The sequence below is a fragment of the Chlamydotis macqueenii genome, chromosome 4 (assembly GCF_036417535.1).
Source record: "Chlamydotis macqueenii isolate bChlMac1 chromosome 4, bChlMac1.mat, whole genome shotgun sequence".
Taxonomy (NCBI): Eukaryota; Metazoa; Chordata; class Aves; order Otidiformes; family Otididae; genus Chlamydotis; species Chlamydotis macqueenii.
The window spans coordinates 3,983,081-4,118,910 of record NC_141559.1 but is presented as its reverse complement, the minus strand read 5'-3'; the positions used below and the strand labels follow the sequence as shown (position 1 = coordinate 4,118,910).

At 48.6% G+C, this 135,830-nt stretch overlaps 4 protein-coding genes across 8 annotated transcripts; 2 read left to right on the top strand and 2 right to left on the bottom strand.

The window, feature by feature from the left end:
- Positions 1 to 24,313: 24,313 nt before the first annotated feature.
- Positions 24,314 to 31,496, bottom strand: CCNG2 (cyclin G2). Its single transcript, XM_086747468.1, has 8 exons — positions 31,238 to 31,496; positions 30,943 to 31,074; positions 29,811 to 29,948; positions 28,499 to 28,749; positions 28,243 to 28,321; positions 28,065 to 28,163; positions 26,984 to 27,189; positions 24,314 to 26,469 (listed from the first exon to the last, which is right to left on the bottom strand). Exons 2-8 carry the CDS (start codon positions 31,051 to 31,053, stop codon positions 26,337 to 26,339), a joined length of 1,017 nt encoding a protein of 338 aa, XP_086603594.1. The 5' UTR covers positions 31,054 to 31,074; positions 31,238 to 31,496; the 3' UTR covers positions 24,314 to 26,336.
- A 14,935-nt stretch (positions 31,497 to 46,431) lies between these two features.
- Positions 46,432 to 75,668, top strand: CCNI (cyclin I). Its single transcript, XM_086747466.1, has 7 exons — positions 46,432 to 46,578; positions 60,169 to 60,325; positions 69,234 to 69,368; positions 71,947 to 72,021; positions 72,191 to 72,331; positions 73,141 to 73,371; positions 73,995 to 75,668. Exons 2-7 carry the CDS (start codon positions 60,212 to 60,214, stop codon positions 74,451 to 74,453), a joined length of 1,155 nt encoding a protein of 384 aa, XP_086603592.1. The 5' UTR covers positions 46,432 to 46,578; positions 60,169 to 60,211; the 3' UTR covers positions 74,454 to 75,668.
- A 4,155-nt stretch (positions 75,669 to 79,823) lies between these two features.
- SEPTIN11 (septin 11) lies at positions 79,824 to 129,748 on the bottom strand. Of its 4 annotated transcripts, none has more exons than XM_086747465.1 (11): positions 129,612 to 129,748; positions 104,728 to 104,842; positions 101,198 to 101,393; positions 99,548 to 99,734; positions 97,919 to 98,080; positions 96,190 to 96,286; positions 94,808 to 94,976; positions 90,459 to 90,591; positions 89,217 to 89,404; positions 85,221 to 85,280; positions 79,824 to 81,038 (listed from the first exon to the last, which is right to left on the bottom strand). In XM_086747465.1, exons 1-10 carry the CDS (start codon positions 129,636 to 129,638, stop codon positions 85,265 to 85,267), a joined length of 1,290 nt encoding a protein of 429 aa, XP_086603591.1. In that variant the 5' UTR covers positions 129,639 to 129,748; the 3' UTR covers positions 79,824 to 81,038; positions 85,221 to 85,264. The 4 variants fall into 4 exon arrangements, with proteins under 4 accessions (XP_086603591.1, XP_086603590.1, XP_086603587.1 ...); XM_086747461.1 differs by lacking the exon at positions 79,824 to 81,038 and adding an exon at positions 86,915 to 86,977 and having other exon boundaries at positions 81,513 to 85,280; XM_086747464.1 differs by lacking the exon at positions 85,221 to 85,280.
- A 3,694-nt stretch (positions 129,749 to 133,442) lies between these two features.
- Positions 133,443 to 135,575, top strand: SOWAHB (sosondowah ankyrin repeat domain family member B). Of its 2 annotated transcripts, XM_086747460.1 has the most exons (2): positions 133,443 to 134,710; positions 134,750 to 135,575. In XM_086747460.1, the coding sequence occupies exons 1-2, from the start codon at positions 133,443 to 133,445 to the stop codon at positions 135,573 to 135,575; spliced, it is 2,094 nt and encodes a 697-aa protein (XP_086603586.1). The 2 variants fall into 2 exon arrangements, with proteins under 2 accessions (XP_086603586.1, XP_086603585.1); XM_086747459.1 differs by having other exon boundaries at positions 133,443 to 135,575.
- Positions 135,576 to 135,830: the final 255 nt, after the last annotated feature.

Below are 135,830 nucleotides of genomic sequence, written 5' to 3'. Positions count from 1 at the left end.
CAGAGGCACCCGGGACCCGAGCGCAGCGTTGGTTTCTCTCTTATCGTACAAAAGTCTGGCTCAGCTGCTTTACGTGGTGCCTGGTTTCCAGCCCAGGGCTCCTTCCAGCCCAACTGGGATGTTCGCCACCTCCCTTGTGCCTCCGACCCCTCAAAAACACATTCCCAAACAGCCTGTGTTCATTTATCCATGTATGAAAAGAACGTCTTGAACCCTTTTTGACCCTGATGTCCATTCTCCTGGTTGCACTTTAAGAATCATTCCCTTTATACAACTGCCCTTCCTTTCTTCCAAAAGATTCCTAGCGCAAACCTGCAAAAAGTAACACCGACGCAAGGGTAGGGAACCACCGACCAGGACGCGTGGGTCTCCAAGGTCCTGTGCTGGCGGTGACCAGCTCAGACGCAACTCGGTGGAGTTTTTATTTCTACTCGGATGCAAAACAGACGGTGCTTGCTGCGGCGGGCGCCAGGTATGGAAGTGACATTCCAACATGAGAGCACCAGAATTAGCCCAAGTCTAACAAAATCAGTCCAGAACTAGGTTTCTCAGACCATCTATCAAGATCACTGTCACTTACTATCTTTGAGCGGTGGTGCACACAGGCTTGCTGGCGACGTGGCATGGGGACAAGATCTCATTTTTGGCTCATTTTTGGAGATACCAGAGCACTGTGATGATGCCTCTCCTCCATATATCTGCAAGCAGGTGACAAACCTACCACGGGCATCTTTAAAAGTAGGGCTCAAATATTTGGTCTGCTTGAGGGCTACAGAAAGGGAATGGATTAAGAGGGAGCTTGGAAGGAGAATGTAAAAGGAAGAAAGAGAAAGGCTCAGAGCATGAAAAAAAAGCTTGATCAAGTTGAGAGAAATTAAGGGAAATGTTTAAAAAAACCACAAGTTCGATATTCCTGCCTCCCCAGCCGATCCTGAGCCGTCGGAGCTCTGCGGAGCAGCGACCGGGTGCTTTCTGCCGAAGGGAAAGCAACAGTATGCCTTCAGCAGCGTGTCAGAGCACGCCACCCGACCCCAGAGCAGGGACAGTTTCTGGGACATCCCGTCCACCCCAGAGATGTAAATGTCACCAAGCAAGCGCAGGAGAAAATCCCCGGACCGCTCTGCTGATTTGCGCTTGCTGCTCGAAAAGCACGCCGGAGAAATACCCCAGCACACCCGCGCTTCTTCATCTGAAGCTCTCCATCGGTTTCAAAGATGAGTTAACCCAAAGCGAACCTAACGTGAAGCAGAGAAGCAGGTTATTCCTCAAAGGCACGTCGGAAAAGCGGGAAGCGCCGTGCCGCCTGGCATGAAAGCCGTGAAGCAGGAATGAAACCCAAGGGCTTTACCAGAAAGCGGCGTCGGGGGCTCGGCCGCAGGCCCCAGCTCCCCGCTCTGCACATTTGCATGCGGGCACAGGAACCTGTCTAGACGCCGCAGGTGCCGCCGAGCGAGCACCGTTAGTGATTTGCATAGGGGCTTGGTGCGACGGTGACGGCTCGACCCCCCGCCATGGCAGCAAGGCAATGATGAGTTGAAACGAAGTCAGGCTGCGACAGGGAGGGAGCCAATAAATGCCAAGCGGGCGCATTATAAGCGAGACCTGCCTGTTGACGCGGCCTTGCTGCTCTCCTTGCCTAGTTGGTGCAACTTGGACGCCGCATCCTCCACATCTGTGCAGGCTGGGAGGAAGGTCTCTTGCTCTTAGCACGTCATTCTTGGGCTAGCGAAGAAGTGGTCCAGGTCTAATTACAATGACTAGACCAGAATTTGCTCCTGGAAATTCCCCCGGCTAGGCCTAACCTGCACTTGACAAGATGGGAAGTCTCCACCCAACCGGAAGGCGGGCCACACAACCCCCGGTGCCTTTCCCTGGAACAGAAAGAGGACGCCGCAACGCCGGTGAGGATGCTCCAGCACTTCAGGAGACTTACGCAACGGGTGCTAAGGAAGAAAAGCTCGATCAGCAGCATTGTATCACCTGCTTGTCCCGCAGCACCAATGATCTAGCCGAGCCCATGGTGCCGGCAAGAGGATGGGTATCGAGCACATCAGTGGTAGCAGCTCAAGGTTTCAGCCATCTTCTGTATCTATGTCAGCAACTGCACTGCTAGCCAGGCAACTGGAGAAAGGAACCAGACCCAGAGGACTGCCCAGATCCAGAGGGAATCACCCGAGCTTTCACAGTTGGACCCTTCTGCACATGACAAGGAGGAAAGGGTGCCAAAAATGGCACCAAGGCCAGAAACACAACAAAGATGCTGCTGTGCAAGCACGTTTCCCCTCCGCACCTGAGGGAGCGGCCTCCTGAAGGCGCATTTTAATTGCTTGAGCTGAATTACATCCTATTTGGGTAACTTATTTAGGCAAACACTTTGCAACAGTCCTACCAGCAGCCTCCTAAGGAGCCTTATGGCAAGGCCTCCTCCCCTTCTCCTCAGAGCTCCACATCTCGATAAATGCAGCTAGAAGCTGGCAGGCTTGGTCAAAGCGGTACTTTTTTTTATTTTTCATTTTTCCAAATATTAGTGGTTTCTGTTTTAGTTGAGTCAGTAATTAAGCTGCCTCCACATTGTTTGGCTTGCAGAATAACTCATTACTATTTTTTCTAGTATAGCTCAATGTGGTCTTGACCCATTTTCTACCGGTTAAAGTCAGAAGACAGTAGCTCATCTTTAGACAAGTAGCTTGACACGAGCTTCCCCAACCACAACCACCAGCCTCCCCGATGTCTAGTGGCACATCCCCACTTCGCACATATGTCAGTGACTCATTTCCCAGCAAATGTCATCTCTTTCCTGATTATCTGGGTTTGATTGCCACAGCAGCTATGACATCTCTCTCTGCTGTTTTCCACCTGCTCAAAGCGGTATTTACAGATCTTGTGCTTGCAGAAGCTTGACATTTCCCATCTGGCTGAGTAACTGTCAAGTCTATCCACCCTACAGGCAAAGTTCACCGACAACACATGAGGACATGAGGTCCAGCTCCCCACCTCAAAGCAGGGTCTTGCCTGATGAGGCCATAGAATCACAGAATGGTTTGGGTAGGAAGGGACTTCAAGATCATCAAGTTCTAATTCCCCTGCCCTGGGCAGGGACATTTCCACCAGCCCAGGTCACTCACAGCCCCGTCCAAGCCGGCCTTGGGCACTGCCAGGGATGGGGCACCCACAGCTGCTCTGGGCAGCCTGGGCCAGCGCCTCACCGCCTCACAGGGAAGAATTTCTTCCTTACATCTCATCTACATCGACCCTCTGCCAGCTTAAAGCCATTACCCCTTGTCCTATCACTACATGCCCTTGTCAAAAGACCCTCTCCAACTTTCTTGTAGGCCTCCCTTTAGGTCTAGTCTGATTAAGCAGCTCTAGGGTGACAGAAGCTAGTTGAAGGGTTGTACACAAAAACCACAACTTGGAGCATCCTCAGCCTGTGATGAGCTACCTAGAGGATGGGAAGCCAGCAAGGCCGGATGACCAGCTGAACAGACCACGAGATGAGCCACAGTCCCACTCTGAAGTGAAGAGAGGCAGAGAACCCACCGGAGCGCTAGTCCTTGCAATGCACAGCTGCCTACACCGTAGATCTGCTCCCAAGAGCTGGTACTGCTTAGGTGACATGGTCAAGGGAGAAGGATGTGCCCAGCTACCTTTGAGGTGCCTCACGAGCCCTGTGCGGTGGCCGTTTCTGCCACTCCAAGTCCCAGTCCCATTGGCAAGGTGAAGTACCTGTAAGTGCAGTCTGGAGCACCAAAATACCCTACTTTTGGCAGAGCCACATGGTGAGGCAGGAGAGGGAACGATGGTCCCAAGCCCAGCACAGCACAACATGCTTGAGTGTATCGCTTCTGCCACGAGGCACTTGGTACCCTAACAGAGCCAAATTTGATCATCAGACTTAGGCTTACAACCGGAGTCGTCATTTTCATTCATGCCCACTTAATGTTTCGAGGCCTTTCCTTATCCTCTTTTTGCCAGGTGTCTCCCCGCCTCTTCTCCTTGGGGAAGATGCTTTCCCCACATTTTACCCGCAAACCACCACAGGAGTAGTTATTTAAAAAAAAAAAAAAAATTAAAAAAAAAACCAAAACACACAAGCCAAGAGCAACTGTTCTCTAGCAGCAAGAAGTGCACATGGTAAGGAGGGGAAATCCAGGTCTCCACCGAGAAGGAACCACGTTGCTGAAATACAAGTGTCTTTTGGGGAGATGAGCAGCCCTGTCCCTTGGAAATCCCCTTCTCAACCGTTTCTCTTGGACCCAGCACCCCTGAATCAGCACTTTGGACATCAGAGCCTTGCGTGCACCGCTGAGCCAACGCAGCTACCCGGAGATGCTCTCAACAGAGAAGGAGAAACTCCAGTCCAACTTCTGCAAAGGAGGTAAAACTCACCAGCTAAGAGAATCGATACTGAAAGGAACTGCCTCGCAGCTAAAATAATCCAACATCGCTTCAGGTTTTGGGGGGATTAAAGAAAAGCTTGCCGAGCTCCCAAGTCATGGAAGGTCAGCAAGCTTTCACCTGTCAAGTGGAAACGGGGAGGAAGATGAAAGGGCAGCGGGCAGAGAGGCTTAGGGAGATACTGGAAAGTGAAACCAAGAAGCATAAAACCATAGAAACCATGAAACCTGCTTTGATCTTTCCTCAGCTTTTATCTTGGTTGTTGCTTGCAAAACACACCCTGAAAACCAATAAGGCCTGAAAAGTCTCATCCGTCCCGGGGCACAGCCTTGGGTTGGATCCAAGAACGTCCGTGAAGCTATTTGTCCATCTCCCCTCTCATACCCCACCTTCCCACAGCCCTGGTGACTGCCTCTCATGAGCACAGGCTTGAGGTTTTGCTGTGTGAGAGAGGTTTCCCATCCCAAACCTGAAGCTTTCCACCCCTGCTAGCCATTTGCAAATGGAAGAGGGGAAAAAGGAGGTTTTGCCCAATCAGGTTGATTTTTCAGAGGTACACACCAAGGAAGCTGATCTGGAGAGGAAAGCTCCTCACTTGATCTCAGCCTGCAGAAGAGAGGCATCCCCATCAACTTTTTCTCCCACGGTTCATTTCCCAGTGCTCCAGAAAGGATTCATAACTGCTCTCCTCCTCTTTCCACTCTCCTCTGAGCACGGTGACTTATTCCCTAAAGGTCTGAAAGGACCGCTACAGTCCCATCTACAACAGCAAGTAGCCTGGACCAGGCAAGACACCTGCAAAGCACTGGCCAGTCTGAAGATCGAGCATCCAGGCTCTACACACACATCAGGGGCTTCTTCTATTTTCAGTCCTGACTCAGCCCAGTTCAACCCACCCCAGGCTGGCCCACGTCTGGTGTGCTTCATTGTCCGGTCTAGTTTTGACAAAAGGGAACCGAGTTCATGCCCTTGAAGACCATCCCGTAGGATGGAGCACAGCACTGTGAGCAGGGATGCTGGGGATGTTTCTCAAAAAAAAAAATCCCAACCAAAACCAAGAAACTACCACAAAAAGACCCTTCCAAAACCAAAAAACCCCCATCCACCCAACCCTAGTGATCCAAACCGAAACACCCTAAGATCGTAAATGCCCCCTAAGATCGGTTCAGCCCAAATTGCCTCATCATAGTGAGCCCCAGACTGTTTCTTCATTCAGGAGGATGTTGCACCAGCAAAAAGGGGGAGAGAGACACCCGTGGATAGGGGGAGCATGCGTTTTCTCCATCCCACAGATATGGTGGAAGGGATGGGGGGGACGTTAGTAAGGTAAATAAATAACGGCACGGGTACTACAAGAGGCAATAGAGCTATTAGCTGTAACTCTGTAGGAGAACTCAGCTACCCCTCTTGACAATTGCTGTGCCAATCCCACGCTAGAACACATATTTTGACAAGAGGAAGGAAGAGGCATGTTGTGGTTTAGCCCTGGTCACCACACAGTTCCTCGCTGTCCCTCCCCAGCGGGATGGGGGAAAGAATTGAGAAGGAAGAAAGAACTCATGGGCCGAGATGAAGACAGTTCACTACAATAGCAAAGGAAAATTACAACAATCAGGATATTAAATGATACAAAATGAACACTGCACGATTTCTTGCCACCTGACGTCCCAAGGATCAATACAGGCCGTCCGGATCAGCGATCACGGAAACGAAACCAAGCAAAGGAGCGAGAGGGAGCAAGCGATGGCAGCCAGCAGGATGCCTCCCCCAGAGAATCCCCACTTACATACTGAGCGTGACATTTACGGCATGGAAGGCTCTCTTTGGCCAGTTTGGGTCAATTATTGTGGCTGTATCCCTCCCAGCTTCCTGCATCCGCACGTTAGCAAGACCTGGGAAGATGGACAGTGTCCTTGGGCTCAACATCAGTGTGTTGATCAACATCCTTCACATATGAAATCCAGAACACGTCAGCTACTGAAAGGAAAATTAACTCCATCCATGTCAAAACCAAGACAAGGCATTACTGTTCAGAGCACAAAAAGCCCACGACATAGGAAGGACCAGATTAGCTTCTGGGAAAAGGCAAAGCGATCAGCTGGGAAATACCTGGCAGCAAGACCACACACGCTTTGACTGTGTGAAGAGCGGGGGAATCACACAGGTTGTGGTAACAGACCCAAACCACTAATTTTGGCCCTACAGCAGAGCAGCTTTAAAAGCTTCTCAGTGAAGAGCATGACACAAGGCACATGGTGGGTTTTTTGAGGTTTGTTCCCACCTTAGAAACGCATGCAAACAAAGGAGAACCCGATGTCTTCTCATGTGGCATTGCCTTAAACCTCTGCAAGACACGATCCGTCGTGAATTGAGATGTTTCCTCTGAGTCAGCACAGGTGTCTGCGTGTAGGAGAAGATTGTGGCTTGCACAGCGCTGGAGAACCTAAGGCTATGAAGGGGCAGTGATCACCATAACAGCTTAAAAACTATCTGAGACTGATTTTTAAAACCTACATGGAAATACAATTGGCATTTTGTGCTATATAATCACTATAGTTGATTTAAAACCAATGCGTAACAGGAATATCTCCTAATTTCAGCTCCTATCTAAGAAAAAGGAAACACGTGCACGGCTGGCGCTGACACGGTAATATGTGTTTTCGGCCAGAGTGTGCATTTACAGCTGAACATGCACGGCATGGCGAAACCAAGATGCTAATAGGGCCAATACGAAGTTAAAAGCTTATAGAATCACAGAATGGTTTGGGTAGGAAGGGACCTTAAAGCCCACCCAGTTCCAGCCCCCTGCCCTGTGCAGGGACACTTCCACCAGCCCAGGTCGCTCACAGCCCCGTCCAACCCGGCCTTGGGCACTGCCAGGGATGGGGCACCCACAGCTGCTCTGGGCAGCCTGGGCCAGCACCTCACCGCCCTCACAGGGAAGAATTTCTCCCTTATGTCCAGTCTAAACTTGCCCTCTTCCAGTTTAAAGCCATCACCTGGAGGCTGAGTAATAAAAAGCAGAAAGAAGTGCGGTATCTGCACTGGCTTCTGGAACAGCAGAAGTCTGACATAATCGATATACCAGGGAAACTTGCTTTTGTCTATTCCAATAAATATTTTCTCTTCTTCTTTCCTGCCAGATGCACTCTATGGATCATACTCCAGATAAACACCTGCCCTCCCCTGCACCCGGATTTGTCAGAAAACAGCCTTTTCCCTTCCTTAGTTTGCCAGTTCCCGGTGGACATGCACATGTGGCTTGGAAGAAAACTATGAACAAGATCCCCTAGAAAACTCAGATCTAATATGTCGACTACTTTGACAAACACTAACCAAGTTTTGGGTTTCTGTTTGGGTCTCTTTTCCCTTGTTCAAACAACAATATAAGAAGCAAAATTGCCAAAGGGCTATAACATTTGTACTTCAAATGACAAAAATATCACAGATGAGGAGGGCTGTGACACAATCCAAGCTGACTCTCCCCAGTTTTATCCGGTTGCGGTCCCGTACCAAAGCGCATTTCCCAATAAAGTGAGGTCATCCGTTGCGTGTTGCTCTGGCATCAGACAAATGGGATTGGTACCCAGATCGAGTCTGGCACTGCATTTCAGATCTGTATTTTAAATTTGCCCTGCGGAGAGGATTACTATTGCTAGCAGGTTGGTTTGAACCACATCTTTACTGCCCTTCCAGGAGGGCTGCTTGGTTGTCTTTGTACACTTTATTCCAATGAGCTACTGCTTATACTCCGTTTTCACCTCCGAAGTTGCGACCTCACTTTTAAATTGCAAAATAAATCAAGAAATGGAACTCAGCATTATGCCCTTTCTCCTGTCTCACTGGGAGACAGCCAGAAGCCACTAAGAGGGTTTAGGGATTTAATAGTCTGAATTTCAGCTGACAAAACCCGATCTCCTAAGCCTAGAACAGGTTTTTCCTCTCCTGGACAAGGGATTTTCTCTTCTACAGTGTTTGCTGAGGACATCTGACTGCATATCAATGGTCCCTGTGGCAGGCAGAAGTGGGTGTTTCAGCTGGCAGCTTGGCCGCGTGGAAGGTGGAGGTGATGTACAAGGGATGCGCTTGAAAAGGTGTTTCCCAGCGTAACACATCCACTCATCACCTGAGGATAACAAAATGAGGGACTTGGCTTCTGCCTCCGAGCGTGGGACCGGGGAATGTGGGCAGCCTAAATCCCCGCATCACGCACATACAGGATTTAGACTTGCTAGGGCAGGGGTAAGGTCTATAAATAATAAAGAAAAATTAAAATGTTTAATTTGCTTTGAGAAGGGCTGTATTGGGTGAGATGGGGACCCCAGGAACTCATTGTGGGCGGATACCTGGAGAGGAGCAGATGTATCGACACTGAAACTTCCCCCGAGCCCTTTCCAGCGCCCGCCCATGGGTCTGTACTCAGCAGTTCTGTGCAGAGTGGGTGTAGAGCAGGGCTCTTCGGGAGGCTCCGGGCTCAGCACCACTAGAGAGCGGCAGACACCCGCGCCACGGCTGGAAAAATTGCGTGGGAAGGGAAAACTTCATACAGCCGAGGCACTGGCGTAGGCAGATCACAGCCAAAGCGGACCGACTGTACAGAAAAAAGGTTAACATCTTTGTATGTGTTACATGCGCCTGCTCTCATCATGGAGAGTTTTTTTCCCCACTGCCTTCCTTAAGAAAAGCAATTTTCAGAAGTATTTCTGAATGCCCAGCTTTAATTTTTTTCTGTTTGCAACCGCGATGCAACAAAACCGGAGCTGGTCAGTGCCGCGGCACCGCCTGGCGTCATCAGGCTCAAGCACTGCACAAAAATCGGGGTGCCCCAAGGAATGGGCATGGAGCTGGGATGTGGCCGAGAAGGACCAACATAGCGGGTGTCGGGGTGGAAACCAACAGAGGAAACTCAAGCCTGGGAAAGGATGAAGAGAAGGAAAGGGATGAGGTGAAAGCAGGGCTTCCTCATACTGCATGACACATGGGTTGGGGCGCTCTGCTCAATTCCCAGGCAAGAGCGGCAGCAACCCGTGGAACGGGCTTGTCTTGATGTTCTGCAGCAAAGCAGGGTTTAGGGGAGGTGTTTGGGTGGGGAGAGGCACAGAGGCATCCTGGAAATCCAGAAATGCAGGTTAGACCCTACAGACCCCTGCAGCAATGTCAAGGGACGTGGGTTTGAGGAAGGATGGAAGAAGAAAACTGCGTAGAGCAGCCATCATCCTGAACGAGGAGGAGGAGGAGATGTAGACAGAAAGCTCCCTTCCTCCTGCGCTGCTGGGGGACTGGATGAAGAAAAGGAAAATAGCCTGCAGCCAACATATTGCCCAGGAGAGACAGGCTATTTCCAAGGGGACAAAGCACACAGGACCATCTGCTGGTGGAAAGAGGAGGCTGGAGAGCAAACCACCAGAAATTTAAGAATTTCTTCTTTTTTTTTCTCCCCAATTGCAAATTCAAATTTCAATTTCAGTGTTGTGCCTGCTGCAGAGATACTTATTAACTCACCTGGAGTTTTGCTAGAAGCATGAAGATGAACATTTAGGTGCGATGTTTCCTTAGTACGCGTACACTGGCTATATTCTAGCTAGAAAGCTTGTAGGTTCGGTACTCTTAAGCTGAGACATGAGTGTTACTGTTCAGCTGCACAGCTGGAAACAGCTGGAACCTGTCAGTGCCAGCATGCTGCACAGAAAAGTATAGTAATACTGCGAACATGAAACATCATGATCGATTTGCCTTTTATTTCTTGGTTTTGTGACAGAAAATTGAAGGATATAGAAATACAACACTCGGCGCTTCCCAAACAGCCACAGGAGGGCAATACAGCAGCTGGGACAGCATTTTCCCCAGAATGTCTGCAAACTGCCACCCAGGAAACATCCAGTCCCTGTACCAGTTGGTAAAACCCATTGGTCTTAGAGTTATTTGTCCGAGCCTCACTCGAGCCTGGTTCTTCCTGTTTGACGGTACAACTGGTTATCGTTTGAGCTGGAGGAGAGCGATATTGGGAAAGGCACGGGGGCTGCAGAGCATTCGGCTGCTTCCTGGAGAGCGGCACAACCTGGCAGGGCAGGCGGGCGAAATGCATTTCCACACAGAACAACTTCAAAAGCAAATGACGTTTTTCTGCCCCGAACTCAAATGCATGGGACTGGGAGACCACGCAACGCAGCGGACAGCGTCACGACAGCGTGATTCACAGCAGATATACATTGTGCCCTGCCTCACCCAAAGTGTTTTCTAGACTTGCATTGAATCAGCCTGTGGAAATGTTTAAAGGTCACGGTGCTAAATGCCATTGGGATATTTTTGCCACTGAGAGGACTCATCCCTGTGTCAGCCCTAGGATTGTGCCTCCACAAGAGATATGTTACGATGTGTCCGAGGTCACCGTCCCTACCCCAGCTCTTGCACAGCTCCACGGTGAGCTGGCTGTGTTTTGTCCCCATCACCGGTTCTGCATCGCTTTCTTGTCAGCCTCCCCTGAGACATCCTCTCAGACGGGCAGTGACAAACGCAGAGGCACGATGCCCTGCCTGCCTCCCTCCCTTCTTCCTCGCCTTTAAAACAGGGCAAATAGAGGCGAAGGTGCGGGTCCGGTGACACACCTGTGTCACCCTCCCAAGCGGTCACCAGTTCCGCCTCCTCACAGGTAACGCCACAGCTATTTGCCCCACCCAGCTGATACTTCCTTGTGATATTTCCTCAGTTTCTGAGGTCCTGAGATATTTTCTGAATTGCTTCAGCTATCGGGGTGTTTGCATAAGCAGCAGCACGCTCACACCTTCCTCCCCCGGCTTCTCTTAAGGTTAGTCACCGTTCTGCCTAACCTCAGACTAATCTGCAAGCAGGGAGCCCACATTTCTGCCACACCTACAGAAAAAAAAAAAACCTTATTTTTTCTGTGCTACACGGAACCAGAATAAGCACTTGCATTTCAGGGTCACGACAGGAGCCCACCACATGCCTGCTTCTCTATTAATAATCAAGCCTGGGAAACATCAGGACGCCTTTTGCCAACACATAAGATCTGAAAGATGGAGGAAATGATTCAAGCTCGTTACTCTTGCCTGTGTGACACCTCCTAAACCGTGGCAGTCAATCACAGGACACACAGTGAGCACCCCACACCTCCGTAACCAAGTACATGACAACACAGAACCTTCAAAGATACGTTTAAAGAAACAAATTGTTTAAAAGAAACATCAGCCATGGACCATTTCTACCCCAAACATACTGCCACGGTGCCAAAAGCCTCTTGTCTACCTCCCACTGCAAACGTGCAATGGGAATTCCCACCTTCTCCATAATACCTTGAGGCAGTTCATGGGAAGGAACGGAGCATCTTAAGTCTTCATTTGAGCCTGAGCGAATTCATTTGCAAAATCCCCAGTCCTCATCGGAGCCATGGCTGATTTTTGCTGCTGAGGTACGGTAGCTCTTCCCAAGAGGTTGGCTGCCTCGCTATACTTTAAAGTAAATGGGACCCTTGCATTCATTTGGGCTTTGAAGCCCACGGAGGAAGTTGTGGTTTCTTCTAGAATTAGTAGCAAAAGAAAAAACAAACAAAAAAAAAAGCCAAATCTCCTTCTGCCTTTTCCCTCTAGAAGGAGCCTGGGATCTATCAGTAGCTTTGTACACATCACTCTGTTTCCAGAGCTTCGGCATTCACCAGCAATACTAGCGCGTTTGTGAAGTCACTTACAATTACGAGTACTTAAAACGCACATAAAAACCATCACTGTGCTAACCCAACACCTCTGTTCTGCAGACAGCATTTTCACCAAGACAGCCAGCTTGGTTCAAAGACACAAGGCGAAGTTTCGTATGGAAGAAGTAGGATCCTGGGGTAGGAACAACAGAACATGGATTTTCCAAATACAGAACTTCTTTCCTCCTCAGGAGTCCCAACAGCTCCAGCCTGCCCCCAAAAGCCAGAAGACCCTGTTGTAGGGCACTACGCTTGCTGCTCAATTCATTCTCCTTTCATTGTCTTTTTGTTCCTCTACTTCCATCTATAAGACAAGCCTGGTTTGGCAGACTAAATACCACATTTCTCCCCAGAAACAACAAACTAGAAGAAACAAGTCAGAAGCAGCCCAAAAAGCTATTGCTGTGGGTTCAAGACAGAGTAACAGCTGCTCTCCCCAGTGCATGCATTGCTCGTTTCAACTTCATTAAAGCAGACTCCTTCCTTCTTTCCCCAAGACCAGCTTTTCAACCATTTAAGAAACTGCTATGTTGGCACAGAACTTTCTAACAGAGGGTAAATTTCACCACAACCACTTCCGAGACGAGTTGCGTTGACACCAACAAGCCCATACTCTTCAAAGGACAGCACGTACAGCCTTACCCTCATGTTGATTAACACCTAGCTGGGAGAAAGGCTCCCTACTGTGCAGTCAAACAGAGACTTCTACTTGCATCTGAGAGAAGACGAGGTCAAGGTGGATTTCCATGAATAAACAAGCTACACTGCAGCCACCAGCACAAAGCAGTAGTAGAAAAAAACTGTGAAAACTGTGTGTACTTACATATCAAAGTCTAACGGCTGTAAGAGAAGCAACGAAGTGAGAATCCCATTGTCTCTGCTGCAGGATCGTGCTTCACAGCTCTGCTCCCAGAGGCCTCTTCACTGAGAAACACGTCCATGAGCTTTCCGACCATCAGCAGGAAGCTCGCTGCCAGGGCCCCTGGAAGCTCAGCTCGGAGCTGGTGGGCTGCCCAATTCCTTGTAACGTGCTCCCACCTGGGAGCCAGGGGAGGTGAGCAGGAGGGACACTTGCTTCCATGCATTCCTCAGCCTTCTGGTGGTTGGCAGCATGGGGAGAGGGCCAGCCGAGCTAATTAGAGGAAGACAGAAGCGAGTTAATGACATTGTACTCCCTGACTACTTCCCTCCAGACTTCTGTCATCCCCTCTCCACACTAATTTCCCAGCTTAAATTTTTTAAGCTCCGAGCGGTGCGTTAGTTTGCAGAGGTGCACGACCCGTGAGGGCAGCATGGGGCTCTTCTCTACCGAAAGACCCACCACATCATCCCAAACGCTGGGACAGGGGAGTTACGCCGTACCCTCCCTGCTGAGAGCAGCGTGATTCTGGGCATCTTCTTTGAAGTGCAAGGAGAGGATGTTAGGGGAATTGTACAACTGCACAACACGTTTTCTTCGTCGTGTGGAAAGTTGCTTCCATCAAGTGGTACAGAAGAGGGTACGTTTCCAGAAATCCCTAAATGTCTTAGTAAACGACGGTTGCTTTCAGAGGCACGGGATTTTCCTTTCATTTATGCTCTGCTGCTCTCTCCCCTCTTTGTGGCAAAGCTTTTTAGCACGTGTCAATCCCTCAAGTCAGAAAGCAGTTCAGCATTAAATTTGTGCTCAAGGAACCAAAAAATCCAGGGCTAACAGGTTCTCCTCTCATTCCCCTTACATGCTTCCAGTGACCCATTTTACGCAGCCTTGAGGACTGAAGAGACTCTGCAGCCAGATTTCTCCTCGTTGTTCATATTTCACCACATAAGCAGCCCTGCACTTGTTCTTCCCTGACCACAATACAGAGGATGCAGATTGCAAAAGAGGTGGCTTCTCACTATTCCAGATACTTTGTGGCAGGCTACCCAGAACAGCCCTACAATATTGCACTAAGAATCAGAGACAGAGTTCAGAAAACTGATTGAAACTGACATTAAGTACTGAAAAAATTCAAAATGCCCTTCTTACTTCCTTTTTTTCTTTTCTTGAAACCTAATTCCTTGAGAAAGCTAAAGAAACCACAGGATAAAACATATGACTTCCAGGAGATCATTTTCTTTCTTAGCCACAAGAGGCTTTGTTGTTCTTAGTACAGACAATGCTGACGCCTAAAGAAAACTTTAGGAAGCCCTTGATGGGACAGCCCTGTCGTAGGATTGGTCATGTTCTTAGTCATCCACTCCACCAGTGGGCTGCGAGGCTTGGATCACGTAGTGTTCGTTCACAGAGCAATACCCCAGACAAATGCAATGCAAAAAAAAAAAAAAAAATCCCCTTTCAGGCTGCGTGTAGAGGCTTGCCAAGCCTCAAGTGCCCCGAAGGCTGCACTTAAAAACCCTCTGTCCTAGAATGATTTATCTGTCAGGAGGTTCTGTTTCCCTCTGGCTCTCTCAATCTGCAGGTTGTTTTCATCTGTTAAAGTTTCATTTCTGCTGATGCTAACGAAGCCAAACCCCGGGAGAAGAGTCCGATTTCCATCAAGCCCTCCAACTCCCTAGAGATCCGGTGTGAAGTCGGCTAAAAAAAAAAAAAAAAAAAAAATCATTTCCCTCAACATCTATTCTCTTCCTACAATTTCTTCTCTAACATGCTTCTCTACAGGAAAGCACTTCCCTGCCATTTCCCATCGACTGCACACAGGAGGAAAAAGTAACATTTCCCTAATGTACATCGCCTCTCCGCATTCCCACCCAGCCTTCCCTCAAATTAGCCCCCACCGTTTAAAAATTATCCTTTTTACTGAGTAATCTGCAGCTCCCTCTTCTAAATTTAAATGCAGGGGATGGCTGAGTGACCTCTTTTGGCCCCTTCCGCCCCAGACAGGCTATTTTATAGACTGGTGACAGCCGTCACTCAGCACTCCTTCCCTGTATAACCGCTGCTCCTGCAGATTTCTTCTATCCCTTGAAAGGCACCCGGCCACATCGGATTGGACCTTTCCCAGCTATCAACAGTATTTCCACTGGAAAACTGTAAATGAAAGGCCTGGAGAAAGGTAACAACTCCTTGGAAAGGCTGGGCACAAGCACCGTGGGCAGTGCGAGGCACAGCACACCTCACTTGCCTATGTCCCTTAGGAAAGGGAGGAGCAGCATCCTGTGGGGTTTCATCTGCAAATGTATCTGCTACACTTGAGCAAGGGCACGTTAATCAGCAACTCCTATTGTGTCCATCACCTTAAAGCTACAAATTCTACCTCCGAGCTTGGATTTCTGTCCAAATCTTTCTCACAGAAACCGTCTGAGAGCTTAATCATGACAAGTGCTGGCATTTTGCCACTACCAAGTGACCACAAGAATAGCAAATGCTCCTACTTTTGTCAAACAGGAGCCTCCTCCAAGAACTGCGCAATTCCAGGAAGGTAAAAAACCCACCAAGCTCTTGTTCCCGGCTCGCTTGGGTTTCTCTTTGTTTGGCAAGATCAAAAGTGTGGCTGCCCTTAACAACTTAAAGCAATTTGAAATCTTCAGACCACTGGCAGGGACATAAATTGCCCTGATTTTTTTACCCAGAAGGGCATGGCAATGCTATCATATTGTTCACTAATACTCTGCTATCAGGACACAGCAGAGTTCCGTTACACAGGCATATTAACCGAGCTTGCACAGCTCGAGCGAGGCAGTGTTCTGCTAGGTCTGGATTTTGGGAACCAAATGCTAGCATAATCAACGGCTACGCGGAGCAAGCTGTCACAGCTTCATGGCATGGTGGTCTTATGTTTCAGGGACAGGCTTAGCTACATGCCAAAGGGGAGATGAACCACCAGTCACCCCCCATCCTTGAAATTTTTTTTTTTATATGCTTCTCAAAATAGTTTATTTTCTGTTGTTTAATGAGAGAGTCTTATGCCCAGAATCTGACATAATTCCTTCTCTGACCTTGAGAGGGCATTGGAAAGGATTCTTCAAATCCCCCACTCTTTGCAAATTGTGCTCCAGCTTAGATCGTCCTTCCTACACATACCAAGAAAAGCAGCAGCTCTCAAAATGCCTGTGACTGAAGATAAAATGGTGAAGTAGATATTCTCCATCTTAGACCTTGTGATCTTCGCTTACAGAAAGTTTTGAGCAGATGGATGTAAGACACAAGGTCTGGCCAGTCGCTCCCAGCTCCATCCGCTGTGGGGCATTTCCGTTTCTGAAACGAAAATGAAAAGACTGGCCCAGCCTCAAAGCACGGATTTGAATTTCAGACTTTCAGAAGTACAGGAGCATGATGACTTTGTTTTAGTTCAGCCCACAGTAAAGCGGGGCAGCTTTCCTTGCTTGCTTGTTTTCAAAAACCTGTTACTAGGATAGGAACTTACTCAACCAAGCATTTCCAAAACTCAGGTGTGGATTTGGTATTTTATACCCAGTTTTCCCTCTGGCATAACCCTAGGATGTATGAGACCTGAATTTCAGAGCTCCTGAATCCCTTCAGCTCCTTCAGAAAGCAGTGGCAGATGGAGGTGTTCAGCTACTGGGAAAACCACATTCTCTGCCCATAGGTGGAGAAACGCCGCTCTTGTTTCACATCCAAATAGCCTCCGTAAGTCTCCTCTGCTACCAACTTGAACAGTCCTACCTGAGCAGCATTCTTCAAGGTGTTACACGTAACATGTATGCACCATGCTGAAGGAGCAATCTCTACAATTACAGCCCAGCCCACGTTACCATTGGAGGAGACAGGCCATCTGCCAGCCCACATGAGGTCCTTACAGCATCCGATGAAGGTGGATGAGCAGCCAAAGCACTGACTGTGCTCCAGACTTGAGATTTATTGGCAATGTGTTTCAAGAACTGTCGCAAAAGCAAGTGCCTGTAGCTACCCACCTCCTCTTCTTCAGCTCATCCAGAAATAGCGAATCCTGGGTATTCTTGCATCACACAAAAACACAAGGACTAATCCAGTCCTCTCACTATTTCATAGCCAAGATGCCACCACAAGACTGAGCCTGACACACACAACACTGACAGAGGCAGTAGCCCGGGGACATGCAGCTCCTTTCATACAGGACTCGTTGCCTTGCAAACCACCAGCCAAGTTTTACATGCAGATGTGCGGGGTTTTCCAAGCAGGCAGGAAAGCAGCTTTACTCAGCTGGGTACATTTTCACAGCATAAGCATGATGCTTGTCAAAAACCAGCCTTTTGAGGTCAGGTTTGAAGCACAGACAAGAGCAGCTACAGAGAAGCGTGTGCTGCTCTTAGATACTTGAAAAAGGACTTTGATCTCCAGAGCTGACAACCTAACACTTCAGAGAAGCAATCCATTTCACACAGCATTTTATTTGCCTTTTATATAGTGTTAAGGCACAGAGGACATCAGTTGAGGGATAAATACCATACAGAATGCCGTCATCTACTACTGGATATTAAAAAAAAAAAATCTATTTCCTGTTCATGGCTCAAGAAATAACACCAAAAGACAAACTGATCACAAAGCAGCAACATCAAGCGATGGCCGGTGCAAACCTAAATGCTCCACACGCCACAGCATCTAAAAGATTGGCCTGGAAAGATCTAAAGAAAGCAATCACATAAAAGCTTGAACCCCAGTGAAGCAGAAAATTAATTATGACCAGAGTCAGTACAGCTTTAACCCTGTGAGGACTGAAAGCTCTTAAAAAAAAAAAAGAAAAAAGTTCAGCCTTGTGACTTCAGGTGGCCCTTTTCTAAGACATGAATCACAGGGGCACTCGGAAAGCAGGCTTCTATGGCAACTGGTGCCAAAGCCCATTGAACAGAGTAGGAGGGCTACCAAATTCTCCATTACACAAAGTCTCTTTTCAATAACTGTGGTGGTACAAAAAACCTCCAAATGAACACTGATTACAACGTACATTATCATAACCAGCACAGTGTAAACAGGACTTCATTTGGCAGTCAAGCCTTTGGCTGCTTTCTGTAGAAATCCAAAGCCATCCTCACCTTTTTTATTGAGAATTACATGCCAGTTACAGGTAGGGCTCCAGAGCATCCCACACCAAATGCAAACCCCTCTGTCTTCCTGCAACTCCGCATGTGTGTGCGATGGATACGCATTCAAGGGGTACGTTTCTTACAGAGGTAGAGTTGGGCATGTAAAGGTTGGACCTCCAAGGAAGCCCTCAGCAGCATCAGCAGGGCATAGGTTAGTGCTGAGCACCTGGGGGAAGTCCAGCCCTTGCAAAAGTTTGACCACTTCACTTGGGCTCATTTAGACACAAACGCAGCTCACTATTTGCGTCTAAAGAACAGTGCTCTAACCGGAAGGCTGGCTGTAGATCCCGCTCAGGGCAGTCAGATGAATTCTAAAAAATCAAAGGCCAGAGGGCTTTGTTAGTCTCATCTTCCAACATTAAAATCATGAAAGGATTGAGAGATTTTTACTAATCAATTCAGCATTACATAGTTGGGAGAGAGAGAACGTTGTCCCTACCTGTACAGCAACCTGCTGTACAATGTTAAGAAATGACAAAAAGCAGCCATAAGTGACCATGGTTCCCCCCTGTGGATATCTGCAAAGCCAGCTTAGATGCCTCTTCATGGGTCGCAACACAGATTTACCCTTGTTCCTACCACAGTCCAACTTTTCTAATGCTACCATCAGCCTCTATAAACTCCTGAGAGGGCTACCAGGCTTCATTCTGATTTCAGAGGCACTAATGAGATCCATCTCCAGACCACTGGTTTGCAGAGAAATGCTTTCTGGACTGCTCACGTCCTCAGTATATTCGTACTAGTGACTCACTCTTCTCCCCACCTCTCCTGGTCCCCCAACATCATGCTCTTGGAGCTGCCTGCTCTTTCTTTCAGGTCCAGAGATGTGCTGATTGCTTTTAATAGCAGGGCATATTTGTAAAATTGCACACATCCAGCAACCTCCACAAGTGAAGGTCCCCAACTGGAACTACAGGTCACCTAAAGGAACTAACAGGACACAGCTGAGCCATTTGCAGCCATCTTTTTTTTTTTTTGAGAGAGATTAAGGAGAGTGATCCAAAGTGGTTCACTCAGGAAAATAAAGATTATATCCGAAAGAAATGTTTTCTAAACCCAGACACTGAAGGGCAGCATTCTGCACAGGAATGGCTGGTCCCACCACCTGCTGAATTGCATCTAAGTCCCCAAACTTACATTTGTGAATATGTGCTTACTGCTCGTGCAGCTGCCAGCAGGCTATCTGGTCAGTGCAGTAGGAATACAAGGGTCCCCTCTTTCTACAGCGCCATTCTCTGATCATCAGATAGGTTAACGGCATGCTTTTTCTTCAGCTACACATCTAAGATCCAACAGTTTTTCTGCTTTTTAACTACAGCCTGGCAAAATCAAAGCTTATCAGCAAATATCCTGGGCCAAATCCCCTGCTGAGTATGAGCTGCCTGCTGCACCCTGAGGACCAGATTTTGCCTCCAGTATCACCTTGCTGGAGGAGCTGAAAGGTGGAAGAAGCAAACACTGGAGAATGCACAGGAACCAGAAGCTGTGGCCTAAAGCTCTGATGCTAAATCAACCCAGAGAGGAACGGGTTGCTCTCCTGACAGAGCAAAGGAGGAGCACGCTACTTAGCTCTTTGTCACAGAGCAGCTTTCTCCTGTTTATCTGACACCCTGCCAATGTCTTGGGCAAGGAGCTGCCATGTAAATTGCACCTAGCTTCTGATCATCTGCAGCACAAACCATGAGACTACCAACCTTTGCTTTTGTAACCTTGGCAGGACAGTAAGCCAAAACCAGCGACCGCCTCCAGTCCTTTTGCTCTTTGACACAGTTACTCATTGGGCTCTGGATGAAAAAACTTCCCAGATCCCTGGCTCAGTCACTGTACTTGAGAAGACTGCTATTTAGACCACAATAATATCTTCCGAAGTTCCTTGGGATTACACATTCAACTCTAACCTTGGAAACATTTTACCCACAGCTACACAAAATCCTCAGAGAGCAAGCATGCAGGCCCGTGCAAAGTAAAGAGAAGTTGCATTTCCACCGTTGCGTAACTCGCACAACTGCAGCTCTGTTTCGCTTGGTCCACATATCCACGTGTAACGCACAGCGGGCAAAGCTCTAGAGGCACACACAAAGCTGTTAAAGAACAGTACCCTTCAAGGCACAGCACACGACCCCCCCCAGCAAACAGAGGGTATATGTACCTGGAAAATGCCTAATATCTCCTCCCACTGCAACTGGGGCACACTACACATGGTATCAACTGGTCCTAACACTGCTCCTGCCATGCAAGCAAAAGCAATGGTTAATTTGAATGTGAATCCCTGCCTGGGCATACAGGAGCACGGAAATGCCCCGCTGGGAAGAAACAGGTGGCCTAACTCCATTCCCACCAAAGTCTGCGAGCCCTGCTTCCTCACAGGCCCGCCTTTCCACAGACACGTAGTTCTCTGTTTTCAGCTGATTTATCCTTGACAGCTGAGAGCTTTAGCAAGGAGCTACTCTATCTTCGTTCCATCAAGAGGAAACAAAGGAAGAAAGATTCAGAAATGCACATAAGGTCAAGGAGGAAGCCTGCGACAGAAGGAGTTGCGTTTGCCTTTCTAAGTCCAAGACAAAGTTTCCCACCATAGGCTAGCTCTCCCATCAACTTCACCGGGTGGGACTGAAGCCAGCCCTGAGCACTCTGGAAATCCCATCACGAATGCTTCCTTTGTCTGTATGTTTTAATAGCATTTACATCTCTGATGAAGACATGCTCACTACAGCCAAAAAAAAACCCTACCAGCACTCTTTGAAGGAGCAATGAAGTGCTTCATTAATTCAAAAATTGTTGAGATTGCAAATCAGGAACAGAACATACAGGTCTAGAGGCAACATTACTAATAATTCATGAGCAAAACGCTATGTTTATGCAACACTAAGGATGAGATTTTAATTGCTTATTACTCTAATTGATTTCATTCAGTTGTTATGGCAACTTTCTCCTTGTAGTATATGCACTATACTAGACTGACAGGCTTAAGGCATAAAGCAAGGCTGTGTGACAAACCACAGTTGCACGACTTGTCAGGTAAAAAATACTGATTATCTTCTCACATGATACACAGTAGACAGACCACAGGCAGGGCTAATTCCTTCTGGTCTCATGCTTTGTTATCAAACACTGGTCAATTCTACAGTTTCTCTCTGCTGCCCCAACGGATGACTTCCATGCTTATCTCCACCACTAACTGCTCTCCCTTGACACTACTTGACACAGAGAAAACCAGGGGCCACTTTGTGAAGAAGCTAGTTAGTAATGGCAGTTTTGTCAGTGCATACGTTGGACATAATCTCGCCTATATTGTCTTATCCAGAAAAGCTTTTTACACAACCGGAATTCAGAGCAAAAACTTGAAACCCAAACTTAAAAGCATGCCTTTTTCTGTTTAGAAGGTATGCAGTTCAGTTCAACAAGAACACCAAGTACAGGCTTTGCTCGGCTATACTTACACATCCACTCATATTTATCCCTCCTGTCCAGTCTCTCTCCAGTGCTGGTGGAACGGCTGCTCATGTGTAAACACATCCACTAACTTGTGCACAGTGAACCGACCTTGCTCTCCGATCACACATGCTAGTGAGGCACATCTTGCTGCTCCCTGGAGTACATCCTTACAATCTCTTGTGAGTCATCTGTCTCACATGCATCAAGTTTTTAGGGAGCTAAGGACAGCAGGTGAGAGTTAGACATTGTTCAGAAATGGAAACACAGACATTTTCCCTTGTTAAAGGCCCCCAGTACATTGAACTGGAAGCTGCAGAAGCTGGTTTCTGGTCTTGCCCTGCTATCTCAGTCACATTTCCCTGAGCTTTAAAGCCCTGATAGGAAACTGGTATCACGAGAGTAAGGTATAAAGCAAATAAGTGGTATTAGATTGTGAGGCAGCACTGTCTTTTAGATCAACTGTTTTCCTTTACAGCATGTTTCAGCCTTACACACTGCAGTCAAGCCGAGAGCCTTCTCTACGCACTGACCAATAGAAACATTACTTACTCCAGCAGAAGAAAAAAAAAATGGGGAGCTGTTAAATACCAGGGCCTGAACACACCTACTGATTTATGCTGAAAGATTCTACTGCTCCATGTCACTTGTTAGGTAATCCAGTGGCAGCAAAGTCGGGTTTTCTGTTTAAAAGGCCATTATCATTATTCAGTTATGGAATGACAATCCTCCAAAACAGAAGTGGTTGCATTTCTGATCCCTTGTGGCCCAATCCAGCCACAGGAGAGCAGCTGAACAGCGTGATAACATCTCCAGATCCTCTGAGAAACCAGGGCTCATCCACACCAATGCGAGCCCTCAGCTCTACACTTCACTCAAGTTAGGCAACACACTATTCCACAAAGGCATGGGGAGTTACATCCCAGAGCTCGTACACAAACTGTACAGCTAGGAGCCGTCCTGGGTAACGTCTTCCCACAGAAACATTCTCTTTCAGCTCCCTCAGCCCCCACCCAAACCAGTCTTACTGACAAGGCACTTATGAAAATGAGCACATATTTAAACTCTCAAGACTGCAAGCGTTCAAAGCTTCATCTCGTGGTATAAGAAAGCCCAAAACAGCATTTAAAAACCCCGCACACCTCCACTATTAAAATTAAGCCAACCACCAAAAGTCCCATTCTTTGAACGAAGTCAGGCAAACGTCCTTTGGGGGATACACAGCTATATGACCCAGCAAAATCAAAGTTGAGCCTAAATTATCAAACCACACAAGTAAGCCTGACAACCTCCTCGCAAGCAAATTTCTTTTCGTGCTGGCATGAACTTGAAAGGGGCTGAATGGTACACCTCAAGCTTTATTAACCAGAGTAATCTCACAAGCTGTTAGTAAACCCAGGGACGTTGCTTATGGCTTCCTACCTTTTAAGAACCCACCTACGCAGCGCACACATCATCTGCCGATTCCCCAGCAAGGTGGTTGCTGTACTGAAGCGACCCGAGTGGGCACCTTTGAAGTGGAAGCTTAACATCTGTGCTGCAGTAGCTTTCATGATCAAAGCAGTCACAGAGAGCAAGGAAGCCCTTGCTCTTGAAATACTACAGCGTATGTTTCAAAGATGAACAGCTCCGTTAGATAATGGACTTTTGGTACATGAGCTCTTAGAAGGGAATTTCATACAGACCTTTAGAATATCAAGTGTCCACCCCTCATCTATTCTATGTGGGAAGTGACAAGCAAGCCTTGTAGTCTGTTCCTGTATTTCAAAAAAGTTATTACGAAGGCCATAAAGGAAAAGCTGAGGGTTATTTTCACACTAGTAGAGGCCCTATTCTTCCCACGCATACTCCCTGTCAACGAGTGAGAGCACTCGTCAGCCTCACAGCATCCTGTTCATTCCCAGCACACCCATGCTCCCCCAGTATTGGAACATCCGAGGCAGGGTTTTTTCCCTTGCAGCAGCAGCAGCCAGAGCTGGAAGACAGGCTGGCCTGGCAGAGGGAGCACCTTTGTGCTTCCTCTCACTCCATTCCTTGCACAGTGAAGAAAAAGGACCAAAAAAGGGAACATTTCTAACAAGTTACAAGGTGCAACAGGTCTATCATGATGCTTACAGCCACCTCAGCAGGTAGCCGAGTGTGGGTCCTGGCTCTTTAACTCTTTCCAGGGCTGGGAACATCTTTCCACCAAGAACCCTTTCCACCCCTTATTCCTTAATTTTTGCAACACATTCACCATTTGGAAATACTTTGGCAAGATGTGCAAGACAATACAAAAAGGTAACGAGCTAAGGTTTGGCATTGATGAAATTATTGTAGGTGCTTCTGATTGCCAAGGCACAGACACATCCCACGACTAGGTTTTACTCAGAAGACTGCTAACAGCAGCAACCACAAACCCAGCAAAACCCAGAGCACTTGGCCTGTAACAACTCCTCACTTAACGCCTAGTGGGAGCTCCTGGTTTACCAGATGTGCAAGCATGCCATTCACGCCACTCATCCCAGCATGACAGAGCCCAGCTGCAACTGGGCGATAAGCAGAGGATACCTCACACAAGCTTCTAAAACTGATAAGAGCAAAGCTGAGATGAGATTCGCATCCACTAGCAAGCCGTAGAGAAGTCTCTTCTTTTTCTTTGCGAACTGCTTACCAGATTTTCTGGGGTAACTTGGAACACAGCTGCAGCACCACACAGGCTATACAGGAAAAAAAAAAAAAAAAAGACAAGCAAGCCAAAAGCTTCAAGTAACCACCCATAAGTCACACCAGTTAACAAATACAGCACTTGGTTTATTTTTGTTTTCAACCAAAACAAGACTCAGGAGGTTTGTTACCTGTAACCAAAGCACTATTTCAGAAGTGAGCTTCCGGGCGCAGAGGCTTGCAGTAAGAAGTCTTCAGACGTACAGTATATCATACAGAGTACACAATAAATTACTATCTACATGCAACATACCTACAAAAAGTTACATATAACGTAAAAAAATACAGTATTTTCTGCTCTTTTTTCTTTTAAATTTTTTTTCTGTACATTTTTCATTTACATTTTTATATACATTTTTGTAAACTTTTTGCATTTTTATAAAACTGAAATCACAAAACAGCTATGAACTAACAGCATCGCTCTTACCATTCTAAAACGACGCTTGCATCTACAAATCAGCCTTTAGCTTGTCTGCTCCTTCATTCCTACTTTGGCACCAACACGCTTCACACCATTATTCTGAGCTAATTAGTTCGCTTGCTACCTCGCCACGTTCTCAATATGGAGAAATGCAATCATACTTCGGTTTGTGCTTCAATAAAAAAAAAGAGTTGAGAAGAAACCATTATGTTTACTACGTCATCAACATCACATTTACCTGATATTACTGCATAATATCCACTTTTCCTGCACTAACTGCTTTACATAGGCATGCAAACAAGTCTGATTATGACTCAATCAATAACATGAATATACTGAAAAACAACTACAAGGGTTAAATATTAAAAGGAATGAAGACTTATCAAGATTTACCATGTTATTAAGTTTAAGGTAATAGCATGGATTGACATGTTAACAGTTAAGATTTTAAACACACTGAAGTATACAATGTGAATTTCAGTGTAAAAACATCCATATCAAAGAAAATATGAAATTATGCCCTGCCACACACTTTGTACCGTCCTCTAGTGAAAACTGGTATTGAACAGACATCTTGCTATGCATACTCTTCTCGTGAAATAGGAATTTCTGCAGTTTATGGAAACCAAGCTTTAAAAAAGAAATAACACTTGAGTACACAACTCAAGATGCTACTGAAAAGGAGCACAGCACATGAAGTGTTAAAGCAGTTTCAGTGTTTGGCCCATTTCACAGTAAATCATTTCAGCCTGGCACTATGAACACTTATCATTTCACATAACCTACTCAGCCAATTTGATCTAATCCCAAAATAATGAAGGGTGGAGGTGCCCTCAAGGGGATTCTAGTCCAACCTCCTGCTCACACCAGGGTCAACACTGAATTCAAGCCAAGTTTGGAGTTTTGTCATGTTGAATCCTGAGAACCTCCCAGGACCAAGACTGCACAGCCCCTCTTGGTCTCCTCCAAAGCTGGACCATCCCCATGGAGCAATCTTCTTCCATCAATTTCAATTTAATGAAAGCCTCTCATCCTTGCTCCACACTTCTCACTCAAGACCCTGAAACCCTCTCCTCCTCCACAACCTCATTTAGATACCGAAAAAACTGCTTTTCAAACCTATTTTCTCCCCTCAAAGGCCACTCTGCCAGGCTGAATAAGCTCACTTCGCTTAGCCTCTGCACTCCAAATTGCTTAACAATCTCGGCAGCTTCCTGCTAGATTTGCACAAGTTGATCAACGTCTTGAGCCCAAAAGTGGACACTGTTCCAAACAGGAACGAATGCCAAGCAAAGGGAGGAAAAAAAAAAACTTACTTACCTCCACCTATTGCCTAGGCTCCTGTTAACACAGCCCCGTCTGCTGTCAGCCTTCGCTCCTGCCAGGGCACACTGCTAATGTGTTTAGCTGCTAACCGTTTTGGACCATCAGGAAGAGGACTACATTTATACTTTTTGACAACAGAACTATACAAAAACTTTTTTTTTTGCTCAACTGGAGACCTGAAAGTATTTTTTTTTCCTTGAAATTACAACAACAAACCCAAGGTAGGCATTCAAAGCATTGAATTCTTGCCTTGAAACAGTTTACAGGTTACCACCTCATTTATTATTGCCAAAAGACTCTACGGTGCATTGAATCTCAGCCGAATACAATCAGGACTTCATGCTAAGACCGACAGCTCAGAGTCTGCCACTTCGTTTTAGGTTTGAGTTCAAAGAAGAAGGTGCCTTCCAGATCACTCGGAGGAGAACTGCTAAGGCTTTCTTCTCCGCTGCTCATATCTTCACAGGAGTCTTCACTAAAAGGGACAGTGGGAAAGGTAATTAAACAAACATAAACCCTTGAAAGCAGCAAGCTACTCCTCAATCCTGTGTTTTCTTGCAAGCTGTTCCGTTCCTAGTGTAACATCCCAGATCTACACATTTCTCAGCACTAAGGCTTAAATCATAACAAGGTACAATTTCCTTCCTCCTAACGTCAAAAAAACCCTACCAACCAAGAAGCCGGCGTTCAAGTTATCAAATATAAATTACTCTAGAAGACTTAAAGGCTATGTAAGCCTCCCTGCCTTCAAAAAAAAAAGCAATGCCTCCCGCAACCTTGCAAAGCAGTTCTGCTTTTTGAACACCGCAACGACAGATCACCTTTTTTCTTCTGTTTAAGATTTTCAAAGTATTTTCAAAGTAGTATTTTCAAAGCTAGCCATTTTTTATAGGTAGCATGGAATAAGCCTAGTTATGTAGAGTTGCCATTAACATCTCCAAAAATAAGAATTCCCAACAAATTATCCACCTGGTATAAGTTTTACCAACCTCTCACTTTCATTGAAGCATCCACCCTCTGGTATTGTTGGCAACTCAGGAACACTGTAGTAACTGTTTTGTAGATTCTGGGCCGTACGTCTTGAAACAATCCAAACGAGCTTTTTATGGTCAGGCTTGCAACATTCAGGAGAAGAATAATCCGCTAGGCATTTCGAGACCAGTTCCCTCCAGTAAAGTAGGTCACTGTCACTTATCTGAAAAGCAGAAAAAGAACTTTAGTCTCTTACACACAAGCTCTAAAGGTAACCCCCCTCCCTCCATTTTACTTTCTCAAAAAAGACTTGAAAAAGTATCAGTCAAGATCTAAGCGAGTCATAACTGATACCATGGTATTGTTTGGCTCCCATATGCCTCCTAGAAATGTCCACATTGAGGCGTGAATTAAGTTCACAGTTTGCCTGTCAGTTGCTGTTAACATTTTCATTATCACTTCCAAAGGAAAAAAATTAAACTAAGATTACTCCAAATGGAATAATCTTGTACTTAAAGGACCTACTTCCAACCCTCAAGAAACTGGGTTAGTTTAACCTGACTTTAAGAGTAAAAAGCTTTAGAACAGCAACTGGTCTGATACAGTTTGCAGCTAGGAGCTATAAATCCTATGTTAGTTATTCAGGCAAGAAGAATAAGCAGCCCAGCAGCCATGTAGTCCGATGAACCAACTGGAAGTTTCTCTAGAACATACAGCTAGAACTGTACAAGTTGTTAAAAAGCATGTGTAGTGTAGTCAGCATTTCTTCTTGTTTTATACATTTAAGCTAGTTTTTTTAAACTACAATCCTTTTGCTTGCCAGGCAGCTGCCAAGACATGCCAGTGTAAAATGACTACCTGACCTCATTCACCAGGCAGCAGGTTTTTTGCATTTGGCATTTTACCAATGAAGATGCATTAGTTACAAGAGCTGCAGACAGATGCTTAAAGACCCATTTCATTGCTCATTTCAGCTGATGCCAAACAGTACCTGTAAAGATTGAACACTGCCAGCAGGGGTCCCCGAAATGTAACATCTTACCTCATTAACCACACCAGTCCCAACAACTGCAAAAACACTCCACAGAAAATATTTACCTTCGAGTGCTTTTGAACACGCAGAAGGATCTCAAACAGCTCAACAGATTTCAAAGTCTGAACTTCCAGAGTGAGAAGGCACAAAGCCAAGACAGATGGCTAGAGGGACAAAAAACACCACTTAGCAAAACATGAATCAAAACCCACTCTGAAGTCAAAGCAAGCTACTTCTACTTACTTTTGCTTTAGAGAAGACTAAACGACAGTTGCAAGCTTTTAGCTGTGCTTCCAATTTGTCGAGACTCAATACTTCTTTCCTGTAAGACACCAAAGAGAAGAAGCCTTTGTATCAGCAAGCATTCACTCACTTGTCAGGAAATAAACGCTAAGGAGCTGCCTCCCCTACAGCCAATGCCATCATTATTTAGAGGCAACTAAAGAGAGAAAGGGCTTAGCAAACATGCAGACCACCACCAATGCGCAACTCAACTCACCTTTCTGAGGTATGACAGAGTAGAATAGTATGGTACAAGTGCAAGAAGGTTAAGGCAGTAGTAGCTTTAAATTCAAAGTGCAACTTTTCTGAAATTATCTTTTCCATCCGTTTCAGGTCGGACACAGTGCATTTACATTGGCTGATCCGGATGATCTCATGAGCAGATGGAATATTGCATTCTTCTTCGACAACTCGGGCAGCCAGTTGGAAACAACAAACTCCAATGCAAGATAAATGCTTCGGTTTCACCTAAAAAGAAGCAGCACTATGAATACTTCCCCCTCCATAAACACCGCTTATCAAAGAGCAACACCAACAGCTCACCCAGGCTAGGTGAGCCATTTCAGACAGTCACAGTTCAATAGAAAGATTTGCTTATCTCAGCTAGACCTGGCATCAGTCAGCTCATACACCTCACCTAGTCCTAACCCACTTCATCACTTAAGTTCCAGCAAAACGCAGCCGGCCGAGCCAATAAAGTAATATCAACCTGCCACAGCTAAGTCAGCAGAAGTGAAGTTCAACAGCTGAGCACCCTCTATTGAAACTGTTCCACATCACTGCACAACAAATAAACTGCAGCGAGAACTGCAATACCTCACTTCTCCAAGCGGCAGTGCTCACTTACCCTCATTTAAAGCCTATACAAATCCAGCCTGAGCCTGTTCTAGGCAGTCCTATCCCTCCATAACTTACTCCTACCTCTGCTATTCTCTCTTATGTACCAGCATAAGGTTTTGTGCAACCTCAAGGACAGTCATAACCCGAGAACTCACGCAACTTGAGTTTTTCTGCCAGCTTAATAACAGGGAACCCGTTTAGTTTCAAACTGTCTGCCATAAAGCAGCACAAACACAAAAGGAAAAATATCCAGGAAATGATAATTTGGTGTCAGTTCCAGCACTAAGCTAAGCTTTAACACAGCATGCAGACATCTGCTGTATCACAAATTGTTTGGTTCCTCCTTTTAATTAATTCCTCCTTTTTCAGTCTTTTACATCTATGTGGTGAAAGCTACAGACTATTAGCAGAAATAAACCATGCTGCTATTTGCCTTTAGAGGTAAAAAGAGGCCATAACACAAAACATTTAATATAACACAACAACATCAGCCCATCTTTCATGCAAGAACTGTACTCAACGTCAAGTTTACAAAGGAGGACTTCAGAAATGTTGCTAGCGTAGAATGAGTAAACAGCCACGGTTATGTCTGACATCACAACCTTCCCCTTTTTGTCAGACAATAAAGTTCACAGGAAGCTCACGTATTCCCAGCTGACACTGTAACAGGTCCTCTCCCCCAAAAATACCTTCATAAGAGCCAAGAATCTGTCCAGAATGTTAACAGCCAAAACAAACGTTTCTGTTGCAAAGCCAAAAAAGTTGGTCAGACTCCAAAGATCTTCCACCTTGGCATTCCTTTGTCTCGGGCACAGAGTATTTTCATTCTAGGGCAAGAAAGCAAAGTCAGAGTTATTCAGTGGCAGCAGTGATAATTGTGATCACTCATTGCCTAAATCATCTTTTACTTAGATCAAAGGGAAACAATTAATTTCTTCTGTAAATACTTTAGTTCTCTGAACTGAAAAGAATTTAGATCCTCAAGACTCAAAACACACCCAAGGTACACCGATTACAGCCAGGTCCTGAGTCTCACTGGTGCAATACCCAGCACAACCACATTTCCAAGTACGCACTTGTTATTTTAAGACAATAGTTACCAAGTGCATGCATACACAGCAACTCCTGACCTTAGAGAAACAGAGATTATGAACTTCAGCTTAGTCTCCTCTCTGCCTGTATGTCAATATTTAAGCGACACAACTTCCTCTTTCAAAACAAAGAAGTGGAACGCTTTCAGAAACTTTTTTTTGTCAAAGATTAAGGTCCTTTCCAAAAAACTCACAACCATCCAAAGGAATGTAAGCCTGCCCTCAACTCAGTAAGGAACTCTGGTTATTAACATGGAAATATTTATGTTCCATTTCTTTTTTTGCTGTTACACAGTGAGTGTTTCTAGGTTCATTTCCCTGGATCTTGCTAATGAAAAGCTGGTCATATCCCCACTGCCTATTTGACATGCCAGTAGTGGTACAATACAGCAGGACAAAGCTCCCGAGATGAAAATAATACATTTAGTCTTGGTTCTGTGTTCACTCGAAGTTTAAATAATAATCACTGAAGGCCTACTTGCCCTGTACGACACAGATCTTTGCAATGCAGTGTATGTCAATAACTACAGATTGAGTTAAAACAAAAGGCAAGCGGCGTTTATAAGAAAGAAAAATAACTTTCCGAAGTTAACGCACGCCTCCTAGCTCGGAAGGTTTTTGGTTTTGTTTTGTTTTGGTTTTTTTTTTGCAGCACGTATTTCCTGCCCCGAGGAGGCTGCCTGCTCCCTCCGCGCCCACCCCAGCCCCATCCCCCCGGCTCCCTCCTCACCTCGGCGGCGCACTCGATGAGGCTGAGCCCCTTCTCGCGGGGCTGAAACCGGCCCTCCTGCTCCAGGTGGAGATTCAGCTGCTTGAAAAGCCACAGCGCCTCGCTGCTCATCTTCTCCGCCGGATCCTTCACCTTCGCGGCAGATACAAGGCGTTAACACCTGATTCTCACCCCCCCCCCCCGCCTCACCCCTCAAACAAAGGGAACCGGTCGAGGCCTCTCAACCGCTCCCCCCCCACCCTGGGGAGGGGAAATCCGCACGCATGCCTCAAGGAACGGGTGCCCATGTCGGCACACTCACCCGGGGCGGTGGTGAGGGGGCACCGGGCCCCCCTCTCCGCGTCCCTCACCGCTCGGTTCCTGCGCGGCGGGGAAGGGGGAGGCGAGCCCGGTTGCCGTCACCGCACGGACGCGGGTCGGTTCCGCCGCTGGCCCCGCATCCAGGCAGGGCCGCCTAGCGCCCTCGCCCAGCGGCGGGCCCCACTCGCCTCCCCCGGCGAATCACAGCACCACCCCGGCACCGCTGCCGCCTCACCCCCAGCCCCGCATCAAAATGGAGGTGGCGCGGCCCCGCCTCCTTGTTTTTGTTCTGGCGGCCCGCAGATGGCCCCGCGCGGAGCGCTCCCGAATAGGCCCGGCCGGTGAGGCGCCGCGGAAAAGTAAAATAGTCCGCCGAGAACCGCACACCTTAGGGATGCTCCGAGAGGGTTCGGAGGTCAGGGCAGGACGCAACCGTGTAGTCGCACGCCCGCTTGACGGGCAGCAGGGCAGATCCGCGCTCCTCCTGAGGGAGGACTAGGCCCCGGCGGAGGGAGACATAGATGAGACGCATCACGCCTTTAAAGGGACCCGACAGAGGAGCCGCTGGCGGCGGAGCTTTTTCAAAAAGTCCGCCCAAACCCTCCCCCGCCCTGATTGGTCCGCTCTCTCCAGGCGCTGATTGGACGACAGGGCAGCTTCCGCCCCCCCCCCTTCCCCACCCGTCTGTGGGGGTGTGTTGTTTACCAGCAGCGATTGGTCGCCCACCCAGCGTAGGTCTCTCCGGATTGGCCGGATGAGTTCTACCTCTGCCCCGCCTACAGCTCCGGGCCTTAGCAACCGGTTGACAGAGCCGTGCGCACGGCACCTGGCGTTGACGGGAGGGCGGCAGTGGGCGCCAACGGCCGGACCCCAACCGTCGCTCGGCTTCGCGGCAACGGCTGCCGGGCCCCGCGGGGCACGTCCTGGGCCAGCCAAGGCGCCGAGGAACCCACGGCTCGCTGTAATAAGGGATAAAGGCAAACGCTGACCTGCTGCCCCCGAGAGGGGCGGCCTTGAGGTGGCTGAGCTCCCGTGCGGGTAACCCTCCCCCCGAGCAGATTGCTAGTCAGAGGTTCCATCGAAGGGCTTGGCGGCCTGCAGCTTAACGGAGCCCTAATGACAAGATAAAACGGGATCTCGCAAAATAAATCATCGTCTGGAGGATTTGTGGGGCTGTTTCAACGCACTCCATGTTCTGTCTGGTTTTCGTGGAGAAACACAAAGGGACGAATGTCATAGGACAAAAGCAGTGAAACCACAGTGACTCGTGACTGTGTACGTACTGGAGACAAAAGTCTGTGGTGGTGACTCCGGTTTGATCTAATGAGGTTCCACAGTTTCAACAAACAGAAAATGTTTATGAAATGTTGCAGTCTGCAAAAATAAGTCGCCTTCTCTACAAAACAGACAGCAACGTTGCTATGCCAGTCTCTATTTCTAGGCACAGTTCCTGTCTGCTATGCCAGTGACGACGGCCAACAGTTTCTTCAAGTTTATTTTGATGACAAGCGCTCTTAGATTCCCATAAATGCGCAGAACTTTTCCTCGGGATATTCCTGACACAGGCCAGCGCTCTTGTAGGTACCATCAGATAAATCTGAGCACCCTTAAACACAGCATCCCTGCAAGGCGAATGAACTGGCATGCCAACAACTGATTTTTTTTTTTTTTTTTGTTACTGAAGCCAGTATTCCAAGGGATAAAAATAGTTTTAGCCTCTAAAGTAAGAGTTATGGATCTGCTCCAGTTTGAATGACAATTACTGTTAATGGAGTTGACTTCAAACAGACTCCTCGCAGCAGCGTCATCTAGGTGATGTTTACAGGATGAGGTTCTGAGCTCCACTCTCTGTTATCTAAATGCCCGTGGCAGTTGCTGCTTTTTTTTTTTTTCCCCACATTGTGAAGTGTATCTTGCCATCACCGAGACGGAGTATGGATGTTCTTCCTCCTCCGGCTGCTGTATTAAGCCACACAGTGGAACAAATGTTTCAGTTTACCTAAATGGCAAAAAAGGTTCATCTTGTAAACAGCGAGCATGACAATTCTAAAAATGCTAACTCAGACATCTACTTGAACACATACATTCCTTCCCCTTTACTAATTTAAACATAATAGAACACTCTGCAAAATTACAATTCATCTACCACGTGGTTTGAGAGGGAGGAATCTGTTATAAGAGTGTGGCTCGGCAGCCTTGCAGCAGAAGGGCTCATTTTCTACATTAGAAGAGAAGGATCCCTGTCCCATCTTCGTTTCTCTCTAATTAACTGATCTGTTGCAAAGAGCTGAGTAAGATCAAGGAAAAAAAAAAAAACAACTCAGACTCCAAGGATCCTTACTATAAGCGATGCACTCATCAGCTTTGCGATTAGCAACACAGAAAATTAGTCTGCTCCCTGTGCTGTCTGGTCCTGGCAGAACAACCAAGTGGTGCGGGCAAACGAGGAGTCATGGTAACATCTAGAAAGAAAATCTGTGCTTTTTTTCCCTTATGCAAGGAATAATTTTCTTTCAGTGTGGCATTTATCTGTGCTTAAGGGACATGCGTGTGTGGGGGGAGAAATAAGAAGTGTTTCCAGTGTTATGAGAAAGCACAATTTATTCTGTAACATGCTGTGCTTCGCAGAATAGCAATTCCTTCCTGACATTCTTTGGGAACCTAAAGATGCAGAAGGGAGAAGTAAGTTATAAATTCCTTAGCTACAGATGCTATACCACTCATTATTTAGAAACAGTGACGATACCTTTTGAGAGGGGAAGTCTTGAGTTACGCTGAACGAGAAGGCTGCTGTGAAATCAACAAAAAAAAAGGAATTAAAACTGGAGGAAAACCCATTTGAAATATTTTGCGATCCTAATAAAAGCAAAGATTTATACTGAGGCCTTAACCTCTGCAACAGCAATTTTAAATTAAATCAAATACCTGTTGTGATGTGAGACTTTCCAATGCCCTCAAATTAAACAGTTATTATTTTAACTAACCTTGCTAAACTATCTTCCAAAATGGCTTGGCAAAACTTGTCCCGGTACGTTTGCACAACAACTCATCAGCAATAGTTACGGATGGCTGCTAGCTGTGTATTGACTAGCAGGTCACGATATCAGAGATGTTAATCGGCACGTGGATTTCCAAACTGAAATAGGATTACAAACCTTCGTAATTAAGGGACACGTGGTAATTAACGCTCTAGACAGAAGCAGTCTGCCCACTCGGCAGTTGGACACCCAGGTAAGAACAATGGGGTCACTTAGAACAATAGTTTCCTTTGAACCACTTAACCAGAGCGCCACGCGCTTTACAGCCTCTCATTAATCTAAGCGCCCCGCTGGTATCCCATTATACTGGTATGGAGGACAGCAGCAATGCTGAAAAGTGGAAGGCAGAAGTCACAGAGCTGTGATTATTTCTCTTCCTGTAAGACCAAACTGCTGCTATACGATGATTAGGGACTTAGCACTTAATTCTGGGGGAAAAAATGTGTCCAGTTTGGCCAACATCTATGTTTTCTGCAATGACGGATGAGACAACAGCTCATGCGTGAATTAGCCTTTTCTTCCAACATAATTCAAGCTTATTTGAGAATATGGGTAAAGTATCAAACATCAAGAGAGCCTGCGTCAAATGAGATCAGCCCTAGAATCCTTTCCCCCCTTGAGAGCTGCTTATTCTTTCATAACTCCTTAAGTGGCATCATATGAAAAAAATAAATAATCTCTGTTTTAATTAAATGGGATGATTTGACAGTTGAGTGTTTTCTGTGTAACTGAGGGGCGTAAAAGTATGTTGTTCAAGCACATAAAATAACTTCAGTGTGTACATTTTAGTTTTATACAGAAATATACATATTAATAAACACATATAAAGGCTAGTACATCCGTGTATGTGGACACGTGTATCTGAGAAATATTTTGCGTATTCTGTTGCTTTTAGAAGCAGTGGGACCAGCGCCTGCTGATAAACACTATCAAAACTGAAGCCTTTGCATAGATTTCCCCTCAGCAGGCCCTTTGTCAGGGAACAAGTCTAGCAGATTAAATGATTCCTAAATCTGCCAGAATTTAAAACTTGGTCCCCTGACAGAAGCCCCTAAAGAGGAGTGGCATTTGATCCTCTAGCAGCCGTAGCAGTAAGTGTCCCCTTACAAGGGGGACTGGCACAGCTCTGGCCTTCAGCACAGAGCAGTGTGATTTCACACTTTTCACCTTGCGCTTCTGGAAGTCGGTCAAGTTCAGAGTTCATAAATAAATGGATTTTTTTTTTCAGATTTATCATGTGCTTCCTAAAAGACGGAAGGAGAGCAAGGCTTGCTAGTCAAAGACTAATGTAAACACGAGCTTGGCACTGGGGAAAAGGTTCACCGGCAACACCAACACATCTAGCGACAAGCAATGACACTGCACGTCTGTCTGTCTCAGGGACCGCACCCTGAGTTCAAAATAGCTGTCGCAATTAGGAAGGGAGGGCGCAGAAAAAATAAACCCGTCTTGTTTGCTGAGGAGAAGGCAGCTATACTTAGCAGGAAATATTTTGAGCGGACAAGACCCAAACACAAATCAATGGAAACTTAATAAGTTTCGGACAGGCTGTAAGCTGTTGGAGAATGTGATTTTTGTCTTGCTGCTGCGACATATGGCAAACCAGTGCAGAAATAGCCTCCAACGGTGTTAATGGCTAGGGGAGAGGAATTTCCATTACAAGAGAAAGCTCACCACAAAGGGAAACGCAAGTTAGCCTACACAAGAAAATTTATAACAGCACAGCTGTGCTGTTTAGGTGCATCGCTTTGTTTTGCAAAGGCCAAGTTGTTGTTTGTTTTTTTTTTAACGGGCATCCAGAAACGCTTTTCAGACGCATCCCGAGAGCGGTCCTGGAAGCGCGTTTGTTCATTGGGATCTTTGTTAAGGCGCGAGGCCTGCCACGCGCAGCTGACTGCAGGGCACCTTCAGCCAAGCAGCTTGTGTTTTTGGGACAGGCCAGACGCAAAGAACCCTGGTTGCACACAGAGCTGGTTATAAATACCCTAGGACTTCAGTGTATATTTAGGGAGAGCATCTATAATTCCTGTACATATTATAGATACTTACGTACGCATAAAATTATGCACGCATTTATGCTGGTATGAAGCTGCCATGTACTGATACCACATTTTTGTTTACTGAAAAAAAAAAGGCTACCACATTTATACCATTGTGTCGGTGTAAGTACCCTTATACCAGCACAGCTGCATCGAAGGCCTGGGAGAAGAGGAAGCGCGTCTGTACAACTTGCACGGCAAAACTTCCTAGTATAAAGAAGGCCAGACTACAGCCAAGCACCGAGGGAGCAGCATCAGACTTCTAGAGGAGATGAAAGGCTGATGCGAAACGCCGAAGGGGACTACTTCAGACCTCCATTTTCACTGCCTCCATTAACATTTGGTCTGTTTTCATCCAACATACGCTGGTTTAAGGCAGTCTTCTCCTCCCTACCCATTTGATCTGGTTCCATCAGAGGTACTTTTGACATTGAACTGTCTCAGGAGGCATTTCTGATCCCCCTCCGACAACAGAGAGACCTAACTTCTGACTCCCAAGATGACGTTACTAAAAGAGAGAGATCAAAAGTCTATTGAAAAACAAACCTTTTCTAGAAAATGTTCTTATTCCCTGTAGTTGGCATAAAACTTGTAAAACATAGCTAAAAATTGAATTCCTTGTAGCGCTAAAATCTTGATTCACTAAGGAAATTCCAAGCGTTCATTGAGAATTTTCCCTGGTGTGCAAGGATTTTGTTCCCGGAGTGACACCGTGGATAGGTCCCTGCCTATTATTACATGGCTCTGAGCAAGCCCACGTACCGTATGCTGGTAACCACAGACATCCGTGGTCCCTGATACTGACAGAGCGTGAGGAAGTGGCCGGAGAGTGAACAGCATTCTTCGGCAAGCCTGATTCTCTGCCTGTGTTTTCGCGAGGACGTTTCTCTACACAGAGCTGAAAAGGTCTAGAGCGGTGTCAGGGAGCTAACCTTACTTGCAAGCACAGAGTCCAATGCAACCTACTTTTGTAACATCACCCAATCTCATTTTGGAGGCCTTGAAAATAGCTCCAGCATGAGAAGAGGAAGGGGGAACTAGACCCTCACAGCCATGCAAACCTGCACGTAAAAAGGGTGAGAAGGGGGAAGCACCCGTGGATGACTTCAGTGCCACGTCAAGAATATTTGCAGTTTTATTGCTCACGGGTTGTTGTTGCCTCACCTTGTTCAAATTCCACTCTCTGTGTGCTGACAAAAAGGAATGAACCGGGAGAGACTCCGAACTGGTGACACACATCATAACTTACTCAGTTAATACAATTATTATTCATGATTTCTGCATTGGGTGGGTTCAGGCCTCCTTTGTATTTAGTCGCCTTGCAGCTCCTTTGTGAGCCGGCTCAGTCTCACTGATTTCATTACAGCTATTGTCAGAAATCTATGTTGCATCTTCAAGTCTATTAAAATATTGCTTCGTGTCTTTTTTAGATAATAGTATCAGATGCGTATATCCATTTTCTGCAGGAAGACATTGCAGACAGTATTTGTAATGGCAGCTGGAGACGCAGACCCAATTCCGATCCCACTGACGTTGTTGTGCAGCGAGGGTAATCTTTTAGAAGCCAACAGAATTACACCAAATGCCTGAGCCATGTGCCTCCGTGCTTTTATGGCAATAATTTGCCTTCAGTGCAAGTTAAATTGTCTGAAAGGAAGCTGTATGTTTCAATAACCTTGTGCTTGTCTAAGCATGACCACGTAACTAGCAGTTGGCTTAAAGGTCTCTTTTACTAACGATTTGCTGCTGGAAGGTGCGTTTCATTCATTGTGTATTTTTGTCACTTAATTCAAGTGGGTTCTTTCATTTAATTGACAAGATAATTCTAGGCAATGTTATACTTAAGGCTTTTTCAAGTATTTTTTTAGAAAGGTAGTTGTGCATAATTTCAGAAGGCATTTTCAAAATCATAGGTATTCTGCATAAATGGAATTTAAATTAGTCATTAAAAGTTAAACGAAGAAAAAAAGAGCAGTCACCTTTCTGACTGCAGAACCAGGCAGCTGTTGAGTAAAATTATATGCTAGGAGGCATTCAGTTACGAGGACTGGGAATGGATATTTCAAATTTATTTTCCGATTTAACATGGTGCAAATCCATTTTACATCATTTGGATTAAACACTGAGAGGCCGAAAGACCCACTGCACAATGCATCCACAAAACAACAGGAAGATACTTCCATCTTGATTTCTGTTTTTCAATCATGCCGTACTTAATCAAGTACCACGAGAGAATACAGGTAAAATAGCAAAGTATAGATGTTCTGTAGCACAGAACTCTTAGCAGAAACCCTCCCTCAGTAGCAGTCAGTGACAAATTTCTGGCCACTTGTAAGACATCCCCCCTCATTTCTCATCGTGCCGTGCTCTGCTGTTTTACTAAAGACATTCTGAATTCCTTCCACACTCACTTTTCGGATTATCCTGTCTGACTTCTTGAATACAACAGCCCACTACATTTCAGTAAGCACACCTTCGAATGACCCAGACTTAATTTGAAAGCCTCAGGAGATGAAAAATCCCTTAATTATCTCATGTGCTGTGAACAAAATACACCTCGTTGTCCTTTCCCAGGGTTTCTTACGTTTACCTTCCTGTATGCCTTTTGCCACAATGGAGCTGCTCCGGGCAATGCCTTTTATACTTTGCGTAGGGATAACCATTAACTGTAAATAAGAAATCTTGTCAACCTGTATATTTTTCCCTTGATCAGAATATAGAAACACAGACAGTCACAAATGATCACAGACAGAAGGTTTTTTCCAACGGTAAGTGTAAAAAATGTCACCCCTCAAGTCAAGTGGATCAGTTATCCTTACTCAAATCACTAGCAGTTGCAGTTCTGGAAGTCTCGCAAGGTCTGCCGGCCTCATTCTATTTCTTGTGCCAGAAATGGAATATTCAGGTTTTTTTTTTCCTTTCTTGCCAAACGATAACTACCGTTAATCATTTCATGTCCATTGGTGCATAATGTCCTTCTCGTATTTCCCAATACTAACTTATACTTTGTTTCACAAGATTAATTGCTCTGTGTTCGTGTGAACAGAGACGTACAAATTTCTGTGCACAGGACCGCAGATGTTTTCCAAGTAACAGCTGCAGGGACATTTCCAGCATAGTTCTATCTTAAGCTACCGTATCCAGGCTCATTGCACTAACATACTCTCGATACTTGCCAGAAGAAATAATTCAGATGCGCTTTCTCAGATGTACAGTCAGTAGGTAGCTCTGCCTGTCTGGAAATATCTGGGTCTTAACTTAAGAGTTCAAACTGCCTAACCTTGTCTTTAGGATCACATATCACATGGTTCCCTAAATACTTACAGAGCGTGCAGAAAATCCTCCAACACCTTGCCTAAGCTGTGTCTGCTCTCCTCCTGCTGTCACTGCCGTCTGTGCCAAAGCTCCCAGCTCCTTCAGCGGAAGAAAAGCCAGGCCCTAGCAGCAAGAATTCTGGTGTGAGGACAGGAAATGAAGACTGCAGGTACCCAGTTTTGCTGCCACGTGATTTTTAGCAAACGGGAGCATATGTCACTTTTGTAAAACCTGCAACCCTTCTTCTATCCAAAAGAGCATCAGCAAACATGATCCTGACCCCCACAGAAAAGTACGAGCCACCATGTTACCAGCCAGCAAATGATCCATTTAAAAAGGCATGTATACAAGTATCACAGAAATACTATACATTTTACAAGATTATAAACTCCTCCAATGCTGATATTAACTCTCCAGGCCATAAAATATCCAATCATAGACAATGATGTCTACAGTGAAGCATAACCACCGTCAAGTAATTAACATGAACTGCCTTTAAGAAGTCATATGGAGAAAGAAAGGAATTTTTGTGTTCTGGAAGGGAAAAATGTAAGGAAACCTGTATTAAATGAGCCAGAGAGAATGAATTCTTAAGGTGTTGTTACTCACATTTTCTCCCTTCCTGAAGACCACAATAAAGCTGCCTTAGCTGAAGGCTTGTTCGGAGCAGGTACGCTCAACAGGACAGAGCTGTCGTTGCCTTGATTTACCTTAACGTCCGTTCCCACGCACTTACCCATCATCTTTGTTACATGCAACGTGGAAAACTATTCAGCCTCATTTAACTTGGAAATAAATCCTGCTCTGAGCAGGAGTTTGGCCTAGAAAACCTCCAGAGGTCCCTTCCAACCTCAGTTACCGTTCAATTTTATGACTATTTATTGCAGTTAACAATTCTGCGTTTACAATGCCAATTTACTTATTGGTCTCGGATTGTGAAAGTAGGTCATTTTCTGCTTCTCCCGTACTGCCGTACTCCTGCTCTGTTTTGCTTCGAGCTAGCTGTTCCGTTGCACCCTTCACGCTGCCAATGCTGAGAGGGTAAAATTGGAAATGCTGTAGAGGAGGAGATGCGTTCCTATCTGCTGTTGGCGTTCTCGCATGTCACAACATGCGTTTCTGACTAGTCATCTATTTTTTTAGGAAGAACGATTGATTTACAGGTGGGATTCCTAGGGTGAGGGACACAGTCTGAAGGTTTTACTATTAACAAGTGAAATGGAATAGATTAGAACATCTTCCTAATAGTAAAGCAAACTGCAGAAAATACCTGTTCTGGTTGAGAAAATTACCCGATGTAGCTGTTTACTTCATGAAAACAAATCAGGTAAGAAGGTTAATTTAGTGCCTGCAGTTCTCCTCTCCAAATTAATCACTGAATGTGATTATTTAATTTAATTTTAGATTTAATTTGCTAACTCTAAGCACGTATTTCACTGTTCTGGATGGAAGCAGAAGTGTGTCTCAGTGTTTCAAGAAGCTCTGTAGTGGGAACAGATAGTGAGGTAATCTTTAGCTCAGACAGCAGGGTTTGTTTCCCTAGTAAATAATTTATATTCCTGCTGTTAGGAAGAAGTTGTGAGAAACTGTTGGAAAGCAGTGTGGTAACAGCTACAAAGCCCTAAGAGGCCGTGGAGATACTACACTCGATCCGGCACTCCTGTGATTTCTGCTTGTGATGATTTCTAATATCAACAGACTTCTTACGTGCGATTCTACAGACTTGCAATCAAAACCAAGTGGCTGCGTAGCTGAGAGGTTGCCTCTCCCAGCATGACGGGTGATAGCTTCTGATAAGGGGGAGCACTACAACAGACGGTTGGTTTAAACGAGACAAAACAGGTCGCACAATTACACAGTTTGTGGACTGTGCACGCTATGCGCAGCCATGGCTGCACCTTCTCTTATCTTTATTAAAAAAAAAGGGGGTTAGGTATCTGAGACACTTAGTGTGCAGGCTATTTTATTTTTTTTACTAAACTTTTTTCTTCCTAAAGCTGACAAGTATTTGGACAGGGAATGTATGTTGCTTTTTTTTTTTTTCTCATCTGTTTTGGAACAAGTAAACCAGCGTAGAATACTTTGGAAAAGGGGCTTGCTTGCTGCTAGTCTCTCTTACTGGCCAGATGCTTCTTCCTGTTCCATGCCAGGACAACAACTTAGCTTCAGTTTCATGCATGGAACAGCTGAATTCTGCTTGTGAAACTGAAGCCAGGGTTTGTCTGTCCAGCTGCAGTGGAAATACACATTTAAAGCTAAAAGAATTGAAGAAGCCTGCATCTAGTTTCTTTTTTTCCCTTTGCCACGTACTTCAGGAATACTAGATTATTTTTCTTCAAAGGGCAATTCATTGTTGCCTGTAAGAACAAGCACCGCTAATGTACTTACAAGGTAGAACAGTCTTATAATATGTATGTACTGACTTCCCTGCTACTTTCTCGGAAAACTAGCATTCCATTGATTGATTCATTGCAGAGAAAGGATGAGATTTGCAAAAATAACTAGCGTTTTTTGATATTTCTGTTTTCACAGAGGTCAAAGACAGTTCAGGGTTCAAACCCATTTCATTCCTCTTTGAGAGTTCCTATGCCAGGTAATTTCACCATAAACTTTTTTTTTTTTTTAAGATTCTGTCCCTTTCCTTCTGTTGCTTTTCCCGATGTACCACAATGCTGTTTTGCAAACTGTGCCTCTAGACAAAGAAAACTGAGCATAGATATCTTTCCAGCTTTTGAAAATCTCTTCCTGAGAGTCTGTTTCATTCCAGTCTTTGATAAAAGGAGTTCCCTCCAAGAAGAGAAGTCTTTCTGCACCCTGTGTAAGCCTCAGTATGGTATTTCTACAGTGCTGTCAGCATACATATCTCCTGATTGCTTTGATGAGCGCTCAGGTGCTGCTGTGTAGGTTTCCTCCACCAACGGCCCAAGCTCAGCCCGCCTTTGGACAGGCATCGGAGACGCTCCAGGCCCTTCCTCTTTCGTGATGAACGTGACTTCACGCGAGAGCTCTGCTGCTCACCAAATTTTATATCTGAGATCAGTTTGGAAAAGAACAATGGGACTTTTTCATTTATATTTTTTTAAGGTTTTCTGTGGTTTGTTCTTTAAACTAACCTCAATACTGCCTTCTCTGGGCTCATCAAAACGCGCTTGCTATTTTAAAGATCTCAGGTTTGCTCTGAGTATAGAGAAGTTATAGTTACCTTGCAGCTGGAGTTTAGCAAAAACACAGGAATTATTAGACTTACTCTGCACTGAACCCATTCATCTAAATCCAAACAGCAATTATTATAAAAAAGTTTGCGTTTCTCTAGCCCCTCAGGATATTCAAATGCTTTACAAAATGTTTTAATTGAGCCTCACAACCAACCTGACATGAAGGCAAACTTGTCCTTCTTCTGAAGCTGCTGTCTGCATACATATTTGAACTCATCAATCTTGCTTGCCTGTGCTGGACTCTGTGTGCACATTAATTGGGTGGATATGAAAATTAGTATTAACCTTTGCATCTGTGGGTTTAATTGACTGGTCAAAAGTCACGCAGTGAGTAGCGCTTGGGTCTCCAAAGCGGAGCACAGAGCCAAACCACAAGACCATCTGTTTTTCTCGCTGAAAACAGCACAGATAGAAATGTCTGCTGCAAAGATACCTGTCCTTCCCTTTTCCACATCTTGGGATCTGGCTGCGAGTGCTGCAGCATCGCTCCACCACAACCTGCATGCCGTCACACTATCTTGGGAGCCAGGCTGGGCCACGCTTCATTTGGCTACGACCAGAGCAATTCGTATCGCTTCAAGCCCCCTGCATGCCCGGACGGCAAGTCCACTGTGCCAATACAGTTGTCCTGTCAAGTCTCTTTAAAACAGAGGTGCTTCATTTCTGCCTCCCCAGGGATGAAAAGGCCTGCTCCCTGGTACTGAAGTGTATGTCTTCCTTGGCTGACGTGGCACGTGGGGTCTTTATGCTGTTCCAAGGCATCAGATTTTTGTACACTGTGTCAAGTCCCTGCATGCAGAACACCTGCTTGTAATGGTGTAATGTCCTTCCTCCAGGTGCACTTCATTACACTCACCTGGTAATTTTTTTTTTTCCTAGCTTTAATATTGCCTCTTCCATTTTCTCCCCGGGCTGTGGTCCAAATACATGGAGTTCTTGCTGGCTGTGTCCATCTCTTTCTCAGCAGTCTCTCTAAATCCCTTGGCCTTGGCAGCCACTTCCTTATGGCAGCCTGCCCACCGTAACCCTCAGCTGCTCCAAGCACACGCTGTGCCTTTTTTCTCGGCGTGTGTACAACCGTGCTGCTCTTTTGACCCCTGGGCGGTTGTGCCCAGATCTAGGCCACCTCCTACAGAGGCTGGAAGTGGTGCTGGGAGACCTCACCTTCAAGTGACCACCCTGCTAGGACAACCTGCTCTGAGGTTCCTCCTGTACCAGGTGACTTGCTCCTCAGTCTCCAGCATTTCCTTCGGAAGGAGCATCAGTCCAGTAGTTCACTAGTTTATTGCGCTACTTTCAGCTCAGTTGGGTGCCGCCTCAACTGTCCCTTCCTACTGTTAGGGAGGACAAAGGACTGCAATCATACGTATCCAGCTGAGGGCATATTCAGCAGAAGAGGAATAAAAGGAACTCTGTTGTGGTATGTTAGCACTAGAAGTTCCTGCCAAACCATCAATTCCACAGTCTGCTGGTCGGAGGATGTGCCGCATCGCCTCGGGCTCCCAGCACTGACAGCCAAAATGTTCTGGGATGGGCCCTGATGGAAATCCCTTGAGCAAACAGGCCGAATATGCAAGAACTGCTGTAACAGCGGGAGCGAAACGATCTCGGGATAGTGGCGGTCAGACCTTCAGCAAGAATTTCCCAGCTAGAAGCATAAGTTCAATTATCTTCACCAGTGGGCCAACTGATTTTGGAAAACTGTAACAGCTTTACAGACTTCTTAAACACAGATTCCTAAACAATGAGACCCAGAAGAACTAGAATGGAATTGGGAAAGCTAGATAAAATTCCAGTGGGACCTGACCTTCTCAGTTCTAAAAGGCATATCCGCTTTCAAGATTAAAAGTAAGAAAATGGAAGGGAGCGGCACACATCAAGCTTAGATTTGAAGAGCCGTTCACCCTATGCATAGAGTTTGGTTGCCACAGCAAAAATAGCCTTTCTTCTAAGCACAGCCTGAGAGTTACTAGAGAAAGAGTTTAAAAAGCTTATGACAGATGAATGTTTAGCAAACTGGTTCAGAGTGAATTTGTCAGGAAATAAATAGAAAAAAAAATTTCTGCGCTTTCTTCGCTTGATTTATGTCACTGTACTTATTATCTCTAGAGGAAATCCTCTGTTGTGTGCTGTCTGAGCAGCTAATAACTACAGATACTGGAGGGAGTTTAAAGAAAATGAGTTGCCTTTGCTCTGAACTTCTTGCTTTTATCTGTTAATTTCAACCTGTAGTGGTACAGCAAGGTTTCACCACTCATCTTCACAGCACCAGGATTTCAAAAGTATTTATTATGTTCCTAGTCTTTACTGTAGAGTATTGTAACACACCTTCAGCCCTTTCCGGACAAAAAAAAAAAAAAAAAAAAAGAAGTTATGTTACAAAAAATTTGAACACTCACAAGTTTAGTTGTCTGGTTGTTAAGTCGAGTGGGCAAAAGGAATAAATGGAGCTGTGGGAAACATCTCTGCTTCCCTGGCACTTCGGGCATCTCTGTCTTCTGCTATGGCAGCGGGAAGGACAGTGAATCCCTCCTGCAGGCCCTTGTGCTGGGAAAGGCAAAGGAAAGGAAAGCTTTAGGGATTTAGGGATTTAGGGAAGGAAAGCAAGCAAGAAAATCCCTCTTTACATCTGGCCCGGCAGTGAAGCAGCAACCCCGGCTGTGACAGGGAGCTCCGCCCCAGCGAACATCGCATCGGAGCAGCGAGAACTCGACGCTTGTGCTGAGCGTGAGCGCAGGGCGGCGTTTGTAAATAAACGCCTTTGCTTATTGTTTCGGAAGCGTTTAAAACGGAACTTTAACGCTTTAACCCGCCTGCTGCCGGAGCGCGGCTCATGGCAGCGAGCTTTGACTTCCCTTGATGCCGGGGCTGGGGCAGACGGACCCCGCGGGCGCCCGCAGCCCCGTCCGCGGGGCCGAGCGGTACGGAAGGTGGCGGGGCCGCCTCCCCCTCCGCGCTCCCCTGCCCCGTTACACCGGAGGCGCGGCGCGGAGCCAACGACCGCAGCCCCCTCAACGGCGACAACCGGCAGCCTACCCGGCGCATGCGCCGCGCAAGGAGGGCGGCGAGCCGTTTGATGTCACGTTTCCTCCGCGCGATCCTTCCGCCGGGCGACCCGAGGGAAGAGAGTCCCGTCCCCCTCGTCCCACCCCCCACCCCGACCCTCAGAGTCACCGGCGCGGGCGGCCAGCGGCGGAGGGCAGCGCGGGGAGGGGGACAGCGAACACAGAAGCGGCGCGGCGGGAGCCACCCCCGCCTCTTCCCGCCTGCCCCGCGCCGCGCGAGCGCCGAACGCCAACGGCCACCGCGCGCGCCGCTTCCCGCCCCGCCCGCGCGGGAGGCGGGGCCGGGCTGAGGGGAGGCCGCCCCGCCGGCCCTTCTTTCCCTCCCCTGCTCCCCCCCGGGAAGCGGCTGGCTGCGGGCTGCCTCTCGCTCCCCCCCCTCCCCTTCCCTTTTAATTTTTATTTTATTTTATTTTAATCCCCACCCCCCCTTCCCGAGGCGGCGGCGGCGGCCCGCCTCCCCCCACCCCCTCAGCTCCTGTCGCCGCGGCCCCGCATCGGTCCCGCCATGGCGACATGAGCCCGCCGGCCGCCGCCGCCGCCCCGGACATGGGGGCCGCACGGTGCTGAAGCGCCGCGGAGGAGCCCCCACCGCCGTCCCTCCCACCCCCGCCATGGGGTGCTGATGGCCGGGCCCCGCCGGGCACCCCGCCGCCGCGCAGGGGAGGTGAGCCGGGGGGGGGGGGGGGGGAGTCCCCGCTGCGGGATCGGGTGTGCAAGGCACCGGGCTGTGCGGTGCATCGCGGGGTGGGGGGCGTGCAAAGCGCGCGTGCGTTGCACGGGGGTGCGTATCCTGCCGGCGGTGCATTGTGTGCGCGTGCACCCCGCGCGCCGGGCCTGCAAAGCCTTGGGCGTGCGGCGCTTGTGTGTGCGTGTGCACCGCCTGTGCACGCGCGTTGCACGCCCCCCGAGGTGCGACTTCTTGTCTTCCTCCGGCGCGTAATTTTTTGTTCTCTTGTCCTCGCTGGTACTTCGTTTGCAGAGACGGGCCGCGCTCTCCTCCCTTCCTTCATTGCCCTCCCATCCGCGACGGAAGAAGTTTCCTTGAAGGAAAAGCTAGCTGCCTTGCATCCTATAAATTTCATCTCCAAAGGGGTGAACTTAAAGCAGTGAGGTTACCATGGGTTATTTCGTGCCGATGCTAGAAAGCAAACTTGGCAAAAAGTCCTCCTGAAAAACTTGTCCAGTGAACCCAGAACAACTTGTTCCCTTGTACCTCCCCTTTTGACCCTGTGAAAGAGGGGAAAAAGGAACAATCCTGCATTTTCCCACCTTAAAACTAAGGGTGTTAGAAAGCAGCCCGTTCTGCGTCTGAATTTAAAAGCGCTTTTCAGCATCAGCCTTTGTGTGCTGCCAAAACGTCCTTTCCATGGTACGCAGTGACTGCCTGTACATGGCACAGCCCCTTTAAGGCAGAAGGGCGAGATTCTCTTATTAACCAAATATTTAATTTGAGCAAAATTGACATGGTTGTGAAACTCCCATTTCCAGAGCATCTTGCACCTTTTCCTCGCAGGGGTGGCAGATGTGGCAGTGGCCCCCCACTCTCCCTGGGGCTGCCCCCCTGCGAGGGCTGACAGCCGCCTCTGCCCCCATTCAAACCTGGGAGATGTATGCAGAGCCCAGGTTTTGCAAGGTGAGGCTGAGCAGGAGTTCACCTCTCAAGAAACAAATCACTGGATCTTTTCTTTGTCTGGAGGGTTTGAGTTTGGATCCCTGCAAATCATTAATTTGTTGTTGTTTTTTTTTTTTTTTTTCAAAAGTAGTTTTGCCGGCTTGTAGAGCTGGGGGACAGCTTGCTCTCGTCTATGCATGCACAGACCTTGGCGTGGGATGTGGGAAGCTGATCTTTTGGCTTCTTCCCAGCAGGAACTGAACTTTCACATGGTATATATATACACACTTCTCATTATCCCTCACCCCTCTTTCGGGCTTGTGTATAGTTTGGTATGGCAGAGCTGTTCTCAGATGCTCCTTTTACTGTGTCTGTTCTGTATTCTCCCTGACTGCTGTGCTTTGGTTGCTCTGGGTCTTTACTTAAAAATACTCTGAGAGTGCTTCTGTCATTGCACTGTAAGAGCCTTGTGCTATCAGGACCCTCTCCACAAATGGTCCTGCTCAGTGGATACCTGCTGGGAGCAGGCTTTCCCACCATTTCATGTTTGGAGCATGCCGGAGCTGCAGCCAGTGTTGATGAGAGCCCGTGGTAAGCAGAGCAGCACTCCTGCGGGGGGTTTCCACTCCAGTTTGGCTGCTGGCAGCCATTCCCAGCTGCAGTTGGGGGCATTGAGGTGCCCCAGCACAGCCTGAGGTTTGCTGGGTGCTGGCTACCCAGGCCCTGGCCTTGGCCAGTTGTCCCCTCATGTGGCTATCAAGGAGTGCAGTCTGAGGCCAGCTGTGTGGCTCATTCAGGCTGGCTGGGCAGCCTTCCCTTCTGGATTCTTCTGCACAACCGGGTGGTAAAGGTGACCTTGGGTTGGCTCAGGTGCAGTTTTAGGGAAGCGTGTCTATCTCCGAGGTCAGTATCCCTACATACTGAAGGCCTCAGGATAACTTTGTCTGGGGGAATGGACAAATCAGCTGTTGGGACCTATGTTTGCTAGAGCAGTGCAGTATCCATAGCTATCCATCTTAAATTAACACCTCAATGCAATCAACATGGATCTGCAGTAATCTTGACTGACATTTATCAATTTTAATAGATTACAGTCCAAACCAGAGGCTGTTCAATGCCTCTGCCTTTGCTTGTGGCATTGCCCTAGGATAGACTTTTCAAGTCAGTAGGTGAACCCATCTGTTCAGCTTTTTACAGCTTTGAGCATCTCCCCTGTAATTAGTCTTTTACTATGTTTTCCCTTCCCAGTGTTTCTGTGCTCACCTGCTTCTTAGCATACTGCATGCAGGCAACAAAAATGAGAACATGAGTAGTGTTCGTGTGGTGGAGTGTGCCTTCCCCCAAGGCCTGTCTGAAAGATGCTTTCCTTTGCACACCTGCAGCAATGTGCTGGTTGAAGCAGGAATTAATCTTGACCTCACACCAAACTGGCTTTTTGAGAGCACATGTATTCACAGGTCTAATCTTTGTGTTCTTACGTGGCACTTCTTAGGAAATAAGATCTGCTGCAGCTGTCACGCTGATGTAAATTATCCACCTAAATTGGGTGGTAGAATGGATAGATACACAATCCACACTTTGTCACACTGCTCCTAGCCTGCCTGAGATTTTAAAAGGCAGGGCAGGACCAGTGGCTTCAGGAAAACTAGACATTGTATTTTGGCCATCAGATGATAAACCTTATGACTCCATTGCTTGAGCATGGAGCAAAAAATGAGTGAAGGAGAAGACTTGTATCAAGACACACTTGTGGGATCTGAAGGTCCTCCCTTGCAAGATGTAAAAAGGTGTCTTGAGCTAACCTGCCCAGGAACAGATTGTGGTGTTTTCCTTCGCTCCTGTGACTTTCGGTGGGGTTGGAGAAGGTGCAAACTCAGGTACTTGTCACCAGGACACTCTGATGAAGCAGCAGGAAATCCGGGCTGGCCATCAAGGAGGTGGATTTCAAGGGGAGTTCTGGTTCACTGAGAATAGAGTAGTTTCTTCAGGAATTCAACAAAAACATAGCTATTTACAAAAGCCAAAAAAGCAAAGTGAAGCCATTCAGACGGAAGGAAAAATCCCGGGTGTCTCCCATCTCAGTACAAAGCAGATGTGGTCTGAAATTTTCCCTTCCTGTTTGTTTGCTAGCTGCAAATATCAGCCCTGATTTATTAACCATAATGGGTATTTGCACTTGCTGTGCAATAAACTAGGCTAAAAGCTCAGCCATGAATAACATGTTACTGCAGATACTCCCATTTTGCTCGTCAGCCCAGACAAACATCATCTTTACTGGGATGACGGGAGGTGCTGGATTAACCCATTTGCCAGAGGCTTTTGCACCATTTTGGTAGTATTTTGCCGTATAGAGCAGGGATCCTGTTTCTTGGATGGGGCAGCTCTTGGCTACGGTGGTCTGTTGGACAAGAGCTTGGCTCCCAAGGACTTCAGCCTTTACCTTCCTAACGATTTTGGCTGTAAACATTGGTGTTGTACTGCTCTTAACTGCTGCTGTGCAGCTGAAAAGCCCCCTTCCTTCAAGGATGCTGTAATAACATGACCATCAAATGCGGCTTGCTCTCCATTTACAAAAGCACTGCAGATGTGTCTGTCCTTCTACGGACAGGAGCCAAGGGGGCCTTCGCACAACACGCTTTATGGAAGCGGCAGCAGCACTCTGACTGCCCTTACCTACTACCTCAGGCATACTGTTTTCATCAGTGCCTCCACCTCCCCAAGTGTCCTTCTCTGGGTTTATTTTATTTTAGGCTGAACACCGTTGGTTTTAGGTTGTCCAGAACTGGGGAGATCAAGGCTACTGCATTTGTACTGGTTGGGCAGGAGAGAGGAATACATAGGGAAAAGCCAGGACTGTGCCTGCACCATCCTAATTTTGCAGACAATTTGAATTAAGTCCTTTTCCTTATTGTCTCAACAAGAGGCTAATTAGTCAGCAAGCTGGAGCTCCTGGAGGATAATTAAGCTTTATAGCTGTGGGTTCTCTTTGGTTGATGAGAAAGAGGAGAGAGTACCCTCAGAGCCTAAGAATGCTGCTCTGCAGCTACTGTGCCGTACCTCATAATTGATCTATTGTTTCAACAGCAGATAATTCCTCACTTCCTCATAATTATCTCTTTTTAGTGCCTCACACTGTATCCTGATATTAGTTGTAATCACTGATAATTTACCCTGAAGCCAATCAGAATCTACAAAGCAAAATATTGGCCTTGGTGAACATTAATGCTTTCATATAAAATTCTCCTTTGTTATTGTCAGGAGGAATCAAGCCATTGCAGTTAGACATTTTCTGGATGTGGGTGTTGAACTGGGTATAAACTTGTTTGGTTTTGTTGCTGTTCATTTATGTTAATGACTGACTAGTGCTGAAAGAAGAACTACTGCTGAATCCTGTTTCGGTGTTTTTGCCCATAGAGGCATTGTATTTATTTGGTTTCAGGGGATAATTTTACTCAAAAGGTGGTGCGTGATGCTTTAGGTTCTGAATGCCTGTTGGCCCTTGCCTGTAGAGAGTTACCTTTTATGAGCCTGAAAGCCTCTGGCCCTATTTTATGAAATTACTGCTTGCTTTCATACTTTATGAGCTTGATTTTCCTCAGAGTGACTTCCTTCAAGTTACTGTTGATTTATACTGAGTGATATTGGTGACGGAAGAAGTGAATCATATTCTGCATGTGGCGCGTGTTGCTTTTAGGAGACTAGTAGTGAGACATTACATAATGCCCAGTTTGCTTTGCCTTTTTTTTTTTTTTAAGCCTTCCTGCTCTGCTTTCAGCATTTGCTGCCTGAAGAACTGCTCTGGGCACACAGCTGAGCCCTCACAACTGTGCTGCTTTGAGCCTAAAACCCTTAAGATCAGAGTGGCTGAGGCTGGGAGGGACTTCTGAAGGCCATCTTGTGCAACCCTCCTGCTCAAGCAGGGCCGCCTAAAACCAGTTGCCCTGTGCCAACCACATATTTGCACATTCCAGCTGTCCTCTCACGTCAAGGGAAACTCCACCAGCCTCCTCTTCCTAGCATGCCTTTCCCATAGAGCGTGTATACCTCCATTGCAATGCTCAAAGTGGTGTGGGTCATGGGACATCTCTGTGATCCCACCAAGACTGCAGCCTTACTGCTGCACACAGGTCTCTTGCCATGTTTATTCCCCACACTGGGTTCATAAGCATACATGCAGTTCAGAGAAGCACCCCAACACGCTTCTACCCCAGCAAGGAAAGCACCACAACACGCTGCTTCCCCATTTCTCCATAATGGTACGTCATGGTGTGTCCTTGCTTCCACGCAAATGCTGGAAGTGACTCCACTCAAGCCTCACTTTTTGTTGATTTTGTGATCCCTTCCTATCGTACCACCCCAGGCCATTTGCTCATCAGCTCTGTCTGATTCTGCTGACAGCTATTTACCTGCACTGAGGAGAACATCACCAGGACCCCCAAGCCACTCCCAGGTTTCCATAGTCACTTGACACTCTCCAGGTTGCCCGCATGAAAGGACAGCGGGGGTAGTAGCCAGAAGGTTGGACAAGCCCAGGAAGCCCCTCCACAACATCCCAGATCTGGGCACCTAGTAGGCAGCAAACCTCTCTAGATGATAGGTCAGGCTGGCAGGTGGGTGCCTCTGGCCCCTGCAGCAAGGAAGCACCCATTGCAATCACTCACTACTTTCCTAGAAACCTTGTGTGGTTTCAGATCAGGTAGCCCATGTATTTTGCTTAAAGGCATATCTGGCTCCTCTTAAACTAGAGTGGTAAAGCTATTTTGTAGTTACAAGCCCTTAGGTGGGGCAGAAACTTTAATTTTAACACTAGAAGTCACCCACTTCTGTCCGTCCCCTTCTCCAGAGATTTCACTTACCTTGATGGTAGTGGTAGACTGCCTACTTCTCTATTGCAGATGGGGGCTGAGGCTCTTCAAGCTGCTGAGTCCCAGATAACTGTCTCCCATGAAACCCCTCTGACGTGCAGCCTGCTCACTTCCTCCTATAACTCCTTCACTTGGCACCACAGCTCCTCCAAGGCAACATACCTCCTGCAGGACAGGGAGCCACCTCTCCCAGCCTCAGAGAGAGGCCCTCGGCACTCCCTGCAGCCTGGGGCTTGGAGAGCTGCACCTGCCATCCACAGCTCTGCCTGCATCAAAACCTCTACCCCAGCAGGGGCAGCTGCTCCAAAATCTGCTGGGGAAACTGCCCCGTGGTGTGCCACCACCACCATATCTGGAGACTGTTCACACTGCAGCAAGCCAAGCTGAATCCCACCTTCACAGCAGCATTCAACATAAACTACTGCATTAAGGGGTGGTGCTGTGGGCCTGGCTCTTATATAGACCTCGCCCAAGCACTGGCTGAAAGGGTGCTTGACCGTCCCTAATTGGGTGCCAGCTGCACCTTGGGTTCAGAGCAGGTGATTGTCCTCATGAGAAGCTGATAGAGCTTTAGGCCCGTGGCCTTGTGGCTCCCCTTAACTTGTACTTTTTTAGCAACAGCAGCACTCCCAGGTTTCTCAGAGGGTTCCCAGGTGTACCCCAGTGATCCTGCACCTTGTCCCCAAAAGATTCAGAGTGTCCCAGAGCAGAACGCAGAGACTGCTCTGCAAAACTTGGCTGGTTGCCTCTGGGAGCTGTGCTTTGCCGACAGTGTACAGACAGTTTGGTACGGGGCTCAGCCATTGCTTTCTTGGACTTACCCCTCATTTAGGTTGGAAACGAGATAAAAATAATGAGTGTCATGTCAGCAAACGCTCATTTGTCGTTGCTTTATACCTATCTCACTTTTCAACAAGGAGGTAGCTCCATCTTCTTGGCGTATGGCCGCAAATTGTCCCATACGAGGGCACCCCAGTGCACACGATAAGGGCTCGTGTTCCTGAGCTGGCACACAGCTCTTTCTGAGCATTGAGATTTGGGTGCCGAATAGTAGTGGGGCCCATTCCTGCTGAAATGTTAGCCCCAGTCCCTTGGCTGAGTTTAATAAACGTTTACGTCTTCAGGAGGCATCTTGCATGCATGTCAGCAGCCAGATGATGAGCCCACAGTGTTGAAAGAGTATAAAATGTAAGCATTTCTTTTGCAAGTGTACATAAAATGGCATAGAGGGGTTTGGGTTTGCAAGGGTTTTGGTTTTGCTTCGTTTAATCCATGTAAGCAAACAGCCTCAATGAGTTAATAACTTTTCCTTTGATTTTTAGGTTCAAATAAACCAAAATCTCAAAGCAGAACTCATTAAAGTATATTGAGTTTAATCTCCTCTTTGTGTCAAACGCATACGTTGCGCAGCTGGAGCTGGTCTCCTAGGGCTGGATTCCTAGTTTACCTTTTATCCACAGTTTACTTGATATGTTGCCACACACTGCCTCAAAAAGGAAAGGAGCTGTGATTGAAACCGCTTGTTTGCATCACCCGCGAGCTGTGGCACAGAAAATTTAAGCCATTGCTGACCAAAGGCCTTTCTGGGCGAACGCTGCTTGGACAGACTCTTCTTGGCAGCTGCCGAGACAAAAAGGAAATGCCACCCTCCTCTGGCATTTCCAGCCGGAGCCATTAGAAGAAGGGGTAGGGCAGGCCTGGGTCTGGAAGCATGCGTGCTCGCCAGGAGGGGAGAACGGTGACACTGAAGGTTCATCCAGGAGTTCATCTTCTGCCTTGTTTTTTAAAGTCCCTGCATTGCAGAATACCCTTTAAGCTTCCCTTAAATAGCAAAGCCCTGGTGTCCACCATGAGGCTTGGGAATGAAGTGCAGTGGAGATTGATTAGAACTAGTTTGGTTTATGGTCCCCGGGTGTAGGAGAGAAAAGGCTGGGCAGTGGGCGTAGGTTTTGCAAAGCAGTGGCTGCTGTAAAAAAAAGAAACACGGCTCAGGCTTGTACCTGGAAAAACCCCGAGTGAAAGCCATCAGACAGCAGCTTTCTACCACCATCACCAGTGGCACTGTGGCACCCTCTCTCCTGTTTGAAAATCCCCTCATCCAGGCATTTTTTTCCCCCTTGAATTATTCCCCTGTTTTCTTGAAGATTGTTTTGCTACCCTTAGGGAATACCGTGAAGAACTGAAGATGTTTATGTTTTCTACTGCATTGCTCTATGAACTTAAAAGTGTTTATGGTGCTGCGACAGATTCCATCTGAGCTTTCCTTTTTGAACAGAATAGAAACAGAAGATGGTGGTGAGGAGAGTGAACTGCTGCTGGTCACGATGCAGCCCGCTCCAGAGGGCTCCTGCTCCTCCTCTGGAGTGGCTGAATAGGCCCTGGCATTTCTCTGTTTCAAAACAAACTTTAAAACCCCTCCCATCAAAACATGGCTCTGCATTCTCTTTTTGGAGTCGCAGACCCGTGTTTTTAACTGGCAGGTTTCTTTAAAACGTTTGGAAAATCGGCACTAAAATGAGGTCAGCTTTATTTGCGCTCCCAGGAAAAATCTGGTTGGAGGAAAAGAAGTGGCGAGTGTGTGATGTACATGAGCCTGCCTGAACGATGCAGCCAAAATATCTCAACAGACTTGCCTTTGTAGCAGGTTGTGGGAGTTAGCGCTGGGTGAGTCACACAGACAAATGGCAAGGGCCCTCTTCATTTCCCAGCCTGAATAAAATTACCTCTTTCCGAATTTAGGTCTGTTGGCTGGCTTACACACAAGTCCGATACGCTGCTTGTTAAGGGTGCAATATCATATGCGTGCCGGTGGTACATCTGTGTTTGGTACTGATGTTTTTCTCGTGGGGGAACGCATTCTTACTTTAATGTATACTGGTACTCATGCCATAGAAGTCAGTTTGTTGCTTCAAATACGCTCGCTTATTTAGATGCTGAAATTTGAAACTATATTCCCAAACGTCTTTTTCCCAGCCATTAAGTTGAAAAAGATCATATATTGTCTCACAACTCTGTCACGCTGTTTCCACTAACCAGGCTGTAACATGATTTACTTTCTGCAGCTCAAAAGTGTTGATCTTAACCCATGCCGGTCGTCTGCTCATCGCTGTCACGCCGGATTGTGCTTCGGCAGGTTGAAAAGGCCAAAAGCTAGGCATGGATTTGCACTGGTGTGGCGTTCATGGGAAATCCTACTCTCTGAACCGCAGAAACGTTGTCCTCTTAGGACTGTTACGTGGCACAGAAATCATGTAAAATTCTAAAGGCAGTTTATGCCTGCTGCTTTTTTCTCCTCAGATGTAAGCAACGCTGTAGGCATTTACCTCTGTCTGGCATAAATTTCCAGACTGCTTTACTGATACGGAGTGAGCAAAGAGTTAAGCTGAGAGAAAGCCCCAGATACTAAAATTAACATCCATCCACCCCCCCTCTCCCCCAGCAGCTTTGAAATTTCTAATCACAGCTCGCAGTTAGACGATTTCTTCTAGCAGTGCAAACTACGTTTTGATCATTTGAAATCACAGATGGCTGGCTGGAGCTCGGAGGAATTCAGTCTCCTTCCTCTCTTCCTTCTGCTTCGCCTTCCTCCCCCGCCCAGAAAAGTCTGTTTTCAGGTCATCTGTAAGATTCTATTACTGCTTGCTAAAGCTGAAGCAGATTTCGCTACTGGTCGCTGAAAATACTTGCAAGGTCTACAGAAATGTGTGTTTTTCTGCAGGATTTACCCCTCTTGTCCAGAATACCCGCCTGAATTTATGTGCAAAGTAAAGACAGGGATTTTTTTGGCTGTCTCTAGTCCTAAAAATCTTGTTAGTTGTTTATGAAATTATCTATATTTAAAAAACAAAACAAAACAAAACAAACAAACAAACAAAAAAATCAACGCACAACCGAAACAAAAGGGTTTTTTTTATTGCCCTGAATGATTTCAGTAACCCTCTTTACAGCGCAGTTGTATGGGTGCAGCTGAATTGCAACTGGAGGCAGGGGGAAAGCAGGAACTGTGTTATGAGCTTGTTCTGCCAGTGTATTCCTGTAACCGCGTCTTCTGTCTGCAGGAGGCACTTTTTATTGTCAGTGCACAATGCCTAAAAAAATAAAAAATAAAAAAATTCTACAGTTTGCATCCTGCACAAATGCACACCCCTCCAAACCAAAAACGGTTTCTGGCTAGGTAGCCGTCTGCCCCAATTACTGCAAACGTGAACGAAACTGCTTTTTAAAACTGTAGCCTGCAGCACTTAGCAGCCTAAAACTTCTCTAGGGAAACTGAAAGTACCTCTTTAAGTAAAGTTAGCTGTAAATGTCGATCACAAAGAGATTTTTATAAGACGGGTTACATTTTGTGGACCAAGTTGGCTTATTTTTAATGGATAAGCAGGTGATTTTGAATGCCTCTCACAAGTGAAAACCTCACAGGAAAGTTCTGACTCTCTAATTTCAGAGCTAGATTCAACCTGCAGCTTGTGACCTTGCTCACAGGAGCTTGCTTCTCCTTTACTGACTTTCCAACGGTTCTTTAAGAAGTTTCAGTGTAGCCAGTTGACCTTCCAGTGAAGATTAGGAAACTTTAAGAACTGTTTGAACAGTGGTTTAAAAACTCCCAAAGTGACCACAGGGGGAAAAAAAAAACAACAACCCAATACTCTGAGCTGAAGTTTTATTTTAAATCAGGGAAACAGAAGCAGAAAGCTGGGGTCAGTTAGTTTATGGTGAGTGTCACCGCTTTGGCAGTTCCTCCAGCTGTGGCTCTCCTGGGCTCAGTCACGCAAAAATACGTGCAGGTTTCTGGCTGGAGCAAATCTTTGCTCTCAGGGCAGGCTCAGCCCTCCTGTCGGAACTGCTGTTCCCTGCAGAGATGCCTGCTACGTTTACAAATATCTTTACTGCTGATGGGAGCCTTCACGTTGCTTTTCCACAATGCTCAGGTTTTATTATCTTAATCTGAGCAGAGAGAAGAGAGTCTGGTCCCTCACAGTCTTCATCTGGCTTCCATGCGCTGGATTTCAGGAAGCTCTGCCAGCCATCCAGTTTCTCATCCTCTCCGAGCAGTGCTTGCTCTGCATGGGCTCCCTTGTGGTTTGTGAAGCACTGCGTGCATGGAGAGCATGCTGGCATTTTTTTTTTAAATGGCATGCATTTATCTGATTAAGAGCTATGTAAATTTAGATGCAAACTCGTTTCAGCCCTCAGGGTGCTTGGCGAGTTTCCTGGCATGCTCTCCGTGCTGGAAAAGTCTGCGTTCCACTGTTGCTCCAAGGGAAACTTTCAAGCATGTCAGTCGTCTTTTTTTTCTTTATAAAGTTTATTGTGCCTCAGCGCTCGTTGAATTACGTCCCTGCTTCAGAAAGGAAAGGTTGTTTTTCCCTCTCTTTCCCCCTTGGCAACTCAAGAAGAGTTGCCATCACCGATCACTAAAAATGTCCCTTGCAGGGCCATTGGTATTTAAGGGTGCTCCAGGGACGCCTCTGAGCTCTCTGCTGGGGCCACTGACCGGCCCAGCCAGTACAAGGACAACCTAAAAAGGGATCAGGGCAACTAAAAGATCTTTTCTGGGCCTGGAGGCCTGTGAAACTCATTTGTGTTGTCAATACGGTGGGAATGTTTGTCAGTCACAACTGGAAAAAAAAAAAAAGGTGCCTGAGGATGCTCGCTTTGGCCTGAAATTTTTCATCTGTTTTCTCCAGTGATTTGAGGGATGGCTAATTACTCTCTCTTTCCTGCACAACCAAGAAAGGACGATCAATATTTCATATTAGGAGATGTGGTTGGGCTAAATACAGTACTGCTTTTTTTTTTTTTTTTTTTCTGACAAGCGTGCTGTCTCCGGCTCTCGGCACTCAGCCCTGGTCCCTTGCTTTGGCCATGCTGCTGGTTTAGCCGAACTTTGGGTCTGGTCCTAACCTCGCTGTTTTTCTCTGTCCATGTATTTCACCTTGTGCAACGCCGAGCGCTCGCGGATGCCTTTAATCGCCATCTTCTCCAGGTGTGGTCTGAGAGACTGTAGCTGATAACCTGTTGGGTGTTACCCAGTTAGCATTACCTAGTACGTACCAACTAATGATCTCCAGGGTCGGTTAAATATTTTTTTTTTTTTTAAAGTCACCCATCTTTTGCTCTTGAGTTTCAAGGTGGGATGGCCACACTCCCCAATGCGGGGTTCTCCCTGCCAGATGCTCCCCACGCACACCTGAGGGGATGGGATATTTCACCTGCGCCTGCAGTTCGGACTGCTTTTTTCCATCAGTGCGGGGCTGCAGCCCTCATTGCTGCTCTCCTCATTTCCCAGGGCTTCACACTTCCTTTGGAAGGTCATTACACTGACGGGCTGGAAACCTTGTGCAGGGGTATGCCGAGCCAGTACAGCCTCTCCTTTGTTCACGGAGAAGCCTTTGTTTTACAGAAATAATCTAAAAGGGGTTTCTGTTCAGCACTGAGGAGCTTGACGTTTATTTGCCACTTAAAACCTGCTTGGCTATAAGTGGGACTTGAGTGCGGTTTTATGCCTTGTGCAGGTCCTCTGTGGATTGTGCCCATTAAAAACTCCCGTAAATTGATAAAGAATTTTTTTTTTCTGCAGTTGCCCATAACTCTGTGAAAGCTCTCTGAGTCTTCCTTTGTTCAGAGCTGCTGCTGCTGTTATTTATAATAAACTGATTGTTTTCACTGTGAATTTTGTTTATTCAACATGTTGCCTCATTTCCTGTGAATACAGCATAAACTGTTGTCTTTACAAGCTAGTCTTTATAAAATAGCCTGGCTAGCGTTTGGCCAATATCCACCTGTTGCGGATTCTACAAGAGCTCACAGAAGGAATTGAAAGTTTAAATAACTTTCCCATGGATTTACCCTTCAGGGCTGAACTGTTTTGCCTAAGTGATTTAATACTGGCCAGAAATTTGTGGCCAGAGTAATGGTAGGCGGTATGAGAACATCTTCTCAGTCAGACCATCTTCTCCATTTGAAAGCGGGTGGTGGATTCTGTTTCCTACCTAAAATTAGAGATATGCCCTAAAGTTTTGTGGATCTAATGTATTTTCAGAGCGATTAGACCAGAGAGGAACCTTCCTGAAGTCCCTGCTACATTTGCATTGCACATGAAACCTGTCACAGCTTCTGCGAGAAGCTACAAGCCATACTGTGCAGAGAGGGAAAACATCGATCTTTTTGTCAGGCTTCACCTTGTAAAGATTTAACTTCTCAAACAAGCGTTCCTCTGTTTTGCACAGAACTTCCTGTTGCTGCTGAGGGGAGTGGGGTAAGGCTTGCACCAACCAGACGCCGAGGCTGGGATTTTTGAAAAACGTTTGAATGTCAGTCATAACTTCTCTTGAAGTCACAAGTAGACTGGTTTTAACTTCAGCGAGATTTGGGCCATGGTAACCAACTTGCTGAAATCCCCTTTGTATTTGGCACGCAGCTCCTCCCTCTTCTCAAGTGTTCTTCATAAAACACCCCTACTTCTTAGTGCTGCTGAGGTGGGAGAGGGCTTGCCTGATTGCCTACGTCACAGAGAAGCAGAAAACCTCACGGTGGCAGGACCCTCCAGCCCACATAGGTGTTGGAGACCTGTGCATGATTTTGGCCCAGCTTCAGCTGAATCTGAGCCGGCTGGTTTGGGTTTCCTTGGGGAGGTTTGCCAAGAACCCGATCGCTGTCTGTTACAGCCGGGCCTGTGCCGTGCCTTGCAGCTTTGGTCACCTCTGTGCTTGCTTTCGCTCTGCTCACCGCACAGGCACCGCTCAGTATTTCACCAGGCTGTCTTTGGTTTTTGCAGGTAGCTGTATCCAGCTGGGTGGCAGGTGGATCCAAGGGTTACCATGAAGTTTTCAGGACCCCTGGAGAGCCAGAGGTTGTCTCTCCTTCTGGAGACGGCAATCTCTAGGGAAGCTCAAATGTGGAAAGCACATGTGCCGAAAATTCAGCCCAATCAGGTAATGTCTCTTCTTCTCATCATTCATCTTAGTAAGGGCTTGAGACTATCCTCTGGTGTATTTTTCTGTGAACAGCTGAAGCCATTGCATGAGAATTCTCTGCTTGAGACCTGGGAAATTAGCCTCTGAAGAAGGTGATTACTTCTTTGTTTGAGGGACGTACCTGCAACCAGGGGTACAGAACACGCTGCACCGCCTGCAGCGTGAGATCTCTGCTGTTGCTTGTGAAAGCACGTACATACGTTGTCTTAATTAAAGTCATTTTACAAATTGTCTGCATAATTAACGCACATTTCTAGCGGGCACCAACTCTGCAGCAGTTCTTAAAAGCAGCTTCATTTTCTGGACTAAGTTCACTAATAACAGCGTTGAAATGGTGGTTCCTTTCCATATGAAACGACAGCTTCTCACAGGAACCGTTACCGCTCGCTGAGCTCAGGCCTCCTCCTGAAACAGCACATTCACAGCGAAAGCCTGGCTTTGCCGCCTTTGCCCATTCTGAGCCAGAGTCTTCCCTAGTGCACATCGGCCCCGTTCTGGAGGGGAGGCTGTGGCTGTAAGGCCTTGTCTACTTCAGGAAGAACCCAGCTGACTCTAAGAGGACTATTTATGGAGCAGGGTGCAAGCTTGTGTCGAGGGAAGCAGAGCCAGGCGCTGGCCTGTTCCAGTGAGGAATGTTCCCATAGGACTGGAGGAAAATCCAGGGTGGAAGGGACCGCAGCGGGGCCGTAGTCCAACCTCCTGCTCAAGTTTTGCGGCAGGGCTGGCTGGGAGGTTGGACCAGGTCGCTCACGGCCTTACCCAGCCTGAATTGTGTTCACGCTCCTTGCGGAGGAGGCGTCTGCCTAGCATGTGCACTCAAAAATGCCTGTGGACCCCACAAAGTTTTGTTCAAAACAAAACGTGAAATGTGAGGATGGTTGTCACAGAGTTCCTGGTACGTGGTCGCTGGGTTGGGCAGAAATAATCACACTAATGGGCTCAGATCCAGTCTTGCTGTTCTCCATTCATATAAAATGTTCACGCAAGTATGTCAGCTGTTGTCAAAGCTAATCGGTGCGGTGTTTGTTTTTTCTGTCTGGCGAACAAGAAACCGCTCTTGTTGTGTAGGAACAAACCTGTTTTTAAGGGGCTCAATGTGAGTTGTGTTAATCCACATTTAGGTTTCCAAATGAGTGACCTGGTTGTCAGAGGTGTTGAGTATGTTGTGGCTGTGGCTGTCTTTGGGCACGTACAATTTAAGACCCTGTTTTATGGTAAACCAGCCTGTTATTCCGTGCTGGCAGTATTCCTGGGGTTAGTGATTATAACGCAGGGAGATAAGATTACAGTATAACAAGATAGGTTAGAGACTCAAGAGAGTGTATCCGAACCAGACTCTTGTGTGAAGATTTCAGAGGGACAAGGCGCTTGCGTTTTTGCCTTGGTGGAGCTGATTCTGGTAGCTCAGAAACCACCACCTGCCTTAGACAGCCTTCCTAGCCATCCCTCCCTGGCAGGATGGCCTTGTCGCCCTTTGAAGGTGAGGTTCCCCACCTGTGCCGCGTTCGAGTTGTCGCTGCAGCAGCGGGACTAACCTCAGCCCCGTCTGTGGTGAAGAGCGCTTGTCCTGCTGCCAGACACCTTGAGGGGCTCTTAATGTCATTGCGGTTGAGGTCTGCAGCACCTCGCAAAGCGTTGCCCTCAGTGGTAAACACTCGGAGAAGTTAAGGGGACTTTGGGCCGTCTGCCAAATATGAAACCGGGGAGGCAGCTCCTTTGGCTGCTGCGAAAAGTCAGAGTGAGATGAGCCTGAAGTCAGTGGAAACAGCCTGATGGCTGAAGTGTACAGTTAGTGCTCGACAGCAGTCTCAAGTCTGGCCTGGACGAATACCAAGCTTGTCCTCTTAGCGTGCGGTTATGTCACGATGAGGAAGGATCCCTTCCCTGCCTTCCCCTCTGCACTCTGACAGTGTGGCTGAGCTCTGTGCCTGCAACTGTTTCCTGGCCCTCTGTGCTTGTCCCTAAGGTTTCCACTCCTGGAGTTTCCACCCCCAAAACTCTGCTGGCTTTGTAACCTTTTTCTTTATATGTTCCTACGTGTCAGTTCAGACATCGACGTTATCAGCTAGAATGCCATCCTATTAAATGTTTTCTAGCAGTAAATAATCATTAAATTGGATTGAAATGTCTGTGCGCGCATGTGTAAAACGTGCAAAGGTCAGATGTAAAAGAGATGGTAAACACAGCTGTGTGCTCTGGGGAAATCCTGACTTGCAGTGCCGTGGTGCAGCTGAAAACCCTGTATCTGCACGTATTTCTCCCTGTTCCTACAGTTCCTGACACCCGACTTTTCAAACTGTCACGAGTTCCTCCGCTTCTGCAGCGTTCATTTTGGCAATGTTGCAGTCACGGCCGTTCAGTGTGAATTATCCTATTTTCTGTAATATCTGCAAGAACATCATACTCCCTAACATCTCTGCCCTCCTCCTGAAAACAGCTGTGGTAGCCTAAAACCTCACTTGTACGAAACCGTCGTTTATTTCCCATGACAGTCAGGAAACCTGCATCCTTCTGTGTATCAGATGTGGCAGCCCCAAGCGCGTGTAACTTTCCATCCCTTGCTGTGAAGGTGGACTGGCTACAGAAGGGCTTTAATGAAGTCATCTGGTTTGCAAATGAGAAAATGTCAGTGCGTTCACAAAACTCTAATGATCAGATTGGAGGCACGCTGCAAGTATTTTTCAGGAATAAACTTGCAGTTTTGACTCTTTAGGAGACATTTTTTGGTTCTAATGTTTAAAATTCAGTTTCTAAATATGTGTCAGAGTTAAGATCTTTCAAAGGAAGAAAGAAATTCATAGTTACCGGAACAGGAAGACACTACATTTTTGGTACAGGATGCAGAAGCTGTTGGGGACTTCGCTCCTGATAATTTAATGCACGTCTTTTTCTGTTTTGTTTTTACTTTTTGTCTGCAGACTCCCATTTCCTACTGGCATGTACATTTCTTTTCGTTTCCCTCCTTTAAATGCAGACCACTGGCTCTGGGTATTTGCAGTATATCAAAGCCAGAGCTCACGGGGGCTTTTCAGCCTGAAACAAACAGGTGGGCTGAGTCTGGAACCCCCTCAGTGCTTCTGAATTTGGTCTTTTGTTTGTTTTTTTTTTCTTTTTTCCTTCTTCCCCCCCACCCCCGCTCCCCTCTTGGGTTATACAATATGCAGGTGACATTCAGAAGTTTCATGTGATTAAGGCTTGAGAAACCAAGCAGTAAAGACTGGTCAAAGGTCGATTTTTGCATGTTACCAAGTAACTTTGCAGCAAAGAGGTGTGTGAGCCAAGATTTTTGGGTTTATTTCTTCACAGAAACAGAGTGTCACTTCTATATTTTCTCCTTTCTTGCCTATTCTATCTCTTTCTTTCTATGTTCTCTGCACCTCTTTAGGTATTGGGAGCCCTCAGTTTATTTCCAGTTTTTCCACTGTCTCACCACATGACCTTGGGTCGGTATTTTAACCTTCTGGTGCCTGTTATGTCCTGCCGGCGAATTGGAGGCCGACTTACCAATTTTGTAAAACTTGTAAGGTGAACAAGTAAGGTGAATTGTAAAATCATGAGGTGAACGCATGCAGCTCTCCTGCTTGCCGAGCAGTACTCTCTCTCCCCAGAGTTTGTGCAGTTATCGTGCGGGTGGCAGAGGCTGTGTGGTTGAGCTCTCTGCTGCACCGCTAAACTGCAGGCAAACCCTGCAGATGGCCACCTATGACAGGCGTCAGGAGAGCACCTCCAGTTCCCAGCTGGTACGAGGGAGAGGGAAGCCAGTGGGCACCAGTTGGGGGTTGCTGTGGCGTAAAAGGGGTAATCCTGAGACCCAAGGAGGCTGTGATGTTTACAGCTGCCCTTTTCAGAAGCCTCCCAGTCCTGGTAAAGGTCACCTGCTTGCTCCCCAAGGAACCCACAGCAGAAACAAATAGGGGAAAGAGCAAAACATCTCTTTCTGGGACAGCAGACGTTAAAGAAAAAAAGATTATCAGGTGAGGTGTTTTCCCTAGATTAGGCAGCAATACAACTGAGTAATGTTTGAGTTCACAGATAGTATCTTTTCTAGCCTGCATCTTCCAAAAGTCAGAAGGTATTCTTAGAGATGATTTGTACTGTGCTTGCACCCTGGAGCCCGAGTCACGGCCTCTGGCCCTCCTGTGCCACGCGGTGTGCGTGTGCTGGGCCCCGTGGCAGGGTTGCCTGCTCAGGGACAGTAACAAGGCGATTTGGCTGATGGTAAACGGGGAGGAGAACAGCAGCTCTGTGTGCCTCTCACCATCACCAGCCATGGTCCTGGCATGTTGGCTGGCCTCGTGTCGTGTTATTTCAAATACCTGTCAGGAATCCTTCGCAGAAGCTTCCTGTCGCTGCCAGCATTTAAAGGCATGTTTACAGAATCAAGCAAACAATGGCAGGCAGCAGGTCAGTGTGACGTACCCCGCTTTACGCAAGGAAGAGAGAGAAGTTGACATCCCTCCGCTTCCCCGTTTGTGTCCCAAATACATTCTGTTAGCTCCGTGGTTCTGCAAGGTGGCTGATTTGTGTTTGTGCTGAAACAAAACTGATGGGTTTACACACACGGTTGTGCTCTGGAAAGGTCGGAATTAGCATCGCACCTTCCGCTTGGAAACAAAGATACAGGTCTGTTGCTCACAGGTGGGTCTGGAGTAGCTTTGGTAGGTTCGCACATCTGACAGGCCTGTTGCATTCCTGGCGTATCACATCCTGCGCCAATACCGGCAGGGCTCGTTGTGTGCAGCATTCTGTCCATTGCTCCTGCCGGCCTCCAAGGAACAGAGCTACGGAAACCTCCTCTGTTATTTTATGGAGGTGCCAAGCAGGAGTGAGCAGGATGGAGTACCACCGGAGAACAGTGGTTGATCTTGCGCTCGGCAGGAGCGTTCAGCCTGGCACGTTACATGTCGCCGTCGGTCCCAGGCACAGGGTAGACGAAGAGATAGCTGTGAGCAAACAGCTGTAAGTGTGCAGGGCGGTTTGTAAAAGTTACGCTAAGGCAGCGTGGCAGCAGCTCTGTGTCTCTTCTCTCGCAGTAAAACTGTCAGGCACTTCTGCGAGAGTCCTGCCTGTGCTCCATGGGGCGTTTCCTGCGTAGCACAACCGCTCTGAAATCCCTCATGCCTCATGCAGCTGCCTGCTGGCTTCCTGCTGCGAGCGAGCCGAGCGGCGCCTCCTGCAAATATCTGCACAGGCACCAATCCAGAGAAAAGCACCGCGGCACCCGCGCAGTCTGCGATGGCTGCCGTGGGGAGCGCTGTCCTTCAGTCCTGAGCGCGGTGGTTAGGTCTGTCTCGGAGCAACTGGGTGCTGCAGCTGGGTGAAAACAGAGCCTGCCGTTGCTGGGCCTGGGTTACTTTTCCTCATTAAAGCCGCCGTGCTGGGCTATCGCGCTCTGCCACCCCGGGGACTGAGTTCTGCAGCAGCAGATTTGCAGCCACAAAACAAAGAGCTGGCCACACAGACGCGGTGAGCGGCAGAAGGCGACGTCTGTGGGAGAGTACCTCCACACCAAAGAGGAACTTTTGCTTTCCAGCCCAAAGGGACTTTCTTACTTTCAGCAACTGTAGCATCTCAGTTTTGCTTTTAATTGTAGGCAACTAAGGAACAGCGACCTCGCTGCTTTATTAATTTTACGGTACTGCATTTCTTATTTGCGTTACTGGAATGACATGGGTACACCTTCGACGGAGAGGGATAAAGACCGATACATTCCTGTGGGAAGCTCCTTGCCCTGCTTGGAAGGAGCAGCAGGGTTTCCGTGTGCGGCGGGGACCAGTTTGTGTTCCTTCTGCCCGTCTCTAAAAAGGGGCTGTAATGAACTTTCCTAGTGCTGACGGGAGGAGGTTTAAATTCCTGGTCTTTCTGTGTGAGGGGATTCTCCCCCTACTCTTGAGCTCCTTTAGTTACAGTTAAGAGACTGGAGCAGACAGAACTTTTTTAGGATTGATGTTATTGCAGAAAGAGCTGGAGATTCACCTCCCTTCCTTTGCTTCCCCAGATGCTTCTCAAGCAGCCAGATTTGATTTTGAGGCTTTACTTCTGCTGTGCGTATACCTAGATGTGAGTTCACTCTGCAGTTATTCCTTTGTATTAAAGGAACGTGGGGCTCTCGGGGGGGCTGGTTTGTGTGTGTTTTGTATCTTGCTTAGATACGCTCTTGTTTTTCAGAGGTTTAGATCAGACCACTTCTTTTTCATATGGAAAGGACAGATGTTACCAGGGACCGAGTGTACAGTTCCTGTTCCTTATGCCATGGCCTCCCCAGCAAGGAGTTTCCCCCTCCTCTGGAGCAGACATTGTTATCGCAGGCTACGACCCCCTTGTCACAGCACTGAGGATGCTGCTCCCCCCCGCCGGCCAAGGGCCCAAACCCGTTCCTGCTGGCTTCACCCGTAACGCCGCTGTGGCTGGACCAGGGCAGCGATTTAAGAGTCAGAGGCAGGTGTTCAAAGTCACGTTTATTTTGTTTGATGGGGTGGTTTCAGGCTGCCTTTTAGCAGGCACCCACAGAGCTTACCTGCTGGATTCACCCAGATACTGCATTTCCAAAATAACCCCTTCAGCTTCTTGAAACCTTTTAAGCCCACGCTATTGTCCAGGCCTGGCTGTGGTGATAAGCCCTTTTGTATGGCTTTGTCTCCTTCCATTTAAAAACAGGCACAATGAATAAAACCCTAAGGAACTTCATCTCAACTATCCCTGCTCCCTTGTCTGCCTTTTCGGGTTCAGCTGCGCAGGCCTGGCTTTTTGCAGAAGTACGCTGTGTAAGGACAGCCAGTGTTTAACATCGCATCTCCTTCCCCACCGAGATAACACGCTAGGTCCCTGTCCCGCTGTCCAAAAGGTGTTTTCAGCAGAGCATTTAATAAACTCTCTGTGCTGTGTGGTGCATTCATTATACTCCCAGCGCGCGCCGAACTAGCATTTCTGGAATGAGTGCAGTGTGCTGCAGCCAGCAGGTGTCCTGCCCCTGGTGGGGCTCAGCTTTCGCCCTTCAATCGCTATAACAATTTTAGAAAGAATCATTATTTCTTGGAAGTGAAAAAATTCTCTTCTCTGCTGCAAAATGGTAGGTGCTTTTTGAAAAGCCACACTGCAGTCAAGTGGCACCCAGAGGTCCCAGCTGAGAGCAGAGGCCCACCTGGGTCAGACACACAGTCCTGCTGACGCCGTTGCTCCCTCCAGGCTTCAGCAGAGAAAACAAGGGAGGCCTTTGTTCTCCTCGGGGCAGCACCCGATACAGCACCGAAGGGACGTTTTGCAGGCAGCGGGGGTGTCGTGTTATTAGCCCAGCTAGCAGAGCTGGAAGAAACAGCCTTGGATTGCACAACCCTGTGTCTCTAGATTAGATCACTGCTGCAGCAGCACTGCTGCTGCTGTACTTTTTTCAAAGGGAATTGGGTGGCTGCATTTTGGCAGAACGTGTGCCTGCGAGCAGCAGTAACTGGCTGTGCACCCGCTGTCACGGAGCCCAGAATTCAGCCCCACAGCTCGAGCCCCGCCACCTTCCCCGCCCCTTCTGTCCCACCCAGCGGTGAACAGGGAGCTCCCACCCGTAAGGAAGTAAAGCACAGAGTGAAGGTGTCACACTGCACGTAACCACGAAAGGTGGGAGGTAAGCGTCCTCGTGCGATGGCAGTTTTGCCTACAACCCTCTGCTTTCACTTGTGTTCTTGGCTCCAAGGCAGCAGAGTCCATGCACCTGCAACAAAGCGCGTTACTGTCTGCGTGAGGCACGCAGGAGCTACTTCGGTAACAGACACAGCCTGAAGAATTTCTTTTGCATCAATGTCGCATGTTTTTATTTTCTAAAATTCTGCTGCTTCCCCGCTGTATTATTGCTGGAAAGAGAGCTACAACCCAGCCCAGCAGTGATGTTTGTTTGCACAAGCCCTTAGCTTTCTTTTCCACTCTAAGTGGTCAGCCAACATTTAATTCCATTTTTTTTTCCCTTAAATGATCTCAGCAGTAGCTAGAAAAGCGCAAGGACCCTGAGTGTGTCAGAAGAAATTGGTTTCACGTCTCACTTCTGGACACATCCTTGGTCATCACCCCAAAAAATCCCCGTTGAAATGAGAGCAGATGTGTACCTGGTTGAAGTGAAAGGCTCTAGAAAAACTGTAAATATTTCTACAGGAAGTCAGAAAGATGTTATGTCAGTGACTAATCTGTGTGTACAGTTGAAAGTGATCTGTTTGGGCAGCGGTGGTGACTTGAGACCAGAAGGTAAACAAAACCAAATCAAACTAGAAGTGTTTCAGGTGAAATGGTACCTGCTTTACCCTAGCGCACAGTTAACTGTGCTGTATAGGTCTTTTGTAAGCTGCTTGGCATTTTCTTTTTTTAACATACACTGAGCTAAAAATATCCCACGTAATTTGAAGGAAAAATAAACCTTTCCTGTCAACGCACCAACGCCGTCCCTGCCTTTTTCTGTTTGTCCGGAGCCGTGCACCCACCTTGCTCCCAGAGCGTCTCTGGTTTTGTTTAAGCTGGGCATTTTTCTGTGGCTACGTGGTTCTGCGGAGGTTACAAAAATTAATAAATCTCTTAGCTCTAAGCCGGAGAACACCCTGTCAGTACTTGAGAAACTTCAAGGCATCCTTCCTCTTCTCCCCAGCGCACAGTGAAATTTCTGAGCGACAACTGAGGTTGGTGTACGGAAAGCTGTCTTTTCCAGGGCACATTTCTTAGGAGGGGGTAAAAAACTGCAAGAACAAAGCGGTGATTCAGGCTGGCATGAGGCCCCCCTTGCCAAAGGAGGCTTTGTTTCCCTACCGAACAACTTCTGCAGAGGTAAAACGTTTGGGTTTTTTTGGACTTACTGAGCCTGTGTGTAAGAATAGTTTGTTTTTCTCTCCAACAGGATGCAGCCATTTCTCCAAAGCAGAGGGATGAGGTCATTCAGTGGCTGGCCAAGCTCAAATACCAGTTCCACCTTTATCCAGAAACGCTCGCCCTGGCCATCAGCCTTTTGGACAGGTTTTTAGCTGCAGTAAAGGTAAACATTTGCAGATACAGAAACTGAAATAGATGGAATGCCATCCACTCACCGATTTCTGTGTGCAGTCCCAGTGGTGTGGCTGTACGGAACCACTTCCCCTCTCCGCTCCCACAGCCTTTTCCTTTCTCACACATGTGCGGGAGGGTACCTGCCCTGCTCCCGGAGCTTAACTTTGGGTTGTGGAACTGGCAGCACGCTCTACTGCTGGGAGCTTTTGGAGGCAGAGCCTTTCTGTAGTCATTTTCCAGCCCGTGAAAGCAGCCATTGCTTTAGTGAGAACCCGCGGTTTTGGGAGAACTGACCTCGTGCTTAAACCTGCCAAGAATATTTTCCCTCTTTCCTCTGTTCTGCCCATTTCCTTCCCGTAACTGATTAGTTTAAGTGTTTATTAACCTAAGAGAAAAGCAGCACCCTTCCTCTTCACCTACGCGGCTGTTCTGAACCTGGTTTGAATGTTTAATTTCCCTCAGCACAGTACCTGTTCCTTTAAACAGTCACAACAGAGGCTGGGTTGAGGTTATGCTTCAGATAAAAGGGGAACAGTCTCTACTTCAACCTGAACTGACTCATAAAGCCAAAGGAAATGCCTGCTAGCCCGCAGTTAGAAACCTGGGCCCAGTGCCCTCCGACAGAAGAGTCGGGGAAAGTCCCTGCTCACCTCTTAATTTCTCTGGTGTTTTAACCGCATTTCATCTAATTCCTATCACCTAGAATTGCTGGGAGCATCTGCTAGCAGTCAACTAGCTGGGAGAAACAAATGTTTGAGGACAGGTTTGGGCCTGGCCAGCGTGCTAGTGCAGGGAAATGAAGAGAAAACCAAACTGGGGGAAGATACAGCCAGAGGTGACTGCTTTTGGGGGGAGCAGTCCACTACTAACCTGCTAGTTCATTGTTAACGGGCTGCAGACCAAGATCCTAAGTCTGGTGTTAAGTCAGGCAGCTGTGGAGTAGAGTGATAAGCCAGCACGGGTGCAGGCCATCAAAGAGAAAGGCTGTCCGCTGCCGCTGTACTGAACAGAACAGAGAATATATACTCTCGTTTGGTTTTAAGGCTGTTATGCCACAGGAGCTGTTTAAAAAAAGACAAGTTAGGAGTCAGCATTTGGGCTACCTGCAACGGGGATCTGCTGCTCTTCTGTCCCTGTAAGTCTGCCACAGAAGCAAGTTGGATGTGCTGTGCTTGGGCCACAGTTTGCATCCACGCGAATGACTAAAACTGCGGGTCAACCCCAAATCCCTGGCCTTGAGTTGTGAAGTCAGGCTTTGGGCAGCCTTATCTCTTACGGTGTTTGCTCAGCTGCGTTCCGTGCTCAGCAGATCCGCAGTCTGGCCTGCGTGTGTGTCTGATCCCGTCACCAGCACTGTCAGGTGAGCGACAGAGCTTCGGAGATGTTAGCAGAAGAATGTGTTCTCAGCCTCTGCGCTCGCATTTCAACGTGACTTAGTTTGGTAGAATGCAACTGGCATCATCTATTAACCTACCCTTTTAATATTAATAAATTATTACTCAAGTTTTAATTACAACCATGGAATTCTTACTTCTAAGGAGATCTTAAAGTAGCTGATTTACTGCAATAGTGAGATGGGAAAAAGAGATTTAAATCCCTCAAACAGCTCATGCCCTCCAGTACAGGTTTTCTTTCAGTAATTTGCAGCAGCCAAAGAGTCTGCAGAGACAGGAGGGGAATATGAGTAAGGAGTCCACTGTGCGCTTCAGGCAGCGAGCAGGAATGTGCAGAGCTGTTTTGTCAGGGTGAGCGTTGTTCAAACAGCTCAGGGCTTTGCGCTCCCTCCCCCAGTTTTCCTCTCCCATAAAGCCATCATTCCTCTGATGCAGCTTCACTCCTGGTTTTTTTAACCAGGCGCTACCGGGTGGGATTTTATTACGAGAACTCGTCCCTTCCCTTCACCACGCACGCGCTTTGAAGCGCCTCGGACTGGCTGCCCCCAAGGCTGTCACCAGCCGTGCTGCAGAGGCGCGGCCAGCAGCGTTTGGTGTAACTCGCCACGCAGCCCTCGCTGACCCTCAGAGCCCCGTGTACAGCCAGCTGCGAGGAGCCAGCGAGGCAGGCAGAAGCTCCTCTAGGAGGCCAGGAGGGGTGACTGGGTTTTAACACATTTTCAGAAAAGACACAGTTGTTCCTTCCAGTCTCTGGAGGGGATGCACTGGGGAAAAAAATGAGGCTAAATTATTGTTAAAAATAATGGGGAGAATACAGTGGAGAATAAGCTTCCCTGACAGAATATTTTTCTGCCAGGGGACAATCTGGCCCTTCTGATTTTCTCCTTCCTATTTCTACTGCACTGCCTAAAAATGAGCTCTTTCCACTCCAGTGCTGCACATCAGTGGGTGCCAGTTACCATCACGGGGCTGGCAGACCGCTCCCCTGCCTTACGTCAGGGAGTACGGGTTTTTGCTTGGCGTGGCGCAGTTGGCGGTCAGCCTGCCGATCCAGAACACCTTCTTGCACAGGGGCAGCTGAGACCCCGGGCCTTAGGATGTCTGACCAGAAAGGATTGCGCATCGTTTTTGCATCACACTGACACAAAAGCTTCCTGTTGTTCTGTACCGTAGGCCCGTCCGAAGTACCTGAACTGTATTGCAATCAGCTGCTTCTTCCTCGCTGCAAAGACCATTGAGGAAGATGAGGTAATTTTTTTGTTGCATTGTCTGACATATGCTCCTCCAGTCCTGCCTTTGCTTGCGCGTGGTGCCTGATGCTTGCTAGGACAGGAATGAAGCCTTTTGTGTGATTTCTGTAATGACTGGTTCTCTCATTTGGTTTTTTTTTTTTTTTTTTTTGCCTCGGCTCTTGCAGAGGATTCCAGTACTGAAGGTGTTGGCTCGGGATAGCTTTTGTGGTTGTTCTCCAGCTGAAATCCGCAGAATGGAGAAGATAATCCTGGATAAACTGAACTGGGATCTTCACATGGCGACGCCACTGGATTTCCTTCATATTGTAAGGAAGGGGCTATTTACATTCTTTCTGGTGTCTGTTGGTGTAAAAATAGGACACCTCAACAAATGCTCTACCTGTAGGGGAGCAAAGACCTCATGGTGTGTTTTTAATTCCTCCGTGCAAGTCATTTCTGAGAGAAAAAGCCTTGCCAGAGAATTTCAGAGGAGAGTGGTGACACTTTGGGCGCAAATTCCAAAATGTGGGCCTGCCATCTGACCACCTTGCCTGTTTTGAGGCACATTAAGCCACACACTTAAGATTCAGCTCCTGAAAACCTTCCCCCCGAGTCAATTGCCAGGGGTTTTGCTCAAAGCTAAGTGCCAGGCAGCACAAAAATGTAACAGAACCAAGGAGAAAGCACTTGCTCCAGAAAGGCACAGCTAGAGTAACCCAGAGTAATGGATGAGGTAAGACAAAGGCAAGGAAGGTATCTGGAGGTCCCCTGTTTAATATCATCCTCTCTGCTTGCTCCAGAAGGAGTTTTTGTGTAGGACACCTGAACTGCCAAACCTGTGTTGTGGAGGGAGAAGGGTGGGAGGGGACAGTCCTTCGCAGAGCCCCGAGAAGCCTGCTTCCCAGGCAGACGATGTGTGCGATGGCAGGTCCCACCAGAAAGCCTGCACCAAGCTCTTGGGGGGGTTCAGCACTTTGGTTTTTTTCCATGGTGTGGAAATTTCCTTGAAGGTTAAGCTGGAGGATCCTTGTGCCTCAAGACACATTGCACGCTGTTCTTGAGGCCTGACCTGGCTTTGCCCGTGGGGTTGCCTGTCGGTGACACCAGCTCCCTCACCTGCTTGTTTCCCCTGCAGTTCCACGCAGTCGCGGTGTCCAACAGGCCTCAGCTTCTGACCATCCTGCCCAAGCCGAGTCCCTCGCAGCACGTGGCGGTGCTCACCAAGCAGCTGCTGCACTGCATGGCCTGTTACCAGCTGCTGCAGTTCAAGGGCTCCATGCTGGCGCTGGCCATCGTCAGCCTGGAGCTGGAGAAGCTGCTCCCCGACTGGCTAGCTCTCATCATCGAGCTGCTCCAGAAGGCACAGGTGAGGGGCGCCGGCTCCACACGCCGCAGCGGGGAGGGACTGGGGACCACCAAAGGCTGCATCTTGCTCAGTACTGTGGTGATCCAAGCCAGCCGGGGCTTTCGGACCCCTCGCTGCTGGTCTGTGCCTGCCGTTACGCTTCAGTTGTGCTTCAGCCTGCAGGGAAGTGTGGGGACAGTTCTGCAAAGGCTAGATCTTGACTGGCGACAGAGGGAGGAGCCACGTGCTCTGATGCAGATGGGCTTCTCTCTGCACCTGCGTGAAAATAACACACTGGGAATAACTCCTAGGTAGCTGCTCAGCTATTCATTCGAAGGATACAGGGTGGTCCAAAAAGTTCTGAAAGACAAATGCTCAGGCTGCTAAAAATATGCAGTGAAACCTTTTAATAGCTGGAAAGGTTTCTCCTCCCGCTATTCCCATGAGGTGTAAAAGGAGCAGGGGTCTGTATCGTACAAAGTCATCATGCTGGGGGGAGTTTGGTCCTTTATCACTTCCTGTTTCTGGCATCCAGCGTATCACTGAGAAGCGAGGCGCACGGGTGGCCAGAGCGTTCGGAGCCCTCTCCTCTCCGCGGCAGCGATCCCGCAATGCCGCTATCTTTGCTTCTCTTCCCTCTCCAGATGGACAGCTCGCAGCTGATCCACTGCCGGGAGCTTGTGGCACATCACCTTTCCACTCTGCAGTCTTCTCTACTGCCCAATCCTGTATATGTCTACAGTCCCCTCCAGCATACCCTGGTGACCTGTAACAGAGGAGCGTTCCAACGCCAGCCCTCCTCTGTCCCAGGGCCAGGTTTCTCCAAGGACAACGGCAGGCCAGAAGTGCCCGTCACAGGTACAGCCGCGCTCTACCAGCGTCTGCCAGCTCCCAGCGGTTGCAAGCAAGCCTCTGCCAAGCGTAAAGTGGAAGAGATGGAAGTGGACGACTTCTACGACGGTATCAAGCGTCTCTACAACGAAGACATCGCTCCAGAGGTAGTGGCTCTTGAAAACATGGGCTCTGTTTGCGGCGCTGATGTCTCGAGGCAGGAGGGCAGCGTTTCCCCTTGTCCACCTTTACAGCCAGTGTCTGTTATGTAGCTGCGAGCGCGCACCACCTGCTGCGCCACGGCTGCTCTACAAACCACCCACAACTGGCATCCCGTCTTCTCGGTGGGGGGAGAAGGGGCCATACCTTGTCAGGCTGAACTGAAGGGAGCCAAAAAACAGGAAAAAAAAATCCCAGCCCTTTTTTGAATTTTTTTCTTGTGCGGCTAATTATAGTTCCACTATTTAAGCACTTAAAAAGACAAAAAAGTATAAAAATTTAAAAAAAGACCCAAAAACCAAACAAAAAAAAAGTAGCAAAAAATTGTTTCTTCCTAGTGTTGTCAGTTCCACTGTTTTTCTGCTCCCGTGTCTTGTAACCCATTCTCCGTGCCCCAGAGCTCACATCAGTCGTGCAGAGTTGTTCCGGGTTTCCCAGCCAACCAGCGCCTCTCTGACCCAATTTCCATCCGCTCCTTGCTCTCGTTCCGCTTGCTCCTCTTTTAATTCTCCGCAAGTCTTGTGCATGATGTTCTCTACTACCTGACCTTTCACAACTGCTTTCTTTTTCCTTTCTAAAGAAAAGGATTTTTTTTTCCCTTCACACTTTGGTGTTTAAATGTGACAATATTTAAAAACTGGATGTCAATAAAAAGTTAGTCAGGAAAATACCAAACCAGCGCTGGCACGCACTCCGCACAGGGGTGTGACCGTCCTCTAGAAGAACTCTAGGGCAGCTGGCCGCTGCGCTCTCTACCTTACGTGGACTTCTCCCAGTTAAAGCAGTTTGCGTTTTCAAACATAGAAAGCAGTCAACGGATTTTGTATCACTTCAACAAAAACGGTATTTTCTTTTTGTTTGTTTGCACCAAGAAACGTTGCACACTCTGTGTGGATTTTCACCCACGCTTGACCCTCCATGTCAAGCGTACACCTTGAATTCTACAGTGTGGTTTTTCCCCATGTTTAGAAGCTCAGCGCGTGACCAGCACCGCTCCCGCGAGGTGCTGGGGTGGCAACGTACGCCTGAGGTTTGAAAGCTGTGTAATTACCAGCCACAAAACCCAACCAGACGACCCTAACCCTAAGTTTGCGTTCACGTCACTTCTAACCAAACCTTTAAAATCTCGTCTCTTACCTCTTACACCTCTGTTTCTCAATGACCTGTCCCAATTGTAAGCTCTCTCCACAGCCCTGAGGAAGGTATTGTATTTGGAGCCATTGTACTGATGAAAGCCTTCTGGTAGCAATAAAGAAAGTTGTCCTGGATTCCGAGTCTTGTTTCGTGCTTTTCAGCAGGAGCAGTTTTATCCAGAGGCTACAAGGGAGCTGCTCCGTGCCAGACCCAGGAGAAATCGGCTTTAGGGGCGCTGGGCAGACAGGGGGCCAGGGGAGTCTCCCTCCCCAGTCACCAGGCTGAGTACGGGCCGCTCGGTGCACAGCTGGGACACCGCTGCGTCTCACCTCCTGTAACCACCTCCCTTTTCATATTCCGAATGCCCCACGGAAGGGTCAGGGTCCCCGTACCCATGCTGGCTGTAGGGTCCTGCTTGCCAGAGATCCCTTCCACTGGAAACGTCTCCAAGGAGTGCGCACCTTCCTTCCCCTCCTGTCATCCTTTCGGTGTAACCAGTCCTCACCTTTTCTCTCCTCCCTCTGTTCAGTTGTCTCCAGCCAGGCTGCTACGCGGTCTAGAGGTGTCACCCAGGACACTTCCAGGAAAACACCGCGTCGCTGCAGTACTTCGTGATACTGGTGCTCGCTACTTCAAGCCCACTCCAAGGCACACCTTTTTAGGTGAAATTCCAGAGTACCGCAGCTCTACATAAAAATAACTGCCCCCACTTCCAACACGAGCTAGAACAACGTTAGCACGGGAAAGATTGGAGCCAGGTAATTTTCACACCCTTGACAGCCAAGCCAGGCACTCGCGGTTCCTGCACCCAAGGGAGACTTTCCGTGCGCCTGTGCTTGCTGCCCGTGAGCGGCAGTTACAGCGATCCAGCCTACCCTGACGGGAGCAGCTGCCGAGGGCTCGGGATGCGCACGCAATATAGGAGAGGTGAGCCAGGGCTGTTGTAACTCTCCTGACCACACTGCCCTGCATGGCGCAAAACTTCAGAGTTTTGTGGAACTGCAACTAATTTTAGTATGAGACACACAGGGAGGAAGAGGAGATGGGGACCAAAGCGCCATGGCATCCCACAGCAGGCCTCACCTTCCACTGGCTCCTTCCCTCCCGGTTTAAGGGATGCATTTCCCCTTAGCCCGTTCGGCAGCATCAGCACACAGGCACTCGTAAGGATTACAGCCCAAGCCCACTTACAGACGCGCCCTAGGAGAGGGGTTGGCACAGATCCGGAAGAAGAAAGGTGTTGGCTTGTGCCAGCTGGCAGGGGCCTGGCGGGAACAGAAGGGAGGGAAGCTGGGCGCAAGGAGAGAGATTTAGGTGCTGCTGGCACGGTTCTCTAACAGATGCGCTGCAGCCACGGCTGTGAGTTGCTTTGTGAGAAGGTAAGAGTGTTCCTTCTCACCATTTTCTCCTCCCTAAAAACGACAGAAGAGCAGGTCTTGCGTGGCTGCCACACCAGGCTCGTCCCCAGCCACGGTGGAAAAGCTCCGGTGGTGACAGCACTAACTATGCACAAATCCACACCCGTTATCTTTTGCCTGGGCACAGGCAACTCCACCACCAAAAAAAAGGTTCAGGTAGGTGAAACTTGTCCCCCGTCTGGCAGACCTACCTCTGCGGGGTCCTGCTGCCAGGCTGCGGCCCGGCTGTCCTCACGTAGGCCCGGGGACACTTGCAGGCCAGCTCTCTGGCGGTGTTGCCCAGCAGCATCCCGTTGCCTTTTGCTCTTGCAGATGCAAAAGGAAAAACCCAGTCTCTGCAAATGCACCACTTGAGCGCGTCTCCCTCCCCTCTACCGTTGCTGTGGACACACGTTCTGAACCCCCCACCAGGCACGGAACACATCCACCAAGGCAACGCCCGGTTGTGCCCGTGGTACCTGGATGCACCCAGGAGCCCGACTGCCCCTCCGAAGTGTCTGGATGCAGCGGGGTGCAGAGGATTAACTTCCAACTACCCGTGCTCCAAGTGCAGGTGCCCAGCTCTGCTGCGAGCCACAGGCAAAACAGAACCAGACTGGGTGCACAGCTCATCCCTCCCGGCCCGGGGAGAGCTGTGCTTTGGGGACCGGCCAGCCTGGGTCTGGGAGCCCAGGGCCAGCACGCAGGTCTCCGCAGGGGACCGCAGCAACGTCGTGAGGTGGTCTTCAGCTCTGCAGCTCTCCTCCTACTCCTGTGGCCACCCGTGTCCCAGTGAGGAGCCCCAGGAACACGGGTCTGCATTGCTGGCTGCGCTGGTGTGCAGATTAACGGTGTTTTGCGGCTAAAACGGCCATGCTCAAAGACAGGCTGGCCTTGGAAAATGAGGCACGTCCCAGGAAGATCAAGTTCCCCCTGTAATGGGGTCCAGTCGATTTGGAAATAACCTACATTGCCAGAGAGAAAAACCATTTCCCACTTCCCACGTTTCCTCCCCACAAAAAAAACCCCAGGCGATGACACAGCCCAAACGTGGCCCTCGCCCATGGCCTCGCTGTGCCGGTAGCAGGATGACTGTATGCTGTTCCCGCTGTCGGGACACAGGATGGTCCTGGAGCACAGCCAGGGCTCCCGTTACCCGCAGGAGGACATCCCCCCACTCCCCTAACTCCTCATATTCGTGTGGTGTCTCCACAAGCTTCATAGCCCTCAGCGCTCCACGCCACGGACTTGCCTAAGATGCTGAGTGTATTATGGTCTGCCTGCTCTAGCTCACAGCAGCACGGCACCGCAGCCCTCCACGCGTACCATGAGGCACGCCCAACCTGGAGGCTGTTCCTAGCTCTGGGTTTTGGGGGTTTCTTAAAGCTCGTTTTTACCTTCCCGCAGCGACAGGAGGGTTACGCCCACAAGCGTGATTTCCAGCTTGGGCACTGGCTCACTCCTGTGAATGAAGCAGCTTTCCCAGCTCTGCTGGGGACACTTGGTGACACCGGGACAAATAACCCCTCCGGGCTGCCTGACAACAGGTTCCAACACTGCCGTTCCCTCCCCACGCTGACACCTCTTCCCCAAACAGCTGCACGCCGTGGGGGAAGCGAGCCAAAGGGCACGTCACCACCCCTTCCCCAGCACCCAGGTGTGGGAAAGCCTCCGCTCCCTCAGCCCAGCCCATCGTCTGACATTTGAGTCTTGCTGCAAACACCGCTTGCCGAGCCCGTACGTGCTTTCTGCTCTCTGTTCCCCTCTCTCCGCCCCAGTAGCCACCACTACCAGATTACAGATGTCAGATGTTTCATCCTGATTTTTACCCTATGGTAAAAAAACCCCTATGGCTCTGTTCCCCATGAATTTATCTTCAAAGAAAAAAAAAAAACTCCAAAACAAACCCAGAAACCTTCTGCTGACACCATGTGCCTCAACAACCTCGGCGATGAAGTCCAGAAGTTGACTACCTGCTCTGTAAGAAAGCCACTGTACATTTTGAGCCCATTTCCTTCCAAGTAAGTGCCCCTCTGGCTCCAGTGGTGACAATTTTGTGACAAGTAGGTCGGCATCCACCGCCGTCACAACTTAGCAGACCTTGTAGCACAGGCTCAGTAACAAATCTAGGCTGGAAGGGACCTCTAGAGGTCATCTGCTGCAACCTCCGGCTCAGAGCGGGGCCGACCCTCCCTCTCACCTCAGCCTTTCCCTCTCCAAGCCTTTGCCGTCTCACCTGGCAGCTGCCGCTCCATCCCATTTCTCATGAGTGCCCCTCTCTAACTCCACTATGTCCTCTGGAGACATGAAGGCCAGAGCTGCATGCATAACTCAAGGCACCAGCACAGCAAAACTCCAGAGCTGCAAAATAAAGGCAGGTCACGTAAGCACTAGCATTTGGTTTGCGCCTATATGCTTCTCTGCACATCAAGCTTGGAGTAAAATTTCTATTTGGAGTTTAGAAGCCAACCAACAAAAGGGTTTTGCCCCCCTTCAAGCCTTGACGCAGCAGCACTACTGGCGGGTCACCTAGCCCCGAGCCCCACCAGCTGATGAAGAACAGCCTCCTCCAGTACAGCCCAGCGCTTGCCAAGGGCAGGAGGAAGAAGATGATCTGCCCTAGGAGCTGACATCTGGAGAGCTCCTCGAAAAGCCCAGGGCTGACCCAGCGGACGGCAGTCCATCAGGATACTCCTTCAGTGCCAGCAACCTGCAGATTTGGCCATGACTTCCTTTTGTCACACACAAGATTTCAGAGAGTCACAGGGCTCAGCTACATGGGTAAGAGGATGGGGTTTGCAGCACTAATTCTGTCCTAAGCTACATTTGCGCACCCACATCCCTGCAGTTTGGGCAACAGTCAGCAGCTCCATCTACACCCCAGGTCAATCGTTACAGCACACGCACAAGGCCAATATTTCATCACCTTTCCAACTGTCACCTCTAAAGTCACTTTGTCGGTTGCAAAGGTTTCCAGGAAAAACAGTTTTTCTGCCGCTTTAGAAAAACACCCACCTGGCGGGAGGGAGCCTCTAGCGATCTAACCCTTGTCGCTGAAGAGTGCTGAAAAACATTGTGCTTCTGAAAAAAACCCAGCAGATTTCAGGAGAGACCCTTGGCAGCTTGCACTCCAAACCTAGACGATTTAATAGTGCCTCTTCCACAGCAGGCTGAAGGAGGTAAATTCCTTCATTAAGGTTCACAGATGAGAAGAATAATCACTACTATTTGATTAAAAAAAAGCACACATGAAAGAATACCCAAAGAGGATCAGGCTATCTCCTTCCATCCATCCCAAACCAGCTAGAGGCCACCACACACCAGGTTTACAGCTTCGTTTTCACATTCAGACAATACTTCGGCACTTCTCAAGCTTTTTCACTGAATTCACCTCCGAAGTAAACAAGTTAGGAAGTTTTACGGCTATCCCACATCCAGGATTGTTTAAATAAATAAATAAATCAATAAATCACTGAATAGGCTTCATAAAAATAAAAAGAAGCCCTCAATCTCAGCAGAAGTCAGTGCAGCTCAGTTGTACAGGATGAGATACCCGCTTTGCTCACACAGAGGCAGATCAGCCAGAAAATGATGAGGCCTTGACTGTCCACAGCAGGCTCCATCAGCAGCTGTGATGAAGTTGTGGTGTCCGAAGCAGACGGACTTGATTCTTTGGAGAGAGAAATGAAATCCTCTGGCTGCGCACACTCACCCTTCATCCAGAGTTTGTCATTCTATTTGTGCATATTATGGCAAAAGGAAACAAAGTGAGGAAGGAGAAAAACCAAACACCTAAGCCAGCGCAGTATCTCACGTTCCAAGGTGTCTCCTCCAGCCATTACCTCTGTCATTTCTGGCAGCCTCAGTTCTGTCGGAGACGCGCCGGGAGCAGACAGATCCCGCACAGAGACACACAGCACAGCGCACCCTCAGACGTACAGGTGAAAAACAAAAAGGGAAGGAGAGAAGGGCAGACGTGATGGAAGAATGAGATGGCTCTTCTCCCGGCAGGGGTGCGCGTAGCCGCAGGCGCTTCCAGTGCCCTACTGTCCACCGGGAGAGAGGGTGTGGGGGCTTTGGCAAGATGACCGTTACATAAAGAAGAAGCTAGAGAAAAAGAGAAAAAAAGAAAAGAAAAGAAACAGAGGTTCAGAATTGAAATGAAAAAGTGAGACAGAAAAAAAAAAAAAGAGAGGAACACCACATTAAAGAAAGTGAGCCATGAAGGGGAGAGTGCACTGGGGAGGTGTCACATAAACCAACGACAGACAGGCCTGGAACTCTCCAAAACACCACCTCATGTGAGAACGAGCTCCGGACCGCCACAAAAAGCGACCGACATACACCAGCACAACCCTACAGAGGCAGCCCAAAGGCACAAACCGACCTGTCATGGAACCTGGCGCGTCCTCAGCCCCTCCTGTCACACCGTGACAAACCCGCAACGGCAGAACAAAGGCGCAGAGGCCGCACGAAGGCCGAAGCGTTTGGGTAAAAACCCATTTCCTCTCCCCGCTTCAGGTGTTGGCGCTATTTGTGTAAGAGACCTCAGGAACATACAGGAAATAACTGAGCTTATGCTCCATGGTTATTATTCAATTTGTAATTCAGAAACTGGAATATTTTAACATCAAATGAAGTGGCAGTATCTAACAGATGCATACATGTCATTCACAGGAACACTGTAAGGAGGTTACACAAGTTTTTAGTTACAAACACGGGTTATTTTCAAATAGCAAGGTAATAAAGTTCTACATCTATAGTTTAAGGCAATCAGGATATTAAAAAAGTATACAAATACAATATTTCTACCGCTGTTCACAGCTTTATTTCCCGTTAATTAAAAACCCTTCATATTTGTACAGTCCCATGCTGATGCGCGCTGATGAGAGCCTCATGGATATCACACACTGCAAATGCCACCAGGGTCCTCGGAGAAGAGACACACGCTCTTCTAACATCTGAGAAGGGCAAACGGTAACTGGGACCAAGGGGACATCTCTGCTATGGTCACACACAAAAAGACATTTCCGTTCTCACTCGGACCTCTTAGGAGAAGCAGAACGGGAGCTAGCTGGAGAAACACTGGTCACGTTACATGAAGACATGCTTGAAGAGTGACACAAAAGATATACATCTCCTTGATGAGATTCCAAGTCATCAAAAGCGCATAGAGGAGGTGACACAAACTGATTTTTTGGCTGCAGAGGAGCCCGAGGTGGGGTGCCAGTGGCTGCGTTCCCCCTCCCTGGCAGCACCATGTGCCACGGGAGGTGCAAGGCCACGCATGTAACCACCGCAAGCTCAACGGGCACCTTCCTACTTACTGCCCTCCTGGAACACAAAACTCTGCAACCCCACTGTGGTTTTGGGGAGGCAAACCCTTACTGATCCCTGCCTTTGTGGGGACTGCTGGACACACACTGCTCACCCCTACAGAGCGATCGCAGCCCCTCTCAGTGACCTGGATTCTGTTTGTTTTCCCATTCTGGGGGTTCCTTCTGTGCTTCTGGGAACAGCGTCATCCCAGAAACACAAGGAGCTTTCCTGCTCCTTTGGATCACTTTAAGGTTTGCAATCCACCTCGTCAGGAAGATGCAGTGTTATCAGCCAACTGCCATCGCTATCTAACGTGCGTTCAAGGCCACCGCGCCTCTCAAGCAAGGCTTTTGCCCATGCAACCATCCGGCCAGTTCCACCAGCTGCCTTGCCAGCTTCAAGCACGCGGAGAAGCTGTGCAGGGCTGCACTGAGCATTCAACAGGAGCTGGATGTCACGTTCCCTACAGCTTCCTTTCAACATCTCAGCAAAAGCAGATTAGTGCAGGAAGTTTTACAGCGGTTTTAACCATGCCACTCGTAAGTAAGCAAAGAACCCCCCAAAAGAACACAACTGGTTTCGTACCAGCAGCAAGGCAGAAGGGCGAGTCTCTTGCTGCCGTACTTACATGCAGAGGGTGAAAGCACATCCCACTACATGTGAGTGTATTTACGCCATGCAGAGCCGGGGCTACAGTGAAAAAAGGCCTAAGAAAAGTCAAGAGTGCAGCAGTAACAAGCTAAATATGGCCCAGGGGTTTAAAGGAGAAAAGAAGTCATTAATATCTCCTATGGTAAAAAACCAAAACAGTACCTTTCACTTCTGCAAGTTTATGGTTTATTCCCAGTCTCTCCAAAACAGCTCACTTTTTGCTGGAGAAAGAAACTCAACTGAAAATACACTAATGCACTTGGTCACAGCTTTCTGTCAAAAAGAAAAGAAAAAAAAAAAACCAAACCAAAAAACCTAGACTCAGCCAATTTCCCTGCCAAATATCCCTTGAAGGGCTGTTAAACGAAGCAGGACAAATAAATGTTAAAATTAAGTTCCTTCTTGGCACAAAACGCTGGTAATTAAAAAGAGGACATGCACAGAGACAGCTGAAGCAAAGCGTACTGCCACAAGCACTCGCTGATGTGCGTATGATGGGACTGTGGGAAACCAATGCCAAAAAACAAACCTCTTCCCTGGTAACTCAACATTTTCAAGCTGGGTTTGCCAGAAGCCGCAAGAACCAGTTTAGTTTTTCCAAACAATCCCCTAGCAAACCTATTTAACCTGACAAAAACACATCATGGTTGGTAAGACCAGGAGAGAAGACTTAAAGACGAAAAAAAACAATCCCCTCCCTCCTCTCCAAAAAAACCCAAACAACAACAAAAGGCTTAACTATTTTATTTCCAGCTTATTTATCGCCAATCCATTTCTTGCTGTCCCTCCAAGGCATCGTATTTAGATATCCCCTTCCCAAAGCCATGTTTAAGCAGTGAGGGTTAAAAAGCAAGATGACCCCAAAGCTAACCCCCAAACACGTTTCCCAATCCAACACTCCAGAAAAAGTGATAATTCTGCCTTTTTTTTTTTTTTCTTCTGGAAGCAAGAAATTCCATCCTAGAAACAAGCACAGAGCTGCAGTGCGTGAGAGTGAAGTGAAGAGCGCGATTTGGAAGAGTGCTTTAAAAAAACAAAGAGGAGACTACCTAGCTAGGAGCAGTGGAAACGCTGGCTGTGCTTCAGCGAAAGAGAAAGAAATGCCGAAGTCGTAGGGTAAGCACGGCTCGCCGCTTCTTGGGAAGGAAGGGAAAGGCTCTGTCCAAAAAGCAACGGCATAGAAAAAACACATGTAACAGACCCACTCCCACCCCGCGCTGGTACAGAGCAGGGCCTGGCTTATGCCACCTCTCCTTCGTGCTTTCAAGGGACATTGGAATGGGACACCGTCCCTGGGGCAGGACGGTCAGGGGGAAGGGGGAGAATTTACGTTCAGGCATGAAATTTTGGATCCCACAGCTTTGCAAGTCTGTATTTACGTGCACGTGGGAATCCTCCTGAAGGGCTTAAGAAGACATTGAAGGCTACGTCTTCCCCGCTGCCCAGGCGCTTGACTCCCTGAGGGCTGCCAAGTCTCGCTAAGATCACGCACACCGGAAACCGGGTACTGTTTTACGGGAGCTTTCAAAGGCTATGGTGAGGGAGACAGACACGGAAAGCGGGAACGAGCAACGGTTCTTCTCCCAGGCACCCGCAGCGCCGCTCGGCTCCCACCGCAGCGTTCGGCAGGCGGCTACTACACCGAACTGGAAGGGGGCTGTAAGAGTACGCCAGCACGTGACAATAAACCCAAGCCAACCAGCACGAGCAAGTCAAGACAGCAAACCAGGAACTGATTAAAAACATCATGCAAATGTAACGGCATGCAAGGTCAGTTAATCTTTTGTTATCTACACACATACACCCCCCCCGCCCCTTCCTCCCCCAAAATCGGGCTCCTATTGCTCTATCAGATCAGCAGCTGGAGGACTATGGGGCGGACTAACCCCCAGGGTTTAGCCACAGCGGGGACTGGGCTGCGACCCTCACACAGCAGCGATGAACTCCTCAAGGCTGGTTTCTGCGGATCCAGGGACCCCTCCAGCACAGGGCTACTGCAGCCAGTCCTCTGACAGCCGGGCAGGCTAGCAGCACCGAGGGCCTGATCCAGTCAGTGACGCTTACTTGAGCCGCTGACGTCCAGCCCGGTTCAAATTTGGGGCCAAAAATGGTTTACTGCTGCTGGTTTTGAACAGACACATACATGGTATCATTACCTCGCCCCTCTACCCACCCCTGAACTTCCATTTGCACAGAGTCCTGTACCCACCCTTCTTCCTTCTTGTTCCCACTATGTTATTAGATGAGTTAGTTATTTATGTTAAAAAAAAACAAAAAAATTAAAAAAACTAAAGAAAACAGATGGCAAAGACACATTACTGCAAAAGCAGGTGAATGCAGGAACATCCTTGGCTTGACAGGCTTTATGTGAAGCTTGCACTGCAAGTTAAAAAAAAAGAACAAAAAAACAAAAGAAGTTAGCAATAATAGAACCCAAAATGAAAAAAAAAAAAACCAAAAACCAAACAAAACAAATCAAAACCAAAGAACGCTGGGAGAGCTGACACCAGCAACCCGCTCTGGTGCATGTGCATGCAGATGGATAATGTTATGGAATTAAGAAGAAATTAAGCCCCAAGGCTGGGCTCTACTCTAGCCTATGACAAGCAAAAGCAAGAAGAACAACTGAGAGGGCAGAACTGAACAACCAAGTACGCAAGTTAGTCAAGGTTACAGCCTGTACGTGCTTGGTGTCTTTATGTCCCACTTTTCCAGAAGGTGCGTGGCTGGGGATGGGCTGCAGGTGCCCAGTTTGGGTTTCTTTACACGAGGACTCTTGCAGAAGGCTGCGTGCTGAGCCTTCACCCAAACTCGGGTATCTCAGACCTGGGCACCGCGATGCCTCCCTGCACTTGGCAAACGCGGCTTTTAGACCCAAGCTGGATCCTTCAGACACCAATAAAACCTCTTTTTACGGGGTGCTGGGCCAGGCCTGACACAGGGTTTCCCACTCAGGTTACAGCCATGTGTTAGAGCTCAGGGACTGCTTTGGGACTAAGCGTGGCCCATGACGGCCAGACCAGTCACACTGGACTGGAAATTATTACATAGAAAGGAAACTGGAAATAAGTTTTTCCATCTGGCTTTCAGAAGTAGCTTGAAATAAACAGAACCAGAGCCCAAGCAGACGGTCCTGGCCCCTGGGGTGGGTGAGGATGAGCGAGTAACACAACAGCACGTGTTGAGGCATGCATATGGCCATCGACCAAACAACAGCCAAGCACCAGAAGGCTATTCCGCTGCCCCTGTTTGGTTTTGCCAAGTCCATTGCCAGGAACCATCTCCAGATTGTTCAGGTCTGAAGCACCATCCCATCCCAAAATTACAGCAGAGCTTGTAAAGTATGGCCAGCCCCACACTGAGGAAAGTACTCGAGTACGTGTCCCTTCTACAGCCACAGAAATGTGTGAGGTAGACCGATGTGCTGGCCTGGGAACAGCATGCTGCTGGCATCAGGCCAGAGCTGCAACAGTTTTAGAGGAAAAAAGTATAAGCTACAGGAATCTGAGAAATGGATTACAAAAAAAAAAAAAAAAAAAAAAAAAGTATGAAAAGACAAGTCGTTCCTACAGCAATAGTCCGGAAATCAAGAGGGCCAAGTTCTCCCTCATGGAGTTAGGCCAGCAGCAGATTTCACCCTGAGCCTTCCCTCCAGCTTGTACAGCACAGTGGAAAGTCTCTGTTCTCAAAGTTGGAGCAATCTGATCCCATCTTGAGAGAAAAAAAAAAAAAAAAAAAGCAGCTTTCCCATGAATTACTTTCTGGGGAGGCTGTAAGGATCGTGCACGGCAAGGATTTCCTCTGGCAACAGCACAAGAACCACCGCAGGCCATGCGAGCACAGAAGGTCAAAGCCTTACCTATGCCAACTGCAGCTTTACCTTAGAGTGCAAGGAGAAACGTAAAGCCTTTAGAAAAACCAAGGTGTGTGCCAAGGCAGAAGCATCAGCACTTCCCTCTAAAGCCTCCGTTAGTAATTCAGACACTCGAGAAGAGCTGAAGCAGTTACAGCACCTGGTGTGGAGCGACACTGAAAGGACACACTAAAACACGTGCGTGTTCCTCCTGACTGGATTTCTGTGAATGCACCAGCAAAGCAGAAACTGCGTTTGTCACCGTCGCTAGAAACACCCGTGGATCACACCGTAACACTGCGCATGTGCCAGCCAACTTCACAGAAGCACACAGGAGCTAACACCGACTGTCAAGAGCTACAGAACTCCCCAGTTATATACTGCACTGGTTTCATATCTAAGAGCTGAGAAAATTCACTGCAGAGTTCTTCAAAATATCAAGCTACCAACTCTGTGTCACAGGTAAGAAAAAGGGTCTTCAAATTTTCTATTATTTTCAGGAAACAGGTCACCACATCTGAATTCTCACATGAGAGAAGACCGGTGTTTCAACCTCTCCTACTGACAGGCATTGTCGCACAGCGGTACTTCAGCACGCTTGGACGTCAGCGGCTACAGCTTTGCATGACGCTGATCAGTCTGTAGTGATTTTTTCACCCAAGCAGAGCACGCAGCACACAAGCACTCTGTGTATTTCAGCGGGTGCGGAAGCCCAGGTTCTCAGTTAGCCTAAAGCAGCACGGCTCCACAGGAGCTACGTCAACTTCCATCAGCTGAGAAACTCACCCTAGGCCCTCCCTGCGACGCCAGGGGCAGAAGCAACAAGTGATGGGTGCTGAACCAGCAGTAGACAGGAGCCATGCAGCGAGGGTCAGCGTGACTGCCCAAAGTACAAAAATACCCTGGTACACATGTAATGCAAGGGAACCTCATCGGCTCACGCTGTGAGACAGCTCAGACCTGGCTGAAGGTTAGAAACCGAGACTACAGCGTCTGTCCCACATCCCTACCAGCACTTGGGCTCTTCCGACAGCGACAGCGTAGCGTTCATCGAGTAGGTTACCCTGCGAGAGGCTCTTACGGAGTGCACCCCTCCACTACCGGCCACTACGAGAAGCATGGAACTGTTGTTTTTGTGTGTGGGTTCAAGAAGTGTTTCCCAGTGAGATCTGCTGCATCACCACCTTTACAGCTTTCCCGATTACAATTATCGACCAGCGCCGCTATCCCAGATGACCCAGAAAGGACTTGCACGAGTATTCCCTTGCTGGATACAGAAAAAGTGGATGGAAATTATGACAGGAGGGCTCAAAGCAGCCTCTGTTCAGTAACTGCTGCGCTATACAGACAAGCCGTGCCGTCTACTTCACCTCTGCAAGGACTGTCGAGCTTCACAGTACGTATCACATCTAAACAGACCTTGCGTGCTGGTTTTGAAAGCAGTGAAACAGCCAGTATCATAATAAATATCTTGCACTAATAGCAAGCTAAACATAGCATCTCCAAGTACAAGCCATGAGAAGGTGGGTACGTCAATGTGGATCCATCTAGAGCCCAAGGCTTTCAGCGGAGCTCTGCAACGACACAACTCTGAGCCCAAGTCAACAGCAGCGTTCCTCCAGTTCCAACAGAAGCAGAGTTAGGTCTGAACTGAGCACCCCTGAAAATCCTGCCTCCAAATACCGACCACGGGACAGACTCTGTCCACAGACACCCTTGGCGCCTACTCAGCTGCTGAAGGAGTACTGGAGGGGACAGGACTGTACTAGCGTACAAATACGAAATAGTAGAAAACAGTGCCGTTAACTTTACTAAAAGGTATGGGTTTCTCAGCTTATTATGTCAGCTCGACACAACCACACATGCCATCTACCTGCAGTTACGGTACCATAGTAGTTTGTTTTTAAAAAAAAAAAAAACAAAACCAAAACTTCTTGTCTTTAAAGCAAGCTTACAAGTATTCATTTTTGGCACTAGTATTTCCCATGTAAAAATAACATGGTGGTTTTGGATTCTAATCTACTTCTACTTACAACTATAACCTTAAGGAATGGGAACTGGAGACTACTCTTGGGTGAAAGAAAGGCTGGGTAGACACTCCCTTAATAACTTTGGCTCAGGCAGATAAATCTGAGTCCAGAACACCCCAAAGCTGTTCCAGAAGATGTTGGACAGATTACAGGTCAACCTTCCACCGTCCGATTGCTCTCCCACACTAGTCAGACTTCGACATAAAATTCGAAGGTACTCTTGAAGAGAAAGAAAAAAAAAAAAAAAAAAAAAAAAAAAAAAATCGTGTCCCTGGCCCACCCTTTAGAAAAAAATATTTTATTTGATCAGGCTGATAAAAGCCCAGTTTCCAGTCTGGTAACGGGGAAAAGCAAATACAGACATGCAGCAAGAAAAAACAACCTCCCAAACTGTAACAAACCCTACAAAGGATGTGGGTGACATCCGCTTACTTTTTCTTGTCCTTGTCTTTCTTGGTTTGTTGAGAACCTGCCTGCTGAGCCTGTGACTGTAATAGCTGAGCCGCTGCCTTCTTCTTTTGAAAGTTGTTCAGCTCTTCCTCAAGTTCCTTCTTTTTGTCTTCCACTTTTTTCTTCTCTTCTTGGTGAGTCCTCTTTAGATGGTCAAACTTCTCGTGAAGCTGCCAGGACAGAGACAAGGAGGATTGGATGGGAAGAGAACAATGCGCCACCTCAATTACTGGTAACAACGCCTGACGCAGTTCCACTGGCACTGAGGCCTCACTGCATTATTAACAACTCGTTGGCCTGTCCCAAGCATGCCTGATTTTATGAGTAAAGCCCTGCAATTAACATACATTCGCACACAGAGATGGCAGGCATTTAAGCTGCTGAAGGAATATGACAGGTCTCTGGACGTTTCCAAACCCCCACGTTCAGTCCTTCATTGCTTTGTACCTATAGTGGACTCTCACACTTGCGCAAAGCAAGAAAACGTGGCCATTCAGGGCCACAAGCTTCTCTGGGGCTCTTTTATGTACCTCCTCCACGAGGCCCAAGAAACAGCTCCCTCCCCTAGCAGGACATCTATGTTTCCTCTGTCCCACAGTCATCAGCGCTGACCTACACACACCGAGGAAATCATGGTGAGGCAGCTCTGTCCCATCCCTCTACAACTGCGCTGCGCAGGACTTACTGCGCTCTGGGAGTCCTTACCTGCTTTCTGCAAATCTCCAGATAAGTGCGACTGCTGAAGGGCAGTACTGGCTCTACCGTAGCTGAAGATCCACTGCCAATCAACATAACTTTGAGTAGCAAACATATTCTGTCCTCTGGGTGGGACCGAAGAGGTGAGAGAGCAGAGGACCCCCACAGCACAGCAAGGCTGGCATTTCTGTGGGGCACGTAGCCGCAGCCACTGTTACTGCTGTGCTGCACACCTCCCAGTCTCTCCACGGTATACATCCTCCTCCTGCTGCCCAAAACCAGGGAATACTCCTGCTCCACCTCACAGGCACAGAAAAGCAGCAGAGGATTTGGATAACGGGGTCACACCGCAAGTCTATGGCAGGACTGGGAACTGAGTTCACATCTGCTTCTTGAGGTTGTTTCTGCACAGCAAGCTACCTTTGCAGGCTTGATGTCAGAAACTGGACGCTTACCTCCTCCATGCTCTCTTAGAAAAGCCCCAGCCTAAGCCCTCACACACAGTCCTCCCAGTTACAACATACTCACATCTTTTTCTGCTTCCTTCAACTCTGCTTCTTTCTCCTTCACTCGCATGACGAACATCTGCCTCATTTCATCCTCCTTCTTCTGGAGTTCGCCCAGGAATTCGTTCCTCTTTGCTTCATAAGTCTCTTGGAGACTGTTAGTAACACAGGACAAACAAACAGTCAGAGCTGTGTTTCAAGCACAGTCATCGGTTTCCAGCCTTTCGTGATATTATGGCATTGCGTTGTCACAAAACATCACCAGAGATCCCCGACTACAACGGAAGCACGAGCAGCTCCACCAAAACCAGTCCCGGCTTGCTAGGTGGCAGCAGTGGGAGGCAAACTGACAAGGAAAAAATAAGCAGACTGTTCAGGATCCTGCAACTCATTAGCAGACAGGATGACTATCCTCAAAAATGAAACAGCCGCTACGTGAACATCCACAGCAAGCCCTGACACTCACACGGCTGTGACCTGTTCGAGTCACACCTCCTCACCTCTCCTGCTGCTTGTCCCGAGTCTCTTGATTTGAAGCGCAAGACGTGTGGAACAGAGATGGGCATATCAGTGTGAAATCTGGCTTTGCGTAGTTCATTAAGCACGACTGATAAAGAGCAAAACTCATTTTCACTACTTATTGCAAATGGATTCAGGTCAGGGGCTTTACTTAGATAAAGCCACCTTGGGAGACCTCTCCTTCTCCTTCAGCCGTCAGGAGAGGCTAAGCCTTTGCAAATGAGCTCCAGCATTCCTCCTCCAAATAACCACATTACCGGATTCCTTCATTCCTTTATTCCCCCTCTGCTTCTCAGCATCCCTTTATTTCCCCGCACTGAGATACCGCAGCAAAGATCTGAAGCACAAGCTATGTTGTCCATGCACCTCTGAGATTTTCAGAGCCTCTTAGGAACTCTGGACGCCAAATTCCTGTTCATTTTATTCCTTAAATGGATTGGGATCATTCAGCCGTAATGATAGTGTGGGAATGATAACTATTTCCCCCAAGATTCCTTTTCGAAAACGCTTTTTTTTTTTTAATCAAAACTCCACTGATACCACACAGACACGTTGCACCCACGTGCCTAAGGAACACACGAACCACAGGGCTAGTGGGACATCTTAATCCCATTGAAGCCAAGCTTTGGCCTTTCCTGGCATGGGCTGGGGGCTTTGATGGCTTTTTTGTCGCTTGGTTTTGTTGTTTGTTTTTTTGGGGGATGGGGTGCTGAGCTGAGGAACAAAACTTGACAGATAAATCCAAGACCTAGGTTTAACACTACTGGTTAACGGGCGCTTCAGTCTCCTGTTAAACTACTCCCAACAAGGCACCCAGAGCTGCTCCTGCACAGCACTGGCCACGCTGGAGGCATCACACCATTCCAGCTGACCACACCAGCTTCCCACACACTGAAGCAAAAATGCTGATTCTAAAAATGACAAACATCTTTTCACAGGAGATTAGGACAAGAGGCATCTCTGGATTCTTAGCTAAATCAAGAACCAGACCACTCGCAGCAGATACAGCTCAGGAGACTCAAATCAAACCCTCCCTAAAATTCGGTGTTTGATTTAATCCTCATCTAACTCTGGACACTGAAACTTGAATTCATAAACCCTTCAGAAGGGTCTGGCTAGAGCCTGGGAAAACCCTGAGGACACATATTAGCCTTCACTGCTCAGTGAGCAACAAAAGAAGGCGGGGGGGAATAAAAAAAAAAAAAAAAAAAAAAAAAAAAAAAAAAAATCAATCTGCAGTTAGTGACACACTATACCAGGGAGCAGCAGAGCCTTACGGACCAAAACGGAAAACTTCACACACTGCTAATCGTATCCTGGACAGCAAATCACTTCTTACAAAGCTCATTTCCAGAAAAACAATGCTGGCTGACAGGCAAGCAAGAAAAGACGAGGGTGGCAGGGGCTTGCTGGTAAATTGTGCCAGGATCAATGTTAATCCCAGCTTCAAGCTTAAAAACTTACTGCTAACCTCCAGCCAGCAAGCTTAATTCTCTACTGAAGCGACCCTGACTCCCAGAGAAGCACAGTTCTCAGAGAAACTGGCCCAGCAACTCCAGGCTGCATATTAAAAAAAAAAAAAAAAAAAAAAAATCCACTTACAGCCCTAACGAATAACAGTCCAAACCAACCGGGATCCCTGCAGCTTCTCACAGACAAAGACGACAAGGGAACTGGCTTTTCAAGCATACCAACACCTTAACCTGGATGGCAAGAGTAACTTGATTCCCCAACACACACACCGAATTATGTCCTTGCAAATAATTATCTTTTTAAAAGAATATTTTGAGAAAATTAACCAGAGCAGCAGAGAAACCAGCCCACGACAGACAGCTGACAACAGAAAGGTCTCTGTGCAGAGCACCCCACGTCACTGGTGCTCCCTCCTCACCTCGGACAAGCGGTGGGGGCTCTGCCAGCAAGGTGGGTCTCACAAACATCGCCAGTCTCGCTCTTGCACACCGTGCGCAAGCACCTACGCACCACCAACAGTTTGCCGGGATCTTTCACCCTGCTCACCCTGAGATTTACAAAAGACTCCCTTGCTCCCAGCCGACGCGAACTGGTTGAAGAGCGGCGGTCCCTGCGGCTCCCAGGGCCCGGACCCGGGGGACAGGCATGCTTTTGATCCCTGGTCTCAGAAGGAAGAACAGAAAGAACCAAACCCGCCGTTTTCCTCATTTCAGATATACATTGGCCTCAGTCAAACAGCTCGGGATCAAGGGTTTTGTTTGTTTATTGGAGCGAGGAGGCACTCAGAGCGAACTGTTCTCAACTTGCATGTACCAGATGGAGAAATTCTGTACATTTTCATTTCCTTTCTACTTATAGCTTGGTCAAAAGAGGCCTCGTATACAGGAAGCAATGGAAATTCCTCAGATTCCTCCAAGGGAAGGGCTGAGCCCATCTTAAGCCATTGCTCTCCAGAAAGGAAATCCAATAAAGCTTCACACTTGGGCTTAGTAACAGAACTGGGCTTGACCGATTCCAGCAGAGTTTCTGGCCTCCAGAAGAAATGCAGCTGCATAAACTCAGCAAGTCACAAACAAAACTCTGAACTGATGCAAACTCCGTGTTGTAGCGCAGACCTTGCTCAGCTCACCACGGAGTGCCTTCTTCCAGAAGCATGAGCACAAGGCCTCCATTCTGCCCTCTGCTCTGGAGCCCACCTGGCTTTCCCCTGTTGAGGGTCAGAGATGAACCATGTCCATGGTGACCTGCACAAGCCAGCTGCACGGCTGCCATCCCATGAACTGACATGCCAATTCCGGATATGCACGTGTGTTACTGGGGTAAAGCTTCATGGATGCGTGTTTAATTCTGATCGCCTTCCTCAGGGCAGAGAGGAGCGTGGGATGCTGCTAAGGCAGTGGGTTCCGTTAGGGGAAGGGATGGGGAGGAATGGGAAACAGGAAATGAAAGGAGAAAACAAACACTCCCTCCCCAATTCCCACACAGCTGTTGTCCCTGGCTAATGACTTGGGCTTCAGACCAATAAAGCTGTCAGGCAGCATCAACTGAATTTAGTAAAAAGCCAAACCTCAAGCATCAGACCACGGCACCCTCTCCACAACACACCTTGGACCAGCTGTGAAAAGCTCTAGGAGGGTCAACAGGAACGTTTATCCCAGGATAAACCAGTTATAGCTCAATGCAGGAGTGACCTTCATCTCTGCACCGACACAGCCGCACTGTTCAAGCCCAGCGATTGCACATGGCCCTGACTTGTCATCGAGCAAGCTGGCTGCGGAAGAGTTGAGTTGACTAACCTGTCACCTGACCATCTCAAACCCTGCCCCTCCGCTACAGAAAAAAGCGTCAGGAGGAATTTCTGAAGTGATTAACAAACTCACTATTCGACAGATTCAGCAAAGGCTCACAACGCAAGCAGGAAACAGCAGCGATCCCCACTGCAGGCTCTGCGTTACAGCAGCCTCTCAGCCACGCAGAGCCATGGACAGTTTCATGCATGGACCGCAAAACCAGTGTGAAGAGTCCAGTCAGGAACTGATCTCCACACTGAAGAGCATTTAGAAATCAATCCTTTGAACGCTTTCAGTAGTGGCTGACGGATAACAGGCAGGCAATAGACTGAAGGGCACCCAATTCTGAATGAGGGCCAGCAGCTCATACTCTACACGGCAGAGCAAGGGATGCTCTGAGAAGGGTGCTAAGACAACTGATACAACTTGAGCAACAGGGTGCAGATAGATCTACAGACACGCGCTGCTTCCTCCCAAACTTTCCAGGTCGATCTGTAATGGGTCATATCCTGCTCTCAAAACACATGACTTTCCAACACCCTGAGACCAGTCTCCCTGGTTGCAGAAGGCTCGAGTTAAGCTTTCCTACCTGAAAGGTTTGCTGTCCGGATCTGTGTCCTTGAACCCCATCTCTTCAAGTTTGCAGCGCCTGTACAGCTCGTAGTGTCGGGTGTGCGTCTGCTCTCTCAAGTCCTCCATGTTCACTCGGATCAGCATCTCCCGCAGCTTCACAAAGTCACAGTGATTTTCATTTTCAACTGCAAAAAAAAACCAGACCATCCACAGAGAAAACATTAAACCCAGGAGCCAGGTCCCCTCTCCCCTGGACCCGGCCCCAGTTCAGCAAGCCTGAGAGTTCTTTAGGCACACAAGTAGACATCCAAGCCAGCTTGCACCAAAATGCCTTGGTGAACTGGGGGTGAAACCATCCCCGTGCCAGTTCAAGGTCTTTCACTGGATTTGCAAGATCTCTGCATTGCCCATCTGCCACTGAGCTCCTGTCTCAGTCTCTCTGGTACCCAGCTAAGTGTCTTTGACTACCCGGTCCTAGTGTCCTGGAAACAGCAAGAACCCAGCAGGATACATATCAAGTCTAAGACTTCCCAAACTTCTCAACTTCTTTCGCAATTCTGAGTTACTCCTATTATCCTCTGGTGTACACAGCTGAAGACAGCAAGCCTGAAGCAGCTTCAGGGTCAGCTTGTGTTATTGAGGGAAACCATGAGTTTTGCACAATTCCCCCGCAGCTTGCTGGGCCATTCTCCAACTGGGTACACAGCTGAAGCCACAGACCACCACCGTCTCAACCCTGTACCCCTCAGCACTGGTTGGGAAAGCAAGGACCAGCCCCATCTTCGGCAGCTTTGGTACAGCCTGGGTTGCAAACACAGCCCTAACCACACGCTGCTCTTCAAGAGAAAGGAGCTTCTGGCTGACTTTATGGTGGACTGCATACTTAAGCTGCACGTCCACAGTTTATAAAATCAGGACAAACACATCAAACAGTCAGTGTTGAATTGGTTCTGCTCCCACTTCAAATTGAGAGGGCAGAAGACCCACTGACCTTCCCAGAAAATCCCCCAGCTACATGTTCCCGTTCAGGCTTGCGTGCAAGGTCCAAACTGCCCAGGCCTTCCCCATTGCTCATGCTTTTTTTGCTGGCAGAAAAGCGTAAAGTGATAGAGAATGGACATTTCAGTTTTTGTTTTCCAAGCTAGTTACTTAGCATCTCCTAGTAATGTTACCCTGCTCTTCCCAAAGCCAATGGCTAGGCTGACACCACCACCCTCCCGCCAAATCCACTCCACATCTAAACCTATGTTGGAAAGCCCTGATTTTAAGGGCTAGTCTTAAGAGTGGTGATCTTGCTTTCTCAAGATGGATTTTGATAAGGGCCATCCAGAGATCAATGCACCTTTCACCTCAATGAGACAGGATGACAAGGTCTGATTTGTGGTTTCGGTAACATACCCTGCACGACACCCCAGGGGTACTGCCGGGCTTTCGCCATCTTATTGCCGATCTTCACTTCTTCAGTGCTGCCAACTACAGCAAAAGGAAGGTGGACCTACAAAAGGAAAGGGACAATAAGGTTAGGGATTTCCTTTGTTGCCTTGCCAGGGATTGTTTCTGAAAAACGCTGTTTACTGTGGCAGCTGTGCTCGATTTGACTTGCTTAAACGCCTTTGCAATTCATGTGGTGTTTTAGAAAGAGCAACAGGACAGTCTGGATGAGAAACCTGCTCAGACTTAAAGTCCAAAACTCTGAAATCCTAAAAATACAAGACACATTTTTCATGTAATTACAAAGCATGACTACCTTAAGCCCAGAGGAAGTCTTACAAACTGGAATTGAATTTGAACACTGAGAAAAAAAAATAGCTGTCAAACAATTAAAAAAAGAAAATAAAGTACATCCTCCCAAGGAAGGTAGACTAAAAATTCAGGGGGGTTTCTGCTGCTAGAAATAACTGCTAATGCTTCCTCTTAAAAAGAGCAAAGCTGTGAGCAAGAGGAAGAGCAGAGCTGACCCAGCCCTGGGCCAAGACGTCTGAGTCACCAAGCTCTGCTACGTCCCAGTCTCTCCATGGGTGTGGTGGTGACAATCCGGGACCTACTCCCAGAAGCGCGGCTGCCGCCAGAAGGGAGCTGGCCTCTGCCGCTAGCCCATCTCCACTGTGTTCTCCCTGCCCTAACAGCATCCAAACGGCCGGGCACAAGCTCTGGGAGCGGGTGCCGTGTCGGCCAAGCCGTGGTGACAGGCTGGCTGGGAGGGGAAGAAGCCAAGGAGCAGAGGAGATGTGATTAACTGGCAGAGGAGTTTCCCAGGGCCAGGCTGCACCAGAGGAAGGCAGAACACACACAGCATGTGCTGCACCCTAGCAGAGCCGTGTCCCTTCTCTGTGTCAGCTTCCTCCTGCTGAGGACACAACGCACACAGGAATAAGAGTGAGGCAACGCAGATGTTCGGAGGGTCTGACATCCAGCTAAACGTGACAATTGCCCAGCCAAAGCAGTTTTGAGGGAAACTCAGAAAAGCCTTCGAGTTGCAATGAAATGGCTTAATCTGTCAGCCCTACTGTGACGCACATCGCTGCCAGAAACCCTCAGCTCAGGTCTGTCCCCTTGCGCTACAAGTCAGGCCCGTGGGCAACAGTTGTTCCCTCTGTAAACCTCACTAAAACATTTAGTCTACTCCAGCCCCGTATGCCCTCAAATCCCATAGCTATCACTGGATGACGGGGAAGGAGGTCCCTCGCCACCGACAGCCACTGGCCCAGAGCTGGAACAGTGCTGACAATTCCCCCTGCTCTCACCGGAAAGCAAAACAAAGGCAGAAGTGAATCACCCCCCACTAAGCAAAAAGTGGTCGTTTGGGACAGGAAACCCAAATCCCAGCCCTTCGCCCTGACCACGTCGGGGCCCTGCCTCCCATCCTCTTCCTTTCCCGAGATGGGAAGACTACAACAGGGAAATGATATGAAAAAATGCTCAGAGAATCATTTGCCACACAACTAAACGTATCAGGCCAAGCAGCCCACATGTGACCAGCACCTCTAGCTCCAAAAGCCTTCTGGCCTGCCTGCTATCTGTGCTTAGATTGCAGTTTTAGAGCCAAAAGAAACACGGCACAATGTGCCCTACCATCCACGATGGGCCCACGCAAACCAAGGCAAGCAAAACCCCCCAAAAAACATACACTCATCGTGGCATTTATCTCCGCCACTGTCTCTTCATCCGTCGGGAACTGGTAGATCTGGACACCGTTGCTGACCAGCTCGCTCATTATTTTACTCTTGAACTTGTGCAACTCGTTCTTTGCAATGGTGTCAGCCTTGGCAATGATGGGGATGATGTTCACCTGCAAGACAAAGACAGCACCTCCACATACAGGACTGCACCGCTGGGAGAGGATGGAGAGCAGCACGCATCCTGCGGCAACGGCCCTGTGAGTGCCGCCAGCCACCGCCCCTCCGCAGCGGCGGACCTTCCCCCGGGCTGCTGCTGACAGCACCGCTGCCTTAGACAGGATTTTCAGGCAGCAGCGACGACGGCCTTAAAAAGAAGTCAAATGCAATTTGGCAACATGCTATTTCCTGTCCTATCGTACTCCTCTCCTCAATCCAAATTGGCTGGACAGGAAATGCTGTCACAGATTATTACAAGCTGTTCCGAAAAAAAAAGGAAATTACCATATAGGCACTTCTCCTCCACAGCACAGCAGGCTGGAGCACCGCAAGCGACAAGCTGAACAGATCGATGCACAGTGAGCACCACTCAAGCGTCTGCTTTGCTGGGAGAGGGCAAGAATGCATCAGGACAAGGAATCCTGCTTGCTTGCCCTTTCTGCTCCCTCCAGATTGACAATTTCTGCTTTTCGTCGTACAGGACTTGCTTTTCCTCGCAACAGCGGTCAAATTGTCATGAGGAAGATGTTGATACTGACCTATATGAAGGGATTTTAGCTGCAGTACTTGAAAATCCTCTTATATTACATCGCTTAATTCCGTTTGGAGGATGGCCTGGAGTTATTAAATCCTCCTTTGCCAAAAGATAGAACATGAATGCCAATTAGCTCACTTTGGGTAAATCTCCATAACCCTATTTTAAGTTGAAAAGAGCAGGGATCGTTCTCCATCACTGCATAAAACCCAATCGATAGGTCACTCCAGGAAATAAAGAGCCACTGTCATCATTTATCTTCTGCAGAATCAGGATCCAATGCGCCAAAGGTGCAAGATGGACCGATTTAAATTGCTTAATCATGAGGTTAAAAAAAAAAAGCACAGACATAAGTCAGTTTAAATACTCAGGATTTACAATTTTACCTTGGTTATTTTCCCTGAAAGAGAAGAGATGAAATCTTCTTGTGAGTATCTAGTAAAATACCATGGCTTAAGCCAAGCTCGGTTCCCATTCTTGCTAGTCGGGGGGTAAATGAAAAAGCACAGGCCAAGCAACATACTTATCCAGATTCTTCTTGTTTATCAGATGATGGTTAGAGTAACACTGCATTTGCCACAGAAGATCAAATCACTCTTTGTGTCTAGCTGCGTGCAGTCAGTGCACGCATTGATTAGTAAAATGACCTGAAGTGTTTTAGATGTACTTCTCATCTCATACACACTTACCAAATCAGGTTTTGTACCAAAACCTAATTAATCTGTTGGATAAAGTAGACAGAGGTGGCAGCCATGTCTTTGCATGCTAGAACTCACAGATTTTGACTTCAACCTCTTATTTTTATCAATGGATTTAAAGAAAAAAAAAAAAAACGCTTCTATCTCTCTCTCAACAGCCAATTGCTGATAACATGAGCAGCAAGTACCTTACTGTCGAGCTTCTTCATGGTGACCAAGTCTAGGGACTTCAGCGAGTGTCCGGTTGGCGCAATGAAATAGAGGCAGGCGTGAATTCTGGTGTCGTGGTAATTGAACAGGGACCGTTTGATCTTCAGCTCTTCTTGCAAGTAGGCTTCAAACTGCGCATCGATATATTCTACTATAGGCTTGTAGCTGAAGAGGGAAAACACGGCACAGAGAAAACCAGGGCGTTCACCGCTGGGACAACACAGGTCATGCTCAGAAAGCTCTGCGGGTGCTCTGCACAATACAGGGATGAGCACTGCTCTAGGGACCCACCCCACCCAAGCTGCAGTCCCTCCTTAGCAAGTGTGAGACTCCGCCTGGTGCACAGGGAGAGTACGATGGACACATCAGCAAGATACAGCGGCAGAAATCCTGGACTTCAGGGTGGAAGGAAACCACACAAGGCTGCTACGCTGAAAAATAATGTCTCTTTCAGTCTTTCCAATTAAAGTCTGAGCTGCTGCTCTGCCCATCTCACTGAGAATCATCTGATACAAGACAATTTAAACACGAAACCACCACCTACCCTAACGTGTCCAAAAGCTTGTTTGGGATCTTAAAAGAGGGAAGGGAGATTGACAAGGGGACAAAAGGAACTTTTCAGGAATTGAAGCCTGTGAGCAAAGCTCAGTAGACAACTGCACTATTTGTGTACTTTGGGGGGATCACGTGGTTAGGGAGAAAATGCTGGTGCAGTGTAACATGCTCCAGTGTGGCTGGCTGAGTGTGCTTCTGGAAAGGGAACTTTTCAGTTTGTTCCCCCCTCCACCAACAGCAGCCTTAGGACCTTCGGTCCCTCTCTCCAACTGCCCCAGAAAGGAGTTGCAGGGGTTTCACCATCAACACTGCTGGCTCTTCTTGTCTGCTGCATGAAGCAAATGCAAAGTGACCTGGCAGTAACGAGCTGTGGAGCATCCCTGCTCTGAGCACCTGCTCCTCCTCTGAGCAGCTTTTGTTCTCGCCCGAGAGCATATGGCAGCGTCTGACGCGCAGAGCTCTCCCTCCAGCCAGCAATCGCCCCTCATTGTTTTGGCTCTGTAGCGTTTCCTACTGTTTTCCTTGCAGAAACTACTCCAAGATACAGAAACTGCATTAACTGGCGTATTAGCCACGATCACAAAATGACTAGTTCTAACACCACAGCAAAAGTCCATATGGATGGACTCAAGGGGTTGCATAGGCTGCCCAGAATATTTTATTTCACCCATGCAACATGAAAATCAGCACCTAGGTACAACATTAAAGTAAAACCCACTTCGACTGGAACATAACAGGATGGTGTGAACAGGAACTATCATCTCAGTTCCAGCTCCCTAAAAGATCGAAGAGAACTGCCATGTAAACTCACACGTTCAAATATTCATGCTTCAATTCAGAGACTTGGACCAAGCTGCACAGAGACAAGGAGGGCAGAAACACAGTTTCAGTGCTGCAGCCTAGTTGATGTGTTTGTTCCTCACCGCTTCTACCTGTCTCATGGGGCGAGTGATGCTGGACCAAGAAACACCCTCAGGAACAGCAAGGGACCTACTTCCCACACAGCATCAGGCCCTTCAGATCTCAGAGCACATCAGCGCAAGGATTCCTCCTCCTAAGAGAAATAAGTTTACCTGTCATCTTTGTTAATTTGATCGCCAAATCCCACTGTGTCGACAATCGTCAGCTTCAGACGGACATTGCTCTCCTGGAGCTCGTAACTCCTGGCTTTCAATCTCACGCCAGGCTCGTTGTGCGTCGCAGGTTCACTTTCAAACTTCGTATTGAACAGAGTGTCCATCAACGTTGACTTGCCGATGCCAGTTTCACCTGAGCGCACAAAGGCAGTGTTAGAACGGTCCGATCCCTTTTCCTCACCTCATTCTCAGGCACATTTGCAAGGCTAAGGAGATCTTCCACTTGGGTAGCAGTGGAATTAGGCTATGTGCACATGGCTAAGCAGAACAATCCCTGCAGGAACAGATAACTTTTGAAACAGCTCTTATCTTTATCAGTCCCCCAGGACCAAACCAGGGATTGTGCGGACATCAGGAAGTAATAGCAGCTCTGGCTTCTGCTGTTGGGCTCCAACTCACCTACTCCTCGGTTCACCCCGTCAGGGTCCCCGTGGCACACCTTGTGGACATCCCAGATGTCTGGGGGGACGCGAGTCCAAAATAAGTCCTTGCTACGCAAAAGCCATACCCTGACAGACACCAGGATAAACTAAATGCCTTCAGAGCTGGAAGTCACCACCCACAAGCGAAGAGCTAGGCTGCTCTGCCAAGAATGGCAAGAGAAATTTAGGTCTCTGCAGGCTGGGCTTTCCAGGGAGGTGTACCACAATAACAGGAAAGGACACCAAAAGGGGCATCACCAGAGATACTAAACACCACTGAAATGCAGGATTTTCCCTTGTTTTGGGAAAAGAAAGGGCTTATTTCACAGAGAGGCACACAGTCTTTTTCAGTAATACTATTGTTAACACTTCCCGGGTAAAAGGAGGAATTGGAGAGGACGGGCTGAGGCTTATGAGACTCATTCCTCTCCCATAAAAGCATTTGCTTCCAGTTGTCCTGTGGTCTTTACATTGGTACGACCTGACTGGTGATGCACGCTTCCTCCTGCTTGATGGCATGAAGCGCCCCAGCCTCCCCACCTCGCAGCAGCAGCTGTGTTCAGGACAGCAAGAAGCTGGTCTTACTTGAGAAATAATTAATTCTCTTTTTAATAGTGGAGGCTAAGTCCTAGTTCTGATAAGACTTTCTTTACAGAAGCAAGTCGTAAATTCTCTCAACTCTGAGTTTGATTCTCGAGGAGCTATCTGATTCGACATCTCTTCATGCTTTTTTTCTTTCAGCTCAGTTTCCATTCCTTTTTCAAGAGAAGCACAAAAGCCCACAGTGAAACTTGAGCAAAGCAAATTTGAGATAGAGAAATACAGATAAGTTTTAAAAACATCTGAAATAGCACGCTGCTTAATTACCAACTTTTAAAGCTATTATAGGTTCACTAATCCCCAGTGCAATTAGTAACATGGGTGAAAGCATTAGCCTAAATCCCATTTTTAAGTCAAAAGTGTTCACTTAGCAATTACACTCTCAAAGCGCTACTGCTACCCACGCTGCGAGCAAGGCGTGGGCTGAGGTAACGTACTGATGCTGCTCCAGCGGAAGAGATGCTGGGATCTGGGACAGACCTCCTGCACTGCCATGAACAGCTCCAGCATTCGCAGGTCAGGCTTGTGAGGGTGTCCCATCCTAACCTCTCTGCCCCCTCCAAAATCTTAAATAGAAGTGAATAATTCAAAGATGCAAAATATCAGGTGGGAGAGGGGAGTCTGCATCTGGGATTGTCCTCAAGCATCTCTCTAGGCTGGATGCAGCTCTCCTAGCATGACAAGGTCTCTCAAAATACACAAAACCCCCTCTTTGAGGACCTCAGAAAACCATGTGGTATTTCTGTCCACAGAAACAAACAGTACTCAGCAACTGGGAAGCTGCAGGACACACAGCAAGCTTTCAAAAAAGAATGAATGAATGAAACAATGCAAAGACAGAAAGTATATATGACATCATATTTCAAAATCTAGGCCCACATGGAAAGATCAGCCCTAAACTGATGGCACAGGCTGTAAATCTCCAAAGCTGCACATTTTAGCGAGCTCCTGATGTGAGTGCAGCGCTGCTGCATGCTGTGCTAGATGGGCTTTGCTGCTTTTTATCCATGCACATCACAATTAAAACCCTCGTTACAACGTCCAAGTTAATTGTGTCCCTTCTCAAAGTATAATTTCAAAAGTTTTAGTTCTTGTTTTGGTTTTGTTTGTATTTTTTTTTTTTAAAGGGGGAGATTCCCATTCTTTGGACAACTGCAGCAATTTGTGTGAAATTTTGATCTGGGGTGAAAAACGGTTGATCAGCACATTGCAGAGGAGAAAAGGGCTGGATCAAATTGCCATGGAGACATATCAAGTCATGCTACGAGAGGAATATTTACTGCAAGAGAGAAAGGCAATTAATTTATGCCATTCCAATCAAAGAGCTGCCTGCTAACAGGGATGTTCCCTGCTGAATTTTAAGCGGTTTGATGCTGCTAGGAGAGTCACGTGAGGGTTGGTAACTTGAGTGTGCAGGAGTGCAGCTATTCTCTTATCTCATTCTCTGACATGCAAAGCTACAGAGAGAAGTCTACTTCGTTTGCCAGATTTCTTTCCAGACAGCTCACCCTGTGCTCCAGACAGAAATTCTCAACTTGCTGTAGAAACTCACAGTCAGAGGGTTGAGGGTTTTTTCCAGCTAATTAACGTAACTAATTAGAAGGGACAATATTCCCTTCTGACAGGCTTAAATACACAATGAACAGAGATGACGTTTGTAGACTGCTCTGCTAAATGAAGAGTAAAGCCCACTATTTTTTGGAGGCATCTTGAAGAGGTCCACCAATAGATCAGAGCGGTTTTGGCACGGACCTCCCAAGGGCTGAGCGATGGATTTCCAAGTGCAGAGTACCCACAGCGTGCTGGGACAGCAGGTATCTCTCTACAGCCAAGAGGAGTTACCTCCCCGTATTTCACCCTCTGAACAACTGGGGGGAAAGTAACACACTAACTCAGGCCACGAAACCAACTTGTAAGACCCAGATTAAACACAGCAGAGAGCAGGTGACAGGCTTTGTTCTCAAGTACATCATTTCGAGACCAAAAATGGCATCATTTCCAACCGGAGAAACTAAGAATATAACAAGACAGGAAGGCAAAGCCTGGAAGAGAAGGAATAAAACTTATTGAGAAACCGCCTCCGTGCCCAACTCAGAAATGCAAATTTGATCTAACATTCTTTTAAAAATACATTTAGTCCCCAAGTTAGCTCAGTTCCCATACAAGCAGACCTTGAGGAAAGCAGAACCACAAGACCATCAAAAGCGTTTATATTTAACACCTAGAAACATCCATGTTTTGACTCAGGGGATGGGGTAGAGAAAAGGCAAAGAGGGATACTAGATGTTACCCTGGAGAGGCCCTGGGAAGAAAATGTCACCTCCCTGCCACCAAGGTCCCCATGGGCTCAGATCTTGCTCTTCACAGGAGGGAGAAGGTGCTCATTTGTGGATACGCATGCACCCCTGGCACGAGCAGACCGCCCAGTGACGCAGGACGACTTACCCACACAAAGGATGTTGAAGCAGAAGCCCTGCGACGTTGACTTGTTGACCAGCTGATCAGGGAGGCTGTCGAAGCCCACATGGCCCGAGAGAGACAAGTTCCTAAGGTCATCGCTCTGTAAGACCAAGAAAAAAAAAAAGTTATTTAACAGAGTTGTGACAACCTCGTCAGGGAAGAAGGCTGTGCCTAGTTCTGTCAGAACTGTGTAACAGCACAGGAGTTTTTGGGACAGATGACCTTTCTGTCTTGGGTCTACCTCCCAAAAGCGCTCTCCTTTTATCCAGCTCTCTGCTGTGGGGCTCAAGAGCTAGAACAATCCCAACCCCGAGGCACGCCAACACCACCAGACTGTTTTTCCACGTCCACGACTAATAAACCATGATTTTGTAGCAAACTGACAACACTCAAGCACCGTTTCTAAGGCCACAGCATCACATATCCCTCGGGTTACCCAAAGGTTATTTAGGCAGACACCTGGAAGAGACACAGTGAAACACCATAGCTGCAAGCAGAACAGTTCCTTTTTAATCGGTGAAGCAGCCGCATCTGCCTCCTTTGTGTCCACTGTACAGCTCCGCGGCAGAAACCGGCCAACCTCCCCTCTCAAGGCTCCTCCATCAGCGTGGGAGCTTCCCCAGACCACCCAGTGAGGCCAGCTCTCCCAGACAGCATGTGAATGAGTGACACAAGTTGTGACGGAGTCCTGGTTGCAACTCCAAAATCTGTTCCTGATGGAAACCCATACAGGCAAACAGAGAGCCATGCTCGCGCTCTCCTTGGCTCAGCTAGCTGAAGCGGAGGAGCGGCTCTCTCAGACTTGCCCTATCGTCCCAGCAGCACAAGGGAAACATGGCATTGCAACTTTCACTGCAACACCTTGGCACGGCCACAGCGGGACGTAGCTTAGACGGCAACACCGCCTCTAAATCTCTTTCCACTTTTTACAGGCCTTGACCGGAAGGGAAGAACACGTATGCGCTGCTCTGCAGATGTCTTAGTTTACAAATAATTTCATCCGACACGAGATGATAAAGCAGGGCACAGTTCCCAGCATTTCCTGCGTGACCTACAAAGCCCACCGTGCTGCCTCTCCGTGTCTTCAGCAGGAGGAAAAAAAAAAAAAAAAAAAAAAAAAGCAAAAAAAAAAGCCAGGCCAGGCATCCTTGAGCAGCCCCTCATTACCCACTCTCCTCCTCTGGGCTGCCCGCGGGGCCTGAGCTGATAACATCCAACATACCAGAGCTGTTCCGTGGAGGGTAACGGGGCAGCACAGACCTCACAGAAGGGTTTATATAGAAGATGATACATTTAGGACTTTTCCACAACAGCTGTACAGTAATTCACAGAGAGGCTTGGAAAAAGAAGCCAGCCCAGTTATCTCTTCCCCAACAAATTGCAGTTATGCCAACATCCTGAGCACAGACAAAAAAAAAAAAAAAAAAATACGAAAAACCTCCTCAGCAGCCCTAGAGCAGCTCTGGTGTTATTTCACACAAGGTTTTTCTCTGGAAGTCTGTTGTCCTTAGCTTAAAATACTAACCTTTCTCCAAACATCTCCAGCAGAGTCACTCCACCTAGGCCATACTGTTGGGCTAAACTTCAGCCACGGGCAGCCTCAGCCTGGTTTCAAGATGCTGGAAGCACCAGCTTCTTTTCCACAAAATCAGTGAGCTTTGGACCACACATGGAAACAGACACTCTGCGGTTGTTAAAATAAGAACCAAAGGCAGAGGAAGACTTCCCACGCTCTGCACAATTGCTGAGCACCCTCACTTCCCTCCTCAAAACACAGACCAGCCAGCGATTGCAGGAAGAAATAAGTTACATCTGGGCCATCACCTCACCCATCTGCAATCATGATTTCCCTGGAAAGGCCCCAGGCAATGGAAGGAGACTCTGGGATTTACGCCTGACGTGAATGGGTTAAATGAAATATCTGTAACACTAGTTTTTAAAACGCCAGTGGGCTTGCATTTATGATTAAGCCAAGGGAGCTCGGAGCAGATCGCAGAAAGCAATAGGTGCCCATGACTCACAGGCTTCACAGAAAGTGGTGGGTGTTGAACATCTCTCAGCACATCACCAGTATCTCTTTCCCTGATATATTTTGGGAAAGCAAGTGCTGCCTCATCATCAGTTACTCAGCAGGAACAGGAGTTAGACTCATCGCTTGCATCTGTGTCAGTTATTTTTTGCTGCATACCTTCTTCAGTTTAGTTCCCTCCTCTTTTTTCCTGCAAGTGGCAAACATCAACAGTGGAAAAAACAAAACCACTATCTCTATGCTTCCCCGGGCCAGTTATTTTTCACAAGCTGTGCTGCATAACAGGAGGCAGAAGTGTAGTCTGAAATGTGCCTGAAACACCAACACACACTTAAAGCTTGGAGGCCCAAGGCACGAGCAGAGATGAAACGCAAACCCAAGTGTCCACCTCCCTCAGTATTCCCCAGACTGCAACGCATCTCACTGAACACAGTGGATACAGAAAATATCTGCATTTTTGCAGAAGTATCACAGATATGCACTCTGGACAAGGCAGGAGAGCCAAAGGGACTAGAGTTTCTAAATACCTCCCTCCGCACACAAATGCAAGCACTGTGTCTAGCAGCCAGCTCTAGTGCATGTGGAGGGACTGGGAGAGCCAGCACCTTCTGAGGGGAGACACAGCCTGCTCCCATCTGAAAAGGAAGATTAATTGGGGGTGCACACTGCATAACCTCTTACCACTGCAACCAGGCCCCCACTCCTGCTTTCACCATCTTCAAGGGGATCACTTGCTCCTGCTCGTGGGAGCAGGAAGGTGACACAAGGAGAACAAACTTCCCTCCTTCCTCCCCGCCCTCTCCACAGCAGAGGTTGGACCAGCACGCTGGAAGCTGCAGGACCCCTCATGACTCTCTGCAGCCCCTTTAGCCAAGGATGCCAACCAGCAAAACCACAATTAGCCAGATTTCACTGGAGTGCGCAGTCCTGGCTTTGTTAGCTCAACAGTGCTGCCTGCCACCAGCACCCGAGCTGCTCGGGGAGGGGACAAGGACTGAAACCACGGCAAACCCAGGAGCAGCCCACGGGCTCAGGTTTTACCAACATGGAAAGGAAGCCTCTGCTGAAGAGCAACAAGCATGACTGCTCAGTGTATAATGAGGAGAACAGGCAAGTGATTCACGCGTTCAGTCTGGCAAAACAGAAGTGTGTTAAAAACAACGGGATGCTATGGCAGATGGCCACACCGCTCCGGCCGTGAATCGCTGTGACCAGCTCCTGAGAGGAGTCAGTGGGCTGAGATTTGATCTCAAGTGAGTCACCCCACTGTGAACCAGGTGCCTCTAGCTGAACAGTGCTCAAAGGCTGACAGGCAAAGACTCCTGCCTCCCAGAAACAAGCCCAGAGCCCCTGTATCCACCCAACAAGCCAAGGGAACAATGCTACAAGCACTGATTTATTCCTCCTGCCATGGGGCTCTTCTTCCAGAGGAAGGCAGCAGCGCTGCCAGGCCCTTCACCCCGAGCAGAAAGGCATCTCATCACTCTGCCTCACTGAGCTTCTCAAGAGAATTCCTCATTTTCCCTCAGAACATGACGGGAGCTCAGCACAACTCCTCTCCTTCCCCAACACTGCACCTAAAGCCACTGCTGGGCTGAATCAGCTCCTCAGCTGTCACTCACAGTTACACAGTCCTAAGAGATCTCTTACCAACAAACAGACACGTCGCTGTATCTGGAAGCGCTGGCTAAAAGAATAACTGTTTGCCAAGCACCTCTCCTTGCTCGCAGCTTCAGGAGCTGTGGACAAGATCAGCATGGGGAAAACTGCAGCTCCACAGCCTTCCACAGAGATCACAGCCAATCTGCACCAGATACGCTGCTGGGCTTGGGTGTCTGGAGAGTCTCAGATGTCAGAGAGCTTACACCATCTCAAGAGCAGTCTTTATTTTTAAACCCTTCCTTAAGACACTCATGTCTCCTTTACTGAACCCCACATTACAGGGCAAGTCTTCCCTCCCTCTTCATACACCGCATGAGCGGAAAGCGAGCCTAAACCTCCAGAGCTGTATGCTAAAGCCTACAAAAGCTGCAGAGTAACGAGAACAAATAAATGCTTCTTTATGGGGAAAGATGCTAATCGCTTTATTTTTCTTTGCAGAGTGACCTACAAGGCATCCCACAGTTGATATTTCTTGGATCAACATCAGTCTTTCAGAGGCTGTTATCGCAGCCGCTGGTTTTAACTCCAGCAGGGTAAGGGAAGGGGTAAGCAAAGCAGAGACAGGCCTCCAGAGGCACAGCATCTACTACGCACCATCACCGTAAGGAGATTAATTGCCAGGACCCCACGTCCTAGGGCTCTTAATTTTAAGGCAAAAATAAAATGCCCTGCAGAAGACAAAAGGGTTTGCAATCTCAGAGCCCTGTCAAGTCTACTTTGCATCTGGTTTTCTCCATACGTAGCTCTTGGCAGCAAAGGTTTTAGGGGTCAAGCAACGCTGTAATGGATGCTCTGTGGCAAACAGAGGGGGTTCGCCTGGATGTAATTCAGTGAAGCTTTATGAAACTATTAGGCTGATGAGGCACGTGCAAGGAGGCACAGCTCATTCCTCCTAAGCCACGGTGGCTTGGCAGAGCTAGCAGGAGTGAGAGCAAACTGATTTTCCTCACTGCAGTCAGTAACAGCGTGCCTGCACGCAGGTGGGGAGGTGGGTATCAGGGTGGGCCCCATGATCAGAAATATATCACAGAGGCAGCACAAAGTAGAGCCATGTCCTTACACCTCAGAAAGTGCTGGAAGCGGATCTGAGGTAAAGCAAAATGGCTTTTCTCCTGGGTAGGGAAAAAAAAAAAAAATAAAAATTAAGAAGTATCACTCCCAGAAGGCTGAGGAGAGACGGCCCACGAGAACATCTCCGTTCATTGCCCAGGTCTGCTCTCCTCGCTCAGGACTTCAGCTGTTCCCTCAAGCCCACCGAGCTCCTGGCTGAGCCCCTTCCCTGTAAGGCTGCCAGCAAAACATTCCCCTCCAGCCCCTCCAGTCCCACTGCTCCTGGCAGCTGGGGTCAGCTTCACACGGCCTCCCAAGAGTTAAAGAAAACAAAAATGAGCCTCAAATTCAAGAGGGGAAAAACGCTGGTATGCAAAATATTGAGCTCAACCACAAATATGAAGCAAGTGTTTGGTTTTTTGAGGCCACACGACTTCGGAGGCACCTTTAAGAAATTCTAAAAGCTTTTACTGTTGTCAGCAGCTCGGGCCAGCTACATTTTTGCCCCATTACGAGGTGCACGTTCCCGCGTTTCTGAAGTAATCTTAGATGCTGCATCCAAAGCCAGGGACCTCAGCAAAACTTCTGTCTGCTCAGACAAAAAGGGGGCTCAAGAAAGAGCAGCGAGCACAGAAGCAAAGAGCAGTTGGCAAGAGACGGATCTATCGTACCCCCTCCCCACGTCAAACCCGAGAGCCGGGGTCCCTGCCGGCAGGGCACAAAGTACTCCCAGCGCCCGTGCCAGAGCCAAGCTCGCTGTCTTAAGTCCCTTGAAACTGCACCCACAACATCCCTTTCCTTATATAGGCTTAAGTGACGGTTAAACCCTTAATTCTTGGACAAGGGAACTCAAGTATAATTGTATGAGGAGAATATAAGAAAAAAAACAAACAAACAAACCAACCAACCACAAACAACAATTCCTCCCCTTGCCATAGCTTGTGCAGTCAGGCCACAAAAAAAGAGCCTGTAGTTATCCATCAGTTCATCAAGAAAGGAAAGACTTCTCCGCTGTTGTGTTAGGCCAGGACAACCATCAGTGTCACCAGCAGAAGAGGGGAGTTCCTGTCCCCATGCCTCTGCTGCTGGCTGGCTGCAGACTGGGGCAGATGTCTCTGCAAGCTACTGAAGTCTAGGAAGTCTTTTTTTTTTTGTCCTTTCTTTTTTTCTCCCCCTTCTTCTCTCTCAACAGGAAGAGCAAACCCCTTTGGAAGATATATCCTCAATCTGTAGATTACTACACGAAGCAAGCCATGGAGATTCCTCAGAGAGGCAGGCAAGCTGGATGGCTAATACCTCCCACAACCCACCGAGCACCTTACTCCTGCGTCCCCAGCCCTCCAGCAACGTCTAACACAACAGCAAGGAGCCAAGTCTCCCTACTCCCAGTAACAAGAAATAGCATCTAAGCCTTCTTCCACAGCTAGCTCCCTCTCTTGGTAACCATGGAGGTCACAACACAAAAATCTCGCCTTGAATGTGCTGTTTTTTCCCTTTAATCCTGCAGAATTGGGATAGCAGAAAAGGTTATTTTGTGGGAGGAAGGCTGGGAGCAATCTGGCCAACAACACACCCTGCAGCAGCAGAGGTGAATGGGTAGGCGTGGGTCTCGCGCTGCTCCTCTTTGCACAGAGTATTGTTCTACGGGTAGGTGAGATTGCATCTGGGGCATCACCAGCCAAAGGAGCCTACCAGCCAGACAAACCAAGGGGTCTGAGACCCCCTCAGAGACTGGGTGATGCTGGACACGTTTACATTAGCGCAAGCAGTAACACGCAGAAGCGATGGGGAAGAAAACGTTCTCCCTCTGAGGCTGGCTCCCAAAACGATTCGCAGGATGCCACCGCGGACAGTGAGTGGGCATCGCAAGCCGGCCCATGCCCAGCTGGAGCCCACGCCAGCCATGTTTGCCAGAGGAAAATCCACCTGAGTAAACGCCCTGCCCCAATCCCAGCTCCCCCGGCACGGATGCAGCGTGGGGCAAGAAGCACAAGGCCCACCTCCCTGACATGGAGCACTAAATATCCTGGTTGCCAGCTGCTGGCAATTGCGAGCAGCAGCCCCTGCCACGCGGCAAGGACACGCTCCCCGCGGCCCGCAGAGCGGCCGCTGCTCCCGCGCCTCCGAGGCACGCTGGCGGGGAGGCGAGGGGAACTGCTTACATTGGCGCGTCGCGGCAACTCAGCAGGAGGATGGAGAAAAAGGATACGGGCGCATTCTTCTGGGAAGAGGGAAGTCAGCAAAATCTGACAATTCAGGAGTGGCTGCAGAGAGTGGGAATGAACATTTGTCTTCCAGGCAAAATGTTTGGCTAAAGGTCAGCGCAAGCTCAGAGCACTCACAGCTCCATTTATGCCAAGAATCGACATAAAACTCATTTTCCTCCATAGGTTTCCAAAAACCACGGACCTTTCTGTTTGGAATAAAAGTAACTAATGCCTCTAACAGTCCCTGATGTCACAAACTCCTAACCAGAAAAAAAAAAAAAAAAGCTGGACTTTAGGGATGATTAGGACCATATGTGCATTCCAGCAAGGCTTGTAAACTCACTGAGGGGAAAAAAAAAGGAGGAAGGAGGAAGGGAGGGGGAAGAGAGACGTAATGTGACAAACGAGAATGAAGGCCATCCAAAGGCAGAGCCCAATGAGAACCAGATGCTCTCTGCTCCTCTGGCCAATCTCTCCTGACAGCAGGATGATGTGCAACCAACCGCCTTTCTGACTGCTTCCTTGAGCCGATGAAATAAAATGGGAGTCACTATTCAGTGCCAGGCTCCCCAAGTTGCTCCACTCCTCCCATTTCAAAAACCGTTCCACAACTCATTGCAGTTTCCCTGCCTTTTGTCTTCGGAAGTGCCACGCGCAGGGAAAGCCCGACGTATCCCTTGTAGCATCCCCAGCCGTCCTCTCTCAGCCAGGCGCAGCTCCAAGTTGGGGGATCCTTCCCATCACCCCTGAACGAGATGTTTTCAGTGGGGACCGCGGCCCGGCAGAGCACCAGGTGCTGCACAGTGATACAGCATGCCAGGCAGTCGGTGATGCTACACCAGTTTACACTTCAAATACTGGAAAAAGTCGAGTTTTTCTCAACTTGAGAATCAGCAATTTTAAGTGTTGAAAACTATTCAGATGAGTAGGGCAGAAGCTAATCCGGACATGGCAGGAAGGCATGTTGCTATACAGATATTAGAATTAGGCCTTTTTTTTTTTTCCTTCCCCCCCCCCCACCCTTTTCCAGCCCTTCTGGCTACCCAGTCCCACACTACCACAGATACAGATGTAGTCCAGCACGACAGCAGACAGGAAAAAAGCCAACAACAGCCATTTCCTTCTGTATTCCACTGTCATGCACTTAAAATAGCCCCAAAACAGCTGCATCACAGGCCATTAAATAAGTGGATTTATATTTTAGTAAAAGCCTTTAGCTGGAGGCACCGCACAATCCGGGACTCGACGCAGAGCAAAGTGTGAAACACGAACTCGGCGAGGCTCCCAGTTACACTAACGCAGAGGCCGTCTGCAGGGAGCTCTTGGAACACCGATCCCGGGCACAAGAAAGCAGAATTAACAAAAACTTGGGAACAGAGCATCTGATCCCACTGCCAAGTTTTCCTCAAACCTTCCCCAGGCCCCCACCAGCTCCAGGCCAGTTAGGGGTGCGAACACAACCGGAGCAAAACAGATTTTTAGAAAGGAAAGCAGCCCATAGGGCTTGCTTATAAAACCCTAACAAGGCAGCACTGTTCCAATACCTGAATCAAATTAAGGGCCACTCCAGACACACAAAGCAGCAGCTTTCTCTGCGAGGTGCTGCAGGCACAGACGAGCTGGGCTGGCCCGCAGTTCCTTAACACCGTGTTTTCTTTCCTGAAAAACCGTCGCCGCATATCAAGGGCGCGTTTTGTCAGCTCCTATTCAGCAAGCTCCAGACTGAAAGGTGCCCCGTGTCGTGCTCTGGATAATTAATTAGCCTTGGGACTTCCTACCAGCATCTGCATTGATGCTATGTCCTGTTGGCTGGCTCGGAGGCAGGCGGGGGACACCACGGCATGGTGCTGCCCTGCGCACGGATGTGCTAGTTATCTGCACAGAGCCGTTTTCCAAGTAGAGCATGCAGAGCTGCGTATATCGAGACACACAGCTTCAGATCATGTCCAGATTTATCACAGTAATCATCCTCATATCAAAATCCTAAGACAACGCTGATACGCATACAATACACGGTTTCTTCAATGCCCAGGTACCACCCTTCAGCTATGTGATTTCACACAGTCAGTGCACTGGCAACTTGTCTTGGGCTGGGCGTAACTGGAGGACTAAGAGAAGTAGGTAAATGCACTTGTTGGAAAATCCCTACCAGGACTTTTAGGGTCCCAACAAGTGCTAGACACACACTGTATTCCTCAGGGAAACCGTTTGCCCAGCACCACAAAGGAAGTGTTGATCCAGTATCAACTGGATTGAAAGAGCTGGCTCAGACTCGCTGCTCTTAATTCACACACGACACCAAGGATATTTAATAAAAGGCCAGAGAAACCATTTCAAGACAAGCCCAGTGTTTTCACTCTCACTATTCATGCGTACACTCGAGTGCAGTTCTGACAAAGTAACGCAGACCACAACAACAAAGCAGGAAAAACAGATTTTAGTGTGTTCACCATACAGTCTAATTTTCCGAGAGTTATGTCATAGCCCTCGCATCTGCTCAGCAAAGGAAAAAGGAACGTGCACAGCCCCTTACTGTACATGAAGCTCTTCCAGGGCACCGCTGAAGTCATTCATCATTAATACAAAAAGGTCAGCGATCAAAGAATACAGAGGGTTACAAATAACGTTCTTTGCCTTAGCATGCAATTTTCAGTCTTCAGCAGGAGCCAAAGTGGAATTAAGTTGAACTGAATCTGCGTGCAGAGGAAAAGGTCAGGGTTTATTGAATTATTTAGCTGACAGTTCTGAAGCATTAGTCTCTAGACTTCAAGCTCTCACCTGACTCCACAGCAATGTCCCCTGCTTGCCTTCAGCAGGTCTTCATTTTCCTGCTTTTAACAGGGAAAGCCTACACAAAAAAAATTCCTAAGTAGGATACAGCTTCAAGGAGCAATTCTCCATTTTAGCTAAAGTACTTCCTTCCCTCCACCTCATTAATTCCAAACTTCTGTGGTTGCCTTGAAAGACTGTGTTCTGCCTTGGCAAAGATATTAATTGGCCTGAGTTCTTCCCGAGAAAAGTACATCGGATCAAGGTCTGCAGCACAGTCATAACACTGGTATCGTTAGCAGGAGATGAGACTGGAAGACCACTCCACACCAGGCTTTTTACCCTCCTTGTGTTTCCCTGCGCTAATAGACTGCTACAGACACTTCACATTTCTGAACCCAATAGGCAGTGCAAGACAAAACATTTTTCTCCATGCAGCACACAGGAATGTTCCCACAGCCTCCTCCACATCCATCACTCGCAAAGGGGCAGGACCACAACGGCATTTGTTGACCACTACAATCCTGGTGATGCTCCAAGTCATAAAGAATCCTCGGACGGGACACCGGCAATTGCCCAATATACACTCAGGAATGTCTGAACTCCATCAATGCATAAGAGGTGGTTAAACAAACCTTCCTAGCGCCAAGGATTAACTCTCTAGTCACAAGGAATCAGAAAGTGAGTTTTACTGCTCCATCTTTTGGGTTGTGGCAGAGACAGTAAGCCTTTTATTCCAAATATCTTAACCAACTCCCACAAACATGAAGAGTCCCACTCTGCCCTGTCCCTATTTTCTGCCCTGGAGTTCATGTCAAGCTACTCCTCCCCACACCGAAAAGGGAAAGGCTTTCCCTGCATGCTAGCTGCTCATGACTAACTGCAAGTAACAGAAAGTGAAAGAGTTTACTCAACCGCAAGTCCCCACCACATCAGAGGCCACCAAAGCCTCTTACACAGCACAGTCAAATTCCCTTCTAAAGCTGAACATCTCCGTCCTCTCCAAAGCACATCCTCAGCCTCCGCTGAACACAGACCAGCAAGGAAACACAGCTCTCATGACTATTCTTTTTTTGCCTGAGCTGGAAGGGTTCGCTACATTTTGCCTGAGCTGGAAGGGTTCACTACAAAGTCAGAGAGATGTTCCACCAAGCAGATGTCTCCAAAAGGGAAGTGAGAGACTTGACATCACACCTCCTGCCGGACTCAGCCAGGGCAGTCCCAGCTAGCACCAAATTAGAATCAACACCACTTTTGCTCCCTGTCACCCCCAGCCCCCGTAGTACAGCAGACCTCCATGACTGCGGCTCCGGCAGCCACCATCGCCCTGAAACAAGGATGAGGTTTTCTTGCAGGAGACAAGCCTGGGAATGCGACCCAGCAGGGAGGGATCCTTCCCCCAGTTACAGGCAGTGACACCTAACGTTAGGCTTGTCCAACAAGTTTCTTCTGCAGGGACCTATTTTCCAGACACCTCTATTACTGAGGCAGAAATTCCTGGGGAATAAAATAATTAGTTTCACTGGTGCCACTGGGAACATCTTATAAAGTCAATGAGGCCACACCACAGCTCACCGGATGCACCAGGCTCCCGAGCTCTGCCAGATGCAGGACTGGCCTGAGTCGCTACACGTGGCAAAACCTGTCCATGATCCCCTTCACGTCAGGAATCTCTCCTAGTAAAGCGCCAGCCTCTGCAGTTGGCCTTCTCTTCCTTCCCCATCCTCTGCAAACCCAGCCAGCTCAGTGCTACCAGGCTGGTTGTGCCAGAGGGACAAAGCTGACACAGGCGCTGTTTCCGTACCCCATTTCTCTCCCAATAAAGGTGTTTCACCAGCAGCACCATAGCATTGCCACGCCAAACCTGGAAGACACCAGCCATCATTAGGGTTGCGTCTGCTCCAGGCAGTTTTGTATTTTACAGCCTGCAACCTGCTTGCACATATCCCAGGCTCAGCACTGTTTAGTGAATACCCCCAGCAATTTTCTGAGAAGCATATTGAGGTTTCAGGGGAGGAAGCTCACTCTTTAGGAGACGAGACTAATCCCACATTCAGCCTCCCACAAACACCAGTGATGCATCAACAGCCATGAGAACACCAAGCGCCACATTAAATTCCTGAGGCTGGGAAGGGGGAAATCTTTTCAGTACTATCCAACATGAAATGAACAAAACTAAGTAAACAAAACATCAAGGTCCCACACTTCCCCTTCACACAAGTAGGTTCAGATGCTACCAGCCCCTGAACATTCAGCCAACTAGTATTCGTCATAAGCTTAGCTTTTCTTGGCCAACAATTTCCACTTTTGCTCTAGAAAAAGCACCTCATATACCACAAAACAAAAAAGCTCAATGAGAAGAGTGTATATAAACACAACATAAGGAAATAAGCGAAAGAAAAATATTTTTCTTTTTACTGTTGCTAAATTTTATTAACACTAAGTGTTATGTTGAACAACTACAGGTAGAAAACCAAAACTCCTGAAGGAAAATACTAACAGTATTTCTATAAACCAACTCACATCCGTGGCTAAACTCCAGGCACTAATTAAACGCATCCTATAACTGTAAAATCCTTTTGTTTCTTATAAGTAATTCTGAGACCTTGATCCAAAACCTACTGTCAGCTTTAGAGGGCTCAATGCTCCAGCCCATACCAAGTTTATTCCAATCAGGAAAACAAACAAACAAAAAAAAAACCCCCATCATCAAAAAAGTTTCAAAATCCCCTGTAACCTCAGGAAGCATACCGCACACTAACCCGACAGAAGACAAAGGTTTTCCAGTACTACGGGTCCCGTGGTCAGCCAGCCTGTTCTCAGAAATCAGTCCCAGGGTACGCTCACAGGAAAGGAAACGGCTCTGCCTTCTGCCGCCTTTTCCTTGAGTTTCCCCTCAGGTCAGCAAGGGGAACCGGCCCCCGTCACACGCTCCAAAATACATCCCGCATCACCCATGCAGTGAGCCGATGGAAGACTTGGCAGTCACATATTTAACAGCACGCAAGAGCAAACTGATTTATAAAGTCAGAGGGGAAAGCAGCCGTGTATTAACACTACCATACACACTTAATCCAATTAATTCACTTAATGATGAATAACTGCCTAAGAGACACGGCTATGCTCTGCCTGGTTTCCCATGACTATTCCAGGATCCCTCTGATACAACAATGCACCTCCTAACTCGGCAGCAGGTTCATCGTCAGGGCCTGCAATCCCATGGGCTCCACCAGCGATTAGCCATTTTCCATTAAGAGGGGGTCAGACAGCCTTCGGCCAGGCCTCAGGGGCGATGTAAATTAGGATGCGCAGTTCTCATTTGGTGACTCTGAGCTCTGGACACCAGAGAGATGATCTCTTAAAATCTGTTATAAAATATAACATACAGCTTTATATCTTTTGACCTGATCAAAGTATGGAGACTTGCAGCTGTAAAACGAAGAAAACTTACTTCCTCGACATTGGATTTTTTTTTCCCCTCACATCTACGACAATTAGTAAGGGGGTCTTTTGTGCGTGGTTCGCCTCCACCAACAGCTCAGAAACAGCTTTCCGATAGCCATTCTTTCAAAAGCTCTCCGCCCCAACACGGTTCCTGGAAGAGCTGTCTGTTTAGGTACCTCATGGTACACGTCAAAGCTCTGCAACATCGGAGGTTCACATTGCATCTCACCATGTCCACTAGCAAGACCGACATTTGTAACACGAGAGGCAGTTATCAGTCATTTACACACATAGTAGGAGCAACGCTTGACCTGGAAATGAGAGGTGAGATGCTTTCATGGCAGGCAAAGGGATAAGCTCCACGAGGACAGCGAACAAGTTATCCAAGGCTTCTGAAAGGGTCTGTCAGCCCCGGGTACCCTGCAGCTGTGAGGAAGGGTGCTCCTTGCAGAGCACACCAACTGTGGGCTCAGCTCTCTTGCAAAAGAAAGAGAAGATGCTGTGCATTACAGCCAAAACTTACTGAAAAGATTACATGCTTTACGGGAACACGGGGTCTTTACCCAGAGAACAGTGACCTTGCACTTCAGCTGGTCACTGACCCCCATACAGGCAACGCAGAGGACCCCAGTGCTTCGGCAGCGAGCTCGCAGCACTGGCACAGGCCCCACAGAGCTCCAGCAGCCCCAAGGGTAAGGTAGGCAGCACTCTGTGCTGGCCCTTTCCCTACAGGTGACAACTACAGGCTGAGCTACAAAATTGCCGAGTTCCCCCTCTGAGGGAATAACACCCTGCCAGCCCCTGTGGGTCTTGAAGCAGTTTCTGCTCAGCAGGTTTCCATATCTGATGGAACAGCCCAACCTTCACAAACCAACGCGAGACAGGAGTTTCACCCGCATCTCTGAAGGCCACGCCTCCTCCATCCAGTAGCTCCGGCGATGAAGCAGAAAACGTTCCTGGGCTCTAACGCCTCCAAAATACCTCTGCAGAAGGCAACTGCTCAGATGCAAGCACTGCTCTACTGTGTGACCGCACCTGGAAGCATAAGGTGCAAAGACACACCAGGCACCACAGATCAACTACAGCAAGGCTCCTTCGTCACCTTCTGCAATGATTCCCAAAGCAACAGAAGACACTCGTAACTAAGCGGTGCAGCCGAACTTTTGCAAAGAGAGCGAGACCCTCTGAGGGCTTGCAAAGGGGTAGCTACCATCTAAGGTGCTCCTCAGGTGCCAGGACACACTTTGTTATTAAAACCAACATGCTGAGACAATGCCAGACTGCCATGGTGTTTTCAGCCCCGCCAGAGCTGGATGAGCAGAGAACAAACAAACCACAATTAGCGGGAGGCTGGCACTGACCCTGCCCTACACGCTGTCAAAGGCTTCCCATCCGCATACCAAGGCTCCCAAACGCCTTCGCGAGCCGGACCTTTGGCTTCTGGTATCTCGGTCCTGCTCTGCCCGCAGTGTCGACAGTTTAATTAAAAGCAGGAGGCTGAAGAGCTGGGAGCAGGCAGGGCAAGGCTGCTGGGTTCACATCCGGCTCCCCAGCTTGGTGCTGAGGCAACGGTGCCACTTCTTCAGCTACAGAAAAAGCACCCAACATTAAGCGCCCGAGCCAGGTAACAGGTCTGGAATAGTACCCAGCTGCCTCGGAGCCATGAGACCAAGCAACCTGGCATTTGCCCAAGTACCTAAAACAAGGGAATTGCCTTCCCAAGTGACAGAGATACTGCAAAGCCTGCTTGGGGAAAGCTGGTAGCTAAAAATGTTTCCCTGAGTTGCTGCCTGCTTCTTCTTTGATGCGTGAAGGATCCTCACATTTAACACATTTCTGCTTATCTCAGAATCATCCTGCCTAGAGCCCAGCGCTGCTCTGCACAAGGGTCAGGCTTTAGGAACCAAGTGCGAGACTTCTGAACATCACCCTGAGTTAATCCAATGTTATTTCTCCTGCAGCAGCCTGCTGCTCTCAAGACCACTGGCAGAGACTGGAGAACCACTGGCATTCACCCATGTGCTTGCTGGAATTGTCTGCTTCCAAATTTCTAAGTTACTCCATACAATCTCTCTAGTGCGCTCAATTCCTTTTTTCCCTGGAAGCACCAGGGCACATGAGGTATTCCTCTACAAGCAAAGCACTGAACGACTTAGCTTGGACAACTAACTCTGCCAGCACACACCACATCACAGCTGCGTGCAAGTTGACCAGGGAGCAAGAACGACTGTGACAGACGAGCAGGGTGCTGCCCAACAAGCGGGCTCTGCTGCACCATGCTTCATTGCTCCGCAGCAACAAGGCTTTAAAGACCTGACAGAGTAGGTAAATCCTGTCACAACTTTATGGAGCCAAATCTAAGGATTTGGGGAGACAAACGTATCCAAAGGCAAATTCAGCCCGCCCCGAGCAACCATCTCCTGCAGAGGCCTAGGCAAGATCATTTAACACGAAGGATCTCCCCGCTCTGACACGTTCGACAACTCCAAGTGCTGCTATCCCAAAACTGGGGCACAATTCCCAAGCGCAGTGCGTGTTTTTGCCCTTGGCTCAAGTTATTTAATGAGACACACCAAAGCAAGCGATCTGCTGCTGCATATTCCTCATTAACATTGCAAAGGCCGGAGGTGCAGCAGTTTCCACCTCAAAGCAGCAGGTAACGCACGAAGCCACAAGCAGCACTGCATGGGTTGCTTATACCCCAGAGCAGCTGGGGTGTACACAACTGCCCTGGGAACTTGGTAAGCCTTTGAAGAGAAAGGCTCATGCCCAGCTCTTCTTGCATAAACCTCAAGAGAATATTTGCACAGTGTACAGAAGCCAGGAGAATTGCATGCACCCAGCCATCTCCATCCTTCTTCCTACCATTCAGCACCACTGAACCCAAGACACTGGGTCATGACCCTGCTCTGTATCAAACAGAAATACCAGGTGCCCTGCCCTGAACAGCTTTCAATTCCCAAGATATTTCAGCACAGAGTCCAGAAAAAGACCCATTTACCACCATCAGTGTGGATGGGGACAGCGTCTGCACGCTTTGCTCTTGGGACTTCTTACTGTGTATTTTACACGGGGACCAATCACCTATTTCACGCCAGAAACATCAACCATTTTTCGGCCTGTGTGCATGTTATACTTCCCCTCATGCTATGTAAGCTGTATCACAGCCAGCCTGCCTGGATTTATACTGCTAGCTTTCTGGCTCATCGCACTGGAAGGAATCCTCAGGTCACTTGGTTAGGCTATAAAAAAAAAAAAATTGCTTTCTTTAGGTTATATCAAAACCAAGTAATGCACATCCCATGGAAAAACTGCTTTTCTGAGCTTTGTTCTTGGAGACCAAACCCAGAGGAAATGTTGCTGTGTTCAGTAACAGACAGCAGTCACACGTCAAGCTACAATTTAAAAATAATGTGCTTGTTTCAACAACGAAACCGAAATACCTCTGGCTTTGATGTTTAAGTGGTTCTGGCCTACGACAGAGAACTCACCATGTCTTAGGAATGTTCTACACGAAAATTGCCCTCAATTGCCTTTACAGAAACCCCGAGAAACAAGGTCAGCAGAGTTATTTGCGCCACTCACTTTTAAACTCTTCTTATGTAAATCACTTACTAATTCTCCTTGAAAACATAACTTGTATATTACCCTATTTTAATAGTCATTTTCTTGAAAAGGTTTTTAACTAAAAGCATCAGTCTGGTAATGCTTCTGTGCCACAAGATCTCACTGGATTTGGTGCAACAGGGCTAAGTTTGGCAAAGTGGCCGTGGCCACGCTATTAATTCACAGATCACAGCTTTACAGAACAAAGGAGTTATCATCTGCTTTCCACATGGAGAACACAAAGGCATACCGAAACAAAGCTATTTGCCCAAGACCACCCAGCAAACCAGGAGCTGCAACACTTGCAGCATGCCAGCCACACAAGCCCGAATCCCACATGGCTCTTGTAATTAACGATCAAATAACGAACAACCGCATAACTCCAGACGCTGAATGGCAAAAGCACTTTTCAGCAGGATGAATATTCAGCTACCTGGAAACACAAAACCGCCCGACACTACTACTTTGAGCCAATTATGTATCACAAACCCAACTATTTCATTCAGTGACCATCAGCTGCGCATCCTGGAAGCTAACGTGCTTCTTCAACAAATCGTTTAGTTTCAACTTTCAGCCCAGCTTCTTCGTAATTCCGAGCTTCAGAAAGGGTTTACCCTTTGGCTGCTGCTTTGCCAAAGAGCCAGCCCAGGGCCAAAGCAGGGACTTCACAGGCAAGCCTTCCCCCACGTAAAGCAGCTCTCACATCTGGTGCCTGCTTCCACCTCCACTGGACACCAGGGACTCATGCTGCAGCCATCAACACCTTCCCACTCCCCGCAAAACCTGAACATTTATTAGGCCTACAAGAAAGACACGAGCGCTCTGCAAGAGCTGACTCAAAGCCAGGAAGGAGGGCTGCCTCCAGACTCTGGCCAGGGACTCATTTCATGACTTCCAAAGCGGGTCCCACACATCGGAAGAGCATCTTTCAGGTTAGACGCTTAGCGCTTCTCGCTCCCATGGGTGCTCAGAGGGCTGGCTGGCACCAAGCACCTTCTGAAAAGCAGGCTGAAGGCTCAGAAATCCTGATGACTAACCAACTTCTAAAGACAGATTTGAGGGGGTAGGGGGAGAAAAAAAACCCACAAATTAGGTCAAATGCTCCCGGCAAATGCCAATTACTTTATATAGAGCAGACTGCACTCGGATGTCATTTAATCTCACTTGCCGTTGTCAGATATTAGCTGAAATTCCCTGCTTTGCTTCGGCTGCCGTGTATTCAATATTAATGAGGCAGATGAAACAGAATGAGAGCAGGACAGCATTTTCTGTGATAAAAGATACCTCGTGGCAGGAAAGCATTCATTTAAAAGATGAAGGATTTTCCTTGGCTTGGAAATTCATCCAATATACAGCAAACTAACATAACCATTTTCCATAGTAATTAACAGTCTTCATCTTTTGATTCTATGAGCCAATAAGGGCGTAATCATGGATTCACTGTTTCTTCTCTTAACAACAGCAGCAACAGCAAGTTAAGTTACCTGGCCACAACTAGCGTAAGCTTTACAGGTAAAATAGTGACATGGATTTGAGAAATTACTTACTTTTTACCCCCACCAGTGTCTACACCCTCGCACTTACACGCAGGCAAAAAAAGCCTTCAGAGCGTAGAACTCTGACTGGCCAAGAACCAAAAGGCACAAGGAGATCTGCCATAGCTCAACCTGGACATGAAAGACATTTGGGGGAGGAAAAAGAAGCAGTCAGCGGATCCAGCCATGAAGTGGCATGACTTACCGCTAGAGCAAGTCACCAGACGATCCAGCAAAATCCCTGCTGCCCTGCAGGTCTCCACATGGATATTTGAGGACTGGGCATATGTTCAGTCCCAGACGGCTGCTTAAGCCTTCTAATCACTGCTAGCACTTACAGCTAGCAATGTACCTGCCCACAGTGCAACAACCTCATCTTTTAGCCATAAAACCTGAGAGTAAGTGAGAACTGTTTCCAGGTATTTAATTCAGCAATTTTGGAAAATACCCATCTTGACATCTCAAACTAGGAACAACCAAAGATTGCTGAGATACCATTAGCCATGCTCTTTCTAAGTTCATTCTGCAGATATCCAAGAAATTTAATTCTACCGATTAAAACCAAAGGAGACAAGAGAGAAAAAAAAAAATCTTTCAACACATGAAAAAGCAAGAAAAGGAAAATCCAACTACATTTGCGCACCACCTCTTTATTGGCTGTGCTGTACATTTCCTACACCCATCTGGAGGATGTGGGGTAATCCACGTTATTGCAGAGACGCCAAGAAGGAGCGTCAACGATAACCAGACACCTTCACCTTCCCAGGCTGCAAATTTCTTCTTTCCAAGCTAGGCTCTTGCCTGCCAAGTTTTGTCCAGGAAAAATAAAGCCAGGACCATCACCCTGCTATTCTTCATTCATCTGAAAGCTGCCAAAAGCTCCTAGGCTGATTCAGATTGGAAGAGATGGGTTTTCACAGGGCCTGAAAGGAGACGATTTGTGTGCTTTGAAATACAAAGATTTGGCTGTGGCTACAAGGGGGAACCTCTAGCTGAAAGAATAAAAGGCAGACTTGCAATTCCATCTCTGCTCTTGTACTTCACTGCAAATCAGTGCCCATGCTGCCCTGCAGAACAAGGAAACACAAGCTCACCCTGTCACCGAGCAAGCCATCTACCAAACTCGCTCCTCTCCCACCGTAATTTTGTGTACCAACAAGAAGAGGCTGCCGCCACCAGACTGCCAGAAACTTAAGCACATTACCATGGCTTGAATTAATTTAAGTAAAGCATTTAGCGCACTTGGTGCATTTCAACACGTCTGGCAACTACATTCTGTCGAGCCTCTGGCGTACACAGGACGTAGTACCTCGCATTGCATCCAGTTAATTCCCCAGTGAAACACCCACAGACTTCACCCAACACCTTTGAATCCACAGACAGCCCCACACAGTCCTGCAAATCATCTACAAAGTTCCCCCTCAGGATTCAAAACACTATTTCTCCCCTTCCACTCCCATCATGTGCGAGGTTAATATTATTTCTGAACGAAATACATGAGACGCATGCACATTTCCAGAAACAATTCCTCTTACAACTACTGCTGTGCACAGGAATATGTTCTCAGGAGCTGCTGGCAGAGCGGGCAACATCTGTGGCAGAACCAACGTGTTACTAAAACAAGTCTTTTTCTATTAGTTTCTGCCAAGTATTCATGACCAGATCCAGTGAAGAAATAACCTGCCATTACAGTACTTCAATAATGTATTTCCAGCAGCTAAATCCTACCTGAAAATAAATCTGGGATGCAGAACCAGTAATAGAAAATCCAATTAGATAATAGAAAAATCTAAAGAAGCTATAAGCTAAGAATGGAAATAAAAACTAAACCTGAACAAACAAAAAAACCTCCAAAAACCCAGTAGTAGTCTGCTCTTGGCCATCCCTGTACATGGTGTGCTACTAAAGAAGACAAAAAGCCTCAGCCTGCAAGAAAAAGACTCAGCTCCTCCATATTTCCAGTAACTTCAAAAGTTCTAATTGCCAACTTGGAGCCTATGACTACTTAGCCACCTTCCCAGACACAGGCAGAGTCAGTATTTTTAAACAAGCAGTCTCAGAGATAGCAGTTGCAGAGCCCAGCAAACTAATCGTACAACAAGTGAAATGGCCATAGTAGCTTTGGACTACGCGTCTCACACCAACAATGGGTACTGCTTACGTTGGACAAGCAGAGAGCGCAGCCACAGAGAGAAAGCTTGCTGAGGGCTGGGTATTGCTAACGGAAAACCACAGGGAGCTCTTCCTCCTCCTCACAGCTCTTTCTCCACCACCTCACTCCATGTCTACATCAGCGCTCATCACATCTGCCCGAGCTGTGGACGTAAACTCCTGCAAGTCCTGGCCCACGTACATCTAAACCACACACCATGGCCCAGAGGAGAAGGAAAGGCATCCAGATGTAACGAAGCAGCCAAGAACGAGCATCTCTTACTCCCATCTCACCCAACGTATCACACAGCAGCATACAAACTAGCATTTATAACATAGGGAGGAAGAAGAAGATCTGGAGTAATTTTTTGTTACCACTGCTCTTAGCTAAGACAGCAAGACCTTGAACTTGATTTTCTGCCTCTGATCTGGAGCATTCTCCAGCAGCACTAATGCTGCATGCTAACAGCTCCGTGGTGTTTGTCTGAACCATTATTACGCATCACTTACTACAGTAGGCTGGAGAGCTGTTCACAGAGCTGGAAGTGAAGGCAGCTAGATAGTGTACCTGAAAAAAAAAAAAAAAGGCTTGAAGTTCTATTATGGGGGTTTTTTTGGTTTCTTTTTAAATCATCTGGTTGCACCCAACTGTTCTGAGCTGAAACTGCTTCCGTATCTTTTCCTGCAAGAGCTGCTGTAGCTTATAAAACCTAAGCCTAGAGCCAAACCAAGCCAGCACAGAGGTTGGACAAGGCAGAAGCATTTCCAAGCCAACAGAAGACCTTGTCCCCTCAGCATCGCTCCAGCAGAGCACAGCAAAAGCTACGGAGCGGCCTTGTGGCCGTGCTCTCAGCATTACCTCGGGAGGACGAGGCACACCGAGGACAGAAAAGGAGCAATAACCCTCAAATCTTTCCAGAGCAGGCAGCCAGCCAGCAAAGCCATCTCTCTTGGGGGCTGCGGGGGTGGGAAGGGGCCATATAAAACATGCCTCAGCTCTGAGTAAATATTATACTTCTCAGATTCACGCTGCTTGTTAATCAATCCCCATCATTATTTCACAGGCCCTACTCAGACACTAAAATTTATTCCCCGTGATCACATCCACACAAAACAAGGATTTTTCCAAGGATCCTGAGTCCAGGCCAACTCACTTCATGCTGGAAAAGCTACAGGCCCCGAGCTTGTGGTAGGCTGGACGCAGAACGCGCCCCACGAGCGAGGCTGTGCTGAAAATAAGGCGAGGAGGAGGCAGGTTCCCACCATTGTTAACATCAACGGGAGCAACAAGAATTGTCTGAAAGAATTTCCTACTGCAGACAAGGCACCGAGGTGAATAAAGGAAATGAAGAGCTCACTAACTAAAACACAGCCTGGTCCGCTTCCCTGGCGCAGGCAGCTGAGGCAGGCCAGGCTCAAAAAGCCACACTGCGCAGCTGACAGCAGGCAAGGAAACCCAAACCCATGCCCCTGGCCATCTCAGCAACCCATGCGTGGATCACCAACATCCACGTGCTTGTTGGTAGAACACAGATTCCTCAGCTCCATTAGCCCTCCTCTACCTTCTTGTCTCTCTCTTTCACTCCCTCCCCTCCATGGAAACTGAGAGTCTCTCCTTATCAAGCATTTTTAAAACAGATGGAAGAAGACACTGTGCTGTTTAAATCTCTCAGCTTATGTTTTCCATGGCACCCATGAAAAATTTTTATTCCTGCTTCATTTCCCATCAATTTCTGTTTGACTTGGAGGAGAGTATAAGTTAGTGTATACATGTGAGTAAACACTAGCTTTCCTCCTTCAACTAGACCAAGCTATGATTCTGGAAACATTTAGGATAAACAAATAAGAGAAGGGTAGGGAGGCCAGAGCCCTCTTCCAGGCTCTGAACTACTGAGAAACCATCCAGCACTGGTCAAGATGCCGGGAATTAACCCAGGAGGAAGAATGGGGCCCCCCTCTCTAGCACATCTCAACAATTTCCCAACTCCAAGTGGCTTATCTGGCACTGAAGCCCAACCAGAGCCGGCGCAGATGACCACATGCATCCCTCCACCCCAATGTATGTTTAAGCGTACGTATGGTTTTCATCAGCTGAGAGGTGCCATGGCAGCTCCCGGCACCAGTCCTGCCAAAGCTTTGCTTATGCATGCCTTTACATTTAAATACCGAGACCAGTCTCCATTAAGTCAAAGGAAATTACAGGCAGTGCACTACACATGTGCCTTCACATCTGTGGGATCAGGGCCTTCAAAAGAGAGCCGCCCATCCTACCAAAACACGCCCTGCTCGGCTACAATTAAACACAGACACTTCAGAGCAGTTCGCTGAAGTTATTTTTTATGCATACTTTTACAATTAACATAATGTCATATCCTGCCAGGACTTAAAAGGTTGTGACTCAGGAATGTTATCTTAGTTTTAAGTCAAATTGACTCACTTTTTGTTTCATTCCTTTTCTTTCCCCTCTTCCTTTAATTCTACCCCCATGCTCCCTCCAACAAGATGCATACCACTCGAGGCCCTTCTAAAAATGATCATTATGTTGAAAGCTTGATAGCCAAACGTTCATCAGCCTTGCCTTGCTCTACCGTACAATTAACTGTTTCTTCCAACTCTGTACCACTCCCCCCAGCCACACAACAGCCGCATGCAAAGTGGCAGCAGAGAGGATTAGATAAGAACATACAGGAGACGAAACGCCACCAACACCTACGGAATACCAGCCCGCTGTCCTTTCTTCTCTTATCACCCCAAGATAAAACAACTCTTCTCCAAAAAGCACCGATTCCAGAGGACGAATGCTCTGCCCACCAGCTGCTTCCGAGGCAGCCGAGTGCCCTCATGCCTTCCTCTCCCACATGCACATGCTTCTCATACGGAAGGATGCTTTACCCTGCAGTCAGTCCCACCGGACCGGACTCAGCAGCACACAGATATGAATTTAGTTTAACTGGTGCAATACCCTCTGCCAGTGCTGATTTGGGAGTGCTAATAGATTTAGATTAACTAAGAATGTGAGAGGCTGAGTAGTGGTATGAGTGTAATATAATGACGGAGAAACAAACCAAAACCAAACACATACACAAGAACAAACGGCAACCACGTATTGCGATAAGCCACATTCCTGAGCCTATTCCTGTTGCAAGCTTGCTACTCTACACAAAGCAAAACAGCTCTGCCGGGCAATACCTTCCAGCCTGCCCTGAAATCCAGCTCAAGTCGTGATTGCAATGCGTCTTTTCACACTGCAAGACAAACGTCACCTTCCAAGTACGCTTTAGACCTTAGGGAATCATTCACAAGAAGCTTTACTAACAGCTGGTATAAATTATAGGTATTCTGTTAACAAACATCAGCGCTTATTTTCCTGAGTAGCATAACTTCCCCACCTCCAGTAACACCATTAACCCCATCCTCATACATTTGCGTTGCCAGATTAGAGGAACCATACAGCCCCGTAGATCCACAAGCACATAACAAATGCCCAACAAAAACCGTCTCACCCTGGTCACATCTTGAACACAGACCATTTTCTTATTATGAGAAGGAGCCACATTCAAGTCCTCCGCTCATGGGCAACATCTGTTTTACTTGCGAGCACTGAAGAAGTTACTGGGAAGTCGGTCAAGTCTCTCTCCCTCCCCCGGCCGACGCACAAAAGTGCATTCAGCCTGGGCACGGTGGAGTTTCATTCACGTTTCCGCAAGCTGGATGCAAGAGAGGCTTTTTTTTTTTTTTTTTTTTTCGGGAACAGCATCTGTTAGTTTTTGTGGGTTTGGGTTTTTTTTCCTTTCTGTCTATAAAGGGGAAATCCTTTGTCTTTCTCAACACGGATACAGAAATCTCCCGGCCACCACGTCCCCCGAAAAACGGTGGCGCTGGAAGACGCACAACACGCGTGGCCCTCGGCAGACTCTCACGCCGGGATTTCACGCCTGCCGCCCGCCGCAGCCCAGCGCCCGAGGGCTGCGGGCACTGCCCCTCCCGCCTGGCTGCCCACCCGGTACGGACACAGCCCTCCCCACTCCTAAATTTTCCCACGCGTGGGAACCGGCGGGGCAGAAACCCCCGCGACAAGCCCCCCACAGGCGGTCCCAGCGCCCGCAGAACCAGCCCGGGGACCACCCCCGTGGTTTCCCCGCTGCCCCATGCAGCTCAACGCCAAGGGCTCCGGGAGGAGCTGCCCGCTGCCGCGCCCGGCCTCGCTGCAACAAAGAGCCGCGGCCCCACACCGGGATGAAAAAGTTTCGCGTGGGGCTCCCCCTCCACGCCAGCCGGGGTCTGGGAACAAGCCCGCCGCGCCCCCCGGCACCGCACCCCCGCAACCCCCCGGCCGCTGCACCCCTACAAAGCCCCGGCATACGGACGATTCGCCCCCCACCCCCGAGCACCGCAGCCCCCCGCCGCCGGACCCACCGCCGGTCTCCCCACGGCCACGGCCATCGCGGTGCGGTGCGCTGCGCTCCCGGCCCGCCGCCGCCGCCTCTGGGCCGCCTGCTACGGCTGCAACATGGCCACCCGGCGGGGAGGGCCCATGCGCAACGCGAAGGGGCCGGGCGGCGAGGCGGGACCCCCCCGGCCCTCCCCCGGGGCGGTGCCGCCCGCCGTCCGCCCGGGGTCCCGCGAAATCGGGACCCGGCCCGGGGAGCCCGGCCCGCTCCGCGGCCGCCGGTACCCGCCCCCTGCCCCTGGACGGGTCGCTCCCTGCGAGTCTGGCAGGGCCACGGGGGGATAGCTGAAAGCCAAAGGACCCGTTTGTTAACAGAATATTTATAATTTGTACCCGACTGGCAAAGGTCCTCCTCCTCCCGGTTTGGTTAAGGAGGATGGGGATTCGGACAGGAGGTATTTCTAACAGGGGGTCAGGCAGGGGCTCCCACAGCTGGGGCTGTTCGCTGACAGGAGCCCCTAACACCCCCGTATTATGATGCAGAGGGCAAAAGCAGGCACCTTATCCCCCTCGTTTCTCTTTCAGCTCTCCCCCAGTGCCAAACACACACACGCTCCATTTTTAAACAAACGGGGTACGCCAAGCACCCCCCGCGGTGGCCAGTTGCTCTCCTACTCCAGTAAGAATGAAGTGAAGCACAGCCAGCTCCTCGCTACTCCAAGTGTCACGATGCTTAACATTCTGAGTTTAAGCGTGACACCGCTTTTCCCGCAAAGGTGGGAGTCGGAGAAATAAATTCAACGTGTCTGCTCACACGTCTTCAACCATGGCAGGAAGGGCCATGCCGGGTCAGGTCCTGTGGTGTTTTGCAAGGCAAAAAACACCAAAAGGCTAAAAAGACAGAGATCCAATTCACCACACACATGGGCACGTGGAATTAGAGACGTATCAGAGCATACGTGAACATCCGCAGAAACAAAACAAAAAAGCCAGAAGGATAAAAGCAGAGAGCACCTCCTACAAGTAAATGACCCAGGGTAGTAAGTAAATACTCCTCAGGGGTACCATTTACACACACTTCAACCTAAAGATTTTACCTCCTCAGTCCAAAAGCCATTTTCGTATCGCTGTGAAGAAACATGTGGCTGCTTGTAGAGGGCTACAAAATCCAGGCGTTTCCTTCCCACAGCTCTTTTTATCATGTTTTGAAGGACTCCAGAGCTGGTATTTGAGAGCAGTTGCCCGAGCCTGTTCCCACAGCCCCCAGCCTGAACAGGAACCAAAGGAAGCGCACGACCACTACCTTATCTGGGCTGAGCAGCACCTGGGGCAGCAGCCCTCAACGAGACACAGGTGCAGCCACCACTAGCAAAGGTGCCACACAAAAAAAAAAACCGTACTGGGGTTTCTACCAGTAAAATTTGGCAACCAGAGTTGACGCAGTGCTTTTATTGCACTATCGTGTTAGGCGTTACTGCTAATATCCTAGGGAGGCTGCTGTATTAGACTCGGGTTCTTGCTCTCCAAGCAAATTCCTCCTGTGTGCACAGCTTCAGGTGAGGAGGTGCTGAGCATGCCTGTGCTGGGAAATGTGCTCGGACCAGTGCAGCCTCTAGTGGAAACCCGATGATCATATCTATAGAATTGCCCTCGTCGCACCTGTGGGTGAGGCAGACATAGCTTCCCCTTGTCTGAATTAGAGGCAGGCATGATATTCCTGCATCAGCATAACTTAACTAACACAAAGATCGTCTGCGTTTGCAGAAGCCTATCGTGACTCACCGTGTCCTTCCTCGGCCTGAAGCTGGCAGCGTTCCGAGTCTTCCCTGCGATGCTTGTGCAGATGGACCTTCCTGGCTATGGCTGTTCATCCTGAAAGAGTAGGGAAAAAAAAAACCAACATCAAGATGAAGAAGTGTTCTGCAATCTTTCTAGATCTCAGCTAGTTAGTTCCTCGCATTCCTAGTGTTCAGTGGGAAGAAGCAGACCTCTCGCTCCTCAAAGCATCTTAACTGCTGCTCACAAATCCATACCCATGCAAAGGGAATCGCCAGTCCCTCATTCTCGAGACCACATGGGAACCGTTTCCAGTTTTCCAAAGGTGTTTTGCATCATTTTGCAGAGACAGCACATCGATGCTTTAATAACCTTTTGTGTCAGCTGCAGGTCAATGTGTAGATTACATGGGATGAGAAAATACAAAAGCAGACACCAAACTTGGGTTAATTCACCTCCTGTTTAAAAACAAACATAGCTATAAAGCTCCTGAAAGGCAACATCTTCTTGCACACCAATATGAAGCTACAGGACTAAGTGGTGGGCTTTTTTTTTAAATCTTGAAGTAATGTTTGATCCTGCCTTCATTTTGTGATTAGCACTACTCACAACTTACACAAATTTCACTCAGAGAATCAAGAGACCTGCTGTGTCCAGAACTCCCAACGCGGGCGAGGCTGGGGTACATCTGGCCATTCTGAAGACTCCTGACCACAACCACAAGCGACCAATTTGCCGACAGGGTATAAGGAGAAACAAGAGTCTCTTCAAACCTCCTGCAGGTACTTCAGGTAACACTTACTGTTACCTGAATGTCTACTACTGACTTCAGGAAAAAGGTTTACAGGGTGAGAATGGACATTTCTCGGAAGAAAAACCTCTGTTTCTTTAGTCAAAGCTAAACTTGCAGTAAGCAGGATAATCTCTCCAAGGGTGTTTAAATTAAAATAGGATATCATGGAAAGCCTCCCGCTTACACCTTAGTCCATTAAACCAAAGCAAAGCTTTCATAGTAGTGTTGTCATTTGCCTTTGTTATTTACTTGGATTTTTTATCTTCACAATCTACCCTCCTCTCTTGTGATCACAATTACACCATTACACTCAATCTCAACTGAGAGCGCGCTGCTATCAAACACAGGGTTGTGACTGCAACTCAGGGCTCACCAGAAGAAGAGAAAGGTATTTATGCCTTGAACAACTGTACCAAAAGCACGTGCAAAATGATAAAATATTAACATGAGCCTTACCCTCTTCCCAGCACCTGCACCCTACTCGAATGAACACCGCTGGTGGGATGCGGTCACATTCTCCTACAACGTACACCACGAGGAAACCCGAAAGCAAGAGCACCTCAACCACACAGTGAATACAAAGATGATACAAGATAAAATTTGACTTCAGGCTCTCTTGGTATTTGTGTGTGGCTGTCGTGCATGGGTACAATCCCACACGCTTGTAGTAACAGCTGCCCTGAACCACACTGCATTGGCCTATCTTTCTTGCCAGTTGTTGTAAGGCATGGAATCGCAGGGCGGTTCGGGTCGGAAGGCGCCCCTGGAGATAGTCCAGCGCAGCCCCCTGCTCAGGCGGGGTCCCATAGAGCAGGATTGCGCCCAGTGGAGCTCTGAATGTCCCTGAGGATGGAGACTACAACCTCTCCAGACAATCTGCTCCACTGCTTGACCACCCTGACTCTAAAGGAGTTTTTCCTCACGCACAAACAGAATTTCCTCGCTTTGCGATTTGCGCCCATTGCCTTCTGTCCCTTCACTGACATAACGACTGACGCAGCGCTCTTCCTCCTCGCCGCACGCCACCAAATCAGCCCCGCACTTCTCCGAGCGCTAGCAAGGCTCCTCCAGCCCCTCTGCCCTGCTTTCCCTTCCTCACCGCCACCGTTTCTCACTGCTCTTGCCCCACGGGCCGCCACCCGGGGCAAAGGCAACCTAGGGGCGGGTGGCGGCCCGGCTGCGAAGGAGGAAGAGGAGGCGGAGAGGCCCGGCGGGGCAGGAGGCGGGTTTCCCCGACGTGCAGCGCCGAGCACCGAGGAGGAGTAGCGAGAGGCGGCAAGCCCGGAGCATGGCGAGGGAGCTGAGCCAGGAGGCCGTGCTGGATTTCCTTTGGGGGGCCGGGGGCCGAGCCCCCAATGCGGCGTTACTCCGCCACTTCCAGCGCTTCCTCCGCGACCCGGCGTTACCGGAGCAGCAGCGACGGGAGCGCCGGGAATATTTCAAGAACCTCGTCAATTCTTTGGCCACCGTCCACCCCGCCGCCGTCCCCGGCGCCTCCAAGGACATCGTCCTCCGCCGCAGGTACCGCGACCTCCTCGATGAGGAGCTCCCGCCGTCGAATCAGCAGCAGCAGCAGGAGGAGGAGAAGGAGCCGCCGCCGCCCCGACGCGACCCCGAAGGGCGGCGCGGCCCCCCGGAGAAGGGGCAGCCGGGCGTGGGGCAGCCCCCGAGGGCCGCCGTGTCGGGGGGCTGCGCTGCCCGGGGCCGCGGCGGGCCCTGCTGCGAGTGTCGCCGGGCACGCCGTGCCGCTGCCGCCCCCCCGCCGGGTCCCGGGGCGCCCACCCCCGCCGGGCCGCCTCCCCCGTACCGGACCCAGCCGCTCTCCTCGAATCCGGGGGCGCTCACCCCCGCCGGGCCGCCTCCCCCGTACCGGACCCCGCCGCTGTCCTCAGGTGCCCGGGCGCCCACCCCTGCCGCGCAGCCCCCTCCGTACCGGACCCGGCCGCTGCCGTCGGGTCCCGGGGCGCTGAGCCCCGCCGGGCCGCCCTCTGCCAGACCGTCCCGCTCCCCTCCGCTGCCCCACACTGGGCCAGCCCCGTTCGGGTCCCTGCTGCCACAACGCCCTGGAGGGCCGCCCCCGACCGAGTCCTTGCCTCAGCGCCCCACCGGGACGCCCCTCCTGAAGGCCCCCCTGCCCTCAGCATGCCCAGGGGGGCGGCCCCCCACCGCACCATCCCAGTCCGCACTGCTGCCGTCGGGCCCCAGGGCGCTGTCCCCATCCCGGCCCCGGCTGCCCGCCCCGGGGGTGCTGCCCTTGTCCCGCTCGCTGCAGGCGCTCCCCGCCAGCCCCCCTCCATCCCCACGGCTTTTATCAGGCCCCCACGTCCTGCCCTTCACCGAGCTGCCCCCCTCACAATCCAGGTCACTGCAGCATCTCCCCACCAAGCCATCCCCCTCCCCACCGAGGGGATCCAGGGTGCTAACCCTTAACAGACCAACCCAACCTCAAGCCCTGCTGCTGTACCCATACCAGACCCTGCCACTGCCCTCAGGTCCTGGGGTGCAGCCCCCTGCCAGGCCACCCCCATCCCAATCTCCACCATGCTCCCCCACCCAGCCACCCCCATCTCAGTCTCTGCAGGAACCCCTTGACAGACCACTCCCATCTCGGTCCCTGCAGCCACCCCCTGGCAAGCCACCTCCATCCCAGTCACTGCTGCCAGCACAAGGCTCCCCCAGGCCCCCAGAGAGCAGCCCCCCAGCACTGCTGCCTGTTTTCCGCAGCATCAGGTGCCAGCTCGCTTTGCTCGAGGTGCAGAGCATCCCCCCAGCGCTGTCAGATGACTGCGGGCGGCAGCCCCGCACCACGCCCTCCAAGAGCTCCCCTAGGAACGTCCCAAGCCGGGGGCTGTCAGTGCCACTGGGGCAGCGGGAGCACGCCTGGCTAGTGGCGGCATCAGCGGGGCGCTGGGCTCAGGTGCGGGGTCTGTTTCTGGAAGAGCCCGAGCTGGCCCTGCAGCGGGACTTCATGTCAGGCTTCACGGTCCTTCACTGGCTGGCCAAGCACGGGGACGGGCCAGGCCTGCAGGAGCTGGCAGCGGCAGCGCGGCAGGCTGGGCTGGCCCTGGACGTGGACGCCCGCTCGGGCTGCGGGTACACTCCGCTGCACCTGGCTGCCATACACGGCCACCAGCTCGTCATCAAGGTGCTGGTGCTGCAACTGGGGTGCCAGGTGCAGGTGCGGGACAGCAGCGGGCGCCGGCCCTGGGAGTACCTGGGCAGCTCCACCTCGGGGGAGATCTGGCAGCTCCTGGAAGCACCCCGCGGCACAATTATGTTCCCCACGCAGCCCCTGGCCCGCAGCGTGTCCTCCGTCAGCAAGGTCTCGCTGTCGGCTGGCAGGGCAGCACTGCCTGCCTGCCTCAGGCCGCAGCACGGCCGCGGGGCAGCGTCCCACCGAACGGGCAGCGAGAGTGACTGAGAGACAGCTCCCTGGCATCCCCTGCCAGTGGAGATGGGACCTTGGTGGCCACCCCGCAAGAGGAAGCCAGGCAGGTGGAAAAAAAGCTGTGAAACAGATGGAACCTATTGAAGAATGCACTTCTAAATGAATCCAATGAAGCGTTGTCTGAGCCTCTCTGCCCTCCCTCCTATTTCTCGCTTTTCTACCAGTGAGAGAATGCAACGACTGCTGGAAGCAGGCAGAACCCTTGGCAGGCACCTATGCACCCCACAG

Coding starts and splice junctions, on each gene's coding strand:
- SEPTIN11 (XM_086747461.1), bottom strand. CDS start 129,638: ATGGCCGTGGCCGTGGGGAGACCGGCG. Junction 98,081..99,547: donor TGAAGAAGCTCGACAGTAAG/GTACTTGCTGCT, acceptor TTTGTCTTGCAG/GTGAACATCATCCCCATCAT. Junction 90,592..94,807: donor CCGGACAGCAAACCTTTCAG/GTAGGAAAGCTT, acceptor TGTTACTAACAG/TCTCCAAGAGACTTATGAAG.
- CCNG2 (XM_086747468.1), bottom strand. CDS start 31,053: ATGAGCAGCGAGGCGCTGTGGCTTTTCAAGCAGCTGAATCTCCACCTG. Junction 27,190..28,064: donor GTGTTCAAAAGCACTCGAAG/GTAAATATTTTC, acceptor TCTGCTTTTCAG/ATAAGTGACAGTGACCTACT. Junction 26,470..26,983: donor TGCTTCAATGAAAGTGAGAG/GTTGGTAAAACT, acceptor TGTCCCTTTTAG/TGAAGACTCCTGTGAAGATA.
- CCNI (XM_086747466.1), top strand. CDS start 60,212: ATGAAGTTTTCAGGACCCCTGGAGAGCCAGAGGTTGTCTCTCCTTCTG. Junction 69,369..71,946: donor GGTTTTTAGCTGCAGTAAAG/GTAAACATTTGC, acceptor TCTGTACCGTAG/GCCCGTCCGAAGTACCTGAA. Junction 73,372..73,994: donor AGCTGCTCCAGAAGGCACAG/GTGAGGGGCGCC, acceptor TTCCCTCTCCAG/ATGGACAGCTCGCAGCTGAT.
- SOWAHB (XM_086747459.1), top strand. CDS start 133,443: ATGGCGAGGGAGCTGAGCCAGGAGGCCGTGCTGGATTTCCTTTGGGGG.